This window comes from Talpa europaea (assembly GCF_964194135.1).
Source record: "Talpa europaea genome assembly, chromosome: 7".
Taxonomy (NCBI): Eukaryota; Metazoa; Chordata; class Mammalia; order Eulipotyphla; family Talpidae; genus Talpa; species Talpa europaea.
In genome coordinates, this window is record NC_140074.1 from 32,549,200 (window position 1) to 32,693,378 (window position 144,179).

The 144,179-nt window shown below is 36.2% G+C and overlaps 3 protein-coding genes and 1 pseudogene across 6 annotated transcripts; 2 read left to right on the forward strand and 2 right to left on the reverse strand.

Moving 5' to 3' along the window:
• Positions 1-18,815: 18,815 nt before the first annotated feature.
• On the forward strand, positions 18,816-22,149 carry RANBP6 (RAN binding protein 6; the record flags this gene model as incomplete). Of its 3 annotated transcripts, none has more annotated exons than XM_084237622.1 (2): positions 18,816-19,026; positions 20,083-22,149. In XM_084237622.1, the coding sequence occupies exons 1-2, from the start codon at positions 18,832-18,834 to the stop codon at positions 22,147-22,149; spliced, it is 2,262 nt and encodes a 753-aa protein (XP_084093748.1). In that variant the 5' UTR covers positions 18,816-18,831. The 3 variants fall into 3 exon arrangements, with proteins under 3 accessions (XP_084093748.1, XP_084093749.1, XP_084093747.1); XM_084237623.1 differs by having other exon boundaries at positions 18,816-18,967; positions 20,083-20,153; XM_084237621.1 differs by having other exon boundaries at positions 18,816-22,149.
• A 4,215-nt stretch (positions 22,150-26,364) lies between these two features.
• Positions 26,365-116,283, forward strand: BRD10 (bromodomain containing 10; the record flags this gene model as incomplete). The annotated part of the gene is made up of 8 exons (XM_084239018.1): positions 26,365-26,951; positions 49,260-49,460; positions 74,113-75,530; positions 84,714-84,793; positions 92,909-92,998; positions 106,825-106,940; positions 111,291-111,478; positions 112,634-116,283. 8 exons carry the CDS (start codon positions 26,365-26,367, stop codon positions 116,281-116,283), a joined length of 6,330 nt encoding a protein of 2,109 aa, XP_084095144.1.
• Positions 31,618-31,914, reverse strand: LOC311174413 (U6 snRNA-associated Sm-like protein LSm3; annotated as a pseudogene). The gene has a single exon. The product of its transcript is annotated as a U6 snRNA-associated Sm-like protein LSm3 (transcript).
• An 11,325-nt stretch (positions 116,284-127,608) lies between the features above and the next one.
• Positions 127,609-137,018, reverse strand: MLANA (melan-A; the record flags this gene model as incomplete). The annotated part of the gene is made up of 4 exons (XM_084238588.1): positions 127,609-127,677; positions 129,910-130,023; positions 132,151-132,247; positions 136,942-137,018. The coding sequence occupies 4 exons, from the start codon at positions 137,016-137,018 to the stop codon at positions 127,609-127,611; spliced, it is 357 nt and encodes a 118-aa protein (XP_084094714.1).
• Between the last annotated feature and the right edge of the window lie 7,161 nt (positions 137,019-144,179).

Sequence of the window (144,179 nt, forward strand, 5' to 3'; positions counted from 1 at the left end):
ATGATTCAACATCACTTGTAATCAGGGAAATGCAAATCAAAACTACCATGAGATACCATCTCACACCAGTGAGAATGGCACATATTAAAAAAACTAGCAACAACAAATGTTGGCGAGGGTGTGGAGAAAAAGGAACTCTCCTGCACTGTTGGTGGGAGTGCAAACTGGTCCAACCACTATGGAGAGCTGTGTGGAGATTTCTGGACCTACTAAACATAGAGCTTCCATATGATCCAGCAATTCCACTCCTAGGTATTTACCCAAAGGACACAGAAACATCAATTCCAAAGAGCACCTGCACCCCTATGTTTATAGCAGCACTGTTTACAATAGCTAAGCTTTGGAAACAACCCAAATGCCCAAAAATAGATGACTGGATCAAGAAGATGTGGTACATATATACCATGGAATATTACTCAGCATTCAAAAAAGATAAACACATGCAATTTGCAGCAACATGGATGGCGCTGGAAGGGATCATGCTCAGCGAAATAAGCCAAAAAGAAAAAGAAAAATACTGGATGGTCTCACTCATAGCAGGAATGTAGAAAACTTAAATAAGGGACCAGGAAAATGAATATAAGAAAGTGAAAATCAAAATCAACAAAAAACTATGAACCAGAGACACTTTTTGGGGGGTGGGGGGCGGGAGGGGAAGGATTGGGGTCAGAATGGGGCGTTTGCAATTGTATGGGGGAATATAAAAATAAAATTTATTATTTTTTAAAAAAATAAATAAAGTTAGAGAACATGAAACATTCATTTTTGTTCATTCTTCTCAGGAGTGTTTTAATTTTGCTTTTAGGTGTCTTATAGCTCCAAATAAATTTCATGATTTTTTTTTCTATTTCTGTGAAGAAAGCCATTGGAATTTTTCAGTGAATTGCACTGAATATGTATATTGCTTTAGATAACATGGTCATTTTAATGACATTAATTACTCCAATTTCATGAACACAGAATACCTTTCATTCTCTTTGTGTCTTCTATTTATTTCAATAGTGTCTTATAGTTTTCTCATATATGTCTCTCAGCTCTTTTGTTAAATATTAAAAAGTATTTAATTTTTTCTTAGGTAACTGTAAATGGGATTGTTTTTCTGGTATCTCTTTCTGCTAGTTCATTATTAGCATATAGAAATGTATATATGTATGTATGTGTGTATGTGTGTATATGTGTATGTATTTTGTGACCAGCCAATTTACTGTATTCTAATAGCTTTTTATTGGAATATTTGGGGATATATATATGTGTGTGTATATATATTATTATGTCATCTGCAGTAGTGATAGTTTTTCTTCTTCCTTTCCAGTTAGATGGCTTTTATATTTTTTTATTATCTACTTGCACTTGCTAGGACTTCCAACACTATATTGAATAGTAGTGGACATTTTTGTCTTGTTCCTGATCTTAAAGGAAATGTTTTCAGTCTTTTGCCATTTAGTACGGTATTGGCTGTTGGTTTGTCATATATTGCCTTTATTATGTTGTCATATGTTACTTTATACCTACTTTGTTGAGAGTTTTATCATAAAAGGATGTTGTATTTTAGCAAATGATTTTTCTGCATCTTTTGGGATAATATGATTTCTTCCCCTTCCTTTTGTTGATGTAGAATATCTTGTCTATTGACTTGTGTATGTTGAATCATACTTGAACCCCTGGCATAAATCCTACTTGATCATGGTGTATGGCTCTTTTAATGTTCAGAAATGTTCCCTTGTTTTCAATTTTATGAAAAAGTTTTAGAAGGATGTAGATTTTTTTAAAATAGAGAAATTTAAAGTAGCAATATATTAATAGATAAAATAATACAACTCAGTGAAATATGACATCACAAGGAGAGAACAGTTCTTCAGAATTGAACCACAAAGACATGGGATACTGTATCTCCCTATCAGAAAAAGTTCAAAATTTCTATACTAATAAAGCAACTAAACATGATAGAAGAAAATTCAGAAAATCATGTTAAAGTGATACAAGAGAACTTATAAAAGCTAATTGAAGAGTTACAGCACAACTGAAAAATCAAATTAATGAACTTAGAAATATAACAAACAATGGAGAAACCTAAAAAACACTACTTTATTCAGATGATCAAGATTGGTATTGATAGTACTATGCTGATATCATCTACTCTTGTTATGATGTACTAAGGATGACATTTTACATATGTGATCATCCCCAAAATCCATAACCCCAGTCGGACATGAAGGAAAAAGTCAGACAAATCTCAACTGAGGAACATTCTACAAAATACCTGAGAAGTACTCCTTGTTTGATACCAGTGTCATCTAAAAGAAGGAAAACCTGAGACACTGTAAAATCAACAAGAGTCTGTAAAAATAGGATGATTGAATGTATCAATATTAGTTCATTGTAATAATGTACCATACTAATAATAAGATATTAACAATCAAAACTGGGTGGGGACGCCATACTATCTTCAGAAATTTTCTGTAAACCTAAATTATTCTCAGATAATTTATTTTATAAATCAGAGGAAAAAGATAAAGAAAATAGTGTATTGACTTTACGTCTGCCTAATGGGAAATTTACAAACTCAGAAAAATATAATAGATGGAAATTTTTTTTAATTATTTTTTTATTTTAACATTTATCATTTTTTACATTTTTTATACAATATTTGCTTCCTCCCACCCCCTCAGATTGAGTCCCCATAGAATTTCCTTCCCCAAGGCACCTGTGCACTATTACCACAGTCCCCTGTGCTTCTCCTTCCCTCTCTCTCACCCCTCTCCCTCCTCCTCCCCTGCAGTATGTCTCTGGTTTATAATTGTCTGTTTTTGCTTTGTTGTGTTTTGTACTGTTACTATATTTTTTTTACACTGATGTCTTATTTAGTTCCCCTATATTCCTGCTATAAGTGAAACCATCCGATATTTTTCTTTTTCCTTCTGGCTTATTTCACTGAGCATAATTCCTTCTAGCTCCATCCACGTTGCTGCAAATGGCATGAGTTTATCTTTTTTGATTGATGAATAATATTCCATTGTGTATAGCTACCACATCTTCTTGATCCAGTTATCTATTTTTGGTCATTTAGGTTGTTTCCAGGTTTTAGCTATTGTAAATAGTGCTGCAATAAACATAGGCGTACAGGTGCTCTTTTGAAACACTGTTTTTGTTTCCTTTGGGTAGAACAGATGGAAATTATTAAGGCATGTGAGAATATATTCCAGAAGAGAGGAATATGAGTTTTTAAGCTGAAAAGGCTGCCTGCCTGGCATTCAACAGAAACCAAAGGGGAAAAAATCCACTCAATAGTATATCATAATGATTTTTTTTTACTTAATATAAACATAAAATGCTAAAAGATTTTGTTAGAAAGTAACACATAGTAGGACAGAAATAAAAATAGACCTAACTTCCTAAGAATATTACTCAATATGGAATGTCTGGGAAATGCCCTACAAATTTTATGGGAAAGTTATCTTCATCTTAGTCATACAAGTAATGAAGTGTTATGTTAGGACCAAGGCTTTTTTTTTAGATATACATAATATCAATGTTTATCTCCAGATAAATCTTTTTCAGGAAGCTATGAAGAATGTGCTTCACCAAATGAGAAAATATCCAAAAAGTGGAAGACATAAGATCCAGGAAACTGGGAATCCAACACAACAGAGACACAGAGGGATCTTGGATGTACCAAAGCAAGATTCAGGATAATTGTATAGTAGTCCCAGATAGCGCCACCAGCCCATTCCAAGCCAGAAGATTTTACAAATGACAGGATCTCCTTTTTATAACTGAAAAGCATGTGTGTGTGTGTGTGTGTGTGACATTTTCTCTATTCATTCATCCATTGATGAATATTCACTTGTTCCCATATCTTATCTGTTGTATATATGCTAAGTGAACATGGGGTGCATATATCTTTTCAAGTTAGTGCTTTTATTTTCTTTGAAAAAATACCCGAAAGTGGAAACAGCTGGATGATGTGGTAGTTCTATTTTTTATTTTTTGAGGAAATTCCATACTGTTTTCCAATGTGACTATACCAGTCTACATTCCCACTAACAGTGTACAAGGGGTCCCTTTTTCCTACATCCTTGGCAATACTTGTCATTTTTTGTCTTTTTTGATAATGACCTTTCCAGCAGGTGTGAGGTGATATCTCATTGTGGTTTTGATTTGCCTTTCCCTGATAAGTGATGTGAGCACCTTTTCATATACCTGTTGGCTATCTATTTGGGAAAATATCTATCCAGATCCTCTGCCCACCTTTTACATATTATTTGTTTTTGTTATTGCTTTATATGAGTTCTTTGTATGTTTTAGATATTAACCCTTTATAAAATGTTATATTTAAATATTTTTTTCTCCCATTCTGTAGGTTGCATTTTCCTTTTCTAGTCTATATTGTAGTTACCATGTGAGTGAGCCCTGGCCCTTGGAAAGTGAGAAGTCAGGTAGTCTATAGGTTTCCTTTTCATTTTGTTGCTAGCTTCCTTGCTGTGCAGAAAGTTTTTAGTTTGATGTAGTCTCACTTGTTTATTTTTGCTTTTGTTCTCTTTTCTTTTGTTGACAAATTCAAAAAGTTGTCATTAAGACCTGTGTCAAAGAGCTTACTACCAATATTTTCTTCTAGGAGTTTTATGGTTTTAGGTTTTGTATTCAATTCTTTAATTCATTTAGAGCTAATTTCTATGTATGGTGGCATGATTTTTTTCTTTTGCATGTACCTGTTCAGTTTTCCTGGCACCATTTATTAAAAGAGTATCCTGTCCCCATTATATATTCTTGGGTCCTTTGTCATAAATTCATTGACCATTCTGTTCTCTGTTCTATACCATTGAACTGTATTTCTGTTTACATGCCAACTACACTGTTTTGATTACTATAGCTTTGTTATATAGTTTTAAACCAGGGATTGTGATGCTTCCATGTTTTTTCTTTCTCAAGATTGCTTTGTCTATTTACAATATGTTGTGGTTCTATATAAATTTTAGTATTATTTGTTCCACTTATAATAAAAATTTCACTGGAATTTCAATAGCAACTCTACTGAATCAGTAGATTGCCTTGGGTAGTATGGACATTCTTCCAAAGTATAAGCATGGAATACCATTCCATTTACACTGTCTTCTTCAAATTCTTTCATTGGTATCTTATAATTTTCACTGTACAGTTCTCTCACTTCATTGGTTAAATTTATTCCTGAGAATTTTATTCTTCTTGATGAAATTTTAAATTGGATGTTTATTAATTTCACTTTTGATAGCTCACCATTAGTGTACATAAATGCAAAAGAATTTTGTATATTTATTTTGTATTTTTACTGACTTCATTTACTAGATCTAACTGTTTGGTTTTTTTTTGGTAAAGTCTTAAAGTTTTCTCTATGTACAATATCATATCATCTACAAATACAGTTTTACTATTCATTTCTGATAAGGATATTTTTCATATTTCTCTCTTCAAGATAGACAGTAAGATAATATTTGAATGATAGCTTGGATTCACCAGAGACAGAGTGGGGAGCAGAACAGGCAGATGTACTGAAATATACTGCGGAGGGGAGCAGCGGGGCAAGTCAGGAAAGGTCTGCTGCGCCATATGGGTTGCTCCCTGGGCAGCCGGGGATCAAACTTGTGCTGCAGAGGCTGAGGATTGCCTCATAATGCAGTGCTTAACTCATTGCACCACTAGGGAGGCCCGAGTTTATCTTTTTGATTGTTGAATAGTATTCAACTGTGTACAGATACCACATCTTCTTGATCCAATCATCTGTTTTTGGGCATTTCGGTTGTTTCTATAACTTACCTATTGTAAATAGTGTTGCAATAAACATAGGGGTACAGGTATCTTTCTGAATTAATGTTTTTGTGTCCTTTACATAGATTCCATATGACCGTTGCTGGGTCATATGGTAGCTCCATTTTTAGTAGTTTGAGGAACCTTCACACAGCTTTCCCTAATGGTTGCACCACTTTGCACTCCCACCAGCAGTGCAGGAGAGTTTCTTTTTCTCCACATCCTCCCCAACATTTGTTGTTGCTAGTGTTTTTAATATGTGCCATTCTCGGGCCTCCCAGGTGCACAGTGGTTGAGTGCTGGGTTGCGAAGCTGCCCGCAGCCTCTGCAGCGCCGGTTCGATCCCCGGCTTCTCCCCGGCCACTGGAGGAGGGTCCCGCATGGCGCGCAGACCTCTCCTGCCGCCCGCTGCTCCCCTCAGCAGTGTACTTCACCTGCTCTGCTCCCCACTCTGGCTCTGGTGAATTCTTTCACCCTCCTGCACTTCTGACTGTACCCAGTGCTTGTATGTATCAATCAATCAATCAATCAATAAATCTTTAAAAAAAAATATGTGCCATTCTCACTGGTGTGTCATAGTATCTCAGTGTGGTTTTGATTTGCATTTTTCTGATAAGGGATGTTGAACATTTTTTCATATACCTGTTGGCCATTTGCATTTCCTCTTTGGAGAAATGTCTTCTTAGTTCTTCTGCCCTTTTTTTGACTGGATCATTTACTTTGTTTTGTTGAGTTGAGTGAGCTCTTTGCACATCTTTGTGATCAGCCCCTTATCAGTTGTATTGTGTGCAAAAGTTTTCTCCCAATCAGTAGGGTGTCTCTTTGTTTTGGTTAATGTCTCTTTTGCTGTCCAGAAGCTTTTCAGTTTGATGTGATCCCAGTTGTTTATTTTTTTCCTTCACTTTCTTTGCTCTGGGGGATGTGTTTTTAAAGATGTTACTAAGATGTATGTTGTGTGGTATTTTGCTTATATTATTTCTATGTATTTAATGGTTTTAGGTCTTACATTCAGGTCTTTTATCCATTTTGAGTTGTTTTTGTGCACAATGTGAGGCAGTAGTCTAGCTTCATTCTTTTGCATGTAGCAGTCCTGTTTTCCCAGCACAAACTGTCCTTGTTCCATTTATTAGACAAACTGCCCTTGTTCCATTGCATATTCTTAGCTCCTTTGTCAAAGATTAGTTATCCATAAATATGTAGGTTTATTTCTGGGTTTTCTATTCGATTCCATTGATCTGTGTGTCTGTTTTTGTTCCAATACCATACTGTTTTAATTATTCGCTATTTAATGAAATCCTGGGTGAACTGGTTGGGAGCTTTGTCATTGACAGAACTAGGAGGAAAAGATTTTAGAACTAAGATAAATTTATTTAAAATGTGTTTATTCAATGCAGTTTGAAAGCAATACAGTCAAATTGGAAAATCATACCTGCTAAGAAAAATTGAAATTGAAAAAGAAAAGTAGCCAGTGCCATTCCAAAGTGCAGCCAAGTCAATAGTCAAAAATTTAGGACTATTTTTTTTTTAATGTTTGGTGGAAGTGAGTGCTTCATTTTTATGCAGTGCCCAATGTGATTGCTGGTGTTTGGGTAGTTTAATGAAATTGCTCAGAGCTGACCAAAAGTAAGGAGTGGAAGTTTGAAACACAGAAGACATAGAAGTATATCTAAGAGATAAAGAAGGGTACTTGTGCCTGATGAGTCTGTCTACTGAAATGAAAGTAAGGTGAACCTGAAGAAAGTAAGTAGAGAGAAATGAAAAGTACAATCAAGAAGTCATTTAAATTAGACCATCATGGCAAACCAGATAGTCCTCATTTCAGTCCAACTTATTCTTAAATTTCTTCCAGGAATACTCTGAAGTCTAACACAGAGGAATAGGAGCAGAAGAAGAAGATAGCACTGTAATCCAAAGCTGGACTTCAGAAATGTGAGTAAATCCTTGCATTGATACAATTCCATCTCTAATATTTATTACAGTTCTCTCTGGAGATTGTGCAATTCTATCCTGGTACAAGGAGTACCTTGGGGTAGGATATTGGCAATGCCTAGAGGCATTTTTGATTGTCACACCTGCAGGGAACAGGAAATGATACTGGTATTTTAAAGGTGGAGGCCAGGGATGCTGGTAACTATTCTACAGTGCACAAGATAGACCCCCACAGCAAAGAATTATCCAGTCCAAAATATTAATAAGGTTGAGATTAAGAACCCACTCTTTAGGGAGAAGGATTGCAAAGTTAGGTGATAAAGGGCATAAATACAGGGAAGGATCAAGATTTGGAGATATTAATCCAATGTACTACAGAATATAATGTCCCTGCTCCCTAGATCATTCTACCTTGGTCTCAACTAATGAAGTTGAGGAGCTTAGCTGAAGAGTCCTTTTCCCCTTCCAGCCCTGAACTGTGATACCTACCCCCAAACTGTCATTGGCCATAGCAGATGCTATGGCAGGCCCACCTCCTGTGTACCCTTTCTGGGACTAGTAGGAACCTTCCATCTTTACCCCCTAGAAAACAAAAGTTGTTTAGGAAAGCTAAATACAGATTCACCTTCTATTCAATAAGTCTGTACAAGATCTTTGCTGTGGATGCTCCCAGGCTGGTATAGGAACGTTTTTGGACCTCCAAATGTAGAGTGAAGCAGAGCTGTCTGCCATGGGTAGTCTTGTCCTGGCCAAAGCTCAGAGAGGAAGAACAAAGAGACGGCCTTTTATTCTCACCTTTCAGCTTTCCTTAACACCTCCCTTCTTTTACACAATCCCCAGAAGCCATGTGATGGTTAATTGTATCTGTCAGCTTGCTTAGGCCAAAAGATGCCCACATAGCTGATAAAACATTGTTTCTGGGTATATAAATAGGATGTTTCTGGATGAGATTAACATTTGAATTGGTAAAATAAGTAAAAAAGATGCCCTTCGCCCACAATTGATGGCCATGGGAGGTCTTCATCTAATTCATTGTAGGTCTGAATAAAAGAAAAGTTGGAAGAAGATTAATTTTGCTCTCTTTGTTTGGGCTGTGACATCCATCTTTTCTTGCTCTTGAACATCAGTGTTTCTGGTTCTTAGACCTTTGGAGTTATAGTAGAACTTACCAATTGCCTCCCTGGTTCTCAAGCCTTCAGACTTTAACTATATTACACTACTCATGTTACTGGTTCTCCAACTTGCAAATGGAAGACTGTGGGACTTCTTAGCCTTCATAATCTTCTTTTTTTTTTTTTTTTGTGGGACGCTCGCCTGCGGCTGGGGAACGAACTGGCCCTGCAGAGGCTGCGGGCAGCCTCGCAGCCCAGCGCTCAACCGCTGCACCACCAGGGGAGGCCCTTAGCCTTCATAATCTTATGAGCTAATTCTAATAATAAATCTCCTTATATCCATATTTATATCTACCCCTCTAGATCTATATCTATAATCTATTCTAGTGTTCACTTTCCCAGGAGAATCCTGACTAAAAGAGATCAGAAGGGGCAACATTCAGACTTTCCACTTCTTCTAAATCATATCCTCCTTCTTCCAAACTCTAACATCACCGAATCTTAATGGTGGACAGGGTACAAAGCAAAAAAATCAGTTTACTAATGCGACAATTTAAATTGGTAATCAAGATGTTACCCCACCCCATAAACATGTACATTGATTGCATTGGTAATTGGATTACAGGTATTTTTGGTTTAAATGCATTACATTACTATTAATAAATTGTATCAAAAAAAAAAAGCAACAACAAATGTTGGCAAGGATGTGATGAAAAAGGAGCTCTCCTACATTGCTGGTGGGAGTGAAAACTGGTCCAACCACTAGGGAAAGCTGTCTGGAGGTTCCTCAGTCTACTGAAAATGGAGCGACCATATGACCCAGCAATTCCACTACTAGGGATCTACCCAAAGGACACAAAAACATTGATTCAAAAGAACACCTGTACCCTTATGTTTATTACAGCACTATTTACAATAGGTAAAACCTGTAAACAACCCAAATGTCCCAAAACAGATGACTGGATCAAGAAGATGTGGTAGCTATACACAATGGAATATTATTCATCAATCAAAAAAGATAAATTCATGCCATTTGCAGCAACATGGATGGAGCTAGAAGGAATTATGCTCAGTGAAATAAGGCAGAAAGAAAAAGAAAAAATCGGATGGTTTCACTTATAGCAGAAATATAGGGGAACCAAATAAGACATCAGTGTAAAAAAATGATAACAGTACAAAACACAACAAAGCAAAAATGGACAATTATAAATCAGAGACATCCTGCAGTACTGCAGGTGAGGAGGAGGGAGCGGGATCAGTACTGCAGGTGAGGAGAGAGGGAGCAGCACAGGGTACTGAGGTGATGGTGCATGGGTGCATGGTGAAGGAAATTCTATGGGGACTATACCTGAGGGGTGGGAGGAAGCAAATATTGTTTAAAAATGAACAATGATGAAAAACATTAAAAATAGATTTTCAGTTTCTGTTCTAGAGTTATATCTTCTACTTTTGAACTTATGTGTATGCAACAAATGATTGAATCAAGTTGGAATTAAGTGCATGTTAAGTATCATATGATGCAAAATCCAGAATGTCATTAACAGGCAAAAATAAGGCCCTGAAATCATGGGCAAGAAAAATGATACTATAGTGAGCCATATGAATATTGAAGAAAATCTGTAATGTTGTGTGTGTGAGTGTGTGTATGCGTGCATGTGTGTATGTTTGCTAACAGGTCCTCTAAACCTTGTATTTTTTTGTTATGCACTATAAAATAGAAAAACCCTTTACCAATCTCATTTTATGTAGTAGAACACATTTTATGTAGTAGAATTTTATGTACTAGAACACATCCCTTAGTAAAGGGATTTGCCTTTATCTGCTAGGAATTTATAACTATCTCTTAAAATTAAGACTATTGTATTACATTACCTCTTTGTTACTCAAGCTTCTCTTGAGGTAATTTGTATTCTTTTTTTAATATAAATTTTATTTTTATATTCCCCATACAATTGCAACCCCCTTATTTTGACCCCAATCCCTCCCCTCCCCGCCCCCCACCCCCAATAGAGTGTCTCTGGTTCATAGTTGTTTGTTGATTTTGATTTTTACTTTCTTATAGTTATTCTTTTTCCTGGTCCCTTATTTAAGTTTTCTAGATTCCTGCTATGAGTGAGACCATCCGGTATTTTTCTTTTTCTTTCTGGCATATTTGTATTCTTATCCAATGAACAGACTTTACTGTTATTTACTCACAGAGCAATAGCACCACCCTGTGGTAAATTAAAATGTTTCCTCACCCCAGCAAGTTAAGCTTTTTATGATGTTCTCAACATATGGAGTAACTCTAGCAATCTGGTGAAGTTTTGGGCCCCTTCTCAGATTAAAATACAATACATAGGAAAATACAATACAATACAAATAAAATACAATACAAAGGAAACTAATATGGAAATGGTTGTAGGTAGGTGTCCATGAACTCCAGTTAAGAAGCTATATTAGGAACTTGGAACATGAAATTAGGGTTATTTCAGAAGCAACTCCTCTCTGTTCTTATAACTAAGGGTCTTATTCTAGTTGAGTTTGCAGATAGGCCTTCAGGACTTACATAATAGTTTTGGCTTAGTATCCATGCATTATATATATAAACAAATACATATATAGTGTGTGTGTATATATATATATATATATATATACATACACACTACATGTGTGTGCTATATATGAGAAAGAGAGTATTTAGAGACAAAAGGGGAGTTTCTATGGAGTAAAAAAAGTCTAAAAAACAGTGAAAGTCAGGTTTTATACCCAGGTCCCCACAGGTAGTTGGGGATTATTAATTACTTTAAAAACTTGAAATTTGGATTCTCTTGTTAAGAATCAAGGATTGATTTAACAGGTTACTTCTGAAGAGGTGGTTTTGGAGCATAAAGGCTTATCCTAAATACTTTTATAGGACCTACAAATTGGTACAAATTTGAACATTAATACTATTATACAACTAAATTTCCCATAAGAGCTAATGAAATAACTGTAAGTGCCACTAGAGGGCACTGTGAGGATTGGACTGTATACCAAGGCTCAAGGAAGAGGATAGAGTGCTGGAAGGAAGAAAATTAACACTTCACATCTTAGGTTATAAGAAACACATATAAAGTTTTACCAGTGTTATCAGGCTCTCCTGTCACCTAGGCGCATAGTAGGGTTGCACTTTCCAGCCCCATTGTGGTGGAAGCCGTATGATTGGTGCTGGACAGTGAGTTATTATCCTGAGGAGTGATGTGTATCTCTTCTGGGTCAAACATTTAGGTGTCAGTGTAAAACCCTTCAGAATTCTCTTTCCCTTTCACAGAGGAAAGACAACATTCTAGAGAATAGCTACTCTGTCTGCCTCGTCTCTGAGGAACTACAGTAGGCAGTTTCCCAGCTGATCTACAGCGAACATGTAGCATGATTGATAAATAAATGTTTTAAACCACAGATAGTTGGGAATTATTTATTACTGTAGCATAACATAACCTATTTTGACAGTCACAGCCAGGTACTCAACTTAAAATGTCCAGCTAAGTACTTTTAAATGTTTTCATATTCAATTCTCTCAATAAGTTTATTCCTTTTATCCCCATTTTTCAGATGGGGAAGAGAGTTTAAGGACTTAACCCAGGTTATGCAATAGGTAAGTCCTTTGGCTCTAGGTTGAGTCTTCCAAATTATTATGTTAAACTGCCACCCCAAATCTATTAGAAACTATATTCCCTGGCACCAATCAAGGATAGAGAAATGCAAACAACCAGGAAGGCAGAGGGGAAAATTGCTGAAGCTAGATTCTAGCTTATGGTTTCTGTGTCATCCTCAACACTTAGTGGATAAGAGTTTTGCCTAACTCTCCTCACTAATTTGAACTCCATTTCCCTTCTCTTTTTCCCTAACCCTCCTCAGGTTTTACAAGTCTCCTACCTGGATATTTGCCTCAAGCCTCTGCCTTCTCCTAGTCACCTTACTTCTCACACTGCCTCCCAAATCATCTTATCAGTTAGTGGTTGTTAACTTCAACATCAAGACCACTGGTGAAACTTTGCTGATGCATGTGCATAGTTCAGTAGGGCCCTGTACAAGTGTATTTTGCACATTTGGCTACAACTAAGGACCATATGACTTAATATTGTCAACTATCAGGTCCCAGTAAACCCGTCTAACTAACTGCCCCACACAATACCCCTCCACACCCCCCACACTTCCACTTTGGTTACAATAGAGAAGTTATTCCTTGAATAAAACATTAAGAATATTTTTCTGACTTCAGGTCTCCACTCCAGTTGTTCCTTTTACCTGAAATTATTATTCTTCTCCAGAAGTACAAATTCTACCACCCTTCAAGTTTTACTCCTTCTATTTCATTACCCTGTGTGTCCCTAAGTCGGAATACTTTATTTCTTTGGCTCCCTCTGTACTTTGCTGTATCTCTACCATGCTTTTAATTATTCTGTCTCCCCCACTAGACTAACAACTTCTAAAGGGAGGGCCCAGTGTTTTATTTTTTCCTTTTTCTTTTTGCCCGGTGTCATCTTAGTATTCCACAAAGCACATGTCACAATATTTGACATCTAATAAATACTCAATATACTTTAAAATGCAATTGATAAACTAATTGTATTATTTCCACATAAAATAAACAAAGTATGGCTGGAAGAGGTTTAGTATCTTGCTGAAAGTCTCACACCTCTTAAGTTCAAATTAAATTTGTGTCTACCTCTTAAGTCCTTTCCACTATCAGTATAGTATGGATAGTTTTATTTTGATTCTTGACCTACAATCCTCAATTCCATTTCCTTTATCATGAAAGGAGTCTTGCTTATTCAATTTGCCACCAATCATATATTTTTCATTTATATATTCTTAAAATTTTTATTAGTGATAGTATAAGAGATACTTTTCTAATGTTTTATCTTTTTTTTAAAGATTTATTTATTTGTGCATACAAGAGCTGGGGTACTGGCCAGAGGTGAAATACAGGGGGGGTGAGAGGATTCCCCAGAGACAGAATGGGGAGCAGAACAGGCAGATCGGCAGATTGACTAAAATAAACTGCTGAGGGGAGCAGCAGGTGAGTCAGGAGAGGTCTGCAGCACCATGTGGGTTGCTCCCTGACTGGGGATCGAACTCGTGCTGCAGCAACTGTGGACAGCTTCTTAGGTTGTGTCTTAACCCCTTGCACCACAGGGAGGCCCTGAGTGTTTTATCTTTATGAGAGTTTAATATATCTGCTTTGTCTTTTTTTTTCTTAAAGCCACAGCTAATAAAATTTTTTGAATTATTTTTAGATATTTATTTTTATTTATTCATGCATTCAAGAGCTGGGATACAGGCCAGAAGTACAGGTGGTAAGAGGATTCACTGGAGACAGAGTGGGAGGCAGAACAGGTGGATCTACTGACATACACTGCTGAGGGGAGAGGAGGCAAAACAGGAGAGGTCTGCTGCATCATATGTGGATTAGCTCCCTGGCTAGGGATTGAACTCAGGCCCTCAGTGACAGTGCTGAGACTTAACCCCTATGCCACCTGGGAGGCCCCTAATAAATTTTTTAAACCATAGTTGGATTATTTTTTGGTTACTTAATTTTTTCCTTTATTTAGGTAACATTGGTTTACAACACTGCATATGAATTAAGGGAATAGGTTCACATCTCAAATGTAATTTACCATCCCGCTCCCACCATTTAAGTACCCACAGTAATTTACCCTAAACCATGGGGCCCCTCACTTTTGTTTCCACTCCTACTCTTCCTTCCCCTCTAGTAACCTCAATTCTGCAGTCATATTTCTAGGGTATATTTTGGTTTAGCTTTGTCATTTCCTCTATAGGTATTTTTGTTTGTTTGTTTGTTTCCTCTATGTTTCACATATGAGTAAAATCATCTGTTTTTGTCTTTCTCCTTCTGACTCATTTCACTTAAGATAATTCCCTCCAGTTTCATCCATGTTGTCACAAATGGCAATGGTTCATCTTTTTTTTTTTAAAGCTTAGCAGTATTCCATTGTGTTTATATACCACATCTTCTTAATCCACTATTCTGTCAATGGGCATTTAGGTTGTTTCCATAACTTATATTGTAAATAATGCTGCAATGAACATAGGCATGCATATATCCCTCCAATTAGTGATTTTGTATTCTTTGGATAGATATCTAGGAATAGAATTGCTGGATCATATTGTTATATCTATTTTTAATATTTTGAGGAACCTCCATACTGTTTTCATAGATTGGACCAGTCTATATTCCCATTAACAGTGTCTGATTTCTGCATACTTAGTGCACTTACTAGCTGGAGTTTTATTTTTTTAAGGTATCTTTATCAGCTATTTGGCTATCCTGAAATACAGTTCATATAGGAAAAGAAGGAAAAATCTTAATTATTTCTCTATTAATTTTTGGAGTTGGTTACCTAGCAACCTCCAAAGATGACTAATGAGCTAGTGCTTTTGTTTATATTAGAATCTTACCATTTTTGCTTATATATTTATTTTATTCCATTTCAGGCATTATTATTTTTGATATCCACATTGTCCCACTTTAGGCCAGAGGAAGCCTATATTTGTTTTCTGTATTTTTATTCATTCTGGAGTATTCTTATGAAAATGTCAATTATGTTCAATTTAATTCTATCCTCATTTGACTCTAAATCCTCAGATCTTGGAAGAGATTTGCCACTTATTTTACACTTTCCCCACTTAGTAAGCTGCTAATAACCATTTGGATTGTCTGGTATTGAGCCTCCTTTGGAAACATTCTTAAATAATCCCTCAACAGTGCAATTTAAAAGCCAGCTTTAATTACAAAATTTAATAAAGTTTTTCAACTCTAACTAAATCTGCAAGTTCAGTCTTGAAATGTTGGGTATTAGTTACACTCCTTTGGGGTAAAAAAAAAAAAAAGGAAAATAATAAGAAAAGTAAATAAAAGAGAATTAACATTAACTTTAGATTTCAAAGTCAATGAATGTTTTTCTATAATATAAGATCATAAATAATTTTCCTAAAATATATTCAATCTGGCTCCTACTATTGAAACAATGATCATCAATATGCCATGTAAGAACAACTAGAGAAAATATGGATTCTAGGACTTAACTTCTCTTTCCTTAGAAAGAATTAGCAGTATTTTTCTCCTGTTCTTTATTCATATAAGATTTAAAAGGGAAAAAAAGATAAGTTTAAACACCTCCAATCAGATGCCCAGGCCAAAACTTGGGAAAATTTCCTAGGTTTTGCCTTCCCCTCTGAATACTATTGATTCCACTTATCAAAATCTCTCCAATCCTTACTCTTTTTTCTTTTCCTTTACTACTCCTATGGCTTGTACTTTCAGCTTAACTAAACAAGGCTTTTGATCTCCTAAATGCCTCTAGTCTTCATACTTTGTTTTCCACACTCTTATCAAAGTAATCTTGCTAAAAATTGATGATTTCATAGACCTGGATTAAAAAGCTTAAACAGCCTTATTCATTACATTTAGAAAAAAATCGAATTTCTTAACATAGACTATAAGACCCCCTCATGATCTGATTTCTATTAAACTTTCTGCTTTCCTTCTTCCTGCATTCTTTGTCACCTCCAATTTCATGAAGGTCCCATTCCCAGTGTTCTAGCAATTCTGAAATACTGCCAGAATTCTCATTACACCAGGTTCTAAGGATCTCTGAATTTGAACAAAGTGCACTACTTAGAAAAATGAGTAATTGCATAATCTTAAATCAGCATTTTCCAAACATTAAAAAAAAGTGGCTGTACCAATTAACTTAAACTACCACCAAAAACATAACTGAGTTCTCTGTTGTTCCACATTTTCACCAACGCTTGGTATTGTCAGACTTTTTAATCTGAATCTTTGTGGTGGGTTTGTGATGGTATCTCATTGTAGTTTTTAATAAGTTCTAATATGCTAATTGATACAGTGTCAAGAGGAGACTTCTCCACATACATAATTATTAACATATCATGAAACAGCAAATACAAAGCTACTGTTGTTAGAATTTCTCAAGGAACACTAAGAAAACCAGTGAGTCTGGAGCAAGATGCAGTACTGTAGTCAAGATCTTGGAATTAGGGCCTCCCTGGTGATTGCACTAGGAAGCAATCCGCAGCCACTGCAGCACACATTCTCTCCAGGGCCAGGGACCTACCCATATGGTACGGCAGACCTCTCCTGTCTCTCCCACAGCTCCCCTCAGCAGTGTATTTCAGCCAATCCACCTGATCTGCTCCCTACATGACCTCTGGTAAATCCTCTCACCACCACCCCCACCCCCACCCCTCTAGCCTATATCCCAGCTCTTGTATGCATAAATAAATAAATCTTTAAGAGAAAAAAAATCTTGGAATTAGAACCAACATTGAGTTTATCAAAAGTTCTCAAATTTGGGTACTCATATGAAAACCCAGTATATTTTTTTAAAATCACACATTCTTGGGTTTCATTCCTCAGAAATGATGATTCAGTAGTTCATAGCTTGGGCCCTTATATTTTTATTTAAAAGTAAGCATCTCCAGCGATTCTGACGCAATTGGTTTTCAGTTCACAGAATGAAAAAAAATTTAGAGAACAGGGTTTCTTTCCAAATGAGCATATTATTGTATATTATAGTGTAAGTTGTGAGAATCATCTGATTAATGCTGAAACTGTGGTTTTATATCTTTGCAAGTATGTGCAGCAGTATTTTACAAAATCAAAATTAAGCCCACTTGAAAAATTTAAGACAAACTTTGTGATAAGTAAAGGCCTCTGCTCACATTGCAAAACCAAGAACACTTTTGAGAAAGTGGGATGGGAAAAGAGCATTGGTGTAGCTTTCAGAAGAGACAGATTTGAGATTCAGCCCTATGTTCTTAGACAAATCCCTTAATTTTTCACAATTTCCATTTCTTACCTAAAATTAGTATTTTACCTATCCCACTGACCTTGCAAGCCTGTGTAAAGGGTCACAATGACAGAGTGTGAAAGTGCTAATACAAACGTAGGATCCATTCTTAGAGGAATTGTTTTTGATTGACATCTGCCTGAATTGAAGAAACAATATTTAGCCTCTGGGGCATTTGTTTCTTGGAATGATTTCAGTAGCTCTCTACCAAAAGGAGAACTGTAGAAACATTACACAATTTAGGCAAAATGCAAGCATAACCTTGAGTGACTTGACCACTGATACAAAATTAGGGAGGAAACCATGATTCAAGTCTTCTGATTTTTAGCCTAGGTCACTTTTCACCATCCTTTACTGAAATCCCCCTCCATACCCTTCTTTATCATAATCCATAGGCCAGGTGATTCTGACACATACCAGAGTTTGAGCATCACTGATCTACTACATTAGGTGTGGCGGAGGGGTAGGGGTGGGAATGGTCTTTATTCATGTATTGCACTTATTATGTGATAAGTACCTTTATTGAAGTATTAGTCATATGCCATACAATTCACCCATCTAAACTGTACAATTCAATGATTTTTAAATTAATCACATTTGTGCAACCATTACCACAATCGATTTTAGAACATTTTCATCACCCAAAAGAAACCATCTAAAAGCATTTTCCATTCTTCCCGTCCCCTATTCTGCCAACCACTAACCTTTAAGCATAATTTGCCTATTCAAAACCCCTCATATAAGTAGAATCATACGATAGTGGCCTTTGTCATCAGCTTCTTTCACTTAGTATGTTTTCAAGATGCAGTTTTTGCTTTTAAAAATTATCAGGATAACAGAGATAGTTCAGACATAGAGGGGGGAAATCACCATAACCTCAGTGTAACACAATCGATAGCATAATTTTCTTTTGTTCACCTCCGCAGGAGTATTTTTATCTGATTGGAAACGGAGGGTTCCTCATCGCCACTGTGCTCTCACCTACCCAAGCCACCTGGCTCAGCCTCTCCACCTCCCAGAGCGCATCCCCAGCGCCCAGGCAGCGGGGTCGAAGCGGCCCCGCCCACATCTGCGGCGCCTAGCTTACGTCACTGCTTTGAGCCGCAAACCCCCTCCCTCCGCCCCAGTCGCGGTTGCTTTGACAGAGCGCTATGGCGGCGACCGGGGCTGCAGGGGTGCCGGCGACCGTGTCGGGAAAGCAAGAGTTTTACCAGCTTCTGAAGAACCTGATCAATCCAAGCTGTATGGTGCGGAGGCAAGCAGAGGAAATCTATGAAAATATCCCAGGTCTGTGTAAGACTACATTCCTGTTAGATGCTGTCAGAAATAGAAGAGCAGGTTATGAGGTGAGACAAATGGCTGCCGCACTGCTACGACGGCTTTTGTCCTCTGGGTTTGAGGAAGTCTATCCAAATCTACCTTCTGATGTTCAGAGGGACGTCAAGATTGAACTGATACTGGCTGTTAAGTTAGAAACACATGCTAGCATGAGGAAAAAACTATGTGATATTTTTGCAGTGCTGGCCAGAAATTTGATAGATGAGGATGGCACTAACCACTGGCCCGAAGGTCTGAAGTTCCTTATTGATGCAATCTACTCTAAGAATGTGGTTCTTTGGGAAGTTGCACTTCACGTTTTCTGGCACTTTCCTGGGATTTTTGGGAACCAAGAGCGACATGATTTGGATATCATCAAGCGGTTGTTGGACCAGTGTATTCAAGATCAAGAGCATCCAGCCATCAGGACATTATCCGCTAGAGCTGCAGCTGCATTTGTACTTGCTAATGAGAATAATATTGCTCTTTTCAAAGACTTTGCAGACTTGCTTCCTGGAATCTTACAGGCTGTGAATGACTCATGCTACCAGGATGATGATTCAGTGCTAGAATCCCTTGTTGAGATTGCTGATACGGTACCTAAATATTTGGGTCCTCATTTAGAAGATACTCTGCAGTTGAGTCTGAGATTATGTGGAGACTCTAGACTTAGTAATCTGCAACGCCAGCTGGCCCTTGAAGTAATAGTGACCCTGTCGGAAACTGCAACTCCAATGTTGAAAAAGCATACAAATATTATTGCACAAGCAGTTCCTCATATATTAGCAATGATGGTTGATCTACAAGATGATGAGGACTGGGTAAATGCTGATGAAATGGAAGAAGATGATTTTGACAGCAATGCAGTTGCTGCTGAGAGTGCCCTAGACCGACTGGCTTGTGGGCTTGGTGGAAAACTTGTTTTACCCATGACTAAGGAGCATATCATGCAGATGCTTCAAAGCCCTGACTGGAAATGTCGACATGCCGGATTAATGGCCTTATCTGCCATTGGAGAAGGATGTCATCAGCAAATGGAATCGATTCTTGATGAAACGGTTAACTCTGTTTTGCTTTTTCTTCAGGATCCCCATCCAAGGGTGAGGGCTGCAGCCTGTACTACACTTGGACAGATGGCTACAGATTTTGCACCTAATTTCCAAAAGAAATTCCATGAAACAGTGATTGCAGCTCTGTTGCGTACCATGGAAAATCAAGGTAATCAGCGTGTGCAATCTCATGCAGCTTCTGCACTTGTTATTTTTATTGAAGACTGCCCCAAATCATTGCTTGTTCTATATTTGGATGGTATGGTGAAAAATCTGCATTCCATCTTGGTGATTAAACTTCAAGAATTGATTCGGAATGGAACTAAGTTGGCCTTGGAACAGCTTGTGACAACCATTGCCTCAGTTGCAGATACAATAGAAGAAAAATTTGTTCCATATTATGATATATTTATGCCCTCACTAAAGCATATTGTTGAGCTTGCTATTCAGAAGGAGCTCAAGCTTCTGAAAGGAAAAACTATTGAGTGCATTAGTCATGTTGGTCTTGCTGTTGGAAAGGAAAAATTTATGCAGGATGCATCAAATGTGATGCAGCTATTGTTGAAGACACAATCAGACTTAAATAATATGGAAGATGATGATCCTCAGACTTCATACATGGTTTCAGCATGGGCTAGAATGTGTAAAATTCTTGGAAATGATTTTCAACAGTATCTTCCATTGGTTATTGAGCCTCTTATTAAAACTGCTTCAGCTAAGCCTGATGTTGCTCTCTTAGACACACAAGATGTGGAGAATATGAGTGATGATGATGGCTGGCAATTTGTAAATCTTGGAGACCAGCAAAGTTTTGGAATTAAAACTTCAGGACTTGAAGCGAAAGCAACTGCTTGCCAGATGTTGGTTTACTATGCAAAGGAGTTAAGGGAAGGATTTGTGGAGTATACTGAACAAGTTGTAAAACTGATGGTTCCTTTACTGAAATTTTATTTCCATGACAATGTTCGAGTGGCAGCAGCAGAGTCTATGCCTTTTCTCTTGGAATGTGCAAAAATTCGTGGCCCAGAATATCTTGCACAGATGTGGCAATTTATATGTGATCCCCTAATCAAGGCTATTGGGACTGAACCTGATACAGATGTACTCTCAGAAATAATGAATTCTTTTGCAAAGTCCATTGAAGTAATGGGAGATGGATGCCTTAATGATGAACACTTGGAGGAACTGGGAGAAATATTGAAAGCAAAACTTGAAGGACACTTTAAAAACCAAGAATTGAGACAAGTTAAAAGACAGGAAGAAAACTATGACCAACAGGTTGAGATGTCTTTGCAAGATGAGGATGAATGTGATGTTTATATTCTGACCAAAGTATCAGATATTTTGCACTCATTATTTAGTACGTATAAGGAAAAGATTTTACCATGGTTTGAACAGCTGCTTCCATTAATTGTAAATCTAATTTGTTCTAGTAGGCCATGGCCAGACAGACAGTGGGGACTGTGCATATTTGATGATATCATAGAACACTGCAGTCCAACTTCATTTAAGTATGTAGAATATTTTCGGTGGCCAATGCTACTAAATATGCGAGATAACAACCCTGAAGTCAGGCAAGCTGCTGCTTATGGCCTGGGTGTTATGGCACAGTTTGGTGGTGATGATTATCGTTCTTTATGTTCAGAAGCCGTTCCACTGCTGGTAAAAGTTATTAAATGTGCAAATTCCAAAACCAAAAAAAATGTCATTGCTACAGAGAACTGTATCTCAGCAATAGGGAAGATTTTGAAGTTTAAGCCTAACTGTGTAAATGTAGATGAAGTTCTTCCACATTGGTTGTCATGGCTTCCACTGCATGAGGATAAAGAGGAAGCTATTCAGACTTTGAGTTTTCTCTGTGACTTAATTGAAAGTAACCACCCAGTTGTACTTGGTCCAAATAATTCCAATCTTCCCAAAATAATCAGTATAATCGCAGAAGGAAAAATTAATGAGACTATTAACTATGAAGATCCTTGTGCCAAACGCCTAGCTAATGTTGTGCGTCAGGTACAGACTTCTGAAGAATTATGGTTGGAATGCGTATCCCAACTTGATGATGAGCAACAGGAAGCCTTACAGGAATTGCTGAATTTTGCTTGAAGCACTTTAATACCACTTGAATATCTACTATAACAGTAACTCCAAATAAGTGTTGTGAGTGGATTCCACTATAATTGAGAGAATTATTCTCTCCCTACTGAGCAGTTACATCCCTTCCCTATGTTTCTCCAGTATTAGTGTTATATCCTTCCATTTACCTTGCATGCTTTATCTGTTAAACACAGATCTTAGTGGTAACCTGTGCTTCTGTCTCCTTAGACTGTTTGACACCTTTCCCCTAGTTGATGTGAAGTGTATGAACTGTTGCAATTTGTCTAAATTATTGATGCTGGACAAGCAATATACTTGGTGTCAAGATGTCCCGTTGCCTTTCATGAGATGCTCAGAACTCACAGAAATAGAATTGTAGAACTTTCCAGACAAGTATCTTTGGTATTGTGAGTGAAGAATATAATGACAGGCTTATTCCTCCTTAATATTCTTTGTTTTAATGGCAATGGGAGGATGCTGAAATTGGAAGTTTTGAGATATTGTTGTGAATTGGGGGAGTTTTCTCGCTAATGTATATGAACATTTTCATAATGTCCTCCTGAGAACTGGATGAGACATATCCATAGTCTTGTTCCACTGGAGAGTTAATGAGAACTTTTAAATCTCCTTAGCCATACTGATCTCTAATTTATTCAGGACCCTAAGAACCATAGTTACTGAAAAAGATTCCCTGGTACATCTAACATTGGTAGCATGTAACATATTGTAACAAAATGTTCAAATAGTAATTAATCATTTGTGGGAGTCAGTCAGTGTTATCTATTTGAGCAGAACATTGCATTGCGTGTGTTTGCCATTTTCCCCCAGCAAAGCTCAACAAGAAGAGAAATGCAACTTATATAAATTTCTGTTTTGAAGATGTTCTTCATAGATTCTGTTGTAGCACTGAAAAGTATTTTATTGGGAAAATGTAAGGGAAGCAAAATTAATTTTATCTTTAGACATGAGAAAGAAAACAAATTTGAAAGCAGTCTTTAGCAGTAGATATGCACTATAAGAAAAAACAGTTCTTTAAATCTAGGGTTAATATATTAATTGAAATGTCAGTCTTTAATGTTGAGCTTTTTTAGGGTAGAAAAAACCTTTCTACTCAGCAAGTCACTGATCTAAAATTTAAGAACAAATACATCTGTCATGATTTCCTGGGGCTGTTGTGAGTACTGTGTATGTAAAAGTATTTGGCAAATATTTAAGACCTAGTAAGTGCTTAATAAATGGTAGTTGTTATCATTGTTGTTGCTTGCACCTCTACTGTGTTCTTTTTTATAATTTGGAATTTCTTTTATATTAGAATTTCCCTTGTTCACTTTCTACTATTTCAGATTAGCAGAGCATCTCAGCTATTATAAACTGAGATTCAAAAATTAAGTTTTTTTTAAGATAAGCAATTCCTGTTCATTGCTCCCTATAATTATTTTTTTTTAATAAGGGAGGAAAGAAGAGTACATTAAGTATGGAACAGTCAAAATTTTAAATTTACAATAAAAAGTATAGGTAAACAAATAGAAAAATCCCACCACAACATATTAATTCTGGAGGTAGTAGGTTAAAATGACATATTTCCCCTCATCTATATTTTCTAAGTTACCTTCGCCCACATATTTCTTGTATTGATAATGTTTGTTTTGTTGTTGTTTTTTTTAAGTGCAAGGTCCTGATCCTACTTCCCTAATAGGCAGTCATCATGGCCTTTCCTTAACCTATAACCAAAGATCCTTCAACTCATCAATACCTCTTTATCTCTATTCCTTACTTAAAAAGCCCTTGATCCACATGTATAGCAATACCTACCTTCTTGTGCATGAGGGATTGAAAATTCTTTCAAATAATTTGGAATTAAGCACTGGAGAGTTTTGAAATATGGCAGACAGGTTTGAAATCGGACATACTACTTTCCTAAGAAACAGTTTCTCCATCTGTAATATGGGTGTAATACCTAATTCAGACAATTGTGAGAATTAAAGGAGATAATGAATATAAAGTGCTTACTGGCACAGGCTTCAATAAATGCAACCTAATAGCTTAGAGTTATGAAATAGGGTTGGTGGCTAAAAAGAAAGAGGTAACATTTGCTCTAGTAAAGGCAGGTTCAGACTGTTGAGCTGTGAAAGAAAAAAGAATAATGAGGAGTCAGACACATTTTTGGTTACCAGCTGATGAAAAAAGACTGGTCCCTGCCTTTGTTATTGTGAAGTGAGTTAAAATTATGGGCTCTGAGAAGAAAGAACTCTGCAAAAGCCTAAGAAATTACAAATGTCTAATAAGTTACAAATTTATAATGTGAGAGGAGACCTTGACACTAAGGAAATGGCTGGGAAAAGAGTGTTAATACTCTAAAAACTCAATGTTTCACGTAACTGTTTTACCAAAGATTATTACTTTGGTAGACCTCTCCTACTCTCCAAAAGCTTTGAAATTTTTCATTTTTTCAGTGCTTTAAAGGTCATATTAGTGAGACTCTCTAGTCAGAATATCCTGACCATTTAGATACATAGCTTTTAGTTTTAAGATGATCCATCTTAGAATTTTGTATGTTTAAGTAATTGCAGGTTTCAAGCGAGAGTATTCTGTATACTTAGGGGGATAAAAGTAGGTGCATCTTTCAAATAGAGCATGAGAAAATCGTAGTATCTGCTTTATGTAATCATTAGTTCCTTTCGCCTCACTTATTTTAAGCAACATGCATTAAATGCGACTAACCCGCTATTTAGACAGTCTCTAAACAGTTTTTAAATGATTTTGTAAGGCCACGTTAACGACGTGACTAATGCTCTACAGCGCAGACTTTGACGACTGTTTGAGTCTCAAGGATGTTTTGAAAAGGGGTTCAATCCATTTATTCTTAGCAGACCCAAAAATCTAGAAGGTGGATTTTTTTTTTCTTTTTAGCAGAAAACATGAGATTCGTTTCCAAAAGAAGAGTTGATATTAAGGGATATTACGGAATTTCAGAAATTACGTGAAATTCAAATATACGTGAACATATATTTCAGATGGTCGAATCTTTGAGGAAGCCTCTAAAGTTTTCAAAATTCTGGTTTTATATGTGTATATACACATCTATTATGTATGTATATATGTTAAAAAACGGCAGTCCTAAAACGATGCATAAAGAATGTAAATTTTACATTAGGGTAGAATTTACATTTTGCGCCTCCTCACTATTCATCTACCATCAACAAAGGTTACCTAGCAAGTTCTTTTGGAATTAATTTTAGTTTTTAGGGCTAATAAGGGTCTCGCAAAAGAAACTGCTCCTTGGAACACTTGCTTAGCAGCACTCCCCCTCCCGAATCGCTCCCGAGGCGGCTGCTAAGGCTACGCAGGCGCCTCGCTTCCTTTTCCACTCCTCCCCTTACAATCGTCTACGAGCTGATGACATCATTGGTCCGCGCAACCTGCCAGGCCTCGCCTATACCAGAGCTGAAATCTTCGCTTTCACGTAGAGGGGCGGGCTACGAGTTGGGGGGGGGGAGGGATTTCTGTTAGTACGCATGCGCACCGGGGATGGCGACGGTACTTCTTTCTTTGCTTCCATCCATAGCTTGCCCTGGTGGGGGGGGGCCTGAGTGCCCTCCCCCTGCTCTGCCTGCCCCTCCCCTTTCCCCCCGCCCCCCCGCCCAGCGGGGCTTCTAACTGACAGTTGTCGCCGGGTCCAGTTCGCGCGCCGCCTCCTCCTGCCCGGGTACCCCGCAGGTAGAGAGGGGCGGGAGGGGGTGTGAGGGAGAGGAGGAGGAGCCCGATTTGCCGCGGCCCAGCGCTGCGGCCCTCTCTGGGAAGGCGAGAGAAGACCCCCCCTTTCCTCCTCGCCCCCTCCCAGCCCCCCAGCCGGCCCGGGAGGGGGTGGGGCGCCGGGGCCGCGGGGCCTCGCCGGGCCTCGCCGGTGAAGAGCGGGCAGGCGGGCGGGGCGCGGAGGGGTAAGGCAGGCGAGGGCCGCGCGCGCGCTGCCGCCGGGGGGAGGGGAGAGGAGGGCACCTAGGCTCTCCTCTTCTCTCCCCCTCCCCCGCGCGCCATGTAACCCCGCCCAGCCAGCGGCGAGCTCGAGACCCCCGCGCGCACCGAGCCGGCGGCTGAGGAGAGCGAGGCCCGATGCGGCCGGGGCTGCGCGGCGCGTCTGAACCCTGAGGAAGCCGCCCGAGCTCAAGCGTCTCCTGGGGCCTCGAGCGGCCGCTCCACACCGCCCAGCCTCGTCCTGTCGGGGGCATGAGCGTGCCCGAGACACCGGGAGAGATGGAGCCGGCCGGGGAGGAGGAGCGGCCGCCGCCGGCGGCCGAGGAGGAGGACGACGAGGAGACGGCAGCGGCGGCCCCGGCCTCAGGCTCGAGCCGAGGGAGGAGTGCCGCCTCGCGGGAGGACGCCGCCGACCCGGAGGAGGAGGAGGCGATGGTGGTCGGGGGTGGTGGCTGCAAGGAACAGGAGCTGACCTACGAGCTGCAGCAGGGACACCGCATCCTGGGCGAGTTCCTGCAGGAGAAGCACCGGGGCCTCACCGCCCCCTTCCTGCAGCCCTTGGGGGGCGTTGCCACTGGGGAGGAGGAGGCCGCGGAGGGGCCGCGCCACGGGGGCCGGGGCAGTCGCGCCCTCTCGCAGCAGCCGGGGCAAGGCATGTGTCTGCTGAAGATGGAGGAGAAGTTCGCCAGCGGCCAGTACGGAGGCATCACCGAGTTCGTGGCGGACTTCAGGTTGATGCTGGAGATGTGTTACCGCCTGCACGGAGTGGACCACTGGATCTCCAAACAGGGCCAGAAGCTGGAGATGATGCTGGAGCAGAAGTTGGCTCTTCTCTCTCGGTAAGTGAGTCCCGTCTCTGGTGGGGCTGACGGACTGACACAAACACACCCTCGCACGTGTCCGAGGATGGGTTGGGCCTGGGGCCGGGGGGCGTCGCTGATAGGTGCTGAGTCGCGCAGGAGAACCCCGGGAGGAGGAGCAGCCGCTCTGGGCTGGGACCCGCAGGGGTGTGGTGGGTGTGGGTTGTACGTACCGAGCCTCCGCAGAAAAAGAAGCTGAGAAGGAAGCCGAATCCAGATCGCCTGCGAGCAGGTAAAGTTTGTGCCTGTGAAGTGAATTGGGGCCTCTCGGAATAATTGTAGGGGTAGGCAGAGGAAAAGTTTTAGTGGGTTGGAAGTTGAACCCACAACATTTAGACAGTTTCAGCATGCAACTTTAAGAAAGTTTTAGGATGAAATGTCGTTAAGCAAAATAACTGGCTTCTGTTAACAAAAAAAAAAAGTGGTTTTCGAACCATTAAAAAATAATAGTATTTTATTAAATGGTTAACAATAACTGGCGTGCTCCTGTCTTTTGTCTTAGCTTCATATGAGGAGATTGAATTTTAGCAATAATAGTAGCTGCATCTTCACAAATTTTTTAATACGTGTAGGCATATGTTTATTTTACCAGAAATCATAATTAGATGGCAGCATACTCTTGTTGAACTCCATGTATGTGTACAGACGAAACTTTTTCTTTGGTAAGAAATATTTTAACACAGGAGGCTCTTAAAAATAAACTTATTTTATAATCGTACAATTGATGTGAACCAAATTAATAATTTCTCGAGTGAAAATTCTTTAGGAATAGTAGTGAGTAAATAGTAAGACAGTTGAATGTGGTTGGAATTGGAAGGGCAAATGAAATAGACTGTTTTTACCAGCTGCGTGAACTTGACCAAGTTATTTTATCCTTTTGGCCCTGGTTTCCTCATCTGTATGACAATAGTACCTACTCATGGGGTTGCTGTAGAATCAAATGAGTTCAACGTAAATACAACAGCTGGTCCTGTTAGCTCAATGTAAGTGTTAATTGTAACAGTAGTAGTAGTAATTGAATAAAATCTATATTTATCTTATGTCTAAATCTGGGCATTCTGGAAGTGTGTTTATGGAATAGGCCTGAAAAGTTGTGTTATTATTTTGGTCCTTTATTTATAATTGTAATTTAAAAGTAATCTAATCTGTCACTGGCCATATGCTGTTTTCAAGGATATCAAAGACTTCTTTCATTGAAAACTAGTTTACAGTGCTTGACCCACTAGGAAAGCTCTATATAAGCTAAGGAGCCTCTACTTGAAGCCTTTCATAAAGTAGAATTATTTGATAATCTAATGATTTTAAAATTTGCTTTTTAAATTACTTTTAATAATTTAGTGACATTGTATTTGTGTACTTATTTGTTATCCTTGTCACCACAGTCCTTTATAGTTGTGACTCACATAAAAAAAATTCACGTCATGTCATTAATTTTAAAGTGTAAAATATACTATAAATTCGTATCACAAGACTTTAGACCTGTTGGAGACCACAGAGTTCATCTAGATCAAGCATCCAGTTTTGCAGATAGGGAAACAGGGACATTCTTAATCCAAGAGAGAAAATTTGTTCATTTTAGTAACAAAAAGTAGTCTGATGATTTCATATAGATAAAATTTTGAGTTCCTTGCTTTTCTTTGTATTTGATGTATGCAAACATTTTGTAAATGATAGGCTTGCCCACTTGTAAATACTAGGAAGTTATTTTTCAGTAAAAGACTAAAATCTGAGTCATTACCAAATGTTTGAGTGGGTACAACTTTGAGAAAGCATAGGTTACAGCTGTTTGATATATAGGTAGCATGTGTGGCTGTTACAGAAAAATATTCTGTAGACTGTCCACATCAATTTGATTTTCAACAAGTCTTATTTGTACATGTCTTTTGGTCATTACAAAGAACTTATAGTAAATGTTTTAAAGTGGTATGTGGTATTTTAGTAGTAAAGCACTTAAATATTTTTATTTAAGTTTTGTCTTACATATGTTTATAAGATGTTGAATTAACTTATTTTCAAATTTATTGCAAGAAGAACTTGATAGTTACCACACATACCATGGAGCCTTCTCATGAGCAAAAAATGAAATATATAGAAAAAAAGGTTGCCTCATTGTTGTTACAACGATTACTGTGGTTGAGCAGCCCAGTGGGTTTAGTACCTTGGACACATTATATACCTTGAATTTCAGTTTCTTCACAAGTATTAGAATAGAGTAGTAGATTATAGGAATAGGACAGAACTGGCTACAACTAGATATTTGAGTCCTTAAATTAAAAAGGTAAGCTCCTTGCCCACAGGCGGTTTATAACTGAGCAGGGAAACAGACTCTTAAAAAGATAATGATTCTATAGTGGACCTATGTATGAACAAAATACAAAAGAATTTGAGAGGAAGGACACCCAGATTTCTAGGGGAAGGTGTGGGGATGGCAAGTGAGAGAAGAAAGGAGAAAGAAGGAAAGAGATTAATTAAAAGGTATCACAGAAAAATTTGCAGTTGAACTGATTCTTGCAAGAGTTGAAGGAAACTGCTAGATTTTTGGAGGAGGATTTGAGGGGGACATTCTAGAATGCTGAACTATATTGAATAATATGGCATGAAATAAATAGTATTTTTTTAAACTGCAAATACTTCTGTGAGGTTACAATATGGTCTTTAGAGCAGTGTTTGTACCCTGAAGTATACAGGAGGATTGATTGAGGTAAGGAAAGAAAATATTAAAACTTCAGTATATTCTATTTTGGATTTGCTATTTGTAGCATTTATAACAGCACCACACATATATAATCTGTAAATACGTTACAAATATTTCAATATATGTATAAATATATGTATTTATATATAATATAGTATTTATATAAGTATAAGTTGATATGTAACAACATGTTACATATAACATGTGTGATAGACCTAGGACTAAGACAACATTTATTCTCAAGAAAGTTATATTTCAAAAAGAATTTCATTCTTTTATTTGAGGAACTGAGATAAATCACAGTTAGCCTTTGAAATAGAGAGAAATTCATCTAATATGTGGAAAGTAATAGAGCATACTTAATCATTAGGTAGTTATGCAGAGAAGTTTAGAAACTGTCAATTATTATTAAGATCTTTTGCCTCTGGGCCTCCCTAGTGGCACAGCGGTTGAGCACTGGGTTGTGAAGCTGCCTGCAGCCTCTGCGGCGCCAGTTTGATCCCCGGCTGCTCCCAGGCCACCAGAGGAGGGTCCCACATGGCGCGCAGACCTCTCCTGCCGCCCGCTGCTCCCCTCAGCAGTGTACTTCGGTCCTTCTGCCTGCTCTGCTCCCCGCTCTGGCTCTGGTGAATTCTCTCACCCTCCCGCGCTTCTGACTGTACCCAGTGCTTGAATAAATAAATAAATAAATCTTTAAAAAAATAATTATTTAAAAAAAAAAAAAGATCTTTTGCCTCTTCCAAATTTTAAGTGATGGTGATTTTGAGAGCTTTAAAATTTTAAATTATTTTTGAAAGCTTTAATTTTAAAAGATTGTAGATTGTTGTTTTTTAAATTTTACTTGGAGTATTCACTTTATTATTTTTTTGATTTATTTTTTACATCATTGTTCATTTTTAAACAATATTTGCTTCCCCCCCACCCCACCTGTAGTCCCCATAGAATTTCCTTCACCAATGCACCCGTGCACCATCACCACAGTCCCCTGTGCTCCTTCCTCCCTCCCTCTGATCCCTCTCCCTCCCCCTCTCCTGCAGGATGTTTCTGGTTTATAATTGTCTGGTTTTTTTTGTTGTTGTGTTTTGTATTGTTATATATTTTTTTTTAACACTGATGTCTTACTTGGTTCCCCTATATTTCTGCTATAAGTGAAACCACCCGATATTTTTCTTTTTCCTTTTGGCTTATTTCATTGAGCATAATTCCTTTTTAGCTCCATCCACATTGCTGTGAATGGCATGAGTTTATCTTTAAAAGGTTGTGGTTATAGAAGAGGCATAGAAGAGGCATCGTCAGTGACCACAACAGAGCTGGTTTAAAATTTTTAATTTTGGTATTTTAAAATAATATTTTGGTGAAAATAAACTTGAATATAATATAGCCTTGTTAACATTATTTATTTCTGAATTAAGTTGCTGTTAAAAATTGTGCATGTTATGGGCTAAAAAGACTTAAAAATCTAACTAAAGGTATTTAGTTTTGTAATTGCTTTTTAGTTGGCAGAATATTTTTCTGAGGGATGAGAGTATAAAAGCATCAATAAGAAGCCTTAAAAATTTAAAAAACTACCAAGTACAGGTGGTAATTGAAATACAAATAAATTTGATAGACTGATTATATTTATTTATTTTTAAAATTAAAAAGGGAACGATTTTAATTTAAGGGAAATAACCCACCAAAGTGTTTGTAAAAACTATTGAAGCAGATTAACTCCTAAAAAGAGTTTTCTATGATTTGGTGACCACATTTACTGGAAGGGTTGGAGAAAAATAAGAATGCTATTTAGCATAAGAATTTGTGAGTTACTTGCAAATCAACTCATTTCAAGAGTGGAAGAAACCTTGGTTTCTTCTTAATATCAAAAAATTTGCATAGGTTTCTCTTTTAAGTATGCTCTACATTTAAAGAGACAGTCCTACAAACTCTATTGTCCATGCGGGATTAATGGTTTCAGCCAGCTCTCAATGGAGGGACAACTACTACAACCCCAGACAAAGAGTATCGGAATACTCCATTTTGTTGATTTGTAGATCTCTTCATGGGTTTCCTTATCAGTTTCTGTAGTGGTTACAGTTTCTTCCACATCTCCTAGTATCCTATTTGAATGTTGATCATAAGCATGTAATCTCCCTCAAAGCTCTTGGTCATTTTTCATTTTCAGATAAATTGCTCATCCAAGCTGAGCCTGATGAGGTCCAGGGGTTCTTCAGCAATGTATGTTTGTTGTTGGTTCCCATCATCTGCCATGTTTCAAGCCCTATGCCCTTTAATGGGCTGATTTTAATCCCCTTCTATATTAAATTTAAATTTTGTTGGATTGCATATACTCAGTTAAAATCAAAATCCAGAAAGTAATTGAGAATTTTAACAAGATGCTCCTTTCCTCCTAGTAGTCTAGGTCTCTCATTCCTCTGGATTCTGTAGTTCTGTCTTTTTCACTAAATATTTTAAAACCAGAATATTTGGCGATAAAACTTGGATTTGGCTCTCGCACAGAACTATCGAATATTAGAAACTTGATACTTGAGGTATTCTTTAAAAAAAGTCATGTTATTTAGAGAAAGTTTAGAAAATAAGTACAATGATGAAAAGATGAAGGATTTCTTCTAACTAGATTATTGAGCACCTAATTTGTTCTAGGATTTGCGAGAGAATCCCTGCCCCAAGAAGTTTAAAAGATGGTATATATACAAAGTGATAAAAGGCAAAATAGTGGAAACTGTGATTCTCAAACTTGTTCCATTGTCAGTACTTGGAACTTTGAAATACTGATATATATATATATATATATATATGTATATATTCAAATACCTTGAAAAACTGATATATTTAGTTTTATCATGATTTTTTTTTTTACTAGGGGATTCAAAGATTTAAAACAAGTTATGGGAGAAAACTAACTGAAGAGATTTTGTGTAGTATGTTAGGTTTTTCTGCCCCTACAAATGGAGAGAACATAATCACTTTGGAATTTTTTTATGGTACATATTGGTTCAGTTTGTGATCTTCCGAGAGCATAAACTTTGAGGACTACTTTTATGAATTTTGTTATAGAGCATGAGGGTGTTGCAGAGGAGAAATAACTACTGGGAGGGAACGGGGATTGAAAAATACTACATTAGATTTTATTCAAGGTGTCATAGTTTGGGAGGGTGGTTAGAATATTGATAGATGCAGTTGAGGAGTTCTTCAACAATTATTTGAACTTTTATGCTAGGTAATATATAAAGCTTTGTAGATGTAGTGATAAACCTAGCATTACTACTTACTTCAAGGTAAACAAAATTGAAAAAGGAAAAGTATGAATGAAGGAGAGTACAATGTACTCCAGAAAAATAGTTTATACCCAATAGTAGTGTGTAGGATGGTGAAGGCCTGAGTTGGCACATTAAGTTTGGAAACATAGTCTGGGGCTAATTATGGAGTTTCTTGACCGCTTGCTAAGGAATATAAAATGTGGATAGTGTAGATCCGTCATAGATTTTGTGACATGACTTTACTAGTATTTTGAAGGCTGAAGTGAAAGGAGAGAAAATGAAGATGGGAAGGATACCGAAGAACCAAATTCAGCAGGTTAAAAGTGGGGAAATGGCAAGATTTGGATGTGAAAAAGGATGATGTCTAACCTGGATATGAGCCCAGGTGATGATATGCTGAGGGACTATGAGAGGAGGCAATCACTGAAGATAAACAGCTGAGAATTATTAGAGGGCTGCATGTGGGGCTCAGCAGAGTGACTAGGGCTAGAAATGTTTATTAGGAATTAAGCTGCAGAAGGGTGATGGTTGAATAGGAGAGATGAAATTGCCTAGGACAGATGCTAGTAAAAATACAAGGTGACCAAAGGCAGAACTTTGTGTGAGGACTGACTGTCTTCAGTCTGTAAAGGCAAAAGATTCTAAGCCTATGATTAAAAAACATGTACAATGTATATTAAAGCTGAAGTGCTTAATTAAGTTGTTAATGAGGCTGAAAAGAGTTTATTTCCACAAGAATGATTAGGCACATCAGGATGGTATGGCCGAGTTTATTTTGGCATAAATATAAAGGTATTATATGTAATATAGTAAATTTGTAGACTATTCTTTTAGGAGATTTTGTTCCATTTGAGAAAATTGATTTGAAAATTATTTAGATTTGATACAATAAAGGTGCTATCATAGCATAGTATTGGTGCCCTAGTAATTTCATTTCTAAGAAAAGAATATGGGGGTGGGGGGAGGAGAGAATCATGCTTTTACAGATTAGTTTGTATCCATTGTATTTTAGCTTTCAAATCATTTCTAGGCTATCTCCATAAAATTAGAGATACCCAGAACAAGTAATAACTATTTTCGTTTGCAAGATACTTGTATAATAGTATGAACCTTTATAATACATACTGTTATTTGAGATAGTTCTCATTTTTTTAATTGGAAAATGCTGATAAACCCCAGTGATCGTATTAACTGTCACCATACTTTTTGGTAATACTATATGCCACCTGGGACCTGTGAATGTTTCAGAATTAATCATGCTGAAAAGCCAGGATATTAAATATTATACTTGGAAAAAGTCAGGAAAGCCAACAACATGTTAATAGTGGTTAATGCTAAGTAGAAAGATCATCGGTATTCTATTTTCTTTATGTCCTATATTTTCTACAATAAGCATATTTTATAATAAAAACAAGACTTAAGGAAACTAATGTTTTGTTAATAAACCTTTAAGAAACTATTCAGGTAGAAAATTGGGCTGAAAATACACCTTATCAAAGTTGTAAGATAGTTAACACTCAACTGCTGTAAATGGGTAGTGGATTTTTAATTTTCCCTTCCATGCTTTCTGATATTTTTTCACTGTTTTTTATAAATCCATTAAAAATATATCTACAGACATAATATATGCAGTTTTAAGGATTTGCAATAGCTAGTGCTAAGAACTTGCCCCTAACTTTTACACATTTTTAGTGCAGCTATCTGAAGTACCTGGGACAAAAATAATTCTTCTAATAGCTTTTTAAAATATCTCTTCAAATATTACTATGTCTGGAAATTCAGACGTGTTTATTTCTGTGTAGGCATACCCATTAAAATATTTTTAAAAATGAGAATTCACCTGGAGATGAACCAGTTTAGGTGAAAATTGTTTATTAACCTTTTGCTATACTTTGTAAATACCTTAGTAATATTGCTCTTCTCTGAGAATTTAAGTCTTCTAAATTAGTTATAATACATCAAATGTTTGACTTACTATCTACTATAAGAAATACTTTGGCAATCCTCTTTCCCAGTTAGCCCCATCTCTCGGATGCATTTCATTTGCTAGGTACAAGTTTTGCTTCAAATGTTAACATCCCAATTTATAAAAACTAGTTTGGGCTTGCAGAAGGTTTAGTTTAGTTTTAATTTTATAATTTATACTAGACTTTTGCATTGATTTTGGTAAATTCTCCACTTCTGCAGTTGATATCAGAAAGAAGATCTCTCCCACAAAGTGTGCATAGCTAGAATACTGGAATTATTCCCCTTGTGGCATTTCAGTTTCATATTTTTAAACTACTTTTTAACTTCTGTGGTAAATTAAATTAAAAAATTAGTAAAGGACATCAAGTTTCTGACAATAGTAAAAATTGCTAGAAAGTTCAGGACCATTTCTCCTTTTTTTTCCCTGAAAATAAGAGCAGTCTGCTTCATTTTGCACTGGAAAGATGCAGACCACATTAAGAATACATTATATAGAACGATTTTCTTGTAGAAACCGGTTACATAATTTGTTGCCATGTTAGCTCACAAACCCAGTTTTAACACCTGAATTACTATAATGGGAAGATAAAAATACCAGATTTAAAAAACAAAATTGAAAACATTTTATATTGATCTTGAATTACTGGTGCTTGAGGAAAAGCAGGTTTAAAATTTACTTTTGTGCCACATATAAGCACATTTTCTAGCTCCCTTTCTTCTCTGAAGCTACCTTATCTACAAGCTTTTCCCTAGCTTCTTCTCTCAAGTACTATTCTTCCTCTACCTGGTCATTAGCCCCCTTAACCTCTGTAGGGGCAGGAGTGGGCACAGTGCAGGATCTCTACGATCCCATGCAGACGGGGGTAAAGGAGGAGTCAGAGTCCTCAGTGGCTTTTGCAGGTCTTTTATTTAGATTTACCAGGCACGTGGCAGGCAGCGGGGCTGCCAGGAGGCTGGCAGTCCTCCCAGCCCCCAGCAAATCCTCACTCTATCTGCGCTGTCTGGCGTTCTCTCTGCTTCTCTTCTTTCGGCTTTGGTTCGGTTCGTTCTTAGCTTCTCTGTTTCTGCTGACGTCCCCATGACACCACCCTTAAAAGCTCAGTCTTAGCCCAGGTGAATCCCATCTACTTATGCCACACCCTACTCCAGGTGCCCGCCATCAGGCATGCATTCAGGACCACAGGGTTCCATCATCTATCCTAATGGTGGGAGGGCAGAAAAGCCTGATACTTTTTACCTTACCCTACAACCTCCTTTGTTTTTCTTCATAGAATATATTGCAGCCTAACATAATGTGATTTATATCTTTTTCCTCCTTAGCAAGAATGTAAAATCTTTGAGGGCAGGGACTTTTTCTGCATGGTGTGTTGCACTTTGACTTTTATGAATGTTGACTTGCAGTTAATCAGTAAGTGGTTATAAGTTCTAAAGGTCGTTTTCTAAGGTTTTTGAGGGCATTTCTCACAAGGGTTAATTCCCAGATCACTAGCATTAGAATGGTGTTAAAAAGTAAGACTCCTGGGCCCCAGAATAGCATATATAAATCTGTTAACTCAGAGTCTCAGAGTGAAGTTTAGGAATCTACATTTTTATAAGTTCCCTAAATGACTTTTATTCACAAAGTTTGAGGGCTGATATTTCAGGATATAGTAACACTGTTAGATTTCTGATTTCATCTCAGAAGTTAGTTTTCCCTTTCACTGAAATAATTTTTAGCATTGTTTTTACGCTATTGAACCATATTAGCATAATTTGGGGTTACAATTGAAATTAAAAGAAGGAAGAAGTGAGAAGCAGATTCATACACTTAAGACTTAATATGCAATATGACAATGAAGTAACTGGTCAAAAGTGATAGCAGGTGATTCTGTAAATGCTTTATTTGTAAGTCTCAGAGATGAGGATACTTTTATTTAAAATTTCATTCATTGGCCCTCCCTGGTGGCGCAAAGGGTTAAGATGCAGCATTATGAAGCTCTCCACAGCCACTGCAGCACTAGTTCAATCCCCTGCCAGGGAGCTAACCCACATGGTGCAGCAGACCTCTCCTGTCTTGCCCACTGCTCCCCTCAGCAGTGTATTTCAGTCAGTCTGCCTCTGGTGAATGTTCTGCTCCCCACTGTGTCTCTGGTGAACCCTCTCATCCCCCCTACCCCCGTACCTCTGGCCTGTACCCCAGTTCTGTGTGCAAAAATGAATAAATCTTTAAAAAATAATAACATCTTTAAAAAATAAATAAAATTTCATTTATTTTCATTAGAATATAGCAATTACAACACCATATCCCACCAAAAACAATTTAATAGCAAATATCTAGTCTGTGTTCTTCCCAAATTTTCAAAACTATAATTAAAAAAAAAATTTTGTTTTTTGAATCAGGATTCAAATAAATCTACATATTATGATTGTTCACATACTTTTAATTTATAGACATTGACTTTCTGTAGAATGCCATTCACAGTCCTTAATCATGAACTTCATCAAATTCAGAATAGTTTCAAGACATCTGGAGTACTGCCTTCTCTTTGGAATTCTTTTTTCTATGTCTAATAAAATTCTGATGATTATTTGAAGCTCAGCTCAGATAACAACCGCTCTATGAATGCTGATACAGAATATTTTTCCCTTGTGCTCCATGATTTTTTTGTTTTATATGTTTGTGGCATCTTAAAAAACACAATGAAACCAAAAAAGAAAAACACACTCTGTTAGGATGTATCTCTCTTCCTATCTCTATTTTGATCCTCATGAGGGCAGAGGATCTGTCTTATCTACCATTATATCTCCAGGAACTTGGGCATACATAAATAGTTGTTTGAACTAACAAATTAAGTGAGCATATGAAAAAAGATCAAATAAAATTCTCTGTTATATCAAGTCAAAAGTCCCACTTGTTTTTTTGAATCAGCAAAATTGTCATCTCAGGAAAACTTTGCACATCTCTTCCTGTCTCTTCAGCATGGATTAGGTTCTTATCCTAATGCAGAGTGACTGAAATACACTGCTGAGGGGAGCAGCGGGGGGGAGACAGGAGAGGTCTGCTGTGCCATGTGGGTTGCTCCCTGGCCAGCTGGGGATCGAACTCTTGCTGCAGAGGCTGCGGATTGCTTCATAGTGGGGTGCTTAACTGCTTGTGCCACCAGGGAGACCCTTAAAAATATGTTGGGTTTTTTTTTTTAAAGATTTATTTATGTATTTATTTATACAAGAACTGGGGTACAGACGAGATTTGCGGGAGGTTGAGAGGATTCACCAGAGACAGCGGGGAACAGAACAGGCAGACTGACCAAATACACTGCTGAGGGGAGCAGTGGGCGTGACAGGAGAGATTTGCTGTGCCATGTGGGACCCTCACTGGTTGGCTGGGATCCATCTGGTGCTGCAGAGGCTGCGGACAGCTTTACAGCACTGCGCTCAACTACCTCCGCCACCAGGGGAGGCCCAAAAATATGTTTCCATGTTTCTAGTTAAACAAATTTGGGACTGTATTTTATAGCTATCCTTTTCAGCAGTACTGGTGGTTAATTTGCCAGTGTACAGAAGAGATAGAAATAGAACCTGCTTTTCTGCCTTTTAAAACACAAAAGCCCAAAAGAAGTTTTGAAATAACACTATACTTATGATTTTAATAATGCCTCTATTTGAAGGACTTTACCTATATTAATTTATGTAATCCCCACAACTACTTTCGCGGTAATAAGTGAGTGACAAAACTTACTTCACAAATGAAGAAACTTAGGTACAGAAAGATTAATTTGTTCAACCAGTTAGTGGCAGAATCTGGATTTGAAGTCAGATTATTTGGCTTCAGAACCCAGGTGCTTAATTCCTGTGCTATATTCCTTATGAATAAGAGGTATAGGGACTGAGAGAAAGAAGCCTTTCCATTTGAGAAGGATACTCTGGGAGAAAAGATTCATAAAAGATTTCAAGGTAGGAGAAGCATTAAGATGTGTACGGTAGGATTGACAATATTTACTATAAATTATTAAAAATAATTATTCAAAATGCATGATGCAAAAATTGATTTAACTAAGGGGAGAATTAGCTTAGTCCACAATCATGATTGGAAACATTAAAACCAGTCTCAAAGAAATTATTGGAACAAAAGTCAGTAAGATACCAAAGAGTTTTAAAATGCTATAACTAAACTTGAATTAACTTATATAAAACATTATACCCAGCAAGAGCAGAATACAGAAAAAAAAAATTAAAATTAAAAAAATAAAATAAAAATAATTATTCATATAAAATACATTTACTGTGAAAATCCACCTAGTTTAAGTGTAATCGTTACACACATGGTTCTTTGTTTATCAATCCAGTGGCAAGTGTCTTATGGTTTATTTTTAAAATAGTGGGCCTCCCTTGTGGTGCAGGCGGTTGAGCGCCACACTGTAAAATAGTGGGCCTCCCTTGTGGTGCAGGCTGTGTCTGCAGCCTCTGTAGCGTGGGTTAGATCCCGGCCAGCTGGCCGGCAAGAATCCCACATGGCGAAGCAGACCTCTTCTGTCGCTCCCACTGCTCCCTTCAGCAGTGTATTTCTTCAGTCTGCCTGTTCTGTTCCCCACTCTGTCTCTGGTGAATCCTCTCACCCTCCTGAGCATCTGGCCTGTACTCCAGTTCTTGTATAAAAATAAATAAATCTTTAAAAAATATTAAAATAGAATGTACATCTGGTGGCAAAAATAAACAGTATAACTGGTACTACAATGAAAAATTTCTCTTTATCTTGTAAGTCACCTGGATCCCTACTATTAAAGGGCTACTACTGTTACTAGTTTCTTATATTCATTTGTGTGTCTAATAACCATCTCAGATTTTAGCATCCTCAAAACTGAACTTTTAGTTTGCTTTGTCTTGCTTCTCTAAGCCTATTCTTACCTTCTGATTAAATGATTCCACTGTCTATCATGTTGTTCTCACCAAAATCTAGTGTTTTTCATTGTTTCTTTCTTTTCAGTTATTTCCCTTATAAGCATATCCACCTGTTCTGAACTTTCTTCCTTGAAAGTATATTTTAAATCTTGTCCATTTCTCTACACTGTCACCACTTAAGTACACACCATTATCATATCTTGCTTGGAATACTACTGTAGTTTCCATTTTTTAATTTTTAATATTTTTTTTACATCATTGTTCATTTTTTATTTCTCCCCCAGCTGTAATCCCCATAAAATTCCCATCACCAGGTCATCTGTGAACGTTGCACTCCTCCCTCCCTTGTTTTGTTTTGTTTTGTTTTGTTTTTATTGATTGATTTATGCATACAGGAACTAGGGTACAGGCCAGAGGTGCAGGTGGGGGCTGGAAGGGGGGGCGGTGAGAGGATTCACCAGAAACAGAGCGGGGAGTAGAATAGGCAGATCTACTAAATGAAATACACTGCTGAGAGGAGCAGTGGGCAAGACAGGCAAGGTCGCTGTGCCATATGGTTCACCTCCCTGGCTGGGGATCAAACTCTGGCTGCAGTGGCTGCAGATTGCTTCATAGTGCTGATGCTTAAACCCTTGCATCACCAGGGAGGTCCCTTCACTCCCCTGTTTTGATCCCTTCCTCCATTCCCCTCCCCTGCTGTGTGTCTCTGACTTATGGTTTGCCTGCTTCTTTGCTTTTGTCTTTTTTTTTTTTTTTTCTGGCCCCTTGTTTGGTTTCCCTAGATTCCTCCTGTAAGTGCAACCATCTCACATTTTACTTTTTTCCTTCTGACTTATTTTACTGAGCATAATCCCTTCCAACTCCATCCATGTTGGCTGCAAATGGCATGAGTTTATCTTTTTTGATTGCTGAATGGTATTCCATTGTGTGTGTGTGTGTATATATATATATATATATATATATCGTATCTTCTTGATCTAGTCATCTGTTTTTGCGGATTTAGGTTGTTTCCATATCTTACCTATTGTAAGTAGTTCTGCAATAAACATAGGAGTACTGCTGTAGTTTTCTGACTTAGTCTACTAATCTGCTTTTTTCTCTTAATTTTTGTACTCAGTAGCCAGGGTGAACTTTAAAAAATGCATTAAAATAAGTCATTACACCACTTAAAGTACTTCATTATCACCTTAGGCTGTAACAGAGTTTGTCTTATTGTTTTGTACATATCTTCCAAGGCAGTTTTCACCTCAACACTTTTATACTTGCTTATTTATCTTAAACTCTTCATTCTCTGTGGCTTTTGTTCTGTATTTGTCATAGCTGATTCCTCCTATCACGTTCTCAGAGAAATTGTCCTTGACTACCTTTTATGGAACTTACAGTTATACCTTATGTATGTATGTATTTGTTTACTCAATGCTTTGTAGATCATCTCACTTAGCATGTAAGCTCAGTGAGGACAGGACTTTTGTCTGTTAAGTATTAATACCAACAGTTAGCCCACTACCTCTAAGTATTTAATTCATATGAATTGAGTTAAGGAGTAAGTGAATGAATGAACAAATTAATGGATCTGTCTGGATTGTTTTGGCCAAGGAATGAGGTTGAAAATGAGCTTTATTTTTTTTCTTACATTCAACCAGTTTTCACAGCATCACTTTTTCCATTGCTTTGATTATATTTTTTATAATACGTTAAATTCCTGGTGTATTAGGATGTATTTTGGAACTCTTTATTGTGGTTATTTATCTTTTGGTACTAAATGTTTTATTATTGTGACTTCACAATCTATTTTTAATATTTGGTAAGATGAGGCCTCCCAAATGATTTTATTTTAATTTTCCAGAAGTAAAATTTTACATGTATTTATTTTTCCAGAAGACACTCCTTAATTATATGGTATACTCTCTAATAATAGTGGAATCAACATTCGCACTACCCATGTTTTGGTCTCACTAGGTGAGAAAAAAAGTATAAATTACTGATCTGTAGGGAGTACAAATGACATTCCCATTCTTGAAATGAAAGATGGAGAAGTTGGTAACGTTACTTATGAACACCGTAATGATATCCACTTGCCACATACTTCTAATTTCAATTATGTCTTCAGCTTTTGCCAGGTGCCTACATCTCTGTTATAACCTGTTATTTCAAGTGACTGGGAGTAAGACTTACCCTCCCTTTCCTATCTTTCCTCTGTGCTATTGCCTGAAACTGAAAAGTGTCTTGCATTTGCAGTCTGCTATGTTAAAGTCTCATCAATACTTGGCAGTTATTTAAAAGAGTTGGCTAAGAACAGGAAGCCATGGTATCTATCTGCCCTCTTTACATATTTATCTCAACTTTAGTATTGTCTCAGGAACATGAACATGACAACATGAGAATTAGTGACCCCTATGGATCCTTCTGTTCAGCCTTTATTTGAGAACTCCAAATTGCTTTGTGTGGTAAGGAATAGCTGGAGTGGTAGTAGGATGTTCAGCAGAACAATCCTGAATTTTTAAAAGTGCTTATCAAAGTCGATATGTTGTTAAGGTACTTTTAAAATACCATTTCTACGTAAATAAAAACTTTACATTTACCATTGTAGGATCCTTAAATTGGAAAGACCAAATCAAGAAATGAAATGAAATTTATTCTGAACAAAATGTTCGGGTTTTTAAAAATTAGTTGAGACCATCGGTTGTTTTGGGGAAAATTATGTCACTTATTTAGTGCCACTTAATATAATAACAAAGTCTTTGAAGATTTTTTTAACTTAAAAGATTCTTTGTAATTAACCCCTTATTAAAGTTGTCCACTTGAATTTTACTAGTGAGTACCTTCTTGCTTAATCTTTGACTTTTACCAGTCCTTTCTCCATCTCTCTGGAGAAATAATTTAGATTACCTAGTATATAAAACTTTTCTCCTTTGTCCTCTACTATGCTATTTCGTAAGCTATTTCTGAACATATCTTTTAGTCTTCTTCTTCTCTTGCAGTGTTTTTTCCTTATTACTGGATTATCCCTAAAGTTATGCCTAAATTTAGGTCAGAGAAAGAGAGTATGTGCTGAAACAAAGATAATTGGTCAAGGATGATGAGCTATGGTATTGATTATTCATGTGTGATGGATTCCATCTAGTTGTTTGTGTGAATAGCTAAAAGAGCATGAATTATGTTAGAGCAAAATGAAGAAATCAAACAAGGAACTGGAAGTCTAGGTGAACATGAGATAAAAATGCAGGGGAATAGGAGTAACAACTGAGAGAATAGAAGTAAAGACAAAATGGGAAATACATTTAATAGTCTATAATAAATGCTTTTTGGTATAGGGATGAAGACTTCTTTTCTGAAAAGTGTTTGGTTAGCAGATATGTAGCTTCAGATGAGGACAGTGGTCTCCAAACTTATGAGCTGGTTTCCCAAGCAGAAAAAAAATTGAGTATGCATATCTTCTGTACTGTTAGTTTTATGTAATGTAAAACATACATTTTATTTTATAAAACATAAACTACTAGATGTTTAAAAATGAAAAGACTAAGCACGCTTTAAAATAAGTTTTAAACCTTATGTTACAAAAAGAGTTTTGATGAGAGGATTGTGATATTTCATTAGTTTTAAAAATCTCAGTTTAATTCTTGTCTGTAGAGCTATTATAGGAAAGGCTTGTTTTAAGTGTATTTTGGTACTTGTTTTTAATGACTACTCTTGTTAGAACTCATAAAGATACATGAATCCCTACTGATTGGAAGAAAATTTTTGCACTCCATACAACTCTTAGGAACTGATCACAAAGATCTGCAAAGAGCTCACACTACTCAACAGAAACAAAGTAAATAATCTAGTCAAAAAATGGGCAGAAGAGCTAAATAGACACTTCTCCAAAGAGGAAATGCAAATGGCCAACAGGTATATGAAAAAATGTCTGATATCACTTATAATCAGGGAATTGCAAATCAAAGCCACAATACCACCTTACACCAGTGACAATGGCACATATTAAAAAACTAGCAACAACAGGGCCTCCATGGTGGCGCAGCGGTTGAGCGCTGGGTTGCGAAGCAGCCCGCGGCCTCTGCGGCGCCGGTTCGATCCCCGGCTGCTCCCCGGCCACCAGAAGAGGGTCCCGCATGGCGCGCAGACCTCTCCTGCCGCCCGCTGCTCCCCTCAGCAGTGTGCTTCGGTCCTTCTGCCTGCTCTGCTCCCCGCTCTGGCTCTGGTGAATTCTCTCACCCTCCCTCGCTTCTGACTGTACCCAGTGCATGTATAAACGAAAGAAAGAAAGAACGAACGAAAGAAAACATGCCTCTATAAAAAAAAAAAAAAAAAAAAAAACTAGCAACAACAAATATTGGTGAGGATCTAGAGAAAAAGGAACTCTCCTACACTGCTGGTGGAAATGCAAAGTGGTGCAACCACTATGGAAAGCTGTGTGGAGGTTCCTCAAACTGCTAAAAATGGAGCTACCATATGACCCAGCATTTCCACTCCTAGGAATATACCCAAAGAACACAAAACATTAATTCAAAAGGAAACCTGCACCCATATGTTTATTGCAGCACTATTTACAACAGGTAAGATATGAAAACCCAAATTACCCCAAATAGATGACTGGATCAAGAAGATGTGTTATATATGCACAATGGAATACTATTCAGCAATCAAAAAGACAAACTTACTACATTCGCAGCACCTTGAATGGAGCTGGAAGGGATTATGCTCACTGAAATTAGTCAGAAGGAAAAAGAAAAATACTGGATGGTTTCAATAGAGGAGGATTACAGGTGAACCAAATAAGGGATCAGGAAATAAATAAATAAATAAAAACCCAAAATTAACAGGCAACTATAAATCAGAAACATTCTGCAGGGGAGGGGGAGGGATAGGGATCAAGGGGGAAGGGACGAGCACAAGGGACTATGGTAATGGTGCATGGATGAACTGGTGGTGCAGATTTTATAGGGACTACACTTGGGAAAGCATACATTGTACAAAAATGAAGAGTGATGTGAAATATATATAAATAATAAACTTAATTTTAAAAAAAGATACATGAATGTATGTGGAAGAACAGTGTTGCAGGCTAGCCTGACTACTTCATGATACTTTATCAAATATGCAAAAATTTTGTTGTAAATTATCTTTCTTAATTTCAAAAAGTTGCTATAGAAAACTAATACCAAGGTTTTGTTGCACTGGATAATCTTCACTTACCCCTTTAAAGCCATTCTTCACCCTTGTGGACTTGCTTTTTACCCCATGAGTCTGATTTCTAAATTACATCATCTGATCTGCCTTCTGGATTCTGATTGGGTTTAGTCAATAGAAGGCTCTGGCAGGAGGCCAGAGAGGTAGGGATATTGATTCTTTGCTGAACTGCAGATTGTCAGTAACTATGCCCCATCGTTGTTTGACCATTTTCCACAATCAATGACGGTTTTTTTGGTTCCAATAATGAATCACTCCCCTTCTCCTATTGGACTTAGAGTAACAGTAACTTCCTGGCTAGCCCAGGAGTGCTTTCCTTCCTAGTTTCCCTTAACTTTGCTTGCACCTTTGTAAATAGTTCCTTCGTTAAACCACAATCTCCTTTTTAGTATTATCTCTATCTTGCTAGAACCCTAAGGATTATGTTGCATTTTAGTATTTTTAAGTAAAAAGTGACTGAATCTCTTCATTTACAATATTTAAAAGCAGGTTAGAGCATTGTTTCTAAGTTTAATTATGCAGATACAGTTTTTGTAGGTGACATATTTACATTGTTTTGATAACAACACCACCACATCACATAATGGAAATCATTCCAAATGCTACCTTTTTGGAGGGTGCCAGCATTAATTCATATATTCACCATAAATAAAACTTAATATCAGTTCACTTCCTTCTTAATATTCTTATAAGCGAAACCAGAATTGAGCCTCTGAATTCCAAAATTTGGAATGTATTAACAACATGGGTTAGGTGTATCATTCTTTATGAGGAAAAAAAAATAGAAAGCATAATTATAAAACTCAATGAGTCAGCCATAATTACTGCTTAATTTTTGCTTGTCAGCAATCTGTTATTTGCAAGCTATTGTCAGCTTAATTTTATAAGATGATTTTCCTAATAGGTAGGAAAAGCACTTGAATTTATGAAAGGGAAAGTTATTTTAGGCAGTTATTTGATCTTTGATTAATAATCTAACAATTGTCATTTGTAGGTAAAATTTATATCTTATTGCATTTTATTCTCTGATAAATGAAATGCAAGTAGTAACAAATGTTTCATCAGGATTCTCTTACTATGGACAAATGAAATGCCTGCAATTTTTCAACTTTGTGAATGTAAATTTGAAATTAAAAACAGTTTGATTTGTATCCTTGTAAGTACTCCACTGTGTGTGTGTGTGTGTGTGTAGGTAGGTAGGTAGGTAGATATAGATATGATGGCACAATTTGAGGTCTGAAGATGTAGCCATTAACAAAACAAAGTTCTTATCCTCTTAGAGCTTTTGTTCTGATGTGGAGATAGATAATTATTAAATAATTGGATAATTATATAATGCAGTATATTGATAAGTAACATGAAAAAAATCCTTATAAGGCAATAGAGAGTGACAGGGGATCCTTTACTAGTAACATTGGTCAAGAAGTCCTCAAATGTGGTCACATTTTGAACAGAGACTTGATTGAAGCAATAATTCCTAGTAATATAAATATCTTAAGAGAAAAGTGCCTTACCAGGAGAGAAATCAACTGCAAAGCAGAAATTGTACTGAGAATAATCAGGTAGAAAACGAGGTCTAGCCAGGTAAACTGGAGCCATATCACACTAGATCTTCTAAACCATTAGAACTTTGGATTATACTTTAAGTGTAATTGGAATGCTTTGGAGGACGCAGAGCAGGGAAACAGTATGACCTGATTTACTGGGTTGCATGGAGGATAGCCTATATAGGGAGATCAAGAGGAACCTGTCATAAAGAGATATTAATGGTTGATGAAAGTTTGAGCTTGTACATAAACAGTATTTGGCACCATATGTATGTTTATGTATACATGTATATAATAATTTTGGGGTTAAAAGTTATACTTTGTTTAGAGACTTTTTTTCCCCACTCAACAGTGCAATACAGAGAGAGATCTTTTACAGGGAGTGCACACAGCTTTCCTAATTTCTTTCAAGAGGTACATGGTATTCCATGTTGTAGCACACAATCTTTTATTATTTTTTTTTAAGTTTTTAAAGATTTATTTATACAAGCACTGGGGTACGGGACAGAGGTGTGGGAGAGTGAGAGAATCCACCAGAGACAGAGCAGGGAGCAGAACAGGCAGAAGGACCAAAATACACTGCTGAGGGGAGCAGAGGGTGAGACAGGAGAGTTCTGTTGCGCCATGTGGGACTCTTCTCTGGCCAGGCGGGAATCAAACCGGTGCTGCAGAGGCTGTGGACAGCTTCACAGGGCTGCTTTCAACCCGCTGCACCACCGGGGAGGACCTGTTCTTTGTTATATAGAAGGACATTTATGTTTCCAGGTTGTTCCTTGTAAATAACAAACTCTGTGTGTGAGTGAGTGAGTGAGTGTGTGTGTGTGTTTTATTGCTCACAGGTACAGAGACATGTCTGTTGGATACATTCCTACAAGTATGATGGGTCAAAGGATAAGTGCATGTTGAATCTTAACAAATATTACCAAATTGACCTCCCCAAAAAAGGCTATGTCAATTTTATGCACACCTGCTAATACTATGTGAGAATTTTTCTCTCCTTATACCCTCTTCAGCACTTGAGTAATATTCTCTTTAATGTTTACATGTTGGCATTAGAGAAAACAGTTTTCCTTATTGCATTTTAATCATGAATGGTAACTATCAAAGTTTACAGATTTTTATTTCTGGTGAGAAGTAAAAGATACTAAATTCTCTTTGGTTTTCTAAGAAAATACTGTTTGAAAATTAATCTTCTACTTATAAAATTGACATTAAAGGACATTAAAGGCTTGTTTACAAAATAGTTTAGCCACTGACTGTTTCCCTCAACTCTCCTTATTTCCAGTGTTCCACACACACTGACACTTCTAGGATGTCATCATGTTTCAGTGTAATAGTGTCCATTAATGTTCTCTTCAATTAGTATTAATGAGGAATTAAAATTGCAAAACTGGGAAGTTCATCAGTTATAACAACCATACTAAAGTGAACTAAAATATCACCCCTCAGTATCTGTTATTGCCCACTAACTTTCCTTGGGCCCACAGTGCTTGCTCCCAGCTATTGTGCATGAAAGAATTAATTTGAAACAGGATGTATAAATTAGCCCAAATTATTCAGCATTACTAGAAAGCCAGTTTAAATGTTTATGTTTTGTCTAAAGCTGAATACTTTAGATGTTATCCCTTTATAACAAAGAAAACCCATAATAGTGCCACAATTCAGAACCTTGCAGTCATACAATTCTTAGAATCTACATGGCATGAGAGAGGGATTATTATAACTTAGAGTAATAAACCAATGTGAACATAGGCCAAGGTGTTTGATTTTTATTTCATATCATAAAGATTTATCATTTGATGAACCTTTATCCAATGTTAAGTTTTTTTAAAACGCCTGAAGTAGGAAAATATGATTACAGGGTCAATTTTTAATTTATAGAGGTATCTTACACAACATATTGAATGCTTTGAATATTGACTTCATTTTGCCATTTAAAACTACTTGTACAAAACCTTTCATACTGACATATTTTACAAAGGCAGAAGAGCAGATATTTTCCCTGATTCTCTTTTACAATTAACTGTCATATAGATAAAAATTCAAGTCAGTTTTTAACCTAGACTTAAAAACTTTATAAGATTAATATTTCTCCATTGTAAATGGTCTTAGTGATTTCAAATTAACTACATGAATATATGGATAACTAAGTAGACTCATTATCTTTAAGCATTAGCATCTAAGTATGTTAATAAAATACTGTAAAGTAAGAAGACATTTGGTGGTAAGGTTGAAGAGGAATCCTAGATTCCTAGATTAAGTTTTGGCAAAAGGTTTCCAAACTGCAATTATCTATTGTAATAATTACAACTTATAGTTATGTATTATAGTGCTTCATTTATTTCTTCAAAGCATTTCTGTATGTGAATTTTCTCTTCCCAATTTTTTGGTACTGTATGTTTTCCCATATCAATGATAGATAGCATGAAACATATGAAGAGATATAAACTACATTTGCTTTTGTAAAAATAAAATTTTTTTTGTTAAAGATACAGTGGGTTAGTTCTTAATTTTAATGTTTCAGTTTTGTTTTGTATTTTATCGTAGGGAAGGGACTATCAGACTGATTTTAAAACATAAGTAAGGAAAATTAGAATTAATGTAGGGAAGGTAAAAATCTGGAGAATACCTCAGTAAGGTTTAACTAACACTTTTATGTAGGTAGCAAAAAGAATTATTGAGGTACTGGTTGAGGGGGATTATTGTTTACCCAGAAGATTTGACCTTGTGAATTGACTTCTTATTCTCCAAGGCACTTGAGAGAAAAGACAACGATAGCAGTTACATCTAGAGGCTATTATGGATTGGAGGATGAGAAGGGAACTGCATGTACTTCAACAAGGCGTCGGTCAACTCCGCGAAGTTTGGCAGGCTTGACAAGTGGAGTTTTTGAATCTATAATGGTTCAAGTTTTGAGACAGGAAGAACAGCTGAGAGCAAAAGAAGAAAAAAGGTAAATGTTAAAAAAAAAAATTAAGTTTCATGTTGCTCAAATTTCCAGGATCTATTTTTCAAAGAGTAGCTGTGTAATTTTTGTATGCCCATGTCAAACTTCTGGGCCTATTTTAGTAGTGTTCCAAAAGACATCGTCACCAAAGTATGAGTTCATAATGGAATATCACAATAAAATTTGTTGGAAAATACTGTTTTAGATTTTTAACCAAATTACTTTGAAGCTATGCCAGAATAATTTTTATAAAAGATTTCAGAATGCTTTCTGGATTTCTAGAAGTATTGTCAAGTAGATTAAAACTTTTAAATTAGAGGAATTTCATATAGATTTATACAGCTTTAGAGTAGAATTAGAAACTTTTTAAATTAGGAGAAACTCCAGAGATTACGTAGTTCAGAATGACATAGGTTCATCTCTTCCAGTTCATCCATTGATAGTAATTTACTGGATAGCTCTGCTTATACTGAGCTCGTCAGTAAAGAATGTTGTATTTATTAGTATTACCTTTCAAAGACTAGAAAATAGACTGATGATACATATATAACAAGTCTAGGACCTAGAGAGGTAAGTGGTTACTCAAAAATAATAATAATTATTGTCTAAATCACATCTCTGATAGGAGTGAGTGATTACTGATGTAATAGGGAACTGCTAACTGCTACTCAAAAGCAACTTATATTGTTGTTCCTCTCATATTAATAATTGTGGCTTTTACATTTGTAAAATTAAAACTCTACCTTAAGACTGTCTACAGTCATACTCTTTATAGAAGTTATTGATTGGAAACCCACTGTGAAATACCTTCTTTTCCTTGTGCAGTACCTCAGGCTACTACTTCTGCTATGAGAAAAAGGGTTTCATGGAAAAAGGATAAAAATTAATCTGACATTAGTGTGTAATAGATTGGAATGGAGACAAATTTTAGAAAAAGAAGGCTTGTAGGAAGTATATTGTAGTCTAAAACTCCACTGAGGATGGTCAGAAATAGGAAGAGGTCATATTGAGCTAAGAACAAATAAGTTATTTAGTATCTTCATTGATACAGGGAGAACAGAGAAAAGACAAAGATGAGTCAGGAAGTAGTTGTAATAGTAGCAATAAGATGATATTTTAAAAACAATGGTTAACATGTATTTGGCTATTTGGTTAGGTCTAAGCACCTTATATGTATTCATTTATCTGTAGGCACAGAGAGATTAAGTAATTTTCTCAAGGTCAGACAATTTTTGAATAGTAAAGTCAAAATATGAACCTGGATAGTTTGGCTGTGTAACTTGTACTTCTCAGCAATATGCTATCCTTATAACTAGTAATATGGAGCCAACAAAGAAAATGGAAGAACTTGAATCTATGGTGTTGGGAAAGATTAGTGAACTCCGGTTTTTTGTTGTTTGTTTGTTTGTTTTAAGTTGTTTGGAGTGATGAAGGAGACAGTCACATAAGAATGGCTATTAGAGAACTAGAAATAACTGATTTTCCCTCTAATTTTATGTATTTATGTGTTTTCTGTGCTTAACATCACATTGACATAGGTGAATAAGACATGAGTGGAAAATCCTCCATTAAGTATCTTAGTTTTAGTGACTGATAATTTAATGAAATAATACGTAATGATACTTTAATAAAGATTAAGCTATCTCTTTGGTAGTATTAACTTTTTCCTTTTACTTGTTCATATTTTTATTTTTATTTTTTTTAAAGATTTATTTTATTTATTTATACAAGAACTGGGGTACAGGCCAGATGTGCGGGAGGGTGAGAGGGTTCACCAGAGACAGATCAGGGAGTAGAACAGTCAGACTGACGAAATACACTGCTGAGGGGAGCAGCGGGCACAACAGGAGAGGTCTGCCACACCATGTGGGACCCTCGCCGGCTGGTGGGGATCGAACCGGACTGCAGAGGCTGTGGATAACTTCACAGTGCGGCGCTCAACTGCCTGCGCCACCAGGGGAGGCCCCTGTTCATATTTTTAAACTTGGAGAAAGAATAAATAAAATTATAATACATGCCTATCAACCCATTATCCAGCAATTTTTTAATAAGGGAAATATATAGTCAAGATTCCCTGTGCTTTCTCTGTCCCCAGCAGAAAGCTGTATCTTGACTTTTTATTATAAACTTACAAGAATTCTCATATATTCTGGATATAAGTCTTGTCAGATATATGTATGTTAGATATATATATATACACACATATATATATATGCTTTACAGATATTTTCTTCCCATTCATGGACCACCTTTTCATTTTCAGTAAGTTTTTTTTTTTTAACATAACCTTTTTTTAAAAATTTGTTTTATTTATTTATGCATACACAGCTGGGGTGCAGGCCACAAGTTGGGAGGAGGGATGGGCAAGAGTATTCACCAGAGACAGGGTGGGGAGTAGAACAGGCAGATTGAAATATACTGCTGAGGGGAGTAGTCGGCAAGACAGGAGAGGTCTGCTGTGCCATGAGGGTTAGCTTCCTGCCAGGGATTGAACTCCTGTTGCAATGGCTATGGATAGCTTCATGGTGCTGACACTTAACCCCTTGCCCGATTTTCAGTAAATTTTGAGGGAAAAATGGAGGGGGAAAATCTTTAAGTTTACCAATTTTTTTAATGTTTTGTACTTTTAGTTACCTAAGTTATCTTGCTTAGGTTACGAAGATTTTCTCCTCCCCCCACCCCGAAATTTGCATATTTTGTGTGTAGTTAGTTCTATGATCAATTTAAAGTTAATTTTTGTATGTGGTATGAGGTAAGGACAAAAGTTCATTTTTTTCCATATGGGTATCCAGTTGTCTTAGTATCATTTGTTGAAAAAATGACTTTTTCATCACTAAAAGTGGTTGTTTTTTTTTTTTTCCTCTTATGAGCACATTTTTTTTCCTGTTAGCACTTTAAGAGTGGCATTTTTTTCATTGTGGACATTGTGAATGTTAACTTGTTGAATATCTGGATTTTTGTGTATTTTTTTTCAGGAATTTATTTTTATTTATACATACAAGCACTAGGGTCTAAGCCAGAGATATGGGGGGTGAGAGGATTCACTAGAGACAGAGTGGGGAGCAAAACAGCCAAATCTACTGAAATACTCTGCTGAGGGGAGCAGTGGGTGAAACAGGAGAGGTCTGTTGCACCATATGGGTTAGCTCCCTGGCTGGGGATCTAACTTATGCTGCAGTGGCTAGCAATAGCTTGATAGTGCTAAGACTAACCCCTGTGGCACCAGGGAGGCCCCTTTATGTACTTTCTATAAAGAACTTTGGACTTTATAATGGCAGAGAGTTAAGTCCTTATAGATGAGTTTCATGGTCATTTATGAATTAAAGCTATATAAGTGCATGTCTAGAATAGCCTTCATTCCAGCACAGCCTTACTACTTAGGCCTACTTCTGTGACTTCCCTGGAGTCTCCATTGAATGCCATCAAGTAATGACTGAGGACTCTACTCTAGCTGGTCTTCTCATTGTGTCTAAGTCGACTGAGCTTGCAGTTTCCTGATGATTCTTGCCAAACTTTGTGAAGATTTATTGTGTCTAGTGTTCAGCAAAATATCAAGGGGATCCTGTGTAGAGATCTAAATCTCTTTTCCGTAGTTCCTTCTTTTTTTGGGATTATCTCACAAGTTATAGGTGTCTCTTTCTACCTCATCAACTCAGCCCCAATGGATTATTTGGGTTCCCCCTTCCTGTACTCTTGGTCTGGAAATTCCTTTTAGTCAGAAAGCTAGATAGCTGTAGAAATCACCTCATTTGGTTCACTTCTTGGGGGTCACAGTTTGATATTTAGTATCTAAAAAAATTTGTTTTGTATTTTTGGTTAGTTTTGTGATTGTTTACACTGGAAGATTAAGTTTGGCCTAGTTACTCCATCATAACCCCAAAAAGGGGTCATTTCCATGTATTTTTTTAATTTTGATATATATTCATAGATAATATAGCATTGTTTTTCCATATTCTTTAATATATAAATAGCAGCTTTCTGTTTTCACTCAACTTGTATCTGAGATTTATCTGTGTTGAATTATTTCATAAATGCTGTTATATAACTATTACAGTTTATCCATTTATCTAATGAGGTAAATATTTTGTATTATTTATAATGTTGTGTTATTATGAAATGCTATAATAAGCTTTCTTGTATGTGTCTTCCTTAAAGATTGAGAAACAGAGAAGTGTGTGAGAGAGAGCACCTATGCTTTTAATCATATGGTTTTGGAAAGTTCTTTAATGTTTTAGGGACTGTTGCCACAATGTGATCTTCTTAAAGTTGTTGTGAAGAGTTATATTCATAAAGTAGTACATATTACCAGTTCTGTATGAGCTACTTAATAAATAACAGCAATAAAATATCTTATGCATATTAAGATACACAATAACTTCAAGTTTACCTTAATATACCTACTTCCCAGCCACACATTAATCTTTGAATTTTTTAATTCACCAATCATTCTTACCCTTCTTGAGTATTATTTTCCAATATATTAGTTCCATCTAACTCTTAACTGCCCAAATGTATTATCAAATTTTCATTCGAAAGCCTTTCCTTTTTTCATGTTATGCTTACTCCATGCCCTACCAATTATATGCAGAAGCCTCATACGTACATGTTTCTTGTTCACACTTCTCTTACGTTTCAGCGCTGATTGCTTACTTAACATGTTCCCTGGATATGCTGTCTATTTGTGCGTCAGTATCAGTGTCTTTCATCTTTCAGGCAATAGGTGGCACATTAAAATTAGAATAATTCAAAGAAGGTTTGTTTTCAAGGGTATTGGAATATAGCAGAATATTAAGAGATGAGGCTGTTAACCAGGGCAAGCAACAAGGGCTAATTACTATTACCCTGAAAAGAGTTACAAAGACACTTTATTGGCAGAATACCTTCTATTAAAGTACATAACCCAAGACAGCTTCACAGAGAGGGAGTCAAAGAATAAATACTTAAGGGCCTCCCTGGTGGTGCAATGGGTTAGGACACAACCTATGAAGCTATTCCGCAGCCATTACAGCATGAGTTCAATCCCCAGCCAGGGAGATACCCATATGGTGCGGTAGACCTCTCCTGACTCGCCCACTGCACCCCTCAGAGTGTATTTCAGTAGATCTGCCTGTTCTGTTCTCCACTCTGCCTCTAGTGAATCCTCTCACCCCCCACCCCATACACCTCTGGCCTGTACCCCAATTCTTGTATACATAAATAAATAAATCTTTAAAAAAAAAAAGAATAACTGTATCACCCTACTTTCCTCTGAAAAGCTAGAGAGGGAGGTTTTCAATAGGAAAACCTGTGTTTATCAGTGTTGAAATAATTCATATCAGTGTTGAAATATTTCATAAATGCTTTATATGACTATTACAGTTTATCCATGACTTTTCCCCCCAAAACTTGGTCATACTGTATATAGTTTTCCTATCTTGGTGAATGGCACCACTGTATTTTGGATTGTACATGTTAGAAATCTGGGATTCATCCTTAATGCCTTTTTTTTTTTAAGATTTATCTTTTATTTATGCATACAAGAACTGGGGTATAGGCCAGAGGTACTAGGGTGAGAGGATTCAACAGAGGCAGGGTGGGGAACAGAACAGGCAGATCTACTAAAATACACTGCTGAGAGAAGCAATGGGCAAGACGTGAGAGGTCTGCTGCACCATGTGGGTTATTTCCCTGGCCGGGGATCAAACTCATGCCATAGTGACTGGTGATAGCTTGATAGCACTGACACTTTAACCCCTGTAGCCACCGGGAAATCCCCTTAATGTCTTCTTTTTCTTCACCCACAGTTCATATCCCTCCCCAAATCTTGAAATTTTATTTCTTAAGTCTCTCTTGATTCTGCCCATTTACCTCTGTCTTCTCTGCTTCCATTCAGTTCCTTCATCTCTTACTTAATCTGATATGATCTTAATTGATTTAACAGTACCCATGCTTGTCTTATTCTAGTCTCTCCATTCGTTACATTAAAACTAGAGTGCACTTTTAGTATTAAAATTTGTAAAGTGCCACATAACTAGTGAAACAAGCAGAGTTTGTTTAATGTCTTATGAGCTTATCCCAAGATTTTCTTTTCTCTCAGAAGGAAGGAAAATGTGACATTTAGGCAGCAACAAATAATATGATACATAGGAATGCTAAACAAAGCCTCCCTCCCTGTGTACAGTTACCATCTATCATGCTATCTAAAATTATATCACTCTTAATAATTGTATCAATCTAATACCCTGTCAGGAGTTTAAGACTAACTGAAAATACAGCTACTATAAAATTAAGTCCTGAAAATTTTGAATTTATCATAAGGAAAAATCATATTGTAAGGCAGGGGAGGCTGCAAAAATAATGTTATACTGTAGTCATGCTTTAGCCCTAGGGATACAACTCTTTATTTTTCCCCCAAGAAAACCTTTGAGGTAATAAGTGAGAAGGTTAAGTTTCCGTCTTGTTAATTTGGTTTAAAAAAAGCCTTTATTTCAGAAATGCTTTTTTTGGGAGGTGGGGGGGCAAATTTATTGAGGAAAGGGGAAAAAAGGAAAGAGAGACACCTGCATAGACACAGTCTTAAAAGACAAGAACTGCCCAGAAATCCAAATTGGCAGCAAACTGAACAATTCTGGTATTTATTTTAATACCATAATACTTGAGTTATCTCATGAACATGATAATTTTTAGCTAGTCACCTGGTTATTTGCAAACCTATAAGTAATTATTTTTAAAAACATTTAAAGTTCAACAGTTAGTTGTCTGATTTGTGATCACAAATACAGTCTTCACTGTGTATTTTAATATTGACACAGTAGAGTAGGTATTTTTCCTTTTCAGAAAAATATATGCCATAAAAATATATCAGATTGCAAAAATCCTAAGTCCCAGCATTCGTCTATTATTATTTTACTTGGCCAGTATTGAAAATCAAGACAAAGAAAATAGCAGGTGATGGTCTATATCAAACAAAGAGTAATACATATTGAATAAGGTTGGTAGTCTGGCCCTCTTTAGGTAAAAGCTAATAGAACAGCAGGCAATATTAGCACATCAACAGAGGCCCTGTTGATTGAGGAGAGAGCAACACTTTTACTGAATTTGAGTAAAAGAGCTGGTTGATTACAGTTGCCGAAATAGTCTTTAGTTTGAGCTATTTGTGACCACTCCATTCTACTCATAATGGTGACGTTGGTTCAATAAGGAAAAATTAAATTATATTTTGTATACCTACTTTATTAAGCAGAAAAGTATATAATACATTTTTGGTTTTTTTGTTTGTTTTTAGTTAAATTGGAATTTCTAAAATACTTTTCTGTTATCTGCAATATGATATTATTAGGTATAACTTTGATTATTAAGGGATACTTTAGCTATACTAAAGTATTATATCTGCAATATTGCTTGGATTATTAGAAACATGTATATGTCTTTCATTTTTGTTTCATATGTTTATGTAAACTTCTTGGTATTTTACTGGCTTCAAAATCACTGGAATTAAGACAAAATTGTTTTGTACATTTTTGTGAAGTGTAAACTAACCTATTAAATTCTTTATTTTCAAATTCTTTTTAACAAAATAACTGACTTAATATAGTACTCTTATTATTATTTGTGGTCACTGATCATCAGCATTTTTTTTAAAGATTTATTTATTTATACAAGAACTGGGGTACAGGCCAGAGGCACTGTGGGGGTGGGATGAGAGAATTCACCAGAGACGATGCAGGGAGCAGAACAGGCAGACAACTGAAAACACTGCCCAGGAAAGCAGCGGGCGAGACAGGAGAGGTCTGTTGCGCCATGTGGGTAGCTCCCTGACCAGCCAGGAATTGAACCCATGCTGCAGAGGCTGCAGACAGCTTCATAGCGCTGTGCTCAACCTGCTGCACCACTGGGGAGGCCCCTGATCATTAGCAATTTTTTTTAAAGATTTATTTTATTTATACAAGAACCAGGGTACAGGCCAGATTTGCAGGAGGGTGAGAGGATTCACCAGAGGCAGAGTGGGGAACAGAACAGGCAAAATGACCAAAATACACTGCTGAGGGAAGCAGCGGGTGAGACAGGAGAGGTCTGCTGTGCCATGTGGACTGCTCTGTTCCTGGTGGGGATGGAACTGGCACTGCAGAGGCTGTGGACAGCTTCACAGGGCTGTGCTCAACACCACCAGGGAGGCCCTCATTAGCATTTTTTAACAGCTTCCCTACACTGTAACAATTCCCCACATTACAAGTCCTGACTCCCCAAAGTAGATGTAGGAAATTTATATTCTCATAGTAATTCACAGGTAAGATAGAGGCATGTTACCAGTTATACATATCATAGGAAATGACACAGGAGTAGCATGAGGTACCGCTAGGGAGTTTATCTTTTGGCAAAGATGATGATGGCAGCTTCAGGTTGTTTTAGGTTCCTCAAACTAGGGGTACCAAGTAGTGGTAGCAGTCTAGTTTTCTCTGTAGAAGCTCAAAGTGTGTTTGGGACTCGTAGCTTTACATCTTCTAAGTTTGACACTCAGATCTTTAGTGGAGTTTCATAAGCTCCCTAGTAATGCTTAAGTAGATCCTTTTTGTGCTTTAGCCAGAAGAGATTATTTTGTGGCAACAAAGAAGCTTGACTGAATACTTACATTGGTTTTACTAAAATACAGTAATTTATATTATTCATTTTTGAAGATGTAAATAATATCTTGGTTTCCTTTTTTCTTGCCAGCAATTTGTATTTATTGTATTGTTTCCTCAGTTAATGGATTATCTTGGTTGAATCTCCATATTTGTGGGGGGTAGCCAGTGGTAGTCCATGCTTTCATGAAACTCTATATCCTTATACATGGTACACATGGCATATAATCTATGAAAGTTCATAAAGTTAGGATATTATAAAACATAAGTTTCTTCATAAAGCCATGACCAAAATAACCCCAGGCATAGCATGGTTTATATTTCATGCAGAAACAGATTGACACTCTCCCAGTCATTAAGAAGGAACATAAAAAAATGGAACTTGCCTAGGGAAACAAAAAAAAATTGGACCACTTTTGTTCAAATAATTTGGTGGTGTTCACCTTTTTTTTTTTTTTTTTTTAATTAGCGAAGTGATTTTTGTAACTATCCTCAGGCAATCTTTTGGCATTTTCCCAACATTGAAGCATTAATCTTTTGAGAAAACCTTTTGGACTTTTAGAAACATGCACTGCATATCTAGTTTTTAGTACTATACTTTTGAACAAATGTTTAAATTGAGAATAAATTTGAAAGCTAATTTTCAAAAATTTATCACTGTCACCAAAGTGAGTTTTGCTTCATTATTTCATAATAGAGCATTTTTTAATTTTTAATTTTATTTTGTGTTTGACAGCTTTTTTAAAAATTGACAGATTTTAACGCTAGACTTTTTTTTGGCAACCTCCATTTCCTATACACCATACTACTGAGATGTGAGACACCTACAAGACTATTCTGCCTTATACTAGGCTGCACCAGACTGAACTTTGTTGCTCCTCCTCACACCTCTTCAGTACTCATAGTCTGAGACTAGATTTCCATTGTTTTCTCCTGAAAGGTATAAAAGTATGATCACAGCCTTTGAGTAACTTCAGGCAACACCCCAGGGATGTCTTGGCCTTTCTAGGTACCTGAGCCAACAAAATGTGTATTCATCAACACTTTTGCCATATTTTCTTCTTCCAAGAGTAATCCAGTTGCTGCTAACTATCACCTACAAATGGCAAACTATGTATTTTGGTTCTTATACTCACTCACTATAAAATAGCCTGAGGGAGTTGTCATCTCACCTTTGAATGTCCTTAGTGTTTTCATCTGTAAGTTGAATAGCTTCTGAAATTACCATATCACTAACCCATATTGACCAAAGGTGACTATAGCACTACTTTAGGCAAAAGCAACTCTTTAAAAAAGTGTTTTAGTCTTTCTGCTCCAACTTCCGTTTTCATTTTCTTCCCCACTTGTTACTGTTGTTACTTTTACATCAGCAAAAATCTAGCAGAATTGATTGTGACAGGTTTACCATAATCAATTTTAATGTCAAGTATCTTAACCCCACTTTATGATAGCTGATACTCTTTTTTTTAATAAATTTTATTTTTATATTCCCCATACAATTGCGACCCCCTTATTTTGACCCCAATCCCTCCCGTCCCTGCCCCTCAACCCCCATAGAGTGTCTCTGGTTCATAGTTGTTTGTTGATTTTGATTTTTACTTTCTTATAGTTATTCTTTTTCCTGGCCCCTTATTTAAGTTTTCTAGATTCCTGCTATGAGTGAGACCATCTGGTATTTTTCTTTTTCTTTCTGACTTATTTGCTGAGCATGATCCCTTCCAGCACCATCCATGCTGCTGCAAATTGCATGTGTTTATCTTTTTTGAATGCTGAGTAATATTACATGGTGTATATGTACCACATCTTCTTGATCCAGTCATCTATTTTTGGGCATTTGGGTTGTTTCCAAAGCTTAGCTATTGTAAACAGTGCTGCTATAAACATAGGGGTGCAGGTGCTCTTTGGAATTGATGTTTCTGTATCTTTTGGGTAAGTACCTAGGAGTGGAATTGCTGGATCATATGGAAGCTCTATGTTTAGTAGGTCCAGAAATCTCCACACAGCTCTCCATAGTGGTTGGACCAGTTTGCACTCCCACCAACAGTGCAGGAGAGTTCCTTTTTCTCCACACCCTCGCCAACATTTGTTGTTGCTAGTTTTTTTAATATGTCCATTCTCACTGGTGTAAGATGGTATCTCATGGTAGTTTTGATTTGCATTTCCCTGATGACAAGTGATGTTGAACATTTTTTCATATGCCTGTTGGCCATTTGCATTTCCTCTTCAGAGAAGTTTCTTTTTAGCTCTTCTGCCCATTTTTTGAGTCTGCCCATTTTTTGAGTCTCTGTGATGGCTGATATTCTAACAGATACACTTTTCTATACCAAAGTCTGAGTTACATTTCATAAGAAATAACTTGAAAAACCTTTTCTCTAATTAATAGCAAGATATTGGAAAAGAAACGACTGTACTTCTAAGTATATAAACTATAGAGAAACTCAGTTTCATGGTAAGATATGCAATATAAATTGAACATATACAGGGTTTAGGCCAGAGATGTGGGGAGTGAGCAGATTCACCAGAGTCAGAGCGGGGAGCAGAACAGGCAGATCTACTGAAGTACACTGCTGAGGGGAGCAGCAGGCAAGACAGGAGAGATCTGCTGCACCATATGTGGGTCAGCTCCCTGGCTAGGGATCGAACTCATGCTGCAGTGACTGGCAGTGACTGACAGTGACTGGTGATAGCTTTATAGACTGAGACCTAACCTTTATGCCACCAGGGAGACCCCAGATTTTCATTCTTCTTTTGTTGATTTTGCTGACTTCTGTTGTTTAAAAAACTTTTATTTAAATTATCTCTTACAAAAACTTCTTTATAATAATATTATTTATATCTGTAGGATCTGCAGGATTTGTCTACTTTTATTTTGGGTATTGTGTGTATATATATTGTATTTTCTCTGAATCTCATCAAGGTCTTATAAATTTTATTAATATATTTTTTAATTTTTTTATATCGTTCATTTTTAAACAATATTTCCCCCACCCCCTCAGGTGTAGTCCCCATGGAATTTCCTTCACCAGTGCACCTGTGCACCATTACCTCAGTCCCCTGTTCTCCCCCCTCCCTCCCTCTGATCCCTCTCCCTCCTCCTCCCCTGCAGTATGTCTCTGATTTATAATGGTCTGCTTTTGCTTTGTTGTGTTTCATACTGTTACTATTTTTTTACACTGATGTCTTATTTGGTTCCTCTATATTCCTGCTATAAGTGAAACCATCTGATATTTTTCTTTTTCCTTATGGCTTATTTCACTGAGCATAATTCCTTCTAGCTCCATCCATGTTGCTACAAATGGCATGAGTTTATCTTTTTTGATTGCTGAATAATATTCCATTGTGTATAGCTACCACATCTTCTTGATCCAGTCATCTATTTTTGGGCATTTGGGTTGTTTCCAGGTTTTACCTATTGTAAATAGTGTTGCAGTAAACACAGGGGTGCAGGTGTTCTTTTGAATCAATGTTTTTGTGTCCTTTGGGTAGATTCCTAGTAGTGGAATTGCCAGGTCATATGGTAGCTCCATTTTCAGTAGACTGAGGAACCTGCAGACAGCTTTCCATAGTGGTTGGACCAGTTTGAACTCCCACCAGCAATGTAGGAGAGCTCCTTTTTCACTACATCCTCGCCAACATTAGCTGTTGCTCGTTTTTTTAATATGTGCCATTCTTACTGGTATAAGGTGGTATCTCAATGTGGTTTTGATTTGCATTTCCCTGATGATAAGGGTTGTTGAACATTTTTTCATATGCCTGTCGGCCATTCACATTTCCTCTTTGGAGAAATGTCTTTTAACTTCTTTTGCCCATTTCCTGACTGATTGTTTACTTTGTTTTTGTTGAGTCCTGTGAGTTCTTTCTATATCTTTGTAATCAGTCCCTTATGAGTTGCATGGAATGCAAAATTTTTTTTTTTTTTTTTTATAAATTTTATTGTTATATTCCCCATACAATTGCAGCCCCCCATTCTGACCCCAATCCCTCCCCTCCCGCCCCCGCCCCCCTAAAACTGTCTCTGGTTCATAGTTTTTTGTTGATTTTGATTTTCACTTTCTTATAGTTATTCATTTTCCTGGTCCCTTATTTAAGTTTTCTAGATTCCTGCTATGAGTGAGACCATCCGGTATTTTTCTTTTTCTTTTTGGCTTATTTCGCTGAGCATGATCCCTTCCAGCGCCATCCATGTTGCAGCAAATTGCATGTGTTTATCTTTTTTGAATGCTGAGTAATATTCCATGGTATATATGTACCACATCTTCTTGATCCAGTCATCTATTTTTGGGCATTTGGGTTGTTTCCAAAGCTTAGCTATTGTAAACAGTGCTGCTATAAACATAGGGGTGCAGGTGTTCTTTGGAATTGATGTTTCTGTGTCCTTTGGGTAAATACCTAGGAGTGGAATTGCTGGGTCATATGGAAGCTCTATGTTTAGTAGGTCCAGAAATCTCCACACAGCTTTCCACAGTGGTTGGACCAGTTTGCACTCCCACCAACAGTGCAGAAGAGTTCCTTTTTCTCCACACCCTCGCCAACATTTGTTGTTGCTAGTTTTTTTAATATGTGCCATTCTCACTGGTGTAAGATGGTATCTCATGGTAGTTTTGATTTGCATTTCCCTGATGACAAGTGATGTTGAACATTTTTTCATATGCCTGTTGGCCATTTGCATTTCCTCTTCAGAGAAGTTTCTTTTAAGCTCTTCTGCCCATTTTTTGACTGGATTATTTTCTTTGTTGTTGTTGAGTCTCATCAGCTCTTTGCAGATTTTTGTGATCAGTCCTTTATCATTAGTGTTGGGTGCAAAAATGTTCTCCCAGTTGGTGGGGTTTCTCTTTGTTTTTGTTATTGTCTCTTTTGCTGTGCAAAAGCTCTTTAATTTGATATAGTCCCAGCTGTTTATCTTTGCCTTCACTATCACTGCTTTGGGTGATGTGTCTGTAAAGATGTCTTTGATGTGCAAATCACGTAGTGTTTCGCCTATATTTCCTTCTATATATTTTATGGTTTCAGGTCTTATGTCTAGTTCTTTAATCCATTTTGAGTTGATTTTTGTGTATGGTGTGAGGTGGTGGTCAAGCTTCATTCTTTTGCATGTAGCGACCCAGTTTTCCCAGCACCATTTATTGAACAAACTTTCTTTGCTCCAATGCATATTCTTTGCTCCTTTGTCAAAGATTAGTTGACCATAAATCTGTGGGTTTATTTCTGGATTTTCTATTCGATTCCATTGGTCTGTATGTCTGTTCTTGTTCCAATACCATGCAGTTTTGATGATTATGGCTTTGTAGTATAGTTTGAAGTCTGGGAGTCTGATGCCTCCATTCCCTTCTTTTTTTTTCAGGAGAGCTTTGGCTATTCGGGGTTTTTTGTGATTCCATATGAATTTCATCAATAATTGTTCTATTTCTTTGAAGAATGACATTGAAATTTTGATTGGAATAGCATTGAATCTGTATATTGCTTTTGGAAGGATGGCCATTTTAATAATGTTTATTCTTCCAATCCATGAGCAGGGGATGTCTCTCCATTTCTTTGTGTCTTCTTCTATTTCTTTTAACAGTGTTTTATAGTTTTCTTTGTATAGGTCCTTTACCTCTTTTGTTAGATTTATTCCCAAATATTTGATTTTTTTTGTTTCAATAACAAAAGGGATGGTCTTTTTGATTTCTTCTTCTTCAGATTTATTGTTTGTGTATAGGAAGGCTACTGACTTTTGCGTGTTGATTTTGTATCCTGCCACTTTACTGAACTGATTGATGAGTTGAATTAGCTTTTCTGTGGAGTTTTTGGGGTTCTCTATGTATAATATCATATCGTCTGCAAATAGTGATAGTTTGACTTCTTCTTTTCCTATTTGGATTCCTTGGATGTCTTTCTCTTGTCTTACTGCCCTGGCTAGGACTTCCAGTATTATATTGAAAAGCAATGGTGAGAGTGGACATCCTTGTCTTGTTCCAGATCTTAATGGAATTGCTTTCAGCTTTTCACCATTGAGAATGATACTGGCTGTTGGCTTGTCATAGATGGCCTTTATGATGTTGAGGTATGTTCCTTGTATCCCAAGAATTTCAAGGGCTTTTATCATGAATGGGTGTTGCACTTTGTCGAAAGCTTTCTCAGCATCTATTGATATTATCATATGGTTTTTATATTTCTTTTTGTTGATGTGTTGGATAACGTTGATTGATTTTCGGATGTTAAACCATCCTTGTGCCCCTGGAATGAATCCAACTTGGTCGTGGTGAATTATCTTATGGATACATTGTTGGATTCTGATAGCTAAAATTTTATTGAGGATTTTTGCATCAGTGTTCATTAGGGAGATTGGCCTGTAGTTTTCCTTTTTTGTGTTGTCCTTGTTCGGTTTTGGTATTAGTGTAATGTTGGCTTCATAGAACGTGTTTGGTATTGTCCCTTCCTTCTCAATTTTTTGGAAGAGTTTGTGAAGGATAGGCACTAATTCGTCTCTGAATGTTTGGTAGAATTCATTTGTAAATCCATCAGGTCCTGGGCTTTTGTTTTTGGGGAGGTTTTTGATTACCATTTCAATTTCGCTAATTGTAATTGGTCTGTTTAGGTGTTCTATTTCTTCTTTATCTAGCTTTGGGTGATTGTAGAGTTGTAGGAATTTGTCCATCACCTCTAGATTGTTAAACTTGTTTCCATATAACTGTTCATAGTAGTTACTGATTATTCTTTTGATTTCTGCTGTGTCCGTTGTGATTTCTCCTCTTTCTTTGATGATCCTGTTTATTTGTGCTTTCTCCCTTTTTTCCTTTGTGAGCCTGGCTAGGGGTTTGTCTATTTTATTGATTTTTTCAAAGAACCAGCTCTTGGTTTCATTGATCTTTTGGATTGTTTTTTTAATTTCAATTTCATTTATTTCTGCTTTGGTTTTTATTATTTCTTTTCTTCTACTGGTTTTGGGGTTTTTTTGTTGTTCTTTTTCTAGATCTTTGACGAATGCAAAATTTTTTTTCCCAATTGGTGGGGTGTCTCTCTCTTTTGGTTAATGTCTCTTTTGCTGTGCAGAAGCTTTTTAGTTAGTTGTTTATGTTTTTCTTGACTTTTTTTGCTTTGGGTGATGAGTCTTTAAAGATGTTACTGAGATGTATGTTTTGTAATGATTTACCTATATTTTCTTCTACATATTTTATGGTTTCAGGTCTTACGGCCAGGTCTTTTATCCATTTTGAGTTGATTTTTGTGCATGGTGAGAGGTAGTAGTCTAGTTTCATTTTTTTTACATGTGGTGGTCCAGTTTTCCCAGCACCATTTATTGAACAAACTGTCCATGTTCCACTGCATACTCTTTGCTCCTTTGTCAAAGACTAGTTGTCCATATAAGTGTGTCTTTATTTCTGGGCTCTGTATTCGGTTCCATTGGTCTGTGTGTCTGTTTTTGTTCCAATATCAAACTGTTTCAATTATTACGGCTTTATAGTATAGCTTGAAGTTTGAAAGTGTGATACCTTCTTTCACTTTTGTTTTCCTCAGTAGGGCTTTGGCTCTTCATGGTTTTTTGTGGTTCCATATGATTTTCATCAGTATTTGTTCTGTTTCTTTGAAGCATGTCATTGAGATTTTTATTGGAATAGCATTGAATCTGTATATTACTTTGGGTAGGATGGTCATTTTAATAATGCTAATTCTTCTAATCCATGAGCTAGGGATGTCTTTCCATTTCTTTGTGTCTTCTATTTCTTTTAACAGTTTAGTTTTATAATTTTCTTTATATAGGTCCTTCACCTATACAGAGGGAGGGAACTTGGTTTATTCCCAAGTATTTGATTTTTTTTTTGTTTCAATTATAAAAGGAATGGTTTTCTTGATTTCTTCTTCTTCAGATTGATTGTTTGTGTATAGGAAGACTACTGATTTTTGTGTGTTGGTTTTTTATCCTGCTACTTGACTGAACTGGTTGATTGTTTTGAGTAGTTTTTCTGTGGAGCCTTTTGGGTTCTCTATGTATATTATCATATCATCTGCAAATAGTGATAGTTTTACTTCTTCTTTCCCTATTTGGATTCCTCGTATGTCTTTCTTTTGTCTTATTGCTCTGGCTAGGACCTCCAGTATTATATTGAAGAGCAGTGGTGAGAGAAGACATCCTTGTCTTGTTCCTGATCTTAAAGGAAAGGCCTTCAGGTTTTCTCCATTGAGAATAATATTGGCTATGGGTTTGTCCTATATGACTTTTATCACATTAAGGTATGTTCCTTCTATCCCAAGAATTTCAAGTGCCTTCAATATAAATGGATATTGGACTTTGTCAAATGCTTTCTCAGCATTTATTGATATGATCATATGGTTTTTATTTTTCTTTTTGTTGATGTGTTGGATTACTCTGATGGATTTTCATATGTTAAGCCATCCTTGTGCCCATGGGATGAATCCCACTTGATCGTGGTATATTATTCCTTTGATGCATTGTTGGATTCCGTTGGCAAGGGTTTTGTTGAGGATTTTTGCATCAGTATTCATTAGGGAGATTGGCCTGTAATTTTCTTTTTGTGTGCTGTCTTTGTTTGGTTTTGGTATTAGTGTAATGTTGGCTTCATAGAACACATTTGGTAGTATTCCTTCTTTTTCAGTTTTTTGAAAGAGTTTGTGTAGGATAGACAATAATTCACTGCTGAACATTTGGTAGAATTCATTTATGAAGCCGTCTGGATCTAGGCTTTTGTTTTTGGGAAGTGCTTTGATTACTGCCTTAATTTTGCTGCTTGTAATTGATCTGTTTAGGTGCTCTATTTCTTCTTTATCCAGCTTTGGATGATTATATCATTCTAGGAATTTGTCCATCTCTTCTAGATTGTTGAATGTGTTTGCATATAAGTGTTCATAGTAATCTCTGATTATTCTTTTGATTCCTACTGAGTCTGTTGTGATTTCTCCTCTTTCATTTATAATCCCATTATAAGTGTTTTCTCCCATTTTTTCTTTGTGAGCTTTGCTAGAGGTTTGTCTATTTTGCTTATTTTTTCAAAGAAACAACTTTTGGTTTCGTTGATCTTTTGGATTTTTTTTTTTAATTTCTATTTCATTTATTTCTGCTTTGATTTTTATTATTTCCTTTCTACTGACTTTAGGGGTTTTTTTGGTTCTTTTTCTAGCTCTTTGAGATTGAGATTAGGTTGTTTCTTGAGCTCTTTCTTGTTTCTTGATGTGAGCCTGTATTGCTATATATTTTCCTCTTATTACTGCTTTTGCTGCATCCATACATTCTGGAAAGTGGTGTCCTCCTTGTCATTCAACTCAAAATATTTTTTAATTTCTTCTTTGATCTCCTCATAAGTCCAGTGGTCTTCCAGTAGTGTGGATTTCAGTCTCCATGAAGTGGGAGGGTTCCTTGTTTTCTTTTCATGATTTATTTCTAGTTTGATGCCTTTATGATCAGAGAAGATAGTTGGAATGATTTTGATCTTCATGTATCTGTTGATGCTTGTCTTGTGGCCCAGAATGTGATCGATTCTGGAGAATGATTCATGTGCGCTTGAGGAAAATGTGTACTTGGATTTTTTTGGGTGCAGTATCCTATAGATGTCTGTTAAATCCATGAGTTCTATATCTTTATTTAGGTCTCTAGTGTCTTTATTTTGTCTCGTTGGATCTGTCCATTGGTGAGAGTGGAGTGAAATCTCCTACTATATATTTTCTTTAATATCCGTTTTCAGAGCTGATAATAACTGTCTAATATATTTTGGTGAGTATATATTGATAAGTGTTATAGCTTCCTGATGTATTGTCTCCTTGATCATAATGCAGTGTCCGTCTATGTCTCTTTTCACTTTTTTTAATTTGAAGTCTGTTTCATCTGATATAAGTATTGCTGTTCCTGCCTTCTTTTTTAGTCCATTTGCTTGTAGGACCGTTTACTTTCAGTCTGTGTTTATCTTTTGTGGTTAAATGTGTTTTCTGGAGATAGCAGAATGATGGATTTTGTTTTTTAATCCAGCATGCTACTCTATGTCTTTTTGTTGATGAGTTTAATCCATTTACATTTAGAGTTAATATTGATATGTTGGCATCTGTATTTGCCATTTTGTTTGTCTTTTTTTGTGATTTTATTCCTCGCTTTATTCTAGCCTTCTTAATCATTCCTTTGTTGGTTTTGGCGTTAGGACTTCTTGTAGAATTTTTTGGAGTGGGGGTTTAGTTGTAATGGATTTCTGGAGTTTCTGTTTGTCTGAGAAGATCCATCTTTTTTCTTCATAGAGGAAGGAGAGTTTTGCAGGGTAAAGTATTCTTGGTTGGCATTTGCTGTCTTAAAGTTTCTTGTATATGTTACTCCATTCTCTTCTTGCCAGTAGTGTTTCTTTGGAGAAGTCTGAGGTTAACCTGATTGATTTTCCCTTATAAGTTATCTGTTTCTTCCCCCTTGCCAGTTTCATTATTTTTTCTTTGCCTTGGACTCTTCCAAGCTTTACTTTTACGTGTCTTGCTGTACTTTTCTTTTCATTGTGGTAATTTAGTGTTCTTGCTTCTTGCATCTCTATATTCATCTCCTTTTTCATGCTTGGGAAGTTTTCTTCAATTATCTCCTTGAATAATTTCTCAGATCCTTTGTTTCTCTCCTCACCTTCTGGAATGCCTATAACTCTTATATTTTCTCTCTTCATGGAGTCTGATAATTGTCTAAGGGTATTCTCATTCTTCTTCCTTTGCACTTCTCTCTCTTTTTCTCTTTTGGTTCTTTTTATTCTGTATCTTCAAGAGTACTGATCCATTCTTCCATTTCCTCGGTTTTGTTTTCCATGCTTTTCCAAGAGCTCTTTATCTCCTCCAGTAATCTTTTAGTCTCCTCCTTTTCTTTTATTTCCTTTCTTAAGGTCTCATTTTCATTCTTCCGTTCATTGATTATTTGTCTCACCTCATTATACTTCTTAATCATGATGGTTATTAATTCTCTATCTGACAGGCAGAGAAGTTCTTCCATGTCGTTGTTGTTGAGTTCTGGTGACTGATTTTCTTTTTGTGGTGTGTCCTTCTCCTGCGGGCTTGCTTGGTTATTTGTATTTTTCCTTCTCCCTGCTGTTTGCTTTCTAATTTATTCTATGCATTGGGATATTGTGCCACCGGTGTTGGTGGGCAACTCTCTGGATTGCTCCTTCAGGGGTGTCAGAAACTGTTTACCAGACTGAGACCAGCACTGGTAGGCCAAAACTCCACCGGGGTGTTGATGCTGTGGCTGTGTTGCTGGGCACTGTCTCTTACAGTTTCCTCCCTCTGTATTTACTCATTTCCAGCAGGGAATCAGTTGGTGATTTTGTTCTGGTCTCTAGGTGGTGCTAAAGACCTGTACTTGCTGACCTGTACTTTTCCCCTGTAGTTCTCTGAGAAACAGAGTGGGGGAGGGGAGCACCTCGACACAGGGGCTGTTGCTCATGCTGAGTGCCATGTCTGCCCAGTGCTGTGCCCGTGTTCACCCAGTGCTGTGCCCGTGGCTGTGTGGATCCCATGCCCTGAATTCTGTGCTCTAGTTCTCAGTCTCAGGGTCTCAGATCCAAAATCTCGGATGTCACCCTGTGCAGTGCCCACTGTTACGGCGTGTCTCATGCCCTGGATCTTGTGCCCGGCTCTCAGTTCCAGAATGGGGTCTTGCTCCACGCCTTGTTTCCCTTCTTACTCCTGTTTGCCTGGCCCACTCCCTCTCACAGCCTCAGGGTGGTTTTGGAAACCCTGGTTTCCAACTATCAGGAAGTTGGTGATTTTGTTCTGATCACTAGGTGGCCACAGAGATCTTTCCTAGTATCCTTCCAGAGCTGTGCTTTTTCCGGTGGGTCTCCGGGGAACTGAGTGGGGGTGGCGTGGAATGGCTCAACGGCGTGGGGTGCTGTGTGTTTCCTGTGCTGCTCGTTCTGGGGATCCCATGCCCCGAAATTCGTGCCCACTTCTCAGCTCCCAAGCCCTCAGATCCGGGACTCAGGCAGTAGCCCAGTTCAGTGTCTGCAGAAATGGCACCTTTTGCACCCGCTCCCTTGCCTGGGTGCTTGTTTTTGATTACCCAGTGAGGGTTATTCACCTCAGTGCTGGCTCCTGCACGTCTCCCCACAAACCTATGTCCCAGGGACCTGGGCAGTCAAGATCCCGTATGCTTTTCTAGCACGCTCACTTTTCCACACAAACTTACAGTCTGGCTTTTGGCTATTTGCAGGCCTCTCTGGGGAGTCCTTATCTTCCTCCAATGGCGCCCGGAGCTGGTCATTCATGGTTCTTCACAGTTCCCGTTCGGAGTGTGGTGCCTGCAAGTAGTTCCTTTCCAATCACTGTCCTGCTTGATCTCTAGTTTGCTCTGGTTTTTTGGTTTTGTTTGGATTTTTTTTTTCTTTCTCCTTTCTGTTTTTGGGAGAGTGCCAGGTTTGTGGTGGGGGAGGTAGCAGGGGTCTGATGCTTTCCTCTCTCATCCTCTTTTATTGCAACGTTCCTGTTCAGGCAGTGTGTGAGAGTCACCCATGTTTATCTTCCGTGTCCCTGTTCTCACGGGGGCCTGCTGCTTTTCCTTCCTATTAATCGGCTTTTTGGGAGAACTCACTCGTAGCATTTTTTTCACCACCATGTTGATCCCCTCTCTCCCCAATTTTATTAATATCTTTTTTAAAGATTTATTTATTTATTTATACAAGGACTGGGTATAGTCAGAAGCGTGGGAGGGTGAGAGAATTCACCAGAACCAGAGCAGGGAATAGAACAGGCAGACTAACGAAATACACTGCTGAGGGAGCAGTGGGCGGCAGGAGAGGTCTGTGCGCCACGTGGGACCCTCGCTGGTGGCTGGGGATTGAACCGGTACTGCAGAGGCTGCGGGCAGCTTCGCAATCCAGCGCATCAGCCACCAGGGAGGCCCAATTTTATTAATATTTTTAGAGAACAACTTTTGATGATTTTTCTATTGGATGGTTTATTTCTATCATTGATTTCTGCTTTGTCACCTTTCAACTTTGAATATTTGATTTGCTCTCCTTTTTCTAGTTTGTTTATTGTTGTTTTATCATTTTTTTAAAATTCATTTAAACAACATATACAACATCGTATAGGTTAATATCTCTTCAGCTTATATTACCACACTACACCCACCACGAAAACATCCATAGTCCTTTATCATAAGCCACTGAGTTCCTTCCCCCTTTGTTTTCTACCTTCATCCTCCCCCTTTGGTAGCTTCAGTTTTGCAGTCAATTTCTAGGGTTTGTTTTGGTTTGGTTTTGTCTGACCGTTTGTTTTGTTTTTCTGCATTCTACATATGAGTAAAATTATCTGATATTTGGCTTTCTCCTAACTTTTTTCACTTAGCATAATCCTCTCCATTTTGTCCACGTTGTTGCAAATGGCAGTAATTCATCTGTTCGGGGTTTTTTTAGAGTTGCATAGTACTCCATTGTGTATATATATATACCACGTCTTCCTAATCCATTCATCTGTCTTTGGTCTCTTAGGTTGTTTCCATAGCTTGGCTATTATAAATAGTGCTGCAGTGAATATAGAAGTGCATGTATCCCTTTGAATTAGTGTTTTTGCTTCTTTGGGTAGACACCTAGGAGTCAAATTCCTGGATTTTTATGGTAGATCTATTTTTAACATTTTGAAAAATTGCTATACTATTTTCCATAGGGTCTTGACCAGTTTACATTCCCCCTCAACTGTGTAGGAGGATTCCTGTGTCTCCATATCCTTGCTAACACTTAATATTTCTGGTCATTCTGATATGGGCCATCTTTACAGATGTGAGGTGGTAGCTCATTTTGATTTGCATTTCCCTGATCATAAGTGATACTAAGATATTTATCTTCTTTGGAGAAGTGTCTATTTAGCTCCTCTGCCCATTTTTTTTTTAAGATTTTTTTAAAAGATTTATTTATTCATGCATACAAGAAACTGGGTACAGGCCAGATGTGTGGGAGAGTGAGAGGATTCACTAGAGACAGAGTGGGGAACAGAACAGGCAGACAGATTGAAATACTGCACCATGTGGGATTCTTGCCAGCCGGTTGGGATGGAACCCGCACTGCAGAGGATGCGGACAGCTTCTCTGTGCTGTGCTCAACAGCCTGCGCCACCAGGGAAGGCCCCTCTTCTGCCCGATTTTTGATTGTTTTTTGTTTGGGTTTGTTGCTGTTGAGTTCTGAATTTCTTTGTAGATCTTGGAGATTTGCCTCTTGTCAGATATATCATGAACAAATACTTCCTCCCATTCAGGAGAGTCTTTTCTTTTGCTGTGTAGTTTCTTTTGCTGTGTAGAAGCTTTTTAGTTGATATAGTCCCCCATGTTTATTTTTACTGGTGTTTCTATCTCTGTTGATTTTAGAACATTTCATATAAATTGAATCATGTGGTCCTCTCTGGATAGCTTTGTTCACTTAGTTTTCCAGGTTCAGCCATGTTGTAGCATGTATCGCCACTTAATTCTTTTTGTTGCCAAATAAAATTCCATTGTATGAATATGCTACACTTTATCCATTCTGCAGCTGATGGATATTTGGGGTGTTTTTACTCTTTGACTGTTATGAATAATGCTGCTGTGAGCATTCGTGGTACAGGTTTTTATGTAGACATATATTTTTATTTCTCTTGGGTATATACTAAGGAGTAGAATTGCTGGATCACTTGTTATCTCTTTCATTATAGTCATTTCAGTGGATCTAATTGGTATCTTTATTGTGGTTTTGATTTATATTTCTCTTGATGGCTAGCCATGTTCATTATCTTTCTATTTTTTATAATTCATTTGTATGTCTTCTTTGTAAAATGACTATGCAGATCCTTCCTTCATTTTTTTAATTGGGTTGTTCTTTTATTAGTAAGTTGTAAATGTTTTTGTATTTCTATCCAAGTTTCTTATTAGATATATGATTTGCAAAATATTTCTCCTATTCTCTGGCTTGTATTTACTGTGATGATGGCTTTAAAAGACACAAATTTTTTTAGATAATATCCACTGTATTTTTTTCCTTTTGTTACTTGTTTTTAGTGTCATTCTAAGAACACATTTCCTAATCCAAAATCACAAATATTTGTGTCTGTCTTTTCATCTAATTTAATTTTTTAATTAAGATTTTCTAACATAGCAATAAGAAATTAAGTGGAAAAAAAAGCACTCATAATTCCATCAACCTCAGAGCCATTTACTTTTTCAATACTTTCATCTTGTTCAGGATATGCATATTTTTATTATTGTTATTTGGTGTTAAGACCACATTGTGTTGCAATATTTTTGTGTTTAAACATGATAGTCACAATTGTTAAAAATATTTTTTAAACATTCTTGTTTATTTTTCACAATATGGGATTTTTCCCCTCAGGTGTGATCACCATAGTTTTCCACCACCAAAGTGCTCACACTCCTTCACTCTCCACCACGCTTTTCCCTGCCCCACTCTACTTCCTCATCTCTCCCTTCCTGAGAGTCTCAGATCTATCATCTGCTTTTAAGGTCCAGTCTTGCAACTTGTCTTTGTCTGATCCTTTGTTTGGTTTCTCTAGATTGCATATACATATATGAAACCATCTGGTGTTTATCTGATATTCATAATTTTTAAGGTCACAGATATAGCCACTCTTATTTTCCAATTCTTTAATAAAGCTTTGTATTTCTTATGGGCTAACATCCAGCTAATACTGAAAAACACTTTTTTGCTTCTATTGAATTGTTTTCCTAGTAGAACTTTATGTGAAAGAATACATGAGGGTCAAAGTATGTAAATATCTTTACAGCTCTTATATGAAATTATAAGCACTAGACTATGCTATTATGTGATAAACATGCTTTAGTTTTTTTCATAATTTTGAAGTTGATACATGTTATAGTTGAATTTTATTTTGAGTGACAATAATGTCAGTGATAAACGCCATTAATAAAACTCAGGGTCAAGTTATATGCCTATTTTCTTCTGAAGGAAGAATAGTGGTAGATCTAATGGGACACTTTGTAATGATACTGAAAGCTAGAACAATCCATTGCTTTGTTGATTGCCGATTAATATGACATAATTACTTAAAATTTATTATCTGCTGTTCTCTACTTTAAATAACAATAGTATAATTTGTTAAATTTTCTTTAGGCTTCGGGAGCAGGAAAGAAAAGAAGCAGAAGAAGCTAGTCAAAAGGAAATCGAAGAATGGGAAAGAAAACTACTAGCTCAAGCAGCTCCAACTTGTATGGAGACCATGTGGGAAATACCAGCTATTGGGCATTTCCTTTGTTTAGCCCAACAAATTCTAAATTTGCCAGAAATAGTCTTTTATGAGTTGGAACGTTGTCTTCTGATGCCTCAGTGTAATGCTTTTCTATCTAAAATAATGACTTCTCTATTAAGTCCTCCCCATCGCAGACCTACCTTACATCGAAGACCTACTTTGCCTTATAGGACCTGGGAAGCAGCACTGAGACAGAAAGTACAGCAGTGGTACACTGCTGTAGGGCAGACTGAAAATCCTGATAATTGTGCTGAAAAACTTGGGTTGTGTCCTCAGTTTTTTAAAGTTCTTGGAGAAGTTAATCCATTGGAAGAAAAACCTTTTCATGAACTACCTTTCTACCAAAAAGTGTGGTTACTTAAGGGTCTTTGTGACTTTGTGTATGAAACACAAAAAGAAGTTCAAGATGCTGTACTTGGACAGCCTATTCATGAATGCAGGGAAGTTATCCTTGGTTATGATTATTTGGAGAATGCTTATGTACATTTTCCACAATTTTGTGGCGCTGATGTACGGATTTATAAACAAAGACCTTTTCAGGCCCCAGAATTTCCAATTCCACCCATTAAAATACAAAGAGTACCTCGGATTAAACTGGAGAAATTGAAATCTGACTATGTTAGTACGAGTAATGGAGAACATAGGTGTAGTAGAGAAGGCCTACCCTCTGCCTTTAAGAAAGAACAGGAAATTAATTTTGATTCAACTTGTTGCCCTGCTCAAATGAACTTGGATAATCATGACATTTCTGTTGAAATGGAAGTTAAATCCAACTGTGAAATAAGAATTTGTAGACCCTGTGAAAATAAAAAAATTGATACTTGTAAGGAAAATTTAGAGAAACCAGGGAGTCCAGGGGAAGTTACCAGCTTTGGAGGGCCTCTCAGTCCAGGTGAAATAAGATTTATAGAAAATCAGGAAAAATATGGTGAAGCTTCCAGAGTGAAGGCTGAATCCAGTCCATTAAAAGAAAATGCTCTAAAATCTTGCCAAATACATGTAAATGGAAGTCACAGTGATCATCCAGAAATTAACTGCCACAAAGTTGTAAGGGATTTTCTATTAGAGCAGTCACTGCAGAGCCACAAGAAACTAAAGCTAACTAAGATGAGGGCAAAAAAGAAGAAAAAGAAAAAAAAGAAACTGAAAGATGTTTTGAATGAAAACTTACCAAGAAAGCGTGAAGGTCTTCATTCTCTTGCATTCAAGTCTTACAAACCTGAGATCCAAAATAAGTTATTGATCATCAAAAAGAAAGCAAAACACAAGAAGCACAAATCTGGTAAGCTAACACAAAATTATTGAGCATTACATTTAACCATACTTCAAGTTCTTTCAATTAGGTATCATAAAAGCTTTGATTAACAGGATGAAATGCACACATGTGTGCATTTGTGTGTGTGTGTATGTTTTTAAGGATCAAATTTTACATTGTTCCATATGATTAAAATCTAGAGCAGAAGGGGTTTAAATACTATAAAAAAATTGGTACATTTAAATTTAATTAACAATTGAAAATCTTTGGATATTATATTTTTACATTTCTCTGAACCAATTTCTTCATAAGTGATACTTCCTATCACTTATGAGAAGTGATATTTTCATATGCTAAAGGCAGTATTGTGCAATGGTAAAAGCACTGATTGAGAGATACCATTTCCAGGACTAATGTTCAACTAGCTTCTTAAACTATGGCAAGTAGATTTTCTTTCTGGGTCTCAGTTTCTTTCCCCATACTTAAAATACCTGTCACAGACCTATTTAAATAACAACCAAAAAATCCTATGAATATTATCATTAGTCGTTGGTTGCTCTGTTTTTTAATTACTCTGGTGCTTTTCTATTTATATTGTCTGCCATTGAATCAGTTTTTGTCTCCATTATGGGGAGGATAGGTAAAATAAAAACAGGTGATAATTTATGTACTGCATCATTGATAATGAAGTAGTAAAAAATGCACTATCATGAACAGATTTACTAAACTGTAATATTGCTCACATTGACCCTAACAATAAAAAGTTAGATTTTTGTAAGTAACTTTCAGAAATAAGTCTTTGATTTTATACACAATCCTTTAAGTCATTTAAATTTAGTTGAATTTGGCAATAATAATAATGTGATATATTTATCTAATTCTGAAGTAGTAGTGTTGTTTTATTAACACCATTGTCACCAAAACCTTTTACTAAGTGTTTGTTTATATCCTACTTTTCATGTGTTCAAAGGTAATTATGATTTATGGTAGTTTATAAAATAAAATGGATATTGACATAGGTCCCATATGGACTGTACAAATGGTAGAATAAAAGTATTAGCTACTAAAGACTGGATTAAAAATAATTTATATTGTAAGCAAAAATCATTTTGCTTCATTGTTCAAATGGAAGTTCAGAATGCTTGCAGATCAAAGAAAATTTATGTGAGTTTTATATCAGTTCTACACAAGTTAATGAGAAATCTCAGAAGCAGATTCAACTTATAGTTATGAACCCCCTCTTAATCTGTTTAGTTGGAGAGAAAAGACAGGCATGAAATAGAAGTAACAAACTTGCCTACATAATTTCTCATTTTATCTTCAGAGCAAATTTTAGAATGTCAGTGACAAAAATGCATAGTTCTGGCAAATACAGTTTGTCTCTTCCTTATTAACACTGAGTAGCATAGCCCAATTTTCTTTCTTCATCATTTACAAAATTCCTTACTGTCATGACAGTGTTACATAAAATGTTATAAAAAATAACAAAACATTTGTTTTATATGACTTTCAGTATGTTTGTCTTTCTGAGGATTTGTCTCAGCTCCTTTAAGTATGAGACATAGGGTTGGGGGATACCCTAACTCTTAACACTTACTTTAAAAAGAACGCATTTCTCTTTTTAAAAGTGAGCTCTCTGATCACAGGTTTGGGAAATGTTTCTATTAAATAGTCACATTGTACTTTAGTACACGTCCACAGTGCATTTTCTGAAACTTTTACCACATATGTTTCAGACTTCAGAAATCTTCATATTATGGAAAGGTATTTGGTATATGTTTATTAAATATCATCCCCAGTGAAATTTGAACAGCCTCTATAATCAAATACATAATTCTTACAGGAAAATACATGAATTAGGCAGACTTAATGAGATAAAAGACTATAAAGGGCATATAACAGTTAAGGTCAGGCTTTGTTACAATATAAATTATTTTTAAAACTTTAGTTTTTAGAATCTTTTGGATTTTAGTATTGTGGATAAGTGACTCTGGCCTACAGGCATTAGGATTCTGAAAATTTTTTGACGAAAATTGTTTGGCTTTGTTTACCTAGTAGTCTTTAAGTTTATTTGAGAAGTTTTTTTCTAGACAGTAGTATTGTGTTAAGTATAACATAGGATAAGCTATCTGTGTCATCCATGACTTATGATGGTAGGTTCATGTAGGTTCTATATTTCATGTACTTATCTGGCTCATTTTATGTGAATATGATAATCTGGTCCAATTATGTTGGTCGTTTTAAGTTTTAATTTTTGATGGGCTTGCCAAACTCAGTAAGCCTTTTTTATTGTACTCAAAGATGATTTTTAGTAGAAGGCACAAAGAAAAATTGGTTGGAAGTGATTTAGTTTTAGTGTACTAGCGGCAGTTTTGCAGCTTTTAGTTTTTTTGGTCTATTTTCAGTATTGGAGGTTTTTTCCTGCCTTTTAAATTTTAAATTTATTTTTAGTTATTTAGTGTAGAATAGAAACAACATAGAATAGAAAAACAGAATTTTCCCTGTTGCTCATGTTTACAATACCAAATACATCTCCTTCATAATAATTACAAAATTTGTTCAAAAATAGTTGCATATATTTTTAGATCATTTTGATCATTGTCCCCTCTTTATTTTGCAACATTCTTGAGAACAGAAAGTTTTTTTTCTCATTTTGCATCCATAGCATTTAACACAGTGACTGACACATGTAGAAATTTATTTAAAAAATAAATGAACACATAGTATGGTTCACCATGTTATAACAGATTAACATCCAGTATGTATTTTTCATATTTTTTCAATACTTTTAATTTAATGAATAGGATAATTCTATGCATACCATTTTATAATTCATTTTCTCACCACATAATAGTGTGCTGTGAACATATTTGTGCACTAAATAGGTTTCTGCAGCACCATTTTAAGTGACTGCATAGGATTCTATTTTGTGTATTTTATAGTTCATTTTATCATCTTTATTGAACATTTTGGTTATTTTCAATAATATATTATGTATAGAGCAGATCTAGAGTTGGCTGATATGATTAGAAAATTTTAAATAAGACTTTTTATAAAACTTGACAAAAATGATTAAAGGTACATTAATGTTTTTGGAAATCTTATCATATTTTAAGTTAATCATTTTTTAAAAAGATTTGTTTATTTATACATACAGGAGCTGGGGTACAGGCCAGAGGTGTGGGGGGTGAGAAGATTCACCAGAGACAGAGTGGGAAACAGAACAGGCAGATTGACTGAAATACACTGCTGAGGGGAGCAGCGGGTGAGTCAGGAGAGGTCTGCTGCGCTATGTGGGTAGCTCCCTGGTACCTCTCTGGCCAGGGATTGAACTTGTGCTGCGGTGGCTGCTGATAGCTTCATGGTTGCGTCTTAACCCTTTTTGCCACCAGGGGGCGCTAAATTAGTCATTTTTACCAATTTAGTTTGGAGAGTTTTTTTCCTTCTCACATGGTCATTATTTTCAATTGAATCATTTTGTGGTAGCACCTCTAAATGGATTAAAATAAATAAGACAAGTGATACTATTCTCTTACAGTTGAAGACGCTAATGCTCAATAATGGTAAATAATGTCATTTAATAATTTGTTAAGAATGTTGTAAAGACTGCATAATAAAAGCTCAAGTGAGAGGCTAAATCAGTGTGCTATAGTAGTCTGGGAAAGTTTCACAGCAGCTGAAAGAATATGAAGAATAATTGAGACTGGTTATATAAAAAATGGTGAATAATGTGAGAAGAAACATGGAGGTATAATTAAGCTAGGTATCACTGAAAAATTTAGCAATAGAGAAAAGCTTGGAGAAAAAGTTGAAAAGTTGAGGTTTTTGAAGCTGTTTAAATGATGGGAATATGCCATTTAGGGATGATCTCTTTCTAGGCATGTTCTGCTGTTTTCAATAATTGAATCATGAACCTAGTGCAAGGAAGTAAGCTTGAAATAAGAAGTCATGTGTGAAAAGCAATGAGCTGCTTTATGCAGAAGGACTGAGAAAGGAATGAAATCTATAATATTTGATAACATCCAGGGCCATATTTGCAATAAAGGTATATAGTTCTGTGTTGATAGCGCTATAGAGCTGTGTGTCACTTAAATGACAAAATATATACGTTATATGACATATAAGTGTGTCACTTATATGACAACTCTACATCATGTTCTTTTGTATTAATGCCTTCTACTTATTCCCCACAAAGCAAATGCTCATATAATGCTTACTGCGTACCAGGTGCTAATCTGAACTTTTATACTTACTATCTAATTTAGTGTTCATAAAAACCTAATAAAGTCGATGATATTATTCCCCATTTTGTAGATTTTAAACTGAGATACAGTGAGATTTATTAATGTGTCCAGAGTCACATAGTGTCAGGTTTAAGAGAGAGGAATTTGTGAGGTAATTAGAACATTCGAACAATATTTTTAAAAAGCTGTGAGGAGAACTGGCAGGGTTTAGATGAAAAAGTAGAAAATAACTTTAGGAAGAGAAAATTCTAAATCCAATTAAGGAATGTTTATGTGGTTTATCACATGGACAGAAGAAAATAACTTGAAAGATATTTTGCAAAAAAGGAGCAGAAATTGACAGCTGATCCACTACTCAAAACTAAACAGAAACAAATCAGTGTTCAAGATTTATTAATTTATAGGGTTTAAAAATTGCCAGTATGATGAAAAATTTGCTTGATAGGTAAGAAAAATCAGCATTTTCTTAAAGTTAAATTGCTTATGTAGAGATGGAACATTCCAGAAACTTCTGTGGGGTATAAATGTTAGCTCAAGGCTTGAACATTTAGTAAATAAAAGTAAAATTTAGATTCCATTTTTGCGACTTCATATTCCAGGCACTTTCCAAATTCACTATTTAATAATACAAATGCTCTTGGGTTTTTACTTTTAGTAATGATTAATGTCTTATATGCATTCATTTATTACCATGATTCCTAAAGTGAAAACATTGAAAGAGTAGTGAATGTGGTGGGATCATTTTTAAATATGGGAAGGCCAGATTTAGAGGAGCATTGAAATAGAAGTTTCTGAAAACTCCAAAGGGCCAAGAAGTAAAGACAGGCAGGGAAACTAAGGAATGGAGAGAGAGGAGAGGAATAAGGATGTGGCCTGAGAAAAGAAGAGTTGTTTTGAGGATTATAACTTCTTTCATTTTTCTAAGAGGTGCATCTCCACATTTTAGAAAATTAGAGTTTTGTTATAAGTTGTATTATAAGTTATATGAAATAGGTTTTTTTTCAAGTAAGACTTTTCTTGAGCCATTCTAATCATAGTTTTTTTTTTAATTTTTTTAAAGATTTATTTATTTATGCATACAAGAGCTGTGGTACAGGCCAGAGGCGTGGGGGGGTGGGGGGGTGGAGGGGGATGAGAGGATTCACCAGAGACAGAGTGGGGAACAGAACAGGCAGATTGACCAAAGTACACTGCTGAGTGGAGCAGCGGAAGAGTCAGGAGAGGTCTGCTGCGCCATGTGGGTTGCTCCCCTGGCTGGCGGGGAATCGAACTCATGCTGCAGTGGCTGTGGATAGCTTCATAGGTTCCATCCCAACCCTTGCACCACCAGGGAGGACCCCTAATCATAGTTTTTTAAAAAAAAAGTTTCCGTAGATGAACTTATAATTTAATTATTAGGCCACATTAAGGTTTCCTTATCCATTTTCCAAATATAAATTGATACTTTTTGTCCATGTGTGCATTTTAGGCTTACAGAATGTGTTGAAGTTCTGTCTATGTTCTAAGCTGACTTCTGACTTCAAACTCCCAAGATCTGAGAATTATATCCTGTTTTATGAGACCAGGTGACTTAGGGCAGTGGGGATTAAAGACCTCTTAGGGTGTGATCAAGTAAGTGGTAAGGGAATGGAACCCACATGGGCCGGGAGGGCAGTAATGTAACTTGCCCTATGTACTTAACTACCCTGAAGCAAAAACAGTATCAGTTAAAAGTCATGTGGTTTTGTAGTATCCTATGCTCTGTTTTTAAAGTAATATGTAATAAAAAGGAAGAACTTATTTTTACTTAAGAATACTAAAAAATCTGCATTCAAAAATTTTTATTTTATTTTTTTTAAAGATTTATTTATTTATACAAGAACCAGGGTACAGGTCAGATGTGCAGGAGTTTGAGAGGAGGATATATAATATTAATAGTTTGCAAGTCTTTAAACTCTAATCAAAAGGAATGTTCTGAAATCAACCAGAAACAGATTACATCCCTGCAAAAGGTTCAAAGAATGTAGTATTATCATAAAAAGAATGTAGCTTAAGTGAGACACATCTAGTGCAAATACATGCTCTACTACATATTAACTAAAAGTCCTTCATCAGTTTATTTTTATAGCCTATTTTATAGCCTGTTTTTCAATCTGAAAAATGAGTTAATACCTACTTTCTGTACCGTTAACAAAGACTAATTTGGAGTAGCAAATGCATAGGTCCTGACATTGGTGCTTGGCACCTTGGTAAGAATCATTAAATGGTAACTATGATTTTTGAGCGGTTAAAATTACATCATGGAAATAGCTTGGACTTTGGAGTTAGACTTTCTGGCTATGGTGCTTGCTTAGAGTGTAACTCTTGAGTATGTTTAAGTGATCTTTATCTTTAGTTATCCCACATTAAAATGAGGTATTGCCTACCTTAGAAGATTGTTTTGAGAATTAACTAAGGTAAATTTATATAAATCACTAAGCATCTGGCCCATAGTATGCGCTCAATAAATATTGGAGGTTTAGTTTTGCTGCCACTGCTAGGTCATGTTGTAAAGCTTTTGGCTACTTAATGTAATTTTTTTAAAAGCCTTTGTCAGTGCTTTTCCTCACCATAAGATGTACTCAAATGGGTGCTCAGAATTGTAAACAGTTACCTATCTTCCTTTTTCTAGCTCAAGACTGGTCAATTTTCTGATGAAATAATTCTTGTGTATAAGGATTATTTCTCATAACTTATGTGCTAAATGTTGTAAATATAAAATGAATAATGTAATTTCTTTCATCAGTAATCCACAATCTAGAAAGAAAGAGAAACAAAGAGATAACTAAATATTGCATGATAAATATGACATTGATACATTTACAAAGTAAACTGATAACACGGAGGACCTATTTGGCAAGGAGAATTAAGATGAAAGTTTAAGTCTAAGCTTTTTACAAGTTTTGGCTCATTTAATTCTCACAAAGTTGGTAATATTATCCCTGCTTTGCTGATGAAAAAAATGCACTAGGAAATAATGGTGTTTGCTCAGGTCTTGCAGCTAGTAAGTGGTCAGAGATAATACTTAAGACCACTACCTAAGATTATTTCCAGTTACTTAATAATGTTTAAATATCCTAATGATATGACTGGGAGGAAATATCCAGTAACCACCTTGAATCCATTCAAATAGAGTGACTGCTAAGGTTAACTGAGAATTTAATTTAGTACCTGAGTTTAGTGCCTATGTGGCAACAATATGAAATTCATTGGGAGTATCAAGGGCAACCTCTGTTGTGCTTATAAATACAAAGTCAATTATTTTTTTAATGAAAACAGTACTAGGACAGGGGTGAGCTGGGGAAGTGGGGACCAATGGGGTAAGGATTAAGGAAGGATTTCACTTCATTCAAATTGCTGTTTTTATAGCCTTCCCAGATTTAGGTTGGCAAGGGCCAGCCATCCTGGTGTTCACATTCATGAGTTCCCTTGAGAGAGAAATATTACATCCAATTTAGAAATCAATTACTAGATATATTACAGAGAGAGCAAGAATTTAGTCACCTTTCCTTGAATATTCCTTGTTCAAGCTGTCCACCCATTTACCTATTTTCATAGGAGTTATGTTCTGGTGTAACTACTATATAAGCACAGAAGCAAATAATAGTGATAGAAAAGAGATACATATTTATTTTAATTTAATTAAAAGCAGATAAATGATTATTTTGTGATACTTGTTAGAAAAAGAAAATAAAACCTATGTGAATGTCAGCAACTTAAAACTTCTAGCATTCAAGCATAATATTCCTGTAGTTTATTGAATCAGAAGTTAGAAATTATCCAGCTTACAGTTCTCTGATATGCTTAAAAAGGAATACAGAAGAAAATAGTTTTGTTGTGACCTGGATTTGTGCTGTGAGTTGAATAAAATGTTGCAATCAAATAGACTGTTTTCATACAAGGAGGATCATATCTGCACAAGAAAATCTTTGGAAAGGAACATTAGAGATTATGTAGAGCTAAGGTGCCTTGTGTACATACTCATTTTCCTTTTTGAAAAAACAATAACTTTTAAGCTGATTTTAACCTCCAAATGATTGTGAGCTAAAATTAACTTTTAAGTTTTTCTAATTAATTTTTTTATTCCCTTACATAGAATTATAAGCTCCCAGAGGATAGGGTTTTCATTTTATAACTCTGTTGTCCCCATTATGTATACAGTGCTGTATATCTTGTTTGTTGAATAATTAGTTAGCAGTTCATTAACTGGTTTTGTTAATTACAAATAGGGGAAAACATTTTTTTATTTTACTTTAACGTGTTTCTGACTAAAAATAGAAGATATGTGTAATTTCGTCAGGTAAATTCTTAGTAGGTATACTTCAAGCTATACTATGAACTGGATTTCTTTAAGGATGTGGTTTATTTTTCAGTGATTTTCATTGCACACATGACTAGGTGCACTTTAAAGGGAGATGTTTATCTTGTTTTAAAACTGGATATTGAATACTGCCAAAGGCAGCCAGCCCATTAGGTGAGTGCAGAGAGCTAAAGGGATAGAAAAACCTGTTTCCTAAACTGTGGAGGGGATTTTCGCATTTAGGTTGGCTAAAGACCATAGTCTTGAGAGTATAGTTGTATGCAATTACTGACTGTGGGAGACTTTGTTAAAGGTAAGGGTTTTTTTCCTTATGTAATCTCATTTTAATTTGTGTATTAGACTTTTAACTGAGCAGTTAATCTTAGTGCAATAAATTGTGAGCTCTGCACCTCATTGGAGAATGTGAAATTTGGTTCTTAAAGAAAACAGCATTTGTTAATATGTCTGTTACAGGTAGTTGTAGTTTAATGTTTGCTCTTACTGGGACTTGCTTTGATTCATCATTTTTATTTGACTCACTAAAAGCCATCTGTTATAATTTAACTTTCAAGGTTCTGTGTAATTTGGTTTTTGTTAATGAAGTTCTATAAACAGCATTATGAAGCTTTTCTCTTTTAATCTTGAAAGGAAAAAAATCCATATCTAAAAAAGCAATCACAAAGAAGAGGAAAACAGTCACAAAGTCACCTACTGTACCAGAATTTCAGGTAAATGTTTCGACTTTGTCTCAGAATTTTTAATTTTTTGTTTATTGTTTTTGCCTTTCCCCAAGAGAGTAACAAAATGCTACAGTAACATATTTTCAATAAAATATTTCCAACTATGACTTTTTCCCTGCAAGTGCAGACATAGCTAAGATATAATCTGGTAGTTTTAAAATTTACCTGTATTTTTTTCTCTTGATAGTCAAAAATATCTGTGGGGTTTTTTTTAATATGTTATAGTGTTTTGTAGAAGTAGTTTAATAGAAATACATAAAAGTTAATGAAAGTCTTCCAAGAGCAAATCATAATTTGTATATGGACATATTCTCTAGGCAATCTATTTTCATTTATTTAGACACTGAAATGGTAGACTTACTAACTTTTAAAAAAAGATTCAAAAGTTTTTTTTAATGTAAGTTAATAGAGGTAAATTTTGAAATGCTAGCAGATTAAATCTTACCACTCGCTTTATATAATCATATGGCAGTACATAACAACTACTTTTTACCTTTTGCAAAAATGTTTAAATGATGATTCAGTTAACTTTTACTTGATATTCTCTCTGAAGTTCATATGATTATGTGAAGTTTTTCATTTGTAGCTGACCCTAAAATGTGTATAGCCCCTCATCCTAATTAAATACTTTTATTTTTTATTTTTAAAGGTGTGTTTTCTTCAACAAATTACTTTTTATTAATTTGCCCAATCCATTTCTGAAAGTTTTATAAGTATAATCTAATACTTCAGTGTCAAAAAATAAACGTGATGTTAAAATAATTGTAATAACTGTGGAAGTACTGGTAATATATTTGTGAGTTTAAGTTACATATATTCAAAATTATAGAAACATCTGTTTTTCAGCAGAGATCCTATTTTGGGTAGTATTTTTATGAGAGAAACTAATTGGCAAAATTTAATATTTTTAAATGAACAGTGAAAATAGACATGTTTATCTCTTGGTATTTTAGAGTATTTTTAATGACATTCTTAAGATGAATTATGAAAGTTTCTGTTAAACTTTTCTATATATAATAACCTAGCATATATGGTAAAAAATGTATATTTACTATATACTTAACTTTCTTTCTACCACTGTTATACATATTATTTAGTGCTATAATACTATATATCATTCTTCCACTGATGTCATGCTAGCCTTTTCTATTTCTTCCACTCATATTTTCCTTCAATCCCTCAAACTATTCATCCTGGCACTACAGATCTCACAATAGATCTGGCCCACTGTTCTTAATTGTCTCCATTCCAATCTTGGTGGATGGACTCTTATATGTAATAAGTGGCATAGACAGTGTTTTTAAAGTGCATGGCATGAAATCAGTTTAATAAATTGCCTAACCAACATCTCTCTTAAAATAGCAAAGTTAAATAGAAAAGAAGTTATAAGAATGTATAATATATAATAATGGTAAATACTCTTTCATGAAATTTTGGTTTCTATCAGTGTGTTCTGGCATGCAATTATAAAATGTGTTTTTTACCATTGCCAAGGGCAACATAGTTAGAAAAACAGTCTTGAGAGATGCTTTCAGTCAGTTATTGATCATTTGCTCACCATGCACAGAAACATAAGGTCAAAAGTACATGTTTTGCCAGATTGAGCTGTTTGAAATAAACTAATTAAATCACTTTCCTGGTTCTTAAGGGATTCTAGAATGTGTGTGTCTATGCATAAATGTGTGTGTGCGTGTGTGTGTGTGTGTGTGTGAGAGAGAGACTAGGGGTGGGGAATAGTTAAGAGAACAGTGGTCCTTATGCCTGGTTTACAGTATGAATATTGATATTACTCAGAAAGAAAATTGATTGTTTTTCTCAGGAAATAGCTTATTTGCTTCAGATAAGCGAAAAATAGGAGGTAGTATTAATCACTAATAAATTTTGTTACAAGCCAAACTTAGTGTTGCTTTTCAGTATAATTTTATGTAGTTTGTTTTTTTAATTATTTGAAAGTTCCCCATATGTAAGAAAAATAATAAAGTTAATTCATTTCTTTACAAAAATTCTTGAAGATGACATTTAACACCCCAGATTCTGCAAATTTTTCATATTCTCCATTTTGTCTTAAATATGATGTTTATAGCATTAAGCATGAACTTACCTTATATGGAAATGGTTAGGTAGAAAAATTTCTTCATAGTACTCATTCTAATGTATTACTGAAAATAATAAAACTATTGGTGAATAGATACTAGATCCCATTGTGAAACCTGACCTATTTGCCAAAGGACTGTATTTTAAATGGATAGCAAAGCATGCTTAAAGAGAAATGTGTGCAGGTATTAAGTCATGAAATTTATTTTTTAAATACCTAATGAATTTAAAAGGGTGAATCCTGTTTGGACCCCAACTACTTTTTTAATGTGACATAGTGGTTTCACTGAGTTTTTTAAAACTAGAAATCAAGCTTATCTATTTGCTTCAGGAAAAATCCATGTTTACGTGTATACACATCACTATACCTAAGTATGAGAAAGTAATCATCCCACCTTTAAGTGTACCCTGTAGGCATTCAAATGTGGATTGAATTTATTTATTGGTGTATATTGTAAAGGGACTAACCATATCTATGCAACGTTTTCCTAAAATTCTGCCAGTGGTTCTCAAACTTTAGGCAATATAAAAAATAATCTAATGCCTTTATTAAAATAAAGATTTCTGAGTTTTATCCTCCAAGTTTCATCCTTGATTCTGTGGGTCTAGGTGTATAACAGTAATCTGAAGAGTGGCTAATTAGCATATGGATTTGCTAGCTGAACTACTTGAGTTTAAATGCCAACTCTACCATTTAGTAGCTCTGTAACCTTCAGTAAGTTACTTAGACTCTCTGTGCTTCCATTTCCTCATCTGTACAATGGGGTAATAATAGTTCCTACCTGAACAGTATTATTGTTGTAAAAATTAAATCCTAGAACTTACTATTTTAACACTAAATTTCTTTTTTCAAATAAGCATGCCAGATGCTTCAGACAAAAAATGCTGAGTTCTGAGTAAGGAAATCAGTTAAGAATTGCCTTAAAAGTGTGAGTTTTTGACTTCTTGCCACTTTTTCCAGCTACATAAGACCTTGAAATAAATCTCAGATTTGATCATATTTCATGAATCTAATCTCATGACTAAGCTTACAAGAATTTGAAAGGTGAAAAACAAATATTGTTTGCATCATATATTTAATAAGAGGGAAAACTTAGACTTGGCCCTACTCTAGTATTATGGTGGGTTACACAGTTGGCATCATAGGGGAACTTGTTAGATTTTTTTTTAGCTAGCAATAGTTGGGGGACAAAAGGAAATATTTTTAGTATTTAGCATATTAGTGAATTTTTTTCAAGCTACTTGTGACTGTTAAAACAACTATTTTTCTTTGTCAGTTTTGTTAATGTAAGAAAGACTGGGAAAGGTTGAAAAGTGATTTTCTAAGTATAGTCAATTTTACCAAAAAGCCTTTAATTTGTTCAATATTTGAGAAGTTCAATATTTGAGAAAAATCTAATACATGAAATCTCTTTTATACAGTTTTAACAAAGCCATAGAAAGTATTTTTAAACTTCACTGTGTTAAATTATCAGTGGGTTTTTTAAATGATTTAAGAGCGTTAGTTACCATGACTCAGCTTTTTGTTGGTAACCAGCACCTTAAATGTAATGTATACTTGTTTCTGTTCAATGTGTGATTTATTCTAAAGTCTGCTTTCCAGAAGAAATCCAGGATCCAGCCTTACATACATAGTAATGTTTTCAAATGTAAGTTTAAACTCACTGATCCTTAACATACTTCTGAAACTGCTACATTAGTCCATTGAGCCAATGTAGAAGCTAAGGGACTTTATTTCATAATAAAATACTACCTTCAATGTAACAAATTGGGACCAAAATTAAAATTAGTGTTTTAACTGCTTCTCTGTGCTAAGGACATTTTGATTATGCTATTTTGAATTGCTACCTCTTAAAATGAGTATATCCAGTTAAACTGTTTGTTTCACTTTAACAGCATGAGTTATTTCCTTCCTTAAAACATGGTATATTAAAAAAACATCTATTTTTAATCATAGAATAGTAAAAATATTTTGATATATTCAGGTTATTTTCATGCTATACGTGATATGCTTATTTGCAGATTTTGAAGTAATCATAGCTGATATGATCATGAATGAGAAGAAATTTTTCATATTTTTAACAGCTAATAGTATACTTTTGCTTAAATACAATATAAATTTTGTATTTACCACCATGTGTTTAGGGTTTCCCTTACAACTTTTATAGTAAATTATAAAATCATTTTATTAGAATGTTAATGAATATAATCCATTGTATTTGGACCTATTCATTTTGACTTTTCTGTCTGGTTTTCCCTTTTAAATGTAATTTACTGTATTTCATGTTTGTATGCTACCTCATGTCCTTTTTGGGGGCAAGTAAAGTAAATACCTCTCAAACCCATTGAGTTTATATCCAAAGGACATGTTTTCTAGCTTGAAGGAATGATAAAGTAAGGAATGATTTATTGCACAATTTTTCTACGTTTTGGTCATGGAGTTCTTTTAATCTCTACGTACGAAACTCCACTGCATCATACTCATATTTCTGCTTAAGTTGAAGAGAGGGCCTTTTAATAATTACCATTTAGTAGAAATGAAAACCTTCATATAAATTAAATCCTAAAACTATCATATTTAATTGTTGTTACTTTTGTTTTATTTAGGAAGACCCTGTAAAGAATGTGACATAGTTAGGAGGAAGATAAGTTCCAGTTTCTGTGGTTTACTCTATTAGTATGTCACCTTAAGTTTCTTTACTTCTGTGTTTTGATTACCTTCTGTGTAAGTTGGACATACACCTTTTTAGCCTAGCCAGAGTTTTGCACCAAATTATATATTTTTGATCCTTTTCGGCTCTAACATTTATGACTGTGGCTTGGCCATCGGTGTGTCAAATACTCCCTCTCTTGAGGGAAAGTGTGACAACTTTACAGAGGTTCCTCCTGGGGAATAAAATTCTTGTAATCTAAGATTCTGTGGAGCTTTCCTTTTTCACCCCTAGAGGCCCTAACCTCAGATATGTTTTCAAATTTAAGGTAATGAGAAGGAGGTCTTAATAAGGTATTTTGCTTTGTTGAAAAAACCGCATCTGTTCACATTATTAAGGTGAAATTTACTTATTGAATTGATTCTATTTTTTTATTGATTCTATTTTTATAAGTACTGTTTGGAGTTGAGTTTAAAGGCCACATATATCCCTTACATTGTAAAAGACAGAGTTGGCTTAAATAGCATTTTTCCCTTTGTTATTAGTAACAAAATTATAATTATGTGCCTTGACAGAATTTTCTAATGGCTTTACTTGACATTCTATATTTTGATTATCAGTATTAGGCATATATTACATAGATCTGTAGAGAGAGGTATGTATGTATTAGTATATAATGAGTATAAATTGTTATGTCATTAAGTCATTTTAATATAATGTCATTGTAAATATTGCTAAAATATTTGATGCTCAAGATTTAAAAAATGTGTTTAAAGGTCTTGTCATTTAATTTAAAGGGTATGTCATTACTGTGCTTTTAACTCATTATTCCTTCCCTTATTGAAATAAATCATTTTGAATTTTCATTCTTAGTAACTCCATAGTACCAGAATGTTTCAGTAACCATGCAGATTTGTAATTCATAATCATTGAGTACTTTACTGTTCAAAAATATGATCTGCAGACAGTACCTAGGAATGTTAAAAATACAGAATCCTAGCTCCCACCTCAGAACAAGATTCTAGGTTATATCTATTACATTAAATTCAAGTTTGAGAAACACTGATTTAGTATAACTTGCTAACTTAAACCACTTGAAGTGTTTTTTAAATAGCATTTAAGCTGTGGGAATTAATTCATGGTTAATGTCAGAACTGAGTTATCTGTTTCTTAAATGAAATATCGTTATTTGTTGATCTCATAACTAATTGCTAAAAATGTTACACTTTTTAGGGTGTGTTTGGTGGGGGGTTTATGTTTTCCTTGTTACATAATTTCCTACAAAGTACATGCAGAATGTACTCTTCTTCCTTATATAGTGAGACAGCTAAGATGCAAGTGAAAATTCCTCTGAAGTTTGCCATATGTGCAAATGAGAAATCTATACTGTGATATTAATTAGTACACTAAGTTCAGTGAAAAGGTGTTTAGCCATCTACAAGCTCTGGGGCAGATTTGACATGGTAGTTATAATAGCAAATTATACGTTGGGAAGTGTAGTCTTTATAGATATAATAAAAGTTGAAGACATTATCCAGTTCTAGAGGCACTTACATAGCTGGCTGTTCCAATTCTTGACCATAACTAGGGTTTCTTTCATAATTCTGGATTTGGCAATTGGGAATGTGTAGTTTGTAATAAATGTCAGCTACACTGTCCTACTACATCTGTTTTCTACTCTGAAACTTTGATTTGGATTATACATATTTTCCCTGCTTTGTCACGTCTGTGAATTTGAAATTACATAGATATTTCTAATACATAATTGTTAATAGTAATCATAACATATCTCTGATGAATTTTTCTTTGTATGTTAGGTTAAACCATACTGCCAGTTCTGTAGATCAAAGGCAAGTCAACCATATTTCATATGATTCAGTCTTAATAGTAAAGGAAGTTTAAGGGGCTTCTAGTCTCTTCTTTCAGTCACTAGGAGTGATTTTGTTGTAACCCACTTTTGCTTTTGTTGTTTTTGTTTATTTTTGAAAGTACGCCTTTTAGAAAAACAATGTCCTTACTCAAAAATTAATGAATGTAGCAAACATGGGACTGATAGAACTAAATGGTGCTTTAATAGCTTTACAAGTATAGTGTTCTTTTAATCTAAGTGTTTTCCTCTGTCATTGTTGTTTTGTTTTAGAGACCTAGTTCTTTTTCACATTAGATTTTTTAAAATACAAGCTTTTAAATTTTCTTAGGAAAAAAGTTAAATATATTGAACTAATTTCTTAGGAAAAAAGTTAAATATATTGAACTAACTTTACAAGAACTAAAATGTAGCTGCTAATATTTTTGTTGTTGCTGATATTTTACTGTTTAAAATTTAGTTTTATTATTAGTAACTAAAAAACAATTATTTTGGCCATTCACCAACATTATCAAGGTGAAATAAAATGTCTCACCCCAATTATGCTAGGAAATAGATTCTACCTATAGAGACTACTTAAGACTATATTAGGAATCTTCACTAAATTTCACTTTGAATATGTTACATATAGTTCTTTATTTTTATTTTCAACAGCAATAATATAATTTGTTAAATTGTATAGTTAGCAAACCAAATCAAAGGTAAAATGACAGTTCTTCAAGAGTTTATTTTTTCAGTACTAGAAGATTGCCTGATGAAGTATTCCCCACCTTCCTCCTAAGTTATTTGTTTACATTGTATGTGATTCAGGAGCATAGCATCACACTCCTCAGGTGTATGTCACCACACCCACCGCCAGTCCTCCACCATAGCTCATTGTGCCCCCTCCCCACTTTGCGCTCTCCTATTCTCTTCCCTCTCTGATATTTTCACTTCTATAGTCAGGTTTCTAGGTTTTTTATTGGTTTTGTTTTATTTCTCTATATTCCACTTATAAGTGAAACCAGTATTTGTCTTTCTTCTTCTGACTTAGTTTTACTTGACATTATCCCCTCCAGTTCCATCCATGATGATGTGCAGCATTTCTTTCTTTTTTTTTTTTTTTTTTTTTTTTTGATGTGCAGCATTTCTTAAAGGTGATTCAGTAACTATGAAATCTAGAGTGAGTTTCCAGATCTTTGTCATTCTGGGCTGAAAGTTAACAATGATAAGAAAGTACTGGATTATAAAACACTGAGAGATGGGGATGTGGGATAAAACCATCAATGTTGAAATTTCAGCTTCCTTTATACTTCTTTTAAACAGCCTGAAGTTCATACATAGTAACAATTACATTTCTTTTAAAATATAAACTGCCGAGCTTTCTTTGCTTTTTGCTGTTACAGAAACAAATAATTGTGATTTCAGTGTGTGTTAAAACAACTTCTGTTACCACATTTTGGGTGTTTTATATTATGTGTTATCAAGCTGTGTTTTTGTGTTTTATTTTAGCTTATTTGCACTAATCTTGATGAACTCAGGGAATTAATCACAAAAATCGAGAATGAACTCAAAGATCTGGAAAACAGTAGAAAAAAATCGGTAGGTGTTGATACAAAAGTTCTATCTGTTATTGTCAGCATTAAAATTAATTCCTGCTTTTTTCTAAAGCCTTTTTTATCTTGTTCTTGATTACATAAAATTTTGCAATGAAAAGTAGAAACATTGTTTCTTTTATTTCTCCTGTGTGGTCTAGTTTTCATTTTCAATAGACAAAAATGGTGCCAAGGCAAGTAAATCAATTTTCTTTGCCTGATTTATCTATATCAGGTATTGTTTTAGATATTTCCCAATATATTAGTTGGTTGTTTCCTGACTGGGAATTTTTTTTGTAGTTTCTATCTTGCAAATATTATTAGTAATTATATGCTTTCAGTATGGATTTGTTTCTTAGTAACAACATTTTAACTAGCTGTGACATCAGTAACAGATGTAAATTGTTTAATCTTATCACAGATGTTTTTGATACATGCCAAACAGTATGTGTTTTTTTTTTTTAAAGAGCCTTGAAATCCTTTGAAATCCTTTCTTGACTTTCACATATATATTCTAAATTTACAAATAATCTTTATCTTCATTTTGTTCTTGAGAGAACAGTTTAAGCATATTATATTTATTCGCTCAACATTTGGTAAAACACTTAATAAATCCTTTTGGCTGGCATGTATTTATAGTTTTATATATCACAGATTTAAAACACAGTTACACACCATAAAATAAACGGGGAAGGCTTAAAACATTGAAGAAGATTACTCATCATTAAAAAATTCCTTTTGTTTTATGCCTCAGGAATTACATGAAGTCACTTTTAGATCTTTGTTAAAACCTATTAATCTAGAATTACCTGCAAAATGAGGTTAATGATACAGCAAGCTTCATATCAAAGATTTGTAGTGGCTTTTTATATGCTCTCTAGAAAAAGAAAACATTAGTAGCATTCTGAAGGGAGCAAAATAAAGTACAGCCTTCTGGTGTTATTTAATACAGGTATTAAAACAACCTTAAGGATATCAGAAGTCTCTTGTGTGATATCTATAAGAATATTGGAAAAAAATCTAAGAAACACAACAATGTTCATAGTTACAGTCATCAATTAGCCAAGTAAGCATATGTTCATTACATAGTCTGAGAATACAGAAAATTTTATGTTTTACAACTATTTCCATTAAAAGTGGTTCAGACCCTTGTTTTCATACATGTAAATATATACTTTTGGTATATGGCAGTCTCTTGATATGGAACCCAAGTGTTATTTTAAAATTTACCTCTGTGGTATATATATATATCTCAAATAGCATGTGTACGAGAATATCTTCTTTTCAGTCAACATTTTTTTTTAAATATATTTGATGTCGTATATGATCTTAAAGGATTGATTCTGTTCCTTAAGACCTGAAAAAATAAGTCTTTTAATCAGGGTGTTATTTATAGTTTTTTCTGCAGAGACTTAATTTTTAGTGAGATAGCCATACTTCATGACTTTAAACAGAATTCTGGTAAATAAATTTTCTAGTTTTTTCATGCTACAGTTAAACATAACTATGCATCTTGATTTGTTCCCGTATTATAAATTAGCATTTTGTTTTTTGAAATAGTTCTACACATAATTGATAAAAATACTTACAGCATATATTGTGAGAGTAAAATACTTTTAACCCCTTAGAGAGTTTTTCCTTAAGCCTTACGTCTCACTTCCATTGGTGATATGAAGTATAAGCATGTAGCCTTCCTTCACAGGAACAACTAGAAGAAGAGTAAAAGAAGACAAAAATTACAAATATTTGACACTGTCATCGTTGAGGTCCTGTATACTAGAAAGTTTTAGGGTTATGTATAGAGTTTAATTGATTAGATTTGGTCAAATTTTTTTTTTTCAATTGCTGACTTTTCCATGACCAGAACTGTTTGCATATTGGTTTTATTTTTTTAAAAAAAAGATTTATTTATTTTTACAAGCTCTCAGGTACAGGCTAGAGGTACGGGAGGGTGAGAGAATTCACCAGAGAGAGAGCAGGGAGCAGAACAGGCAGAAGGACCAAAATACACTGCTGAGGGGAGCGACTGGCACGACAGGAGAGATCTGCCACGCCATGTGGGAATCTCCCTGGCCGGCCAGGAATCGAACTGGCGCTGCAGAGACTGCAGACAGCTTCATAGCGCTGTGCTCAACCCGCTGCGCCTCCAGGGAGCCCTGCATATTGGTTTTAAAATACATTTTATGTTCTTTAAGAAACAGAAATTTTGGGAACTGTACTTAGTGGGATAATCTTCTAAGATTACAACACATGCTCTATTTTCCTTTATACTTAAACTTCCTAAAAGATTGTTTTCATAAATAAATAAATGAAACGATCACAACAGCATAAAGAAAATAGACAATAAAAGGTTGCATCTTAGTGGCATTCCTTACTTTTTACAAAAGCTAATGCTGAGTGTAATAGTTGTTAGTTGTAGAAATTAACTATTCAGTGTTTACGTTGATATAAATACCAGTTTATCTGGCATCATTTGGGAATAAGGTGTTCCACTTAACTGAATTTTCTAGATAACTGAAACTTAAACCATTAGTCCTTAAATTCTTATTTTCATCACCTAATGAAAACCTTCCCTGCTTCCTTGTACTATACTGAACACAGTTTAACCCTTTGTGATGACTTAAGGATTATCATTAATGAATATCCATAATTGTGCTTAGACCCTAAAAGTCGTTGATATCAGTAACTCTAAGTAGACAATTTAGCAAAAGGTCATTTTGCTATATATTTTGAAGGTTTTTATTTGCTTGTACTTTTGCTTTTGCATTGTCTCTTTGTTGTCAAGTCTGACATTTCTTGTGTATGTTCATTTCTTGTGTGTGTATTTGCCCTCACTGAAAAACTATTGATTAGAAAGCAAGTAATCATACTTATTTGAAGTGGGCTCTTTGTAAGGACCTCTGAGAGACTTTCTTATTAATGAAATGCATGAACTTGGTGATAGTGATAGCCATTTTCACTGATTGCTTACTTTGCGGGCTTCCTTCACTATTGTAAGATAAAGGAAGTATTAGTATTAATTTTTATTAGGGGATATCACTCTTAAAACTAGAGTCGAATAGTTCTGTCATCAGCTTTCATATCTACAATAATGGCTCTAATAACGAAGAGGCTGTATTCCATATAAACACTTATTTGATCATGTAAATGCTGTTAATAAAGATAGAAATAATAAATGTGATACAGGATTTAACATTAATTCATATAAACACCTCCTGCCTTAGGAACCTTCTTCTCTACAGGGGCTTTCTAGATAGTTTTTCTTACCAAAGCAACAAGGAGAATTATCCCATTTCCTTACCCACATCAACATTCCATTAAAACACTTTCTTAGCCTCTCAAATGTTTTGCCATTGAACTACTCATTGTATTAGAAGATTTATCTCTTTCAAAATCTGGATTATTTATTCACTCTTGCAAGAGACAACTAATAGCATTAATTTGTTCAGGGGTTTATTCAACAAAAGGCTTTATTGGTTTATTCATCCTGAGGACCTTGAAGTATTATACCCAGCTACCTGATATTTGTTTAAAGTGAAATATCTAGTTAAGACAAATAGAAGTATGTAGTTTAAAAAAATTCTTTAATTTTGTCTTTCTCATCATTTATATCATAGGAGTCTTCAGTGCTCTAAAAGAGAAATCATAACATTTTGTTGTTCCTATTTTTTGGTTTTAGTCCAGAGACAAAATATACACATTGCTTGATTATTTGGAATTTTTTTTTCAATTTTGGAAGTTTTATTAGCTTTCCAGAAAGATAGAGCTAAGATATTGGTAAAATTGCCTAACATTATTGTATGTGAAATTTATTAGACATTATTGGTTTCTAAATAGTTGAAATTGGGAGATTTTGCCATGCTTATATAGAAGTAGTTATATTTCTTAGTTTTTCATGTGAGTCCTTTTTTCTCATATCTTCTTAAATTCAGTGTGTGTTATATTAGTTTTGATTTTCAAAATGGTTTCATTATTTTTTCCTTGATTAGGGAAAGAACTGCAGTAAAGAATGTGTATTAAGAAAAGTGGAGATTTGGCCAAAAAAAGTTATAACAAAACTGTCTGAATTGTATTATGATTAATGATAGTCTTACCAAAATCGACAAACTAAAATTCAAAATATAAGCCTATGTCTTTTCTAAAATATCTTTCAGTGTTAAACATCTCAACACTGAACACTCAACACTTGACAATGATGTAAGACAGACTTCAAACATTTACAGATTTCATAGTCACTATGTCAGAAAAGCTATAAAACTGCCTGTGTTCATTGATCCTGTAATTTTATTTAGAATTTAACTTTAGTTCTTCCTACTTTCCCCTCCTCCCCCCGCCAAAGTAACTTACACAGTGGTGCGTTCAGCAAACTACCTCTAATAATGAAAATTTAGGAAAAGTTTGTATGTCCAACAGTAGTGAGATGACAAATCCAACAATAATCTTAACACAGTAGTGTTAATATACATATGGTGTCATGTAGCTATTAAAATATTTGTAGATTACTGCTATTACATAGAAATATTTGTGAAATGTTAAATTTTTTTAGAAAGCATGTATAATGATTATATTAAAAGTTGTGATAAAAAGAAGTGGAAAGGAATTTAAAGTAATTGATAAAACTAATCTTTATTATGTTCTTAAAATAATTAAAATTTATAATACAATGATAATACTTCTGTACAACCGAAGGCTGTACATAAGCCAGACCAAACATTAGAGAAATCAGAAGCTTAGATTAGAAAAGTTGATACCCCATTTTTGGCTACAGAGTACTATTTAAGCCAGTGATTATTGTTCAGGGATGATTTTGCTATGCCAGCCCCCAGAAGACTTTAGATAATTTTGACTGTTAGAGTTTAAAATGTGTTACAGCACTTATCAGATACAGGCTAGTAAAATTGCTAAAAGAAACTTACATTGTAATGCATCTATGAATATACATTACAGACCCCCACAACAAAGAAGTTATCTGGTTGCAAATGTCAACTAAGATTGGAAAACCTTGGCATACGCTCATATTTGCCCAAGTGTCCTCATTTTGTCTGTTCCTGCAAACTTATTTTGGGGAAAAAGCATGCTCATATTTTGATCATTTAGTACACATCAATTAAGTCATATACCATAACCCATAATTAAGAACATTTTATTACATTATATACTTCTAATTCACACTCATAATTGATGGAACTTAGGAAAGTTACTACTAACCTTTTACTCTCTACGATTTCATCAGATAGTTTAAAAAGTCTTGAACTGAAATTCATATCTATCTCCTCTATCTTCAGTTCAAATTCAGTATGATTTATTTCTCTGTTAAGTATGTTTACAATTTACTTTTTACCTCTCAGATAGGAAATAAATTATAAATAGGGCTGTATATTTTTTATTCATTCTAGAAAGATAATGTTATAGTAAGGAATGGAAAAACAGTCAAATTACATAATCATTATTATATGAATTTATATAACCCCCACAAGCATAATTGTTCACAATAAAAGTGTAATATAAAGCAAAGAAATTTTCACACATTAATCTTAGTCTAATGCTTATAATTTTACTCTTATAAATGAACTGAGATTTTCACTCTCCCCTGTTCCATATTCCATTTTCTTACAGTTAGGCATCAAATCAAAATTATAGCAAGCTGTTTAGAGTACAAAATACATTTTGCTGCGATTAACTTTAGATAGAGTCCTGAATATGCCCTAGTTAACATTATTTAATGCATATAGCTTATACATGTGTTTGCAAAATCTCTATAATCCTTAAATTAGTTTCAATTAAATTTTTAGAATTATGTATACTTTCTTATTCTAGATCTTCTTGTAGTCTAATAGTTAACAAAACTGAACACCATCTTAGCTTGATGGGGGGGGTATTTTGTATGTAAATAGTCATATTTAAAGTTTATAAAAATTAGAACAACCTTTTGGAAACTGCACAACTGATAAAATAAATTTCTTTACCTTAGTCTTATTAATTAGGTAGGTATTTCTTCAGTTCTTCTGTGTCTATGCATAGTACCACCTGCTTGGTGTAGACACATCCAGAGATTAAAACAAAATCCTTATCCTCAAGGAATTTACTTACATAGTTTAAGATTTTATCCCCAACCATGGGGATAAATTTTTAGTTTTAAACAGGGTCAGTTGTGCTAGTTCTTGTCCTTTAAGATTTAATCATTTATTTTCAAGCTGTGTTTATTCAAAAGTCACCAAACACTAGATATTTGTTCAGTTCTTGTAATTACACATCTGTATATTGTTGGGGATTGGGTGGAGGTGCAGATAACATTTGGACTTTATGAAGAATCAAATGTTAACTGACATATGCAAAATATTAGTGAGGGAAAAAAGCTAGATGTCAGGAAATGTGGGCTAGAACAATATTTAACTGTCAAGACAAAGCTTTAAATTGACTGTAGTCACTGAGTTATTTGAAAATGAATTATTTGTCTATGGAAGTGTTGCTTTCAGGTTTGGTTTTTGGTGGTATTTTGTTTTGGGTTCTTTTTTTTTTTTGCCATTTAATTACTATGCTCAAGAAAGAATTGGATTTTAAACCTTCTTAATAGTGCTCTTTCTACTTATTGGAATTTGAATCCCATCAGGGAGACTTTCATAAAAACAATATTTGAAAACTTCTTTTCTTCCAAAGAAAATTCCAAATAAAAGGGGAAAGGGTTGCTTAGTATTCTTACACCAGGTGGCGAATTAATGGTGTATTTTCCCAACATGGAATGAGCTTCAAGAGTAGATGATACTCTTACATAGTTAGAGCTTCATAATGTGACTTATGTAATTTGCCATAAACCCTTTCAAATTGCATATCACATACACTTACTCAAATATGAGTAACATTTTAAATGCCAAATATTTTTTAAAGCCCTAAGTAAATTTGTATTCTATTCGATAGTTACTTTGCCACCTCCCACTGATGAGTGTCCTGGAAATTGGAATTTAAATCTCTGTTGTATTTCAGGCCAGAAATGAGCTACAAATCATCCTTTTTAAGCATTCTTTTTTTAGAGGATACTTTTTTAATTACAGAAGATATCAAAATCTTTAGAAAAACCCTAAAATGTAATGATAGAGTAATTTAATGCCTTTTGTGAATTGGGGAAGATTACATCAACAAAGTAAGAGAATTGAATGTGAATTAACCCTTCCTACCATTTTACCAGACTCAATAGAAAAGGGAAAATAATACATTATATATGGAAGGAAAATTAACACAAAATCTAACACAGAGTATAAAGGAACCTAAATAAAGGGCACAAAGTCCACATGTGGATTCTCTAGTACTTTAAAATAGAAAAAGGCATTAACACAGAATGAGTTTCTTTTAATGAAGGTAAGTATAACGAGTAATAGCTGTGTCCTTTTAATTAGGACAAGAGTATATTATTGATAGTAGGGTAAAATACTGACAATTAAAAAAAACCAACAAAAGCTGCTCTTAGCCATCCAAAAATATAATAGTAATATTTATTGTGTGTTTAGAAAATCTGTATGGCATATATTTTAGGAACATATTTATCAATTTTAAAAACTCTTTTACATCCCATAGTGAAAAACCTCAGCTAAAAAATGTGCTTTTGGGCCTCCCTGGTAGCGCAAGGGGTTAAGCACCGCATTATGAAGCAGTTCACAGCCTCAGCAGCATGAGTTCAATCAGTCCCTGGCCAGCCAGGGAGCAACCCACATGGCAAGGCAGATATCTCCTGTCTCATCTGCTGTTCCCCTCAGCAGTATATTTCAGTCAGTCTGCCTGTTCTCTTCCCACTGTCTCTGGTGAATCCTATAACCGCCCCCCCTCCTCCACATTTCTGGCCTGCACCCCAGCTCTTATATGCATGTATAAATAAATCTTTTTTAAAAAAATTTTTTTTTGTAGTTTGAATTATTGCTGTTAGCCAACTCTGCTAGGCATTGTGATCAAGCCAAAGAAAGTAAAAATAAATAGGATACTATACCTCTTTTTAAGATTGTCCCAGCCTTAATTTCACTTAGTGGAACTTTTTGTGCTCTCATGCTGCCAACTGAAGCATACATAGTTATTCAGACTGCTCAGTGAATTGCTTGAGATAGCAGCTATAAATTTGAATCAGCCTCTTTGCTACCACCAATTTACTTTTTTTAAAGGGATCAAATTCAGATACTTTGCCAGTAGTTACTTTCCAGTCCAGGAGTCTTTCTTCTTTACGAATTAGAAAATGTTTACAAATACATTGTTAGATTTTTTTCCCCAGAAAATTATTAGGAATGTGATCTGTCATCCAGGTTTTTCCTCTCTATAAAGCCAGTGATACTGATTTGCAGTATTATCTTCAATGTAGTTATTTGTCATCATGCTTTCTAATTAAATGCTATTTTAGGAAGGAATATACTGTGAATGTTATGTGTGTGGTTTAATGTGAGATAGCTATGAAAGCTAGCATTTTTTCAAGGAACAATATACCAAGTAGATGAATGCAAGGTTTTTTAATCAAAACTGAATATTTAGGAATATATGACTGTGATTGTTTCTTTAGGCAAAGTAATAAGAAAAATATTTATTAAATATAGTAATAGCTTTTCATCTAAGGAGAATCTCATTTTGTTTCTTAAGATATGTAATTACAGTTGATTTGATTTGTGCTGTGTTTTTATATAGATGAATTCAAATTATTTGCAACCCACCGTTGGATATTGCTAGTAATTTTAAATGAGACATCTGTGTGTGGGAATTCACTAGCTTTACTAAAAGTTACTGCATTTTATTTTTAAAGCATGATAACTTGTTCTTTAATCCCTTTTCCACCATGAGTTTTATGTATGTGACAAGAACCACACTACAAAAAAGTATTTTGTCATATAATCCTTGTTATTATATTCTAACATAAGTAAAAGCCTATAGAAAGATAGCATTGATGCTTTTATTATATACATCATGTTTTTGTGTTCTTTTTTAGAAAAAGGTCTATCTCTATACTATCTCAATTAAAAAAAACATAATTTATATATTTATATACAATTTTAATTTTTCTTCCTATAACTGTTAACTTTTTTGTGTTATAAGAAAATCTATGGTTTGTGTAAATACATTACTTTTATCTAAATTTAACTATCAAAGCATTTAAATTTATTTGAAATGTGCACAAATGTGTCCATGGTATGAGGTACTTAATAACATTGGGATTTATTTCTTTTCCTCTTTTCCTTCCTCTTAGGTATCCAATGTCCCCAGCATCAGTAGATTGCCAGCTCCCTCTCCTTGCAACACTCCAGCCAGCATTATGCTGGTGTTGTCATACACATCCCAGATTATTGCAACAGAATGGAGTTGTTCTTTAGTTTGTAAGGTACGTTTCCCTCCCCTCTCTCTTCACACATATAGACTTAGCTTTTTATTTTATAATATTGTGTAGTTTTGTAAGGATTTTAAAGTTTCTTTTCCCTAATGGTTCCTTAGGTAATACATTCAAAAACTTATGAAACTGCATAATATAATAAAGGACTTATCTTGTAACCATAGACCAGCTCCTTTTTGTAGTAATCCCTATAAGTTTATAAAACCTCCATTGTTTGAAAGTTAGGACATCTCATGCAAAGGGAGCTGGCAATCTGCAGCTGCTGTGGACATTGGATGAGAAGGTATTGAAAGGTAAGCTTCAAATTTAGATGATCTTGTATGCCTTTGGTTTTGTGTATATGCTTAAAATTCATACTTTATGTTAAAACAGTAAATTTTATAGTAAATTCATGAAAGAAAATTACTACTTTTCTCTTTTTAACAGTGATTTTCAGAAATGTTTGAATTATTAAATTCATATAACACATTGGGGTTATCTTAGAAAATACTTCTCTGACTGAAAGTTGTAACAATTGAAGCAGTTAATTTATTCCCATATTCATGTACCTCTTTAGAAAGAAAAGTTAGGACTAACTTTACATATTAAATATATAGTAAATGTATGTAATACATGTTATATTCATTATTCCATCTGCCTACCATCTTTATCTTTGATTTTTGTATTGATCTGTGCAGGATATAGATTTTAAGAGCCTTTCTGAGTTTTATTACATTCATATTCTCTCTGTGTTTGAAAATAGAGGAACTTGCTGCTTTCTCATTTTTTAATTCACTTTTAAACTTTACATCAGTCTAATTTTAGGTACTAGTATAATTAAAATTTTGGAAATTTTAATTTTTTACATTCCAGAGAAACCTATATCTAAATTTAGGTATTTATACAGTAGTCTCTTCTGAAATTGCCTGTCTATAAGCCAAGATAGATAGCATTGCATAATAAAAAAAGAGATTGGATTTTAGCATTCAGAGAACCTAAAATTGTAATCTGAAAGTCCTCTTCTGTCAATTCCCTGTGTTATTTTAGCCACTTCTATAAAGTTATGTCCTCTGAGTTTCCTTTTAGCCTTATTTCATCCTTGAAGAAACATGATAGCCATTCTCTCGTTTTTTTTCCTTATCTGTGTCAGTAAAGTTAATCAGTCAGGAAAGCTGTTACTACCTTTTAGTTAATTTTATGATTTAAAATTCAGAAAATATTTGTTTCATTTTATTTTTTTAAATATTTATTTATGCATACAAGAACTGGGGTACAGTTCATTTGTGGGGGTTGAGAGGATTCACCAAAGACAGAGTGGGGAACAGAACAGGCAGACTGACTGAAATACACCACTGAGGGGAGCAGTGGGCAAGTCAGGAGAGGTCTGCTGTGCCATGTGGGTAGCTCCCTGGCCGGGGATTGAACTCATGCTGCTGTGGCTACAGGTAGCCTCATAGGTTGCATCTTAACCCCTTGCGCCACCAGGGAGGCCCTGTTTGTTTCATTTTAAATAGGTGCTTCTATTAGATCCAGTCAAACTGTTACCATCTCTAGCTTCTTCAAATCTGCTAGGTAGACACTCAGAAAGGGACATTATTTTAATTTCATTTGGTTTGTAGGGACCAAGTATGATGATAAATGAAAGAGGTAGAGTTTCTCTTTTATTTTCAAGTAGATTAAAGCACCTTACCTCAAATACTAGTTTGAGGGCGGTGATTCTCAGCATTTTTTCCAAGCTGTGCCCCCTTATAATCAACATAAAAACAATGGACACATACTCCATAGCAAGGTACGGGGATGCCCTTTCGTGAGGTCATTGTGTTCTTTATATGTATTTTCTCCTCAAAGCATTTTACCAGCCTTTACTTTGTTTCTATAATAATAGGCTTTCATATGTTTCCAAATACAGAATGGTTAAATAGACATTTTCTACCATCACTACCCCATATGCCACATAAAGTTGAGAATATGCCATAGAAAGGGAATAGCCAAAAAACATATAAAATTAGAAAGCCCTTTGATTTAATTTCCAACAGATCAGCAGGTGACACAGACTTACATGAAAGTTAGAAATCTGTTCTCCGTTATTTATGACCCCTTCATGGTATACAGTCACCTAGTTAAGTTATGTGTTTTCTGGGTATTGATTAAAACTTAGTAACCAAAATAGAACCAAAAGGTAAAATCTTCCTAATCTTTTTTACATTCCTTTCTATAAAAGTCCAGGTTGTGATTTAGGAGAGAGACAAAATATTTTGAGAGAACAGCATTCAACTATACAGTCTCCTTTTCTGTGCCTCATCTACTAGTCCTAAGGTTCAGTAACACTGCTGATTTTTCTGCATTCCCCACCCTATCACCAGCACACTAGTCCACACAGCAACCGTATGCCCAGGTGAACTGCGTCTGTCAGTCTTCCCCATAAAACCCTCAGTTTAAAGGGATTCTGCATGCCTGGTGCTCCTTACCCATTTCCAGTTATACCACAAAAAGGATGTTCTCCGTATCTTCACCTGACACCTTTCCTTATCTTTCCTTTTTTTACTCTCTTTAGGATAAATTTACTTCTACTCTCATCTTTTCATATATTGATTTTTGATTTTTTATTGTAACAAAACCCTACCTCATCCCACAAAGAAGTTAGAGTGACTATCATTCTGCCTTTTCTTCATCTTCATCAGATTTCCCAAGATGAATGTTATTTCATGTTCACTTTTATTGTTTATCGTTTAATGGTTTTGTTTGTCATGGGTTAGAATACTTTATACCATCTCCTAACTTTTCTTTAAGAGAAGTAAACTTCTGAAGTATAACTATTAGGTCAGGCCCTGTGTTTACCTTCAGAAAACATTTGACAAAAGGTCTGTCCGGGTTAGTATATTAAATGAAATACTTTTTAAAAAAATACTTTTCTTGAAATTTTTTTTTAGTAATACTATGATTTGTTACAAGCTGACACAACAATCAGTAAGCCTAGGATCCATATTATGTGCACCTGCATATGTAATCCCCATATTCCTTCTCTTCTAATAAACAATTCTCCTTCCAAAATATAAAAGCCTCAGTGTTGGAAATGTTTATTTTTATATGGATAAACATCATGTTGATTTAAAACACAAATTTTGGGGAAAATAGGAACTATATTATTAGTCATAGAGGTTTTTTTATGTGACTAAAATTTCTATGACCCAATATGTTGAAGGAGACAGATATGTAGGTATATCTGTATCTGGAAATTTTTGCCTAATTTACAATACATTTTACTCCAGGGAGCAGTAGGTTTTAATTAAGCCTTCATGTTCTATATATGTGTAAATTGACTCAGTTGCTTTTGAATGAAGTCTAATTTTATGCGTATTAAATATGATCCACAGCATTTGTTATTGTGTCTTTTGTTATAAAAGAAAGGAAACCTGTAGACTGTATGGCATATAAATTATATCTCAAAGCTGTATCCAAAAGAAATACAACATAATTATATAGCAATAAATGACAATGATGGTAGTGTTGATAGATGTATGCTAATATTGCGGAGAAATCTGAATTTGCTAGATAGAAACATAACTTCTATAACCTTACACTTCCTATGGTATTCAGGTAATTTTATGAGTACTGGTGAAATGTATCTTTACTAGAAGTCTTACAACCTATGTCAAATAAAATTCTTGTGATAGTTTTTAAGAGTTCTAAGTTATAATATTTGCTATGGTTCTGAGAACTTGGAATTCAGCATCAGGGAGATCTGGGTTCATCATAGATCTTAAAGAAGTCATCTCTGACTCAGTTTCATTTATTAAGTGAGACTAAAAATGCACACACCTCAGAAGAGTTTCCATAGCTGCTAAAGCAGGTGTGTACTCTCATGTTCAGCAACATCTTCTCCCTCTCCACCTTTCTCTTCCCATCTTTTACCCTCCCCCGCCTGGTAAATAAATGAAATACTTAGGATAATACTTAGCAAATGGAGGGGGTGTCAGTAATAATTAACTTAGTGTAGCATTATTGTATTGAAAATGATAACCACTTGTTTGCTTTCTGTGCTGAAATATTTTTAAATAAAATCATTGTAAAATTTCCTAAGGAAGTTTGCTGAAGACTACTTTTGGATATAATAACAATACCAACTCTCTTTCCCCCCTTTAGAAAAATAAAACCTTTACAGAGAGAGTGATATCATTAACATATTTAATAAATTATATAAATGTTTGTGCTTTTACATGTATTTGAAATGATTCGTTAGTATATTTACAGTTGATCCAATTAATACTTGCTGAAATTTTTGCTTCCTTGTTTGATTAAATAGATTCTAGATTTCTCCTTTTGAATTGGGAATCTTTAAATCAAATAAACTTTATTACAGGAAATTTCCCCCTTTCTGCAGCTTTCTGAAAAAAGATATTTAATTGATGGGTATTGGGTATTTACTCAGGAAATAAGGTTTTGATATTCATTTTAGACTTTTAGTAAGTCTATGGGATTTACTTTCAAAATTATGTTTTTAGGGCAAGTGGTATCATCGGAGGCAAGCTGTAAGAGAGTTGCATAGTACATTGATACGCCTTTTAAATGAATTGCTGCCATGGGAACCAAAGTTAATGAAAGCTTTTCAAAGAAACAGGTAATTCAAACTTTGTACTCTTTTAGTTATTTCAGAGCTCTTACTCTGGAATTATTTAGTAGTTTTTCATGGACTTGTAATGCAACAGATATTTTTGAGTGTCTACTACATGTAAAGCATTTCCTAAACCTCGATAAAGTAGTTGAAATACAAAACCCCTTCTCTGTAACTTACATTCTTTTTTTTCCTGTTTTCTTTTTTTTCATTGTGGTAAGATGAACAAACCAAATTTATCATCATAACCCAGTTTTAAGTATGCAGTTCAGTGATATTAAATATATTGAAAATGTTGTTACAATTATTCCATCATCTCCAGCATTCTTTTCATCTTATACAACTGAAACTATTAAATTGAATCTACTCAATAATAATTCCCTATTCTCCCCCCACCCTGACCTCTTAGTGTGTTTTCACTACTCTAAATATTTCATGTAAAAAACTATAAATAAATACTTTATGTAAGTGGAATAATACAATTGTCTTTTCGTGACTGGTTTATTTCACTTAGCATAGTGTTCTTAAGGTTTATCCATGTTGCAGCATATGTTAGAATTCCCTTTCTTTATGAGGCTGAATAATATTCCATCCTACATATGTGTCAAAGTTTACTTTTCCAGTCCTCTATACATGAACATTTGGGTGACTTTGATGTTTTAGCTATAATGAATAGTGCTGCCTTATAAACATGGTGTATAAATATCTCTTTCAAAATCTTGCTTTTAATTTTTGGGGTATATACCTAGAAGTGGAATTGCTGGGTCAGGGATAACTCTTTTATGTTTTCACTTTTGAGGAACCACTGTTCCTCACTATTTTCCATAGTGCCTACAAAATATTACATTCCCAACAGTGCACAAAGTTTCTGACCTTTCCACATCTCACCAACATTTGTGGGTTTATTTTTTTTTTAATATTAGTCATTCTAATGGATATGAAGTAGTATCATTGTAGTTTTGATTTGTATTTCCTAATGATCAATGGTATTGTTTTTTTCATGTGCTTATTGACATTTGTGTATCTTTGGAGAAATATTCAGGTCTTTTGCACATGTATGAATCAGCTTGTTTGTTTTTTGTTGTTGTTAAGTTTTAGAAATTCTTTATTCTAGATATTAATCCCTTATCAGATACGCAATTGGCAAATATTTTCTTCTAATACCAGTTGTTGAAAAGACTGCCCTTTCCTCGTTAAATGAAGAATTCTTTTAATATGCTGCTGAATTCAGCTTGCTTATGTTTTGTTGAGGATATTTTGTATCAATGTTCATAAGAAATACTGGTCTATAGCTTTCTTGTAGTATCTTGGTCTGACCTACAGGTATGAGGGTAATTCTAGACTCAAAGAATAGTTATTATTTCTTTCTCCTCAAATTTTTGAAAAAGTTGAGAATGCTTGGTAGAATTCACTAGTAAACCTTAAGGTCTCTTTGTTGAGAGATTTTGATTATCACTTTACTAGTTTTAGATGTATTTTATTTTCTGGTGATTTAATCTTGATAGGTTTTATGTTCCTAGAAGTTTGTTATTTCATCCAGGATACTTAAATGGTCAAGATACAATTATTTATTGTCCTCCTGTAATCCTTTCTGTTTGTCTAGAATCAGTAGTAATTGCCTCACATTTCATTTGTAATTTTGATAATTTGAAATTTGAGTCTTGTCCCTTTTTTATTAGTCCATCTAGGTAAAGGTCTGTCAATATTGTTGACCCTTTCAAAAAACAAACTTTTGGTTTCATTGATTTTTCTCTTTTGTTTTCTGCTCTTTCATTAATTTCTAATGAAATCTTTATTTCTGTCCTGATTGCTTTGGGTTTAGTTGATTTTCTTTTTCTATTTCCTTATAAAGTTAGATTACAGCTTCAAGATTTTTCTTATTTTTTAATGTAAACATTTATAGCTATAATTTTTCCCCTTAGCGAGTGTTCACTGTATCCTATAAGTTTTGACATGCTGTATTTTCATTTCTATGAAGTATTTTCCAATTTCCTTATGATTTGTTCTTTGATCCAATGTTTAAGAGTATTTTGTTAATTTTCACACTTGGTCAATTTCTCTAGTTTAAGGATTTTGTAGTTACCCTTCTATTACTAATTTCTAACTTTAACTGTGGCTTACATTCTTCTGGAAGAAGCAGACAGACTCATGTCAAATAGTAGTAAGTGCTGTGAAGAAAAATAAAGCAAGGTAAGGAGAAAAGCAAATGATTCATTTGTAGGAGATAATGATTGCTCTTTTGCCAGTTGTCAGAGAAACTTTCCTGATGAATTAATGTTTGAACAAATATCTGAAGGAAAGGAAGGGGTGAACCAAGTAAATATCTGAGGGAAATAAAGCAAAACCTTAAGGTTGAAAACATGTTTGGCATTTAGAAGAATGCAAAGAGCTACCCAGAGCTAAGTGAGTTTTAAGGATTTTCACTTTTTGCTGTAGTGAGATAAGACACATTTAAGGGTTTTAAGCAGAGGAGGGACATGATCTTACTTGTTTAAAACACTCACTCTGCCTGCTGTGTTGAGATTAATGGGTCAGAGGTGAAAACAGGGAAATCATTTATACTACGTTAATAATCCAAGCAAAATATAAAATGACTTTAGCCAGGGCCGTATGCAGAAGATAATACTATGTTCTGGAAACCAGTATTTTGGATGTTTCTTGAAAGTTGGATTGGTAGAGTTTGATATAGGGGAAACTTAAGGAGAACCAGATTGGGGCTGAAGGGGTGAGGATTTAGCAGTTTGAATTTCAACTTGTTCAGTTAGATGTTCTTTAGATACCTAGTTGCAGTTACTGAGAAAGCAGTTTAGTATCTGATTCCCAGCTCAAGGGAAAAGCCAGGCTAAAGATGTACGTTTGGAAGTTATCAGGTAAAGATTATGTTTAAGTCATGAGATTACTAGAAATCACCTAATCTGTAAGAATAGATGAAGACAGATTGAACTTCAGAAAGGCCAACATTTAGAGATGGTAGAGATGAGTAGGACTAAGCAGGACAGATTTAAAAAGGAATGTTGTGTAAGATAACAAGATAACCAAGAAAAAAGGTAGTGCCATGAAAACAAATTAAAGGCCTTGTTCTTATTTCAGGGAAAATTAAGCAACTAGAACTTCCACATATTCACAACTCAGTTGCAACTTAAGACCTTTATTTGTATTCATATTTTATTTGTATTCATATTTCTACCTTCCTATCTAAGCTAACCCCTCCACTTATGCAAAAGACAGAATATTTGATAGAGAGATGTTCTTATGATTCTCTGATTACTTCCATTTTCCCAGAAATAAGAAACAAAGTTATCAGCTAAGACTGAGAAGGCTCAGAAGGAAGAAATGTCATTCTACCTCCATGTAGATATTTCTCCTTTCTACTCTTAAAAGAATTCATTTTGCTATTATCCTTTGTTAATCCATTCTAGTGTCTTAATAGCCCTCCATAAATTAAGCAATAATTTCAAACAAAGTGAGTTTTTTCAACAAACTTTCATTAGTTGAATATTTAGGTGACATACACTATTAGGTAAGAACTATTATTTTCCCTATTGTACCAATAAGTAAACTGATGCTTAGAAAGTTTAAGGAATTTGCCCAAAGTCTTAGTACATTTTTAGGTGACAGATGAGACTTAAGCTACAGTATATGCAAATAGGAAGTTTTAGCAAAAATAAATTGGAAAACATATAGTCAGATTTTTTAAACAAAAAACTTGAGGATAAACTTGAAAGCAAAAGGTATAATAAAGAGTATCTAAAATATCATATAATCATTTAGAAATGTTTCCATCTTCCCATAGTTTCGTATAGGCAGTTATATTTGTATGTGGAATCTTTGAAAGATTACTTTTCAGCTTCCTTTCCTTATATTTAAATAAAAATTTCTAGCAAGATTCAAAAGTTTAGACATGGTTACAGTCAGGATTAAAGGCTGCATTTTTTGTTTATTACTCTGTAAAAATACAATATTTTAGAATTTTAATTTTTTTCATATTTTAAATATATTATTATCAGTAATTTAAGATTTTCAAACATTTCCGTCAGTGCAACTTTGAAGAAAAACCTTTTTAAAAAATCTAAGCCTTTAGAATGGCAAATTGATGGTATGTTCAAATACTTCATTCTGAAATTGCAGATATAATCCTTTTACATTTCTTATGCCTACAACCTGGGTTTTGTTGTCGTGAACCATAATTACTGGCAAGACTTAGTGAACACTTAGACATACTTGAGATTAAAACATAGTTTTCAGTAACTTAATTGAAAATATTTTGATACATACTTTAAAATGTTAATATTTAGTTTAGCTTCCAAGAGTTTAATATATGTGTGTTACTTTGTTACATTGGACATTTTATTTCAGGAGCCGCCTAAAGAAAGACTATGATGATTTTAGAAGACAGCCTGATCATGATATATTTACTAGAGAACTGTGGACTACTGAAGAAAGTGAAGGAGATCCTGAAAAAGAATCTCCTAAGCTAGAAGTTAGTAAGTCTGTAGACTTGACAGAATCTTTCGCTATCCTGGAGAAGGATCACTTTGATTCAGGTAGGCATTAAAATTTCTCTAAATCACAACTGAAAGCGCAAAGAGATATTTAAATCTTCTCTTGTGGAGATAAAGGATAATCTGGTTAATGAAAAATATAGGTTGGGCAAATCTGGTATGTTTTTCAGGTGTATTATGTCCTTTTGTCATCATTATAACATTAGTATTTCTAAGAGTCTCTTAGAAAATAGTGCCTGACTCCAGACTTACAAGCATGCCGTTGCTCTTTACAGACTCATCCTTGATCTGCAATCCCTTTGAAGTAAATTTATTCTCTTCTTTTTATTATTGCTATTTTTGAAGCACTGTTTCTGATGTGTGCTTTAAATGGAATTTGGCAAATCTATAATACAGTGAAGATTTTTTGTTTTTTGTCCAAATCAAGAATTACAACATAACCATTTTAATATCTTAGTATCTGGATTATATATTTACTCTCAAAGTATAAAAAGTCATTGGTAATGTACACATTAAGTTCAGGGGATCCTATGTAATACTCTAAAAGAGTCATCATAAATCTGGGGCATCTTCTCACATTTTAATGATTAATGAAGACTATATTCCTGAAAAATGGGTAGTTGTTACATATATATGCAGAGCATCTTTTTGTGTGCATGTACTAGATAATCTTCCTTTTGCCCCTTCAGATACCCTTTCCCATTTCTCCACCCTGCTCACTTATATGAGTAATAATCATGGTGCCCTGTTTGCTGACTTCCCATTGACTTAGGCCACTGGGAAGACCCATCCACCACCCCCGCATTTAAAGAGTGAAAGAAAAATAAAGTACTTAATCAGATTAGGTTCCTTTTCAAATCAAAATTATGAACCTTAATTGCTGGTTTGAGTATTTCTTTAAGAAATGTAAAATTCCCTTTTGCACTTGTATTCACAGCAGAATTAGAGAATTTAACAAGAAAATTATTTTCTTATTAATAATAGTTGTTCTTGGGAATAATTATGATATATGAACAGTTAAGGTTACCAAGTCAAAGGTCACTTTACCTTTATCTCCATAAATGGTAGACTTTTGAATCACACTATAGATTTAATTAATTGCCAGTTGAAAGATTGATATTCCTTTTTATAATTGGTCTTACTGCTATTCTGTTGTGGTTTTATATAAACAAATTACTTGTTTTTTATAATTTTCAGATGATATGAAATTGTCAGAAATAGATTTTCCTATGGCCAGAAGCAAGTTATTGAAAAAGGAATTACCTTCTAAAGATGTCCTGAAGACACTGCCTAAAACACTTAAAAGACCGTCCAAACAAATGAGTTTTCTGGATGATAGCACAAAAGAGAAAGAGCTTTCCCCAAGGAAGAAAGTAAAGTTAAGCACAAATGAGACACCAGTTGAGAATGTAGAAAGTGATATGCAGATTGATTGTTTAAATGAATCAAAGCGTGTAGAGGCACTTTTTCCAGAATCACTTGCCTCTGTGGATTCAACTCCATCATCTACTCTCCAGAAAGGGACCAAACCTATTCAGGCATTGCTTGCGAAGAATACTGGGAACAAAGTGACCTTAACAAATCAACTGCCCTCGTCCACAAGTAGGAGTGCTCCTGCTGTGGAAAAACCAATTATATCTCCTTCAGAAGCAAGTCCCATAAAACCAGCACTGACCTGCCATACCAATACAAAAGGTCCTTTACAGATGGTATACAAAATGCCCTCTGGTCAGTGGTTGCCCATAGATCTTCATAACAGCTCCGTAAAGATTCAGATGCAACCTGTGCTGGATTCTAAAACAGGAGAAAAAGTTATGCAGCAGGTTCTCATTCTACCTAAAAATTTTGTGATCCAGCACAAGGAAGGAAAAGCAGTTGCAAAAGAAATACCACTACTTCAACAAAAAGGTACAGAACAACATAGTTCATCTTTTCCACAGACATCAAATGTAAACTCTTCTTTAGCATCAGTTCTTGTCAACTCAACAGGAACTGTTTCTACTCAACTACCAAATACAGTTTTCAATAAGACAGTTACACCTTTGTCAAATGTGAGTAGTACTAGACCACAGCCTTTGTCACCTGTAACCTCCATAAGTAATTTACTAACACCATCAGTTATATCTAACCAGAGTGAGGCAGAAAAAATCAAGAATGCAGTTTCAGCATCTACATTCCCCCAGCCCATTGCCTCACCCACCATTTCCTCAACAGTTCAGCCTCTGTTATCACCAACAACACTAAGTGGAGCTTCAAATCCTGGTAGTTCCCTCAACTGTTTTGCACAACAAACCGCTGATTCTTCTGAAGCAAAGCAAGAACTGAAAACTGTGTGTATAAGAGACTCACAGTCAATTCTTGTTAGGACACGAGGTGGGAACACCGGAGTTGTAAAAGTACAAACCAACCCAGATCAAAGTTCACCCAACAGTTTATCTTCAAGTTCAGTTTTCACTTTTGCTCCTCAACTTCAGGCATTTCTAGTGCCAAAATCAACAACTTCATCGTCCTCTTCTTTTTCACCAGTAGCTGGAACAACTATTACATCTAGTCTCCCACCCTTTGGCCAAACACCAACTTCTGTTTCCATTCCACCTGGCTTTACTCCATCCTTTGGGAAAAATCTCAATCTTTCATTAGGCCAGCCTTCCTGCAGTGGTAATTTGGGACACATAGTAGATAAAACTTCCCACATGTCCTCTTCTCCCTTAAAGTCTTCTGTTTCTTCTAGCACTCTACTACCATCAACAACAAATAGTTCAGTAAGTGTAATCAGCTTATCAGCAGGAAATTTTGGACAAACCAATGCAAATGTTATTCATACTCCAACTAAACAGCAACAAGTAGATTATATCACAAAAAGTTACCCTGTTACAGGATCAGAAACAACAGCAGCAACAAATGGAGATGTAATCAGTGGTACACCAGTTCAGAAACTTATGCTGGTGTCAGCCCCATCTATTCTTTCTCCTGGCAGTGGAACTACAATTAATGTGACACCTGCACCAACATCTACAGGTGTTTCTTCCCAGAAACTAGTTTTTATTAATGCTCCTATTCCCAGTGGCACTTCAACCCCAACTATTGTGGCAGAATCATTGAAACAAACTCTTCCTCCTCCCTTAAATAAATCGTATGTTAAGACTCCAGAGCAACCCCAGATAGTACTAATTCCATCTACAGTGGGAGCGCCAATAAAAATAAATTCGTCACCAACTGTGTCTCAGATAAAAGATGTGAAAATTGGACTAAACATAGGTCAAGCTATTGTAAATTCTTCAGGCAGTGTGCCAACTATGCCATCAATTAACATATTGCAAAATGTAACTTCAAAAGGAGAAGAAAAAAGTACCAAGGGCTATGTTTTGCCATTGTCAACAAATGGTAATTCAATTCCAGTAAACTCAGATTTTGTGAGTCAGAATATTACTCCTGTTAATGAATCAGTGGTTTCTGCAGCAAGAGCAGTAAACATGTTTTCAGTAACAGGAACAAATGTATCTTTGGGTTCTCTTTCAGTGACTTCAACTTCTGCTTCAGTGGGGACACGACCTCCTGTTTTAGTGAGTGGAAATGATACCTCTTCACGAATTATGCCTATTTTGTCAAATAGACTTTGCACATCAAATCTCGGAAACACTGTGGCCATATCAACTGTGAAAACAGGACATCTTGCATCATCTGTTCTGATTTCAACTACACAACCAACAGTGTCTCCTAAATGTTTAACATCAGCTTTGCAAATCCCTGTTACTGTTGCCTTGTCTACACCTGTGACTGTATCCCCAAAAATAATCAACACAGTTCCACATGTGGCAACAGTACCAGGAGCCACACGTTCTGTATCTCTTTCTAAAAGACAATCGCGGACTTCTGTCCAGTTTCAGTCACCAGGGGTTTCAGCTACAGTGCCAACTAATGTAAACACAAATAAACCTCAGACTGAATTGCCATCCCTCTCACCAAGTCCAGGTAAAATAATTAATATTTCTAATTATGCATCTCTGCCAAACCAGCAAATGTCTCCTGCTTTAGTAAAATCAACCCCTAGTTACAATTCTGCTCCAGGTGGCTCTGCCATTCACACTGCTACAGCACCATCAAATGTAACTAATGTAGTAGGGGGTCAGTTCAGTGAACATTACATTCAGCAAAAAATAGTGATCAACACCAGTACACCTTTGGCACCTGGTACTCAGATCATGATTAATGGAACCCGGTTTATTGTCCCACCACAAGGTCTTGGAGCTGGTAGCCATGTTCTTCTTATATCATCTAACCCAAAATATGGACCTCCCTTAGTTCTTAACAATGCTCAAGGCATTCAGCCTACACCCATAGATAACCCTGCCCCGAAGATCACACTAGCATCAAATAATACTTTAAGTGGACTACCTGTAAAACATTCTCTAAGAAGCTCTACAAAAATTGTAAACTCTCTTGGGAATGCAAGTTCTCTACCCACAGTGCATACAACACCACAAATTGTAAACACAACTGTTAAAGATTCTGTTCCACCTCCTACACCAACAGTGTCATTGACTTCTGTAATTAAGTCTCCTCCAGCTACTCTTTTGGCTAAGACATCTTTGGTTTCTGCCATTTGCTCAAGTAATCCTCCACTGCCAAGTAGCACTTCAGTATTTCATTTGGACACATCTGTCAAAAAATTGTTGGTCAGCCCAGAAGGAGCCATCTTAAATACCATAAATACCCCAGCATCTCAGGTTTCTTCACTCTCTTCATCTCTTTCTCACATTGTCGTATCTGCCAGTCGAAATCCTGCCTCTGTCTTCCCTGCTTTTCAGTCATCTGGCTTAGAGAAGCCTGACACAGCTGCATCTTGAATTTAGACTAAAGGAGCCAGTTTTTAAATAATGGGGCATTGTTTTGATTCCCATAAGTTTTAACTGTTTATTATACTGTTGAAAACATACTATACATAGTTGTGTGTGTGTGTGTGTGTGTGTGTGTGTGTGTTAATGTATCTTTTCATTAGCTTGCAGCAAGGCTTTGTTTTCTTGGGGAGGGGAAAATATGTTCCATTTCACTCATTGGTATGAATATGTTTTCAAAGATTGTTTAAAATAGATGGTCAGGATTTACCTGTCTGTATAACATAAAGTCAAGTTTGACTAGTTTGGAGTAAGCTAGCCTTTTGCACACTTGCATTGACACATTTCTTGAATTTGGACTATTGCAGCGTATCTATGATATGGTATTTTGTGTCATTAGTGAAATCTTATTTTTGTTTCTGTAAATATATATATATATATTTATGCATTGTGAAAATGCAGTCCATGGTGTAAAATTGTACATATCCCTAACCCTTACAACTTGTACTAAACTATATGTACAAAGAACTATGCTGTCTTATTTATGTTTTGTTTACATAATGTATAGTTTTTTAAGTATTTTAGTAATTTTGGACCAGTGAACTGTTAGCAACAATGCAGAAGAATCTGCATGTAATAAACTGAGTTGCTGTATCTCTTTGTTTGAATAGCATTTTTAGAGTGTGTTCTTTTTCCTTTAAAAGTATATGATATAAAAATGAAGATAGTCCTTTACCAAAAAAAATAAGACTGGGAAATTTGAATCAATAGCTAGCATTTGTACAAGGCTTTATGGTTTACAAACTTTACTTTCACATCTCATTTGGTTTTCATAGTACTCTTGAAAGGGTAAGTGATATATCCAAGGTCACCCAGTTAGGGTGTGGCTGACCCAGTATTTGAACCTGATGCTTTAAATCCTTTTTCCATAATTTTACATGGAAATTCTGTTATAAAATTTCACTGTAGGTTTCTTTTTTCCCCTCTTAATCAACCACCAGTGTACTTTGACCAAAATAAGTGATCTTCTTTCAGACTAATGTATTTTGCCTCTGTTCATAATATTTTTTAGTTTTTTTAAATAATTTTAGAAAGCTGTAATGATAGTACAGAGAGGCCCCATGTACCTAATACCTAGTTTGCCCCTGATAAGTTTACTTTTATACTGAGGTGTTGGTTTATAGTGTCTGATTTTAAAAATAATATTTTAAAGCATGTATTCTTTTTTCAGTTTAGAATAGCAAGTGTGGACACTTTCAATTTACAATGATTTTTGCCTTTTTGTTTTAATTACACAGCAATTCTTAATTCCATTGTGAAGCAGTTTTTATGAGTCATCTAATTCTCAGGGTTTGATTTTGTGGTATTTCAGAATATGCCTCATGTTAAATAAAAGATAGATTTTATACTTACTGAATCTTTATATCCATTATCTTGTTTGGAAGACTGTATACTCATCCACCTTTCATTTATAATGATACTGTTAAACCTTATTACATGGAGTTAAAATTTGTGGTTAAAAATGAGTAAGTCTAAAGACTTCCATTGACATTTAGCAGTTAGTTAGCAAGGTGAAGAGGACAGTTAGGATGTTCCTGGAAAGTTGCTAAAAGGCTCTCAGAAACCTATTTATTCTCTAACACAGTAACTTTGCCAATGAGGTCTGTGATCTTCTGCATTGTCACATTCCTCCTTTCCCTTGCTAATTTAGGAGGAACTCAGATTTCAAATGGAAATGAGTGATGTATGAAGTGCATTGCATTGTACATAGTACTCAATGCATTTATGTGATCAACTTTTAAAACAAAATAGAAAACTGTTACTCTTCTGTCTCAAAAATAATTTTATAAGCTCTTTCTTTATATCTTACATATGGCCCAATTTTATTCCCAGTGAAGTAACTAAATGAATTACACTACTTCTTTCCTAACTCTAAAATCTAAACTCCTAATATGACCTTCAGAACTCTGTGTGAGTTGGTGAATTTTTAGAGTGAAGCCTATACTGTCTTAAAACTTAATGCTTACCTCTTCCAGCTTCATTTCAACCCACTCTCACTCTTGTTCATTGTACTCTTCTTTTAGGACCTAGAAGTTCAAGACACCTTAAGGTCTGTGCATATGTTCTCTTTGACTTGACATTTCGTTACAGGTTCTCATTACATTTTACATTGCCTCCATGATGTTGCAGTTATTTAGAGTGAGCAGAACATAGCACTTATGTGATAAAATTATTTGTATGCAGTTATTTAATGCTTGTCATCCTTCTTAAAGAGAGACCTTGTCATTTGTCATCATCATCATTCCAGTAGCTGGCACATAGTAGACATTCAATATACATTTGTTGAATAAGTAAGAAATCTAGGTAATTTATATTAAAGTTCTAGCATACTTTTTAAACGAATGCCCCATTTTTACTAGAGATTTGTATAAATTAATAGATTTATGTAATAAAAAAATTCCTCATTCTTTTTCCTCGTCTCCAATTTGGTAGGTCATATGTATTTCTGGTATCTTGGCCAAAGAGTACAAAGTCAAATTCCTCAATTCTTTGTGCCCAGTGTTATCATTAGGTATTTTTTAAAGGTCATCCATTAAGGCATTCATGTAAAGGAAGAAAAGTCTCCACAATGCTACTTGAAAGGCATGTTGATACTAGAAGGATATGTTTCCACCCTTAGTATAGAATTAGGCCATTTGGATATCTATATTCAGTATCACTTTAAATGCTAAGTGGAAACATGCTGAAGTTAACTAAGCCTCCTTTTAATATGCTAGCTTTTCTCTTGCCTCTCATTTCCTGCAGGTTGCCTGGAAATATTTTTTCTTTGTGATTAGAAAAAAATTTTGTATATATTTTATATATATAAGCCATCTATAAGTGTAATAGTAAATGTAAATGTATAATATACTATAATCTATAAAGTAGCCTTTTAGATCTCTTTTTCTGTTTCAAGCCTCGAATTGGTGTATTTAATAATTGACATAGTTTTATGATTAGTCATGGCTATAATGTGTACACTAATATAAATGAAAATGTTTACTCAATATAGTACATTATTGATAGTAAATTTAGAAATCTTTAATATTAAAGAGTTAAGAAATTGGTGGTGATTTTAGTCATCCAAAATATAATATGGAGGTGATATACAATTTACCTTACGTCATTCCAGAAGTTGTTTTGCCATCACCTGACTCTGAAGTCTCGTTATAAAGCTCTTGTCAGTCCCAGGTATTTTTACTTATTCAGTAAGTACTTACTATGCACAGCATGGTACTTGACGTTTAGTAGGGTAACAAGAAAGCTGAAGGGCATGGCATATTTCAGATTATTATAGTTTAACTTGGAGACAAAATCGGAATGTCAGAAACAAAATGTGAAGAAATGCTAGAGAATCAAAAATGTATTTTATGTATATAATCTTCAACATCATTCTCAAAGTAATTATCAACATATTCAAAGCATAATTATCTTAAAATTGAAAGAGATATAAGTTAACTGTATATATTTATTGAGAACTACCTAATACAAAAGATGTAGAAAAAACATAGATGAGCAAGATCCCATCCCTGTCCTCAACACTAAAAATATAACATTAAAAGTAAATGTCAGAGAAATAAGGAACTAATAGTTTAACAAAGAGATTCCAGGAGAGGGTTCACAGGCAGCTTTTGTGCTGGGACTAAAACTTTGTTTAGAATCAGGCTTGCAAAGATTCAGTGTCAGAAAAGCACAAAGGTGTTAATAACATTGTATATTTGAAAGCTGATGAGAGAATAGTTCTTTAAAGTTATCACCAAAAAATGATAATGTGATGGAAGTTAACAATTTATTATAGTCAGTTCATAGCATATACATGTATCAAATGATTATAGTGTGTACCTAAAACAAATACAGTATTGTATGTCAATTCTATCTCAATTTTTTGAAAAGGCAGTTTCAGTGGAATATTATGGGTTAAGAGGACCAATGGGGAATGATTAGTAAATAGGTTGGATTGCATGGTAGCAGACTAAAAAATATTCTGGGAAGTAGTTGGCATTTTTTAACTATGTAATTACTACTGAAGCTTTTGAAGCAAAGGTAGTAACAATTACATGAAATATGAGGGCAATTAAATTACCTTGTAAAATTTTTGTAAGCATTAGATGAGAGTATTTATGTAAAACAGCCCAATAATTGCCATATAGTAAATGTTAAATAATAGCTGTTATCAGTCACTTGAATAGAGATAACAGGTTTTTACTAGTGAGTCAAGCCAGTGGTATGAAGATCTGTTATTTGATAGTAATGGTACCAACAGAAGTGAGAGAAAATAAAACTTTAGATAAAATGACTGGAAAAAGGGAACAGCAATGAATAACATGAACTATTATCTCTCCTAAATCTGAATTTAGTGCTAAACTAATAAAAATTCTAGTAGGTGTCTAGGTTTTTTTTGGTGTGATTTGGGGTTTTATTTTTGGTGAGGTTCTTAAGATTGTTTTATTAGTCAAAATTCATGGAGATAGATACTAAGTTGTCTTACCTGTCTTCTGACAGGTTTAGTATATATGAAAATGGTCTTTTTTTAATTCAATGTTTGTCCCTGATTGTAACAGCAGGAGAACACAAAGCAGGATCTCTATGACCCGAGCAGACGGAGTAAAGGAGGAGAGAGTCCTGGAGCCCTCAGTGGCTTTTGCAGGCTTTTATTGGGATTTTATTGGGTACACAGCAGACAGGGTTGCTGGGGGGCCGGAAGGCCTCCCAGCCCCCAGCAAGTCTTCACTCTTTCTGGGCTCTCCGGCATTTTCTGGTGGTCTCTGCTTCTCTTTCACACTCTCTTTCGTTCTTGTTCGCTCTGCTTCTCTGCTCTACCGGCGTCCCGGTGATGCCACCCTTATAAGCCCAGTCTCTCAGCACAGGTGTATCCACTTAACGCATGCCGACACCCTACTCCAGGTGCCCGCCATCAGGCATGCATTCAGGACCACAAGGATCCATCATCAATCCTAATGGCGGGAGGGCAGAAAAGCCTGATACTTTTTCACTTACCCCACACTGATGTAAAAACATAATGTTGTGTTTAAACCTGCAAAGGGATTCTTTATGAGTACTCTATAGCACAGACTCACCTGCAAGAATTCTGTTAGAATTCAAGTTGGTCAGTAGATTGTTCCTCAGAAATCAAAATAGTAGTTTGTTAATTATGACCCAGATTCAACTAAAAAGAAAGTGAATGGTCCCAGGGCACCCCCTTGAATCCTAGCCTTCAGAAAATAACATCATAGAGGAGGTCTTGCAAGATGGTGTCAGTAAAGATGTTGGGCTTGTCTGCTCCATATATTCACAGCTAGATTGCAGTAGAACAAAGCCAAAACCCCTGAAGGGAAAAAAAAAAATCCAAGGCTCACAACCAAAATAACAAACACTTGCATAAACTAGAGTTGAAGTACCTGTTAGCAACAAGAGCACACATCCCAGGATAAGCCTCTATGCTGGAGAAGAAGAAAGAGCAACTCCCAGCCTATGACTGTATATCAAGTGTAATCCATGCCCAGCATTGCATCTAGTCTCCATGAATTCATGGTGGAATACAGACACAGGAATGGAAGGGACACTTATAACAACAGCAGTCTTAGAGAATCTACCTAGCTCCTCCGTACAACTTTGGTACCCGAACACAGTAGGAAGCTTGAATCCCTGGTGCTCTCTGGAAGTGATCCTTTGCTGCCCTCTTGCCCTGGTTCTCTTTCATACCTACTATCCCTCACATGTAACAGTTCTCTAATTACTTTTTAATAGTAATTAAAATGCAAAGAGAACAGTCCGAAAGTCTACCCCTATTACCCATAAAATCTAAAGAGACAAAATGACATACCACAAATGCTGGAGCAATAAAAAAACACTCTTGAGAGGAGTCTAGAATATGTCTGAAGCAGAGTTCAAGCTAACAATTATAACAATGCTCATTGATCTAAAAAAAAAAAAGTTGATTAAAAAACAGGAACAGGAAAAAAAAATATGAGGCAGGAAACAATTAGAAATAACAGAGCTAAGTAACATCACCAAAATAAATTACAATCAAGGACCAAAAACTACAGAAAAAAACAATGGAGAAACTCAATGAGCTCAAAAGCATAATGTAAAACAGAAAGAATTTTTAAAAATGAAAATAGTGCCTTTTGGGATAACAATGTTCATAACTTTGAGGTCCCAGAAGGAAAAGAGAAAGGGAATAGAAAATTTAAAGAAGTAATTACTGAAAACCATCTCAATTTTTAAAAACTAACGAGAAACCCAGAAATTCCAAACAAAATAATATGTACACATATGCACTAAGACAGTCATAATAAAGCTGTTGAAAGCCAAAGTCATGGGCAGAATACCAAAAATATCAAGAGAAAAAAGAGCAACCTACAAGAAACTCACCAAACTGTCAAACTTTTAAGTAGAAACATGATAAGCACAAAGGGATTGGCAGGAGATATTTAAAGTACTTAAAGAAAAAGCCTTCCAGCCCAGAATCCTTTACCCTGCAAGATTAAAATTCAAAACAGAAGGAAGGTTAATCAAAAACTAAAAATTTATCAACACCAAGCTGCACATAAAGGGAACCTTAAAGGGTTTATTATAAAGTAAGAGAACAATTAATATAGAGGCAAAGGGCCCTAAATCGCCTCCCTGGTGGCATAGGGATTGAGTCTCCACACTATCACTGCTGAGGCCTAGATTCCATCTCTGGCCAGGAAGCTTGCCCACATATGACCCAGCAGACCTGTCTCATCTGTTCCTCCCCATAACAGTGTATTTCAGTAGATATGCCTGTCCTGCTCCCCACTCTGTCGCTGGTGAATCCTCTCACCCACACTACTCCTTACATGTCTGGCCTACACCCCAGTTCTTGTATGCATAAATAAATAAAATTAAATCTTTAAAAAGCCCTAAATCATTTAACATGGAGGAAGAAGAGAAGGATTAAAAGGTCACCCATGAGAGCAAATCGGAGATCAGACCATACACAGGCCACACATATATTCCATCATTTGCTAACATCAGCACTGTTCTCAAAAATTTAAAGAAGTAACACATAAGACAATAGAAATGTAAACTATAAAACATAAAAGGAAGACTTCAAAAAATAAAAAGCAAACAGACATAACAAAATGGCAATGTGCACTTACATCTAAATAGTCACCTTAAATGTAAATGATCTGAACTCACCATTCAAAAGATGTAGTAGGTAAATGGATTTCAAAACAAAGGCAAACCTTCTGCTATTCAATATTTACAAGATACCCAGCTTGTTAACAAATACAAGCACAGACAAAGCTAAACACTAGAAGACAGTTATTCAAGAAAATGACAATCAAAAAATAAAAAACAAGAAACTGCTATACTTATATGAGATAAAATAGTTTTCTAATTTAAAAAGGTAAGAAATAGGGCCTCCCAGGTAGCACAAAGGGTTACGTCTCAGCACTATGAAGATATGGGCAGCTCCCCAGCCAGGGAACTGGCCCACGTGACACAGCAGACCTCTCCTCTCCCCTCGCCTCCCCTCAGCAGTGTATTTCAGTAGATCTGCCTGTTCTGCTCCCCGCTCTGTCTCTGGTGAGTCCGCTCACCCACCCCCGACCTCTGGCCTACACCCCAGCTCTTGTATACATAAATAAATCTTTAAAAAACAAAAAATAAAAACATAAGAAATAGAGACAGACATAATATTATAATTAAAAGCCTAATATAACAAGAAATGATACTCATATTTACCAAAGGGAAAAAAAAACAACATATGTAAGGCAATAACAGAACTAAAGGGAAATATTGACAATATAATACTACTGGGAAATTTCAATACCCTGCTTACAATGGACAGATCAACAAGACAAAGAATATAAAAAGGAAATAATAGCCTTAAATGAAGAGCTAGGCCAAGTAGGTCTAACAGTTATCTACAGTTCACCCAAAAATCACTGCTTGCACATTTTTTTCCAAGTGCACATGGAATATTTTCAAGAATAGACCATGTGTTAGGATACCAGTCAACTGTTGATAAAACTTCAGATTGAAATTATACCTAGTACTCTAGGTATAATTATAATGCCATAAAGTTAGAAATCCACTATAAGGAAAAACTTGAATATATGGAGACTGAACAATATTTGCTGCTTAACAGTCACTGAACAGGAGAAGAAATTAAAGCAGAAAAAAATTTTAATGCCTCGAGATGAACAAAAATGATGATGCAAGTTACTTAGATCTATGGAATGCAACAAAAGTAGTCTTAATGTGGAAGACAATTGCAATACAGATCCACATTAATCGGCAATAAAAATCACAATCTAATACTATACATAAAACAACTTGAAAAAGAGAAACAAGGCTCAAATTCAGTAAAAGGAAGGAAATAGTAAAAATAAGAATAGAAATAAATGAAATAGAGATCAAAAAAACTACAAAAATGTCAGTGAAACTAAGAGTTGAGTCTTTGAGACAAAAAAAAAAAAAATACACAAACCTCCAGGCTAACAAAGAAAAGAAGAGCAAAAACACTAATAAACAATCACAAATGAAAGAGGAGAAATCACCACACATAACAGAAATACAAAGGATTATAACAGATTCTATGGCAACAAATTCAATAATCTTGAAGAAATGCACAAATTCCTAAATCAATACAATCTACCAAGACCAACCAGGAAGAAACAGATCAGCTAAACTCTAGCAAATTGAATTCAACTTTTTACCACAATGATTATACACCATGATCAAGTGGAAATTATCCCAGGGATGCAACAGTGGTTTAGTATACATAAATCAATGTAATATATCAGCCACAGTAAAGATAAAATATCAATTGATGCAGAGAAAGCACTTGATAAGACTCAGCACCTATTTATGATAAAAACTTTAAACAAGATGGGAATCAAATGAACCTACTTCAATATAATAAATACCATATATCACAAACCAACAGCCAATATATATTCAATGGTGAGAACAGAAAGCTTTCCCCTTAAAATTAGGAACAAGACAAGGATGCTCATCGTCATCACTTCTATTTAACTTAGTATTAGAGGTTTTTGGTCAGAGCTATGAGACAGAAACAAGAAATAACAGGACTCTAAGTAGGAAAAGAAATATAACTATTATTCTTCACAGATGATATTATATATAGAAAAGCCTAAAGACTTCATAAAAAAAATTAGAAAAAAATAAATACAGCAGAGTGGCAGTTAAAAAGAATCAACATACAAAAATCCATAGCTCTTTTATGTACAAGGAACTCCATTTATAGTTGCTTCAGAAAGAATTAAATCCCTCAGAATTTACCTAAAGAAGGAGGTAAAAGACCTATATACAAAGAGAACTATAAGATACTGTGAAAGGACTTATGTAACAACATAAGGATTTGGGACCTCCCCAACCTCATAGTTGGGGAGAATCAATAAAATCAAAATGGCTACCCTGCCTAAAATAATACATAAATTTAATGCAAGCACCATTAAAATACCAGCAATATTTTCAAAGGAAAAAATACTGAAATTTATATAGAACTACAAAAGACCTCAAATTGTAAAAGCAACCATTAAACAAAAGGAGAGCAATAGAGGCATTATATTACCCAATTTCAAACTCAGCTGAGAAGCTACAGTACTAAAACCATATGGAATTGGCACAAAAATAGATACTTGGATCAAAGGAATAGAATCAAAAACCCAGAAATAAATCCACATACACATCAGTTCACAATCTATGATAAAGCAGCTATGACCATAAGATGGAGAAAGAGTAATCTCTTTAAAAATGGAGCTGGGAAAATTGGAAAGCCACATAAAAGAATGAAAATACACAAAAATAAAGAGATGTTTTTGGTTTCTTGACTCCTACAGCAAGGGAAATGAAAACAAAACAATTGGAATTACCTCAAGTCTGAAAGCTTTTATACAGTGAAAGAACATACAAGAAGTTTAAAAGGACACTATTGAATGGAGAAATATCTCTCACAATACAAATGATAAGGGGTTACTATCCAAGATAGAAAACTCACACAATTTAACAATAGAAAACAACAAATGAGCCGCAGGTATGAACAGACAATTCACCGAAGAGAATATCCACGGGGCCAACAGACATATGAAAAAATGTCCATCACTTCCAATAAGCAGATGCAGGGTAAAACTACAATGAGGTGCCATCTCATTTAGTATGTGCCTGAGAATGGCACATACTAAAGAGACCTCCAAAACTAACTGCTGGAGAGGATGCCTATTACACTATTGGAAAAGTTAACTGGTGCAATGATTATGGAAAGTAATCTGGATTTCCTTGAAAAACTAAAAATGGAAATACCATGTGATCCAGCAATCCCACTCTTGGGCATAAATCCAAAGAATATGAAACCACTGACACACATACACACACACACACACACACACACACACAAGATTATATAATTTTTTTTTAAGATTTATTTATTTTTACAAGCACTGAGTACAGTCAGAAGCGCGGATGGGTGAGAGGATTCACTAGATCCGGAGCAGGGAACAGAACAGGCAGATTGATGAAGTACACTGCTGAGGGGAGCAGTGGGCACAGCAGAAGAGATCTGTTGCGTCATGTTGGACCCTCGCCGGTGGCCGGGGATGGAACCAGCACTGCAGAGGCTGCGGGTAGCCCAAAGTTCAACCGCTGTGCCACCGGGGAGGCCCCCATGTTATATCATTTTCATAGCAGCTTTATAATATCAATAGTTAGAACTTACAAACAGCCTAAAGGTCCACTGATGGATTATTGGATCAAAAAGATATAATCCATCCACACTATGGAGTAATCTTTGACTTTAAGAGGGGATGAAATGCAGCCATTTACAACAAAATGGAGAGAGTTTGAAAGAATAATGTGTAATAAAGCAAGTCAGAATGATAAAAACAAACACTAGAGGTTTATATAACAATTTGATAATGTATAGTATTTTCCCAAAAAATGGATATCAATCCATAATGAGGGCTCTGTGGTTAAGAGGGAGAGAGAGAAAAAGGGACAAGGGAATATAAGAGATGGTGGTGGTGATAGGGGAGGAAAATAACATCATAGGTTTATTAATATTTCTATATGCACAGATACTATCATGTATTGCAGCATTTATTGATTTTTTTGACTATTTCTTATCATTCCTTACTTGATTAGCATTTTCAGTTGCTCTGCTAAGACCTTAACAGTAGATTTATTACTAGAGATAATATATAGTATTTCTACAGCATTCTGAAGCACATGATTAGAAACCCATATTAAATTCAAGCAACAATGTGAAGGAAATCGTTTCAGCATTCTCAGAGGCCTTGCTGGCTCTCACGGTGAATAAGGTGGTGGTGACTGTTCTGCAAATACTTTCTCATAAGCAGGTGGAGCATTGGGAATCTGAAAGAATGAGAAAGAGTATGAACTTGACTATAGTGCATGTTTCTGGAAAGGATTAAGTCGAAACAGTATCATATTTATACTTTTGATCTGGACTAAAACTTGAAAGTGTCCGCATCCAATTTCCACCCAAAAAGTCATCATTGTTAAATTTCATTGGTGTGTATATTGGAACATTGTTGGGAAGACTAGAAAAAAATACTTTCCCAAATATTAAAAGCATATTTATACCTGGAGTATCATGTCAGTAGAAGTCCCAAGTCTTGTTTACAGACACTAGTGTACATTGCACCTTTCACACAAAGATTCTTGCAGTTGTTATCTAAGGACCATCATCACTATCAACAGAACATAAATGTGCTCTTCATTTAATGTTCACAACAGTTCTAAGAGTATTTTCATTGTTTTCATGTTACAGGTCAGGAAACTGAGGCACAAAGAAGTCACTTGCCCAAGGCCACACAATTAGTAAGTTGTGGAGCTAAGAATCAAATACAGTAATTTTGCTATGGAGTCAGTGTTCTCAACACTTGTAATATTCTGGGTCTATACCAGCACTCTCCAGTTTTAAAAACATCAGCCCCCCCAATTTCCTGCAGGTGGGTACAAAGGACCCTTTAAGGGTCCTGTCAACACTGTAAGTCTCCCGAGATTTGGGAGGGAGGAAAGTGAGACAAAAAGGCTGTCCTGTCAGAATTCCAGGCTGGAGTGGGTGGGTTCAAAGGACTCGGGTTCACTTCCTGTGGTTACTGGCCCAGTCTGGGCCTGGAGACCAAGGGGTTGGTGATTTGGGGAACTGTGCTATTCCTGCCTGCATTGTTTGTTTTACTTTACCCCCAAATTAATTTTTTTCTAAGAATTCCAGAGAATGGGAAATTGTTCCTGTAAATATATATATATATATATATTTTTTTAAAGGTGAAAAATAAAAATATCTAGCAGCTGCATTAAAAAAAAAGAAACAGGTAAAATTAATATTATACTTAACTCCATTTATCAAAATATTATTTTCACATGTAATCAATACAAAATTATTAATGAAGTATTTATCATCTTTATCTCAGACTTAGCATTTGAAATCTGGTATGTATTATAGCACATCTTAATTTAAACATCTATGCTTCAAGGCCTCAATAGCTACATGTGAATGGCACAATTCTATGAAATAGATATTTTTTTCCTCCCTTAGAAAAGTCTATATTCTGGGGGTTTCCCTGGTGGTGCAGGGTTGAAGTCTCAGTGATATCAAGCTATCACCAGCTACTGTGGCATGAGTTCAATCCCCAGCCAGAGAGCTGACCCACATGGCACAGCTGACCTCTCCTGTCTCGCCCATTGCTCCCCTCAGCAGTGTATGTCGGTCAATCCGCCTATTCTGCTCCCCACTCTGTCTCTGGTGAATCCTCTCACCCTGTGAACCTCTAGCCTACACCCCATTGTTCGGTGCATAAATAGATTTTTTAAAAATCTTTTAAAAAGTTGGGCCTCCCCTAGTGGTGCGGCGGTTGAGCACTGGGCTGCGAGGCTGCCTTCAGCCTCTGCAGCACCGGTTCGTTCCCCGGCCGCTGGCGAGGGTCTCACCAAAAAAAAAAAAAAAAAAATCTTTTAAAAAATTTTAGAAAAGAAAAATCTATCCAGAACCATTTTTTCCCTTTAGATCTTACATGTAGTTCTCTTATTATTGGCCCTGGAAAATCTGGTTATGAGAGGATACAGTTTAAGAAATTCTCTGTGCGGGCCTCCCCGGTGGTACAGCGGTTGAGTGCTGGCTTGCGAAGCTGCCCGCGGCCTCTGCGGCGCTGGTTCGATCCCCGGCTGCTCCCCGGCCACCAGAGGAGGGTCCCACATGGCATGCAGACCTCTCCTGCCGCCCGCTGCTCCCCTCAGCAGTGTACTTCTGTCCTTCTGCCTGCTCTGTTCCCCGCTCTGGCTCTGGTGAATTCTCTCACCCTCCCGCGCTTCTGACTGTACCCAGTGCTTGTATGTATGTATGTATAAATCAATCAATCAATCTTTAAAAAAAAAAAAAAGAAATTCTCTGTGCTTTCCTTCCTTGTTTTTTAATTTTTTTTAAATTATGGTAAAATATGCATGACAAAATTTACCATTTTAACCATTTTTAGGTGTACAGCTAAGTAGCATTAAGTACATTAGCATTTTCCTTGCTTTTTAAATGGCAATAATTTTATTCATTTAGTTCAAAGCAGTCATACATGAAAACACTCAACCTACCATAGGTTCACAGTTGATCTCTTGAAATGGCAGTTTGCTGTCCTGGTGACCAGCGCCCTCACATGGACATCTTCCTGTTAAGATACTTCGAGTAACATCATGAACGCTTTTATCCTGAAATGTGAATTCATGATGATTCAGTGATTGTGAATAAATAATTGAATCCAACTGAGAAAAAGAGAAGGAAGCTGAAATTTTAGGAAGGGTTTTCATCATAGTTCTGCCACTTCCAGTTTCTGCATCTACAATATGAAGATAACACCTGCCTTTCAGATTTGTTCTGGGAATTAACTAAAGGTAAAGAACCTAGCACAGTGCCTGACACTCATTAGTCAGCAAATGTTTTCAAAGGGAAGGAGAAAAAGTGAATCTAAAAAGTAGAGCTCAGAGAATGATTGCAAGTGGAGTAGGTCAGAGCTAGTGAGGCAGGAGCTACTATCACAGCAAGGACAAGCATATGAGTCACTTGGCAGCAGGATATGCTGGCTCTACTGCCTTTTCCATAAATGACAGCAAAATATCTTCAACATTGTAAATGTACATATTGTGATAAAATGCACTGGTTTTAGCTATGAGATTCAAGCCCTGTTGTAATGACAATGGCAAAATTTTCTAAGACTAAATTAATGGGAGGTTTGCTACTTTGCATAGGTTTAAGAGGTGATGTCCTCCATGTCGAAGGACCACACAGTTGGCATAAGACAGACATATACCAAAACGTAATATTTCATCCCTGACATCCTTCCTTTCAAAACATATTATTTTCAGGGCTAAGGATAACTGTTAACCCAAGGAAAAATTTTAGGAGATCATGTTTCCAACCAACCTTGCTACCATTCTCTGGTCATTTAAAGTGGGAAAGTAGACATTTTAAAGTTTAATTAAGGTTGTTAGAAACTGGAAACCCTTTAGGGGTTTGGTTTTGTTTTTGCTTTAAAATGAAAATACAATCAGGGCCTCCTTGATGGCGCAGGGGTTAAAGTCTCAGCACTATTAGCAGCCACTACAGCAGGAGTTCCATCCCAGCCAGGGAGCCTACCCACATGGTACAGCAGACCTCTTATCTCACCCATTACTCTCCTCAGCAGTGTATTTCAGTCGATCCCACCTGTTCTGCTCCCTACTCTGTCTCTGGTGAATCCTCTTACACACACCCCACCTTCCTCAACTCTGGCCTATACCCAGTTCTTGCATGCATAAATAAATAAAAATAAATCTTAAAAATTAAAATACAATCATCAAGGAGACAGGGAGGTAATTATGAAATTAAATGCAGTACTTAATGCACGATTTTACATGATTTTGTCTAAATATCTTAGACTGCTGATTTTCAACCAGGTTTTTCAGGAGATATGAGAGTTTAAAAATAAGATTTTAATATTAATTTTAAAAATAAATGAAGGCATTTTTAGACTCTAAGGGAGTCAGGGAATTTATTTTTTTTAAGGTTTATTTTATTTGTTTACACATACAAGAGCTGGGGTATAGGCCAGATGTGTGGGAGGTGAGTAGATTCACCAGAGACAGAGTGGAGAGCAGAACAGGTAGATCTACTGAAATACACTATTGAGGGGAGCAGCAGGTGAGACAGGAGAGGTCTGCTGTGCCATGTGTGTATCTCCCTGGTCAGGGATCGAACTCAGGCCACAGTGGCTGCTGATAGCTTGATAGTGCTGAGACTTAACACCTTGCACCACCAGGGAGGACCAGAGCCAGGGAATTTAAACATGATTCTATCTCATTACACTGATGGCAGGATGGGTCGTGACTCTGCTGGATTGTCTGGTGTAACAGAGTCAGAAGAACTTGGGATTCCAGGCAACCTGGGAGGAAAGGGGTGAAGAGGCAAGGTGAGCACTGCTACTTGGAGTAATAGAACTAGTGAGACTCCCCAGAAAGATTCCAAGACCTTGAGAGTAGCTCATATGCTTGTGTTTGCTTTGCAAAAGGAGCACAAAACACAGCCCTGCATGCACAAACTGTTAGTGCTCAGCTATACACAATAGCCATGTAATCAAGTTTACTGTGAGTGGAACCCAACAGGCCACTTTCCTAGTTGGCATTTGTGTCTGGCCAGAAACAAAGGGATTGCTGCAAAAGCATATTGAAAGACTCATCAGAAGCAGGATCAGAGCTGAAAGTGATTGTAAGGATGTTCTCCTCCTACCTAGAAATTCAGAGAAAGAAGGGGAAAGAGAGCCTTGAATCTACAGGGGTCCCAGCACTAGGAACTATACCAACCTTCAAGGTTAGGTATCCACTTCGTCTCTGACAATACCACCAGCCAATGAGCAGTAAAATTCCCAGGATCACTGCCAGGATGCCAATCCCTGCAGCTCTGACCCAAAAGACAGACAAATTCATCTTGGTACAGGAACTTGCTCCAGATTATCATGAAATATACAGCAGTCTTCTCTCTTCTGGGCTTTGTCAGTCCAGAGTAGCACTTTCAGAACTCTAATCATTTCCCATCCAGCACCATTCTAGGCACCAGCAGGCTTTGGTGCCCATATCTAGGGACAGGACCTTCTCTGGGAGCCTCTCTGATGTGTGCCAATGGCCTTACTGAAGCACCAAAGTTCCAGAAGCACAAGGTACAGTAGCAACTGATCCTTATGTGGATAATATCTATATTGGGGCTGAATTATCTTTTCATCAGGGCTAGTTTAAAGCTTTCCCCCAACTTTTAGACCACAAAATTGAAATGGAAATTAGCACTAACATCATCTATTTAAGGCCTCTCTGGTGGGGCAAGGGGTTAAGCACAGCACTGTGAAGCTATCTGCAGCCTCTGCAGCACAAGTTCAATCCCTGCCAGCCAGGGAGCTGACCCACATGGTGCAGCAGTCCTCTCCTGTCTCGCCTGCTGTTCCCCTTAGCAGTGTATTTCAGTGAATCTGCCTGCTCCCCACTGTGTCTCTGGTGAATCCTCTCACTGCCCCCCCCAACCTCTGGCCTGTACCCCAGTTCTTGTATGTATAAATAAATAAATCTTTTTTAAAAAATTATCTACTATAAGCTGAGTGCTATACTAAACATTCTCCATATGTTAATTTATTTAATTCTCACAAAACCCCTTTTAAGGTAGGCACCATTTATCATGCCCATTCACAGACGAGGAAAGTCATGCAGAGGTTGAGTGCCTTGCTGATGCTCATATAGAGGAGCACAAGAAAGAGCTAGGATATGGACTTGAGTTGTGCACTCTGTGCCCCTAACTCCTCCCTTCACTCTGTGCCTATCTTCTCTCTCTAATCCTACCCTGACTCTCCCCCATAACACCAGTCTTTGCAAATGAATACACCATTCCTATCTTCTTTAATTATTTACAAGTATGTGGATTTTCAGCATAAGGTTAGTCCCCCAAATCACTTTTTTTTTTTGCATTTGTAATTGAAACTGAAGACCTGAAATACCATCATTAAAAATTCATTCCTTGGCTCATAGCTTAATTCTCTTACTTTAACCTCTGGTGGATCATTGAAATTAGTGAGAATGAGGGGATTGGCAACTTTCCACAGAGTAGGTTTTAGTTGCACATAGGAAGAAGGTAATGAAGAGAAGGGAGAACATGGAACAGACAGAACATTCTGATTGACAGGGTGACAGTAGGACTCCTGGGATTCAGAGGTCCCTGGGACAATCACAGTTGCACAGGGATGCCATAGCCCAGTCCAGCTGGTGGGACATGGGTCCCATGTTTATGCTTAGCTTAGTAGACTCCTGTGTTGTCTCTGTTTACTCCAGGAACACAGTGCAGGGTCACCAAGGACTGGACCAGATGGGTAGGTGCTTGCTGATTGCTCTGGTTCTCACCTGAGTATCCTGTGGCATCTCAGAATGGAATTGAATAGAGCCCTGGGGATGCTGAGATAAGAAGCCTACTCTCTCCAGCCTGGCATCCAAATCAACGAGGCCAGCTGGCACTTGGACTAAGGCACTGTAGAAATTTAATAAGCACTTCCCTGTTGACCAGGCATGGCTCACTAAATGAAAAGGCACTCTGTAATACTTAGTAAGCACTTCCCAGCTGACCGTGTATGAATTACTAAATGAAATAAGTACCTCCTGACTGGTCAGACATGGATGACTAAAAAATAACATGGAGACTCAGTCCTGGGAAGAAGCGTCTGAACTAAAGCTAGAGCAAAGTTGTGACATCATTTACTAAGAAGGATGTGTTTCTCAGCTTCAGGATTCAATCTGGGCATCTAAGCCAGCCTCTTAAGCCTTGTGTCCAATGTCCCATAGGAAGACATCTTCAATTACCACAAATTCCCTGGAAATGGGCCTGGGGTTGTGCTTTCCATGAATAAGTTATCAATTAACATCTGCTTGATTTTTCATACCACAGCCTGACCAGAGTGGAGAGTGATGAATCTTTTATGTGTGACTTGCTAAAGAAGGCTTTGTGCAGCTGAGTGATTTGTATGGACATCGAGCAACTGCAGGTGAAGTAAGGTCTAACTGAGCCTTCTCCTAGAGAGACCTTTACCCAAAATCACTTCTGGACCACCTCTATCTCAAGGCTGCCAAGACATCAAGCCTAACCTGTCCTTATCCAAATAAGATGAGCGAGAACTACAGAATGATAGCACAGAATGGAATCTCTGCCCTCATTATGCAGATCAATCCTCTCCCTTCATAGATCATGAAGCTGAGACTCATCAACATTACCATTAGCCTAGTGGCTACTCTGCCATTTGCTGAGCATCTATTTGTGCCCCAAATATAGGCTTTTATTTCATCTTTACAACTGTCTTCTGGGGTATGTATAATGTCCATTTTATTTTATTTATTTTTTAAATTTATTTTCTTATATCATTTTTTTAAGATTTATTTTTATGCATTTATGCATACAAGAACTGGGCATAGGCCAGAGTTGTGGTGGGGGTCAGTGAGAGGATTTATCACAGACAGAGTGGGGAGCAGAACAGGTGGATCTGCTGAAATACACTGCTGAGGGGAGCAGTGTGCAAGACAGAAGGGTTAGCTCCCTGGCCAGGGATCAGACTCAGGCCATAATGGCAATAGGGTGATAACACTGAGACTTAACCCCTGTGCCACCAAGGAGGACCTCTTACATAGTTTTTTGATGCCCATCTTATAGCTGACATTCCCAAGACTTTACAATGGTAAAATACCCGGGATTGAACATCTAATAAGCAGCAAAACCAGCATTCGCAACTGTTGCTAGATTTGGGTCACACCCAGACCTCCCATCTCCCAGGGCCATTGCCTTTCCAGCCATATCACCTTTTCCTGAAAGGAAAATGGCACAAGTAGCATTCAGTGAACTCCCATGACTAAAAGCAGCTGATTCAATTCCGGGCATGCTTGCATTCTAATTTTACCCACCAGATCTGTGGTCATCCCCTTGGACATCTTCACACAAGCAGAGCTCTGTTCCATCTCTTTACCCACAGTCACGTTGCACTCACACACACCGAATGACTGACTCAAGGCCAAAAATGCCAGACAACCAAAAGAACCCACTACCCAGCTGGATTGGGTTCCTCAGCATGTCACCAAATAACCTCCTGACATGCATGTTAAAGTATAGATCCTGCTCCCCCAACCCAGACCTATTGAATCTTCCTCTCACGTCACAGTACCTGGGAAACTGCATTGTCAAAGCTACATGGGTGACTTATGTCCTTTGTGAGGACCTCTCTCAGTAGAGAAATAGAGATAGTGTCTGACGAGTCATATTACAGAAGTTGAAACAATATCCTTCTTAGTATCTAGCAAAGTACCATCCCAAAGAGTATAGGTTTGGTCTAGGATGTTTTGTCAGATATCTCCCATCTATTCCCAGTTGACCATGCAGGGATGTTAGAGAATTCCATTCATGTCTTCTGGGGACACACTCCCAGCCTGAATTCTTTCTTGGTGCTTTTAATGGGTTCCATATATTCCTTACTCCTGTGACTTTATTCTAGTAAAGATTTTTCTACAGTTACTTCCAAAGATAGAGCAGGTTTTCAGGAAGTTAGATGTGTCTTTCAAATAACTGTGACGAAAGCTGATTTCATGAAATATGAATAATATTCTGTTAGGGTTCTACTGGTAAAACTAATGTAAACTTTGCATTCTTTCAAATAACTATGTGTGGAAAGTCATTTTCATGTAATGTTAAGAAGCTGTTAGAGTTCTGTTGGAAATACTAAGATAAATATTGTAGTCACTAACTTAACTCTGGAAAGCCATTTTCATGTTACACTGAGAATCTTCTGGCAGACCACTTTAGAACGGGTACATATTAAAACCTGGTTCTTTGTCTGGTTGCAGTCCCCAATCAGAGGGTGGCCCCCCCTTCCACTGCCACACCCTTGCCCATTCCAACATATGCAGAGTGTGTCCCTGAAGCCTATGTTCCCATCACAGCACTTACATTTGCTGAAATTATACTCTACCTAATTCTCCCACTACACTGTAAGATTGCTCAGAATTGACAATAGCATTTGATCCAGTGACATTTTGAAATAATTATGTAAATACTTATTTTTAATTCATTCATAGTACCAAATATCTCTCCTTAGGATAAAGTAACGGTGCAAAAATTGCAACTATCATCTCCTCCAGGAGTCAGTCAGGTGCAGTAGACTGGCACCTGCCCTTCATTCTCTTTGGCAACTTGCCTTTGTTCTGTTTGCAAATCACCTCCAGGAGCATGATTAGAGCTAACAGAACAAAACCTGAGGAAAGTCATTTTTCTCTCAGACAGGTATTTTTCCATTTGATAACCTATAGTAGAAGTCCTAATAGCCAAGAACGCAGACAAAAAAATGGCAAGATGTAAGTGACTTTTTACCATTCTCATCTCCTTGCCTGGTTGGCCTTAGAGAAGTTTGCAAGAGCCGCTCATAGGACCAAAGGGACTCCTCACCTTGGTGCCATGGTGTTTACTCTCTGGTTTTTACACGTGAACACTAGAGTAATCTGTGGACCAGGTATATACTGGTGGAAGTCAGTAGGCTGTGTCAGCAAATGGGAAATTGGAAGCCCCCCTGGGTCTGGTTTTGAACTTACTCTTCAGCTGTGATGTAGGAATGGCCATGCCCCTTCATGGTATAACCATAGGTGAAGTGAGCCTTGTCTCTTGGCATTTTGTAGGGTCAGGCCACAGGACACCTAAGAGCAGGGCACAAGAGTATCATTTAAGACATCAGAGCATTCTTACCCATCAATTCTTACCCATCATGAAGCCTCACAAACATATACTCCCTTGGTATGAGTAGCCACAGCTGACCCTCTGGTTTCTCTCTGTGACAGGATTTATACCTGCTTCTTTCACTGATATCAAGGACTTTGGAACTGGCTTAGGTTTCCCACCCCTTTTACTAACTGAAAATTAAGCTCAAAAAAAAAATCTACAAACAAAAGCAAAAACACTTGCAAATTAAGTTGTTATTGGGGGGAAATGCTCTTCATTTGCCTTCAATCTGACTCCATGCCATAACGTTATAGAAAAACAAACAAAAAGCATTTTTATTCATTCCTTATCTTCCTTGGCCCAAGACTATAAATAATAAAGGGAGTTATTTTTCTCTAGAGTGTTATTTGATATCAATCCTTAGATAAATAGAAGGCTGTGATGACTAATGTGTGTTTGTGGCCAAACACAGCAGCCTCCAAACCTGCAAAGGAAACCACCCCATTCAGGTTCCTGGGTTTGTCCATGCTCACCACACTCCAAATAAGCTGAAGAAATAAACTGACCTGACTTTCACTAACGATTTGTTTTCCCTTCCATAAAAGTCAATTTCTACTTCTCCCTCATTCAAATCTCATGACTAGGATATATACCAAAAAGCTCATGAACTGCAATGGTCATGATGAAAGTGTGCTCATTAAAAACCAGCAGAGGAAGCTTCTCTTCTTGCTATTCTGCATTTCTCTTCTTTCCTCTTACTGTTCTTACAATCAGAAAGGTCTTATCCCCATAGAGTTGTATTAATGAACACCATTTGAAACAGCTAGGAGCAAAATAGGGACTTCATAGCATGAATCCTTTCCACCGTGACATTTCATGTGTAATTTGCTCTTCCCAGTTGTGAAAAGAAATTGCACTTGAACTCATTTAGGTGAATAATGTACTGTTGATCTTCTTAGGTGAATAATGTAGTGTTCAAAATTGCAGATACAGAACAACTAAGTCTGCATTAAATTGTTTTTGTAAATCTAGACTTCTAGCGTAGAGCCTTGGAAAACCACAGAGGGACAGCAAATGCTGATCAGTCCACCCAAACCAAGAGAACTGAAGACACTATTGCTCATAAGCGTTTTCCCAGCCTGATTATTACTCTTCTCTGCTTTGCTTCTTTGTCAGTCTAGATAGAGAGTCTTGGAAGACACTTTGTCAACCCTCAGAAGTTAGAGAATTACTAACATTGAAGAGAAATTCTGCTAACAGTCACGCATCAGGGAGGTGCCAAGGGACAAGGGAGGGTGAAAAAATGCAGCAGAATCTCCAAGACCTCATTTTGAAGACTGGAACTACAACTATGGGTGAGAGGCTATATTCTTACCTGCCTGAATGGGATAGTCCTTCTTCTGCAGGCTGGTGCTGTTGGTGAAGATTGCTTCTCTGCCTCTTAATCTTCTTTTTTTCCTGCTTTTGAATCCCATGTTAGTCACGAGTGTTGGATTGTGAGAGGGTCATCTGTGATTGCTTAATGGGCATGAAAGAAACCAACTTTATTCCTCACTTCAAAAAGGCATGACTCTGTTTTCCCTAATCCCTGGGTTTCATTGTATGGAAGTTATTTATTTTAATGAGATCTAAATGAGAAGAAGGAGTCAGCCATATGAAGATGGAGGGGATGCATTTCAGACAGAGAACAGCACAAGTTTCAGACAGAGAGAACAGTGCAAAGGACCCCAGAGCAGAATTTCTGTAGAATACGATTTAGTCTAGGTTCCCAGAACTGAGACTGATTCAGGAGAGTTTATGCAAAAATCAGGAAGGATCCAAGCCCCTGCTGTTGACAGATTTGAGGAAAGCACCTTCAAACTGAACTTTGTAGTTAGGACTGGTAACTTTCAGAAAGGCCTTGTGTTGAGTGTTGCTATAGAAAGGATGCAACTGAGTCAGGTGGATGAGGTCTGTACTGTTAGATTCTATAATTCACCTGGGCCCTTGGATGATTGACAGCAAGACCAGAGAGAAGGGAGGTACTGACTTGAATCTCAGGGTAAAGGGGACCTCCCAGGCCTTATTCAAATAACCTGGTGGCTTTCCCTGGTGGTCTAGTGGTTAGGATTCGGCGCTCTCTCAAATAACCTGGTGAAGTGGCTAATTCAGGGACCTTGAGAACTCCCAGACATCTTTCCAGGGTGAAGACCCCAAACATCACCCCTCCCCTATAGAGGGCTACAGGCCAGACCAGCATGCTGGTGACACAGTGACCTGCCTGGGGACATATTCTCCAACTCATCTGTTTCTAGGAGCTCACTGAGGGAGTTCCTTATCAGATTTTACAAGTTCGTAGGTCTTTGGTTTGTAGCTTCTGAGTTTCCAGGGATGGGTTCTTCAAGTTAAAGTTCACAGGGACCTTAACTGAAAATCCTACCACATCCTGTTCCCTGGACCCCCCCCCCAAAAAAAAGGTCCCCTTTGACTAAGTCCCCTTAGTCACTGTCCGTTGATTGGCCTCAGTCTTCAGGCTATAGCCAGCCCATACCAGGCCCTACCTTCTCTCACCCCCACTTCCTAGGGACATCCTTTCTTCTCTGGCTGTGTAACACTAACAGCAGTGGCTCTTCTAACCCAAACTACCTGTATTGCAATTTCTTCAATCTGTGTAAACTTGGACAAATCATGAACCTCTTGGATCCTCATTGTGAATCTAAAAATTAGAGCTAACATTAGTATTTATTTCCTAGGTTAGTTGTAAGCGTTAAAGAGATAATGTTTACCATGTGCTTTGCACAGTATCCAGCACAGAATAAATTTAACAATAGTGTGAACTGTTATTATGAAGTTGCCCCACCCATAACCGCTTCCACCCACCTCAGACCTGCGTTAGAGTTTGGACAAGGCGCCATCACTTTCCCTGCTCCAGTGACTGAGAGAGCTTGCACCAGGTGACACCTTGCCCGCCACTGCCTCGTTCTCTGCTGCCACCTGGTGGGCCTTGCCCCCCTTGCACCACAGGCTCCCCTGATGAAGGGGTGGGGACTTGTTGCAGAGAGGCCACTTAGATCTCTTCAAAACCTCTGGCTCATAATGCTCAAGTGCCAGAATCCTCGTTACTCCTCTTCCTAAGGACTTACAACCTTCTTCTGTGGTCCCCATAAGACTGTGGACTCTTACTGTCATGTAGAAAATACTAGAATACTATGAGAGGCATTACTCTAAATGAGGTTCTATGCTGCTGCCCTCTTGGAGGAGAAGCAAAACTAACAGAAAAGGGCTTTTCAGAAGCAGAGGAGGGAGGTAGATATCTCTGCAATTACTGAGGCAGGCTGCAGTCAGTAATCCCTCCCTAAACCCCATGGGGTCCTGGATCCAGACAGAATGGCCTTGAATCCCAGTTCCCAGTATTACCTTTATGACTTTGGGCAAGTGACTTAACTTCTCTGATTTTCAGCAGCCTCCTCTACAAAATGGGAATAAATAATTACCAAATTGCCGTGAGAAATGAGTAAGTTCAAAAATACAAAATCATCATCTAGTGGCAAATTAATGAAGCTTGAGAAAGGCTAATAATGCCTCTGGAAATTTCTTATAAGTATACAAACAACCTTGAGCAGGAAGCCTAGCAGGGTAAGCCTATAAAGTAATTTATGGTCTACTGTGGGCTGATGGCTGCTAAGTAGTAATCAGCTAGTAAGTGGTAATAGCTGCTAAGTAGTAAGCAGTTGTTGCCTGTGTTGAAAATGGAACGAGGACAGAGAAGTTCCAAAGCTAGAGGGTCTGTGGTGAGGGCGTGACAGGAACAGAACAAAGATGAGTCTAAGGGGCCTTAATGTGGAAGTTCTAGCAGCCTGGGGGCAACTGGAGAACAACCAGAGCCACCCCCAACCCCCAGACCCCCAAGAGCAAGTTTGTTACTAATCCTATGGCCACTGCAAGCCAGTCACTATTAAGGGGTAGGATTGTAGGATTGCATTGTAGTGACTACTGGGGTGGAAGGATAGTGAGGGGTTAACCTTAATGTCCACTACAATGTCAGAAAATGCGTGAGCTATCCCCAATTACTACCCAGAGAACAGCAGGAATGTTGGTTCTATTTGGCGGCAGAAGGAACAGAAGAGGCTTTTCAGAGGACGGTGAACTTGGTTTGAGTCTAGAAAGGTGTAGGATAAGTGAATTGGCCAGGCTTATGTGCCTCTAGCCTCTGTGGCTATCATCTGCAGCCTTGAATGCAGGAGGTGCTTGGGAGCGTGGGTGCGAGGCAGGAGCCTGATTGTGAACACCTGGAGTGTGGTGTGGGCACACCTGAGCCTGAGAACATAAGCGTGGCGTCACTCAGAGAACGGCTATGCAGAACAGCTAGCAGAGGAAGAGACCACGGGAGAACGCCAGAGAGAGCTCAAAAGGAAAGAGTAAAGATTCACTGGGAGCCTCTGGGCCTACCAGCCTCCCAGTCCCTTGGCTTCCCTGCCTGGCCAGTCTGTGGGGCTTGCCCCACAACAATTGGCATAGAAAGAGCATTAAAGCCTGAAAAAGCCACTGAGGGCTCCAGGAGACTCCTTTACCCATCTTCCTGAATCAGCAGAGAACCTGCCCTGCCTTGTGTTTGCTGGCACCACAAAAGGTAAGCAGGGGTTCACCAGGGATGAGATGGGGGCAAAAGGTATTCCATATGGAGAACAAGCAGCTGTTTCAGTAGTCATGACTTGGGAAGAGCAAGGAAAAATAACATGTAATTACGGGGTGAGGGGTGGGGTGGTAACTTTTGAGCAGAAGCATAGAATGGCCTGCCTGTTTGGGGAACTGTAAGGTCTATAAGCCTGAAGCTCAATGTACAATAGAGGAATTGTAGACCTGAGGCCTGGGTCCAGAATCTCAAAGTACCTTGAACACCTTGCTGAGGCTTTGGACTTATTTTACAGGCTGTGGAGAGTCACGGAAAGGTTTTAAGGGCAGCGGTGGGTGGGGGCGGGAGTGAGGCTGACCAGATTTAGGGTCAGTTACTTTCCAGTGTCATGAAAATATCTACCTCCTGGGTGTCTATGAGGCTTACATGTGTTATTGTGTGTGAAAACGTTTTGTAAACTGTAAATTATCTTAAAAATGAGATCTAGAGGATGAAGCTTGTCTTTAAATGGCAAGACATTCGATTGGTGACATGGAGATATGAACAGGAAAAGCCCTGGGCTTTGGATTCTGATTCTGGTTCAAATACAGGCTCCCACATGGATTGTTTGCATATCCCAGCATCAGTATGTTTATCTGCAGAGTAGAAACGCAGTATCTGTCTTTTGAGAAGGCTGTTATGGGAAGCTTCGTGTACCTGGCGTGAACTTGCATGGCTAGGAATAACAGAAACTCAAATCTAACTAATCAAGAATATGGGAAGTTAATGGCAGGTTATGAAAGTGTGTGTATGGGGTGGGGGAAGCTCTCAGCATACCAGGCTTCAGAAGCAATAGAATCAAGCATTTCTGTGAAAATGCATAGAAGGGGTTAGTGGATGGCTTTCAGGTGTTTGCCATCAGAGTGAAATCAGCTTTAACTATGTTTATCTTTGGGTAAGCGATTCCATTCCTTGGAGAATGGGTAACATGCTAAGTCCTTACGCCAGCATGGAGTGGTCTATGGGTAGAGTGTTTACTGCCCCATCAAGGCATTGGAAATAAGAGTTTTCAGAAGGAATCTCAGTTGCCGTTACTAATATGAGAAGGGAGGGATAGAGAGGACATAAAAACAGGTGTCCTTAAACATTCAACAGTGGAGGCTTTCATGGTTACATTGAACGCTTTCATTGAGAATTCATGCCTGAGAAGTGTCTCTAGTCATTGTTTCCTAATAGGTACTATGAGGGGACTCCTGAAGGAAACCATGGAAGGTCCCCCCACTCCCCGCTACCCAAAACGGCAGGATGTTGACATAATCTGTTCATCCCTGATGTATCACCTGGTTCCTGAGCTTCCAGGGAGTAGTAGTTACATATCTGTGACTCCACCTGGCACATCGCAGAAACTCAGTTAACTAAAGTGTTGCTCAGATCTCATCCCAGTGAGGTTTTTAAGAAGGAGCACCATCAGAGAAAAGGGGATATTTCAACACTGGGGACAATTGTTTCAGTATGTTTTTGTTTTCAAATCTAAAAGAAATTTTGTTTCCTAACCTACCACCATCACCCAAAGTCTGATATCTTTTTTAACAGGTACTGCTCATAAGGCTTGGTGGAGGTTTAATGATAGAAGGGGGCGTTAATCACTGTTCAATTTAACAGCTCTTGCCTTAAGAGGAAAAGGGTTTATGAATACAGCCCTCAGGGTCTCCTGGGTGCCAGCACCTCGTGGAGGAGCTAGCCATAACCTCCAAGCCTCCTCCTTCCCCTTTATATTAAAGAGCTAAGAAAGTTTTTGTAAGTGTAAATATTTGAAGTATTAGGCTTCCATCTTCTCCTAAGTCTTAGAGTTAACTGTTTCCACCCTTCCCTCTGCAGCGACCAAATCTTCAGTCCTACAAGAAATTCTGCTTGCTAAGGGTTTATTTACATTTTGAGGTTCCCATACATTTTTATTTCAGGTGAGAGGTCAAATTTAACTGAAGCATTTGACTGTTTCAGCTGAGGGGCATGTGCCTCTCCCACAAATCCTGCTCAGTTCTTCCTTCCTGCTGGTCCTCCAAATACTGAAAATAACTCCCCTAGACTCTAACTGATCAAAATTCCAAAGATCTCTATGCAAAATGGTTTCTCTGCGCGCAGGTGAAAATAACAAACTTAAACCTTTGATAGAATTCCTTGCCCCTTCAATGGAGAGTTAGGTGATTCCATCCATGTGGGTTGACTTGTGATTTTAAGAGTTAATGTTTCAGGGACAGAGGAAGATGTCGAAATTGAGGTTTCCTAAGCTCAAAGTCGTGTTTTATGATTTCATCCTGTCTGTGTCTGTGAAGATGTTGTAACGGGATATGTTGTCTAAGTTGAAGCTTTGAGAGTTAAAGAACTCAGTGCTCATTTCTCTTTTAAAAACATTTCATCTAGCATTTTAATTTTGCTTGTTATGTTAAAAATTAACCTAGTTGACTTGAGTAATCATCTGAAGGTGCGGTCCCAACTATAAAATTTTTTAGAACTATAGTCCTG